At 38.1% G+C, this 134,238-nt stretch overlaps 12 protein-coding genes, 1 long non-coding RNA gene, 1 other non-coding gene and 4 pseudogenes across 15 annotated transcripts in view; 8 read left to right on the top strand and 10 right to left on the bottom strand.

The window, feature by feature from the left end:
• Nucleotides 1–141, top strand: part of LOC125581336 — a 3,481-nt gene extending 3,340 nt beyond the window's left edge. The window contains exon 2 of the mRNA XM_048746584.1: nt 64–141. The gene's annotated coding sequence lies outside the window, so the exon portion shown is untranslated. The remainder of the gene's footprint in view (nt 1–63) is intronic.
• A 17,406-nt stretch (nt 142–17,547) lies between these two features.
• On the bottom strand, nt 17,548–21,195 carry LOC125581335 (annotated as a pseudogene).
• An 8,316-nt stretch (nt 21,196–29,511) lies between these two features.
• On the bottom strand, nt 29,512–31,008 carry LOC125581338 (protein SINE2-like). Its single transcript, XM_048746587.1, has 2 exons — nt 30,889–31,008; nt 29,512–30,442 (listed from the first exon to the last, which is right to left on the bottom strand). The coding sequence occupies exon 2, from the start codon at nt 30,417–30,419 to the stop codon at nt 30,039–30,041; it is 381 nt and encodes a 126-aa protein (XP_048602544.1). The 5' UTR covers nt 30,420–30,442; nt 30,889–31,008; the 3' UTR covers nt 29,512–30,038.
• A 1,988-nt stretch (nt 31,009–32,996) lies between these two features.
• LOC125582126 (protein SINE2-like) lies at nt 32,997–42,033 on the bottom strand. Its single transcript, XM_048748645.1, has 6 exons — nt 41,864–42,033; nt 34,398–34,404; nt 33,974–34,339; nt 33,428–33,826; nt 33,119–33,353; nt 32,997–33,073 (listed from the first exon to the last, which is right to left on the bottom strand). Exons 1-6 carry the CDS (start codon nt 42,031–42,033, stop codon nt 32,997–32,999), a joined length of 1,254 nt encoding a protein of 417 aa, XP_048604602.1.
• Nucleotides 42,034–50,844: 8,811 nt separating this feature from the next.
• Nucleotides 50,845–51,537, top strand: LOC125582125 (glutamic acid-rich protein-like). The gene has a single exon (XM_048748644.1). The coding sequence runs from the start codon at nt 50,845–50,847 to the stop codon at nt 51,535–51,537; it is 693 nt and encodes a 230-aa protein (XP_048604601.1).
• Nucleotides 51,538–53,830: 2,293 nt separating this feature from the next.
• Nucleotides 53,831–53,937, bottom strand: LOC125582716. Its single transcript, XR_007320172.1, has one exon. It is a non-coding gene; the product is annotated as a small nucleolar RNA R71 (small nucleolar RNA).
• An 8,206-nt stretch (nt 53,938–62,143) lies between these two features.
• LOC125582124 lies at nt 62,144–63,478 on the top strand. The gene is made up of 2 exons (XM_048748643.1): nt 62,144–63,037; nt 63,449–63,478. Exons 1-2 carry the CDS (start codon nt 62,144–62,146, stop codon nt 63,476–63,478), a joined length of 924 nt encoding a protein of 307 aa, XP_048604600.1.
• Nucleotides 63,479–66,114: 2,636 nt separating this feature from the next.
• Nucleotides 66,115–67,213, top strand: LOC125581337 (NADPH-dependent aldehyde reductase-like protein, chloroplastic). Of its 2 annotated transcripts, none has more exons than XM_048746585.1 (2): nt 66,115–66,486; nt 66,651–67,213. In XM_048746585.1, the coding sequence occupies exons 1-2, from the start codon at nt 66,171–66,173 to the stop codon at nt 66,866–66,868; spliced, it is 534 nt and encodes a 177-aa protein (XP_048602542.1). In that variant the 5' UTR covers nt 66,115–66,170; the 3' UTR covers nt 66,869–67,213. The 2 variants fall into 2 exon arrangements, with proteins under 2 accessions (XP_048602542.1, XP_048602543.1); XM_048746586.1 differs by having other exon boundaries at nt 66,119–66,490.
• A 517-nt stretch (nt 67,214–67,730) lies between these two features.
• Nucleotides 67,731–71,574, bottom strand: LOC106431315 (probable disease resistance protein RPP1). Its single transcript, XM_048746583.1, has 4 exons — nt 70,843–71,574; nt 69,636–70,746; nt 69,257–69,532; nt 67,731–69,156 (listed from the first exon to the last, which is right to left on the bottom strand). The coding sequence occupies exons 1-4, from the start codon at nt 71,418–71,420 to the stop codon at nt 67,876–67,878; spliced, it is 3,246 nt and encodes a 1,081-aa protein (XP_048602540.1). The 5' UTR covers nt 71,421–71,574; the 3' UTR covers nt 67,731–67,875.
• An 8,849-nt stretch (nt 71,575–80,423) lies between these two features.
• Nucleotides 80,424–81,347, bottom strand: LOC111207983. Its single transcript, XM_022706641.1, has one exon. The coding sequence runs from the start codon at nt 81,345–81,347 to the stop codon at nt 80,424–80,426; it is 924 nt and encodes a 307-aa protein (XP_022562362.1).
• A 14,340-nt stretch (nt 81,348–95,687) lies between these two features.
• On the bottom strand, nt 95,688–98,984 carry LOC106416610 (annotated as a pseudogene).
• Nucleotides 98,985–100,428: 1,444 nt separating this feature from the next.
• LOC125581334 lies at nt 100,429–102,547 on the top strand. Its single transcript, XM_048746582.1, has one exon. The coding sequence runs from the start codon at nt 100,997–100,999 to the stop codon at nt 102,299–102,301; it is 1,305 nt and encodes a 434-aa protein (XP_048602539.1). The 5' UTR covers nt 100,429–100,996; the 3' UTR covers nt 102,302–102,547.
• On the top strand, nt 102,328–106,552 carry LOC125582123 (annotated as a pseudogene).
• A 3,411-nt stretch (nt 106,553–109,963) lies between these two features.
• Nucleotides 109,964–111,871, bottom strand: LOC125582122. Its single transcript, XM_048748642.1, has one exon. It carries the CDS (start codon nt 111,869–111,871, stop codon nt 109,964–109,966), a length of 1,908 nt encoding a protein of 635 aa, XP_048604599.1.
• A 212-nt stretch (nt 111,872–112,083) lies between these two features.
• Nucleotides 112,084–113,119, bottom strand: LOC106416619. The gene is made up of 2 exons (XR_007319002.1): nt 112,998–113,119; nt 112,084–112,554 (listed from the first exon to the last, which is right to left on the bottom strand). It is a non-coding gene; the product is annotated as an uncharacterized LOC106416619 (long non-coding RNA).
• A 373-nt stretch (nt 113,120–113,492) lies between these two features.
• Nucleotides 113,493–115,359, top strand: LOC106416624 (3,9-dihydroxypterocarpan 6A-monooxygenase-like). Its single transcript, XM_048746581.1, has 2 exons — nt 113,493–114,547; nt 114,617–115,359. The coding sequence occupies exons 1-2, from the start codon at nt 113,654–113,656 to the stop codon at nt 115,241–115,243; spliced, it is 1,521 nt and encodes a 506-aa protein (XP_048602538.1). The 5' UTR covers nt 113,493–113,653; the 3' UTR covers nt 115,244–115,359.
• Nucleotides 115,360–116,378: 1,019 nt separating this feature from the next.
• Nucleotides 116,379–118,050, top strand: LOC106416633 (leucine-rich repeat protein FLOR 1-like). Its single transcript, XM_013857556.3, has 2 exons — nt 116,379–117,284; nt 117,441–118,050. Exons 1-2 carry the CDS (start codon nt 116,684–116,686, stop codon nt 117,812–117,814), a joined length of 975 nt encoding a protein of 324 aa, XP_013713010.2. The 5' UTR covers nt 116,379–116,683; the 3' UTR covers nt 117,815–118,050.
• Nucleotides 118,051–118,334: 284 nt separating this feature from the next.
• LOC111198171 lies at nt 118,335–120,951 on the bottom strand (annotated as a pseudogene).
• Between the last annotated feature and the right edge of the window lie 13,287 nt (nt 120,952–134,238).

Genomic DNA, 134,238 nt, shown 5'->3' with positions numbered 1-134,238 from the left:
TGTGGAGACATGTCATAGCGACATATCCATAGTGACATTGCTCAAGTCGCCTACAGTCACAAGGTAAGTACTCTAATCCGGTTTAAATTCTCTCCACATCTCTAGTAATTTTTATTTTACTTATCATGTAAACCACTCCAATTCAAAGTCACACAAGAGACTGTGTGATTCGAGTGTGGGGGGGTACTATAAAAACTGATCATTTTGCTTGTTTTTATTTGGATGATTTGCATTTGACATATCAAGCACTTTGCATCTGTGTGGATTTTAATGATTTGCATTTTGGATTTTCTTGTGATTGTTAAAAAAAAAAAAAAAAAAAAAAAAAAAAAAAAAAAAGAGTTGTGAGTTTTGAATTATGCATAGGGAGCCATGATTGAAATTGCCATGAAAAGAACATATCTACAAGCATCTCTTGAGCCTTGAAAACTCTTTTTGAAACATGTTGCTCATATGATATTGACATTGTTCTTGAAACCAATTACAAACTGAACTTGATCATAAAGAATTTAATCTCTCTTGCATATGGGCACTTGCATACTTGATCATGGATTTCATACACATTTGGGTTATCTTATTCCCATTTCTTATCCTTTCACCCCAATAGCACTCCCTTACCCTTGAACCCTTGCCATTCTTTGAAACCAATATTGATTTGTTGAGTGAGGTCTCTTATTGATAGCTTGTCATGTGCAAAATCTTGAGAGTATTGGGAGCGACATATGTTTGTTCTCATCTATTGCTAGCATAAGATCCTCATTTGAACTAGCATCTAGGATGGTGAGTGAGTTTGTGTGTTTTTAAGTTGTTATATCTTGGGTTTGAGAGAAGAGAAAAGATCAAAGAATGTCAATAAGAAAAGAAAACCAATAGGAACCAAGAAAATAAAAGAAGAAAAACTCTTAAGTGTGTCAATTAGAATTCCCCAAAGTAAAAAAAAAAAAAAATTAATGAAAGATCATAATGGGGAAAGAAAAAGAGTGTCAAGTTCTTAGTTGGTTGATCATGTAAATAAAAAAAAAAAAGAGAGAGTTCACTTGGTGAGAAATGTGAGTGAAGTGTATATACTTGGGTTTTGAAATATAAAAGATGGGTAGAATTTGTAATCACTTAGGAAGAAGAGTAGAATGATGAGAATGAGCTATGTATGCATGAATTGCTCCTAGTCTTAGATAAATTTTGCATAATGATCATGCTCCTTGTTCTTGAGTGATTGCCACCATTAAAAAGATTGTATTTGAACCTTTCTTTTCATTCATAAAAGACCATTAATCTACCAAGCCAAGTGATTGAGATCATGTGCCCATTTGTGAGAATCCACCTTGTGTGTGTGTGTGTGAATGAATGTGAGAATTGGTTGAAGTTACTTGTTGATTGATGAACATTGCACTTTGTATAAAGAAATAAAAAGAGTTTGATAGGCATTGAGAAGCTAGACTGATAGAAAAATGACCAATGATTGTTTGCTATGATCATTTGGAATGTTGTAGAAGAGCTAGGATGTGTGTCTTTTGGCTAAGAGCTCCCTTTTTCAAACTTCTTCCTTCTTAGACTTGAAACTTTACTTGAGGACAAGTAAAAGACTAGTGTGGGGGAGTTGATATCTTGTGAATTTACATGTTTTTAACTTCTTATTCTTGCATGGTTTGGTCATTTGGAGCATCATTTAGGCACATTTAGGTTGCATATCATTGCATTTGTACATATCAGGTGTTGGAGAGCACCATGGATGAGTTAGAGGACCATTGGTGGGATTTTGAGTGCAATTGGAGTCCAAAAGAAGTGTTAAAAGTGATCATTGAGCGATCTCCCTATCAGAGCGACCTCACGCAGCGAGGTAGCGTACCCGCTCCATATGTAGAGCGACCTGGTGGAGCGGGGTCTGTAGCTCGCGCGTGTTATGAAGAAACGAAGCAAAACATTTGGAGCGGGGTTTGGCAGCGAGGTGGCGTACCCGCTCTGAAGCCAGAGCGTGAAAGATGAACACGGATGAAGGCCTTAAAAATCTCTTCTGAAGCTCAAATTTGTGGAGACACTGGAAATTGAGTTAGCTTTCCAATAGAAGTGGTTTCAAGTCATTTGAAGCTGTATTGGATAAGTTATGATCGATTTACTATAGGTGTATCAATCCTTGCCGGGGACCACTTGAAAGTTGATGGGATTAACCAACTTCCCACTTTCTTCCACCCACCTTTCCTTTGCACGATTTTTCCTACTTTTCTGTATAATATTTCTTTCTTATTATCAAAAGGGTGGGCAAGAAACATCATTATCCAACTTTGTAATAATTTAACTTGTCAAAACTCTCTCTCTTTGAAATATCATTGTTCTTAGTGTTCTTGAGCTGTTCTTCAATTGTTCATCATCTGTTCTTGAGTTTTAATTTCGTTTTGCTTGTTTAATCCTTGTTTATCTTTATTCTCTGTTGTATCTACTTGAATATGCTTCAATCTATTATGAGATTAAGTGTTTTCATGGAGATTAGTGAGTAGTTTCCTTAAGAATTCATGGGTTAGGGAGATTAGAGTAACTTAGTGAAGATCTATGGTGTTATTGTATTAGATCCTTGTATGAACTTGCTTGTTGAGTATTTTTAATGCTTGTTTAGTCTTGATCACTCTAAACCTGATTTCTAAACACTTCTCATCAGACATGATTAGATGAAGTGTTTGAATCAACTCAACTAAGCTCTAGTGAGATTAGCCAAGGACACTTGATGTTAAAATTGCTAGATAGTTATTGAACTTGAACTTAAAGATTGCTTGATTGAATTAAGCCAAAGACATTTGATGTTTAATGATTTCTAAGCAAATGGGCATTTACCTAGACATAGGACTTGTCTAAGATTGTGTTTAGACTTAAGAGATTACTTTGATTGAAAGCTTGTCACCTAGATTGGATCTTAGTTACTTGAAGTCAATTCCCTTAGCCCATGGATTCACTTGTTTATATTTCTAGGATATTAGTTTGTTACAAATCATCTATCTTCTTGTTTGCTTAGATTAGGAAGGTTTGTGTATTCTTGGTGTTATAAGTCTCTAGTTCTCTGTGGATTCGATCCTAAAATGCTACAATGACATACCATTCGATTGTGGTATTGTTGGCACATTAGGTTAATTGGTGTGTGCTTAAACGCGTAATCAATTTGGCGCCGTTGCCGGGGAACTAAGTAGATTTGTCATTAAGATTTCAAACTTTCTTGAGATTAAGCTTTATTTTCTTATGCTTTGTTTTGCTTTTGTATAGCTACTAACCTCTTCTTCTAGCTTTTGTTATTTGTAGAGATGGCTTCAAGCTACTCTGAGAAGCCACAAGAAGAGGAAGAGACATTTGAAGATCGCATTGAAGATCAGCCATATGTGAAGCCACCACCCTTTGATATACGCATACTCACACCAGACCAAAGGGATGAGTTGCATCGGCTTCAGAAAATGAAAAAGAATCGGGACAAGACAAAGAGAAACCTAGCACAACTTATCCGGATACACCTCATTAGGGACCGAGCAGAGTTTGAAGAAAGGGAGGTTACCCAGTATGAGTTAGATGCTGCTTGTGCCCTTAATGAGGTAATGTATTGGGCTCCACCACTCCAACTGGAAGGTATAGAAATTTCCACTTTAAAACTTCAACTCGAGGAAATATGCTTGCCTTGTGGTGAGAATAATATCTCTGGTCTTAATTCTCTTGTGCTCATGAATGAATGTCTTGATCTGATATGTGAAACTAAGAAACTAGATGAGTTGAGAATAGAAAAGCTTGTTAGAGATCATATTGAAGTTTGTTTTGACAAGAGCTATCTATGTGCTTCATTTGATCTTGAATCTGAGTTTTTCATTCTTGATGAACCTAGACCTCTTCTTGAACTTCCTGATTTAGGGGATGAACTTGATGTGGATAAGCTCTTGCTTGAGATAGAAAACCCCCATGCTGAAAACTATCATGAGAATGTGAACATTGTGTATTATTTGATTGATGGAGATAGAGTTGACTACTTTGTTAAAACCTCATTTGAACATGTAGTTGATTTTGTGTTTCCACCTAATGCTTTTGATTCTCATGATCATCTGAACCTCAAGGAGCATTTCATAACTCATGTCATATCTTTAGTGAAGCTCTTTGAGGAAAAATATGTCTATTTTCTATGGACAGTAGTGTGCTCCTTTGCATACTTGGTTCCTTGTTCTTGGAGGAGAGGGACCAAAGGTGCATTGGCTCAACCTTTTGATACTTATGATTAGCAAGCACACAAAGTCAAGCTAGAGACTTAAAACAAGCTCACTTGGGAGGAAATCTCAAGAGTATCCTTTGTATATATGTGTGAATGTTTTTAATAAATTGTGTGAACCATCCTTGTTTGTGTGTTTGTTTGTGTGAATTGTGTGTCATTTCAGTTTGGAAGGTGTTCAGGAAAAGGAAAGGATTCAAAAGAGGCTAGGAAAGAAACACAAGTGCTGTGGAGACATGCTCATAGCGACATATCCATAGTGACATGCTCAAGTCGCTACAGTCACAAGGTAAGTACTCTAATCCGGTTTAAATTCTCTCCACATCTCTAGTAATTTTTATTTTACTTATCATGTAAACCACTCCAAATTCAAAGTCACACAAGAGACTGTGTGATTCGAGTGTGGTGGGGGTACTATAAAAACTGATCATTTTGCTTGTTTTTATTTGGATGATTTGCATTTGACATATCAAGCACTTTGCATCTGTGTGGATTTTAATGATTTGCATTTTGGATTTTCTTGTGATTGTTAAAAAAAAAAAAAAAAAAAAAAAAAAAAAAAAAAAAAAAGAGTTGTGAGTTTTGAATTATGCATAGGGAGCCATGATTGAAATTGCCATGAAAAGAACATATCTACAAGCATCTCTTGAGCCTTGAAAACTCTTTTTGAAACATGTTGCTCATATGATATTGACATTGTTCTTGAAACCAATTACAAACTGAACTTGATCATAAAGAATTTAATCTCTCTTGCATATGGGCACTTGCATACTTGATCATGGATTTCATACACATTTGGGTTATCTTATTCCATGTCTTATCCTTTCATTAACCCAAATAGCACTCCCTTACCCTTGAACCCTTGCCATTCTTTGAAACCAATATTGATTTGTTGAGTGAGGTCTCTTATTGATAGCTTGTCATGTGCAAAATCTTGAGAGTATTGGGAGCGACATATGTTTGTTCTCATCTATTGCTAGCATAAGATCCTCATTTGAACTAGCATCTAGGATGGTGAGTGAGTTTGTGTGTTTTTAAGTTGTTATATCTTGGGTTTGAGAGAAGAGAAAAAGATCAAAGAATGTCAATAAGAAAAGAAAACCAATAGGAACCAAGAAAATAAAAGAAGAAAAACTCTTAAGTGTGTCAATTAGAATTCCCCAAAGTAAAAAAAAAAAAAAATTAATGAAAGATCATAATGGGGAAAGAAAAAGAGTGTCAAGTTCTTAGTTGGTTGATCATGTAAATAAAAAAAAAAAAGAGAGAGTTCACTTGGTGAGAAATGTGAGTGAAGTGTATATACTTGGGTTTTGAAATATAAAAGATGGGTAGAATTTGTAATCACTTAGGAAGAAGAGTAGAATGATGAGAATGAGCTATGTATGCATGAATTGCTCCTAGTCTTAGATAAATTTTGCATAATGATCATGCTCCTTGTTCTTGAGTGATTGCCACCATTAAAAAGATTGTATTTGAACCTTTCTTTTCATTCATAAAAGACCATTAATCTACCAAGCCAAGTGATTGAGATCATGTGCCCATTTGTGAGAATCCACCTTGTGTGTGTGTGTGAATGAATGTGAGAATTGGTTGAAGTTACTTGTTGATTGATGAACATTGCACTTTGTATAAAGAAATAAAAAGAGTTTGATAGGCATTGAGAAGCTAGACTGATAGAAAAATGACCAATGATTGTTTGCTATGATCATTTGGAATGTTGTAGAAGAGCTAGGATGTGTGTCTTTTGGCTAAGAGCTCCCTTTTTCAAACTTCTTCCTTCTTAGGACTTGAAACTTTACTTGAGGACAAGTAAAAGACTAGTGTGGGGGAGTTGATATCTTGTGAATTTACATGTTTTTAACTTCTTATTCTTGCATGGTTTGGTCATTTGGAGCATCATTTAGGCACATTTAGGTTGCATATCATTGCATTTGTACATATCAGGTGTTGGAGAGCACCATGGATGAGTTAGAGGACCATTGGTGGGATTTTGAGTGCAATTGGAGTCCAAAAGAAGTGTTAAAAGTGATCATTGAGCGATCTCCCTATCAGAGCGACCTCACGCAGCGAGGTAGCGTACCCGCTCCATATGTAGAGCGACCTGGTGGAGCGGGTCTGTAGCTCGCGCGTGTTATGAAGAAACGAAGCAAAACATTTGGAGCGGGGTTTGGCAGCGAGGTGGCGTACCCGCTCTGAAGCCAGAGCGTGAAAGATGAACACGGATGAAGGCCTTAAAAATCTCTTCTGAAGCTCAAAATTTGTGGAGACACTGGAAATTGAGTTAGCTTTCCAATAGAAGTGGTTTCAAGTCATTTGAAGCTGTATTGGATAAGTTATGATCGATTTACTATAGGTGTATCAATCCTTGCCGGGGACCACTTGAAAGTTGATGGGATTAACCAACTTCCCACTTTCTTCCACCCACCTTTCCTTTGCACGATTTTTCCTACTTTTCTGTATAATATTTTCTTTCTTATTATCAAAAGGGTGGGCAAGAAACATCATTATCCAACTTTGTAATAATTTAACTTGTCAAAACTCTCTCTCTTTGAAATATCATTGTTCTTAGTGTTCTTGAGCTGTTCTTCAATTGTTCATCATCTGTTCTTGAGTTTTAATTTCGTTTTGCTTGTTTAATCCTTGTTTATCTTTATTCTCTGTTGTATCTACTTGAATATGCTTCAATCTATTATGAGATTAAGTGTTTTCATGGAGATTAGTGAGTAGTTTCCTTAAGAATTCATGGGTTAGGGAGATTAGAGTAACTTAGTGAAGATCTATGGTGTTATTGTATTAGATCCTTGTATGAACTTGCTTGTTGAGTATTTTTAATGCTTGTTTAGTCTTGATCACTCTAAACCTGATTTCTAAACACTTCTCATCAGACATGATTAGATGAAGTGTTTGAATCAACTCAACTAAGCTCTAGTGAGATTAGCCAAGGACACTTGATGTTAAAATTGCTAGATAGTTATTGAACTTGAACTTAAAGATTGCTTGATTGAATTAAGCCAAAGACATTTGATGTTTAATGATTTCTAAGCAAATGGGCATTTACCTAGACATAGGACTTGTCTAAGATTGTGTTTAGACTTAAGAGATTACTTTGATTGAAAGCTTGTCACCTAGATTGGATCTTAGTTACTTGAAGTCAATTCCCTTAGCCCATGGATTCACTTGTTTATATTTCTAGGATATTAGTTTGTTACAAATCATCTATCTTCTTGTTTGCTTAGATTAGGAAGGTTTGTGTATTCTTGGTGTTATAAGTCTCTAGTTCTCTGTGGATTCGATCCTAAAATGCTACAATGACATACCATTCGATTGTGGTATTGTTGGCACATTAGGTTAATTGGTGTGTGCTTAAACGCGTAATCAATTTGGCGCCGTTGCCGGGGAACTAAGTAGATTTGTCATTAAGATTTCAAACTTTCTTGAGATTAAGCTTTATTTTCTTATGCTTTGTTTTGCTTTTGTATAGCTACTAACCTCTTCTTCTAGCTTTTGTTATTTGTAGAGATGGCTTCAAGCTACTCTGAGAAGCCACAAGAAGAGGAAGAGACATTTGAAGATCGCATTGAAGATCAGCCATATGTGAAGCCACCACCCTTTGATATACGCATACTCACACCAGACCAAAGGGATGAGTTGCATCGGCTTCAGAAAATGAAAGAGAATCGGGACAAGACAAAGAGAAACCTAGCACAACTTATCCGGATACACCTCATTAGGGACCGAGCAGAGTTTGAAGAAAGGGAGGTTACCCAGTATGAGTTAGATGCTGCTTGTGCCCTTAATGAGGTAATGTATTGGGCTCCACCACTCCAACTGGAAGGTATAGAAATTTCCACTTTAAAACTTCAACTCGAGGAAATATGCTTGCCTTGTGGTGAGAATAATATCTCTGGTCTTAATTCTCTTGTGCTCATGAATGAATGTCTTGATCTGATATGTGAAACTAAGAAACTAGATGAGTTGAGAATAGAAAAGCTTGTTAGAGATCATATTGAAGTTTGTTTTGACAAGAGCTATCTATGTGCTTCATTTGATCTTGAATCTGAGTTTTTCATTCTTGATGAACCTAGACCTCTTCTTGAACTTCCTGATTTAGGGGATGAACTTGATGTGGATAAGCTCTTGCTTGAGATAGAAAACCCCCATGCTGAAAACTATCATGAGAATGTGAACATTGTGTATTATTTGATTGATGGAGATAGAGTTGACTACTTTGTTAAAACCTCATTTGAACATGTAGTTGATTTTGTGTTTCCACCTAATGCTTTTGATTCTCATGATCATCTGAACCTCAAGGAGCATTTCATAACTCATGTCATATCTTTAGTGAAGCTCTTTGAGGAAAAATATGTCTATTTTCTATGGACAGTAGTGTGCTCCTTTGCATACTTGGTTCCTTGTTCTTGGAGGAGAGGGACCAAAGGTGCATTGGCTCAACCTTTTGATACTTATGATTAGCAAGCACACAAAGTCAAGCTAGAGACTTAAAACAAGCTCACTTGGGAGGAAATCTCAAGAGTATCCTTTGTATATATGTGTGAATGTTTTTAATAAATTGTGTGAACCATCCTTGTTTGTGTGTTTGTTTGTGTGAATTGTGTGTCATTTCAGTTTGGAAGGTGCTCAGGAAAAGGAAAGGATTCAAAAGAGGCTAGGAAAGAAACACAAGTGCTGTGGAGACATGCTCATAGCGACATATCCATAGTGACATGCTCAAGTCGCTACAGTCACAAGGTAAGTACTCTAATCCGGTTTAAATTCTCTCCACATCTCTAGTAATTTTTATTTTACTTATCATGTAAACCACTCCAAATTCAAAGTCACACAAGAGACTGTGTGATTCGAGTGTGGTGGGGGTACTATAAAAACTGATCATTTTGCTTGTTTTTATTTGGATGATTTGCATTTGACATATCTAGCACTTTGCATCTGTGTGGATTTTAATGATTTGCATTTTGGATTTTCTTGTGATTTTAAAAAAAAAAAAAAAAAAAAAAAAAAAAAAAAAAAAAAGAGTTGTGAGTTTTGAATTATGCATAGGGAGCCATGATTGAAATTGCCATGAAAAGAACATATCTACAAGCATCTCTTGAGCCTTGAAAACTCTTTTTGAAACATGTTGCTCATATGATATTGACATTGTTCTTGAAACCAATTACAAACTGAACTTGATCATAATGAATTTAATCTCTCTTGCATATGGGCACTTGCATACTTGATCATGGATTTCATACACATTTGGGTTATCTTATTCCATGTCTTATCCTTTGATTAACCCAAATAGCACTCCCTTACCCTTGAACCCTTGCCATTCTTTGAAACCAATATTGATTTGTTGAGTGAGGTCTCTTATTGATAGCTTGTCATGTGCAAAATCTTGAGAGTATTGGGAGCGACATATGTTTGTTCTCATCTATTGCTAGCATAAGATCCTCATTTGAACTAGCATCTAGGATGGTGAGTGAGTTTGTGTGTTTTTAAGTTGTTATATCTTGGGTTTGAGAGAAGAGAAAAAGATCAAAGAGTGTCAATAAGAAAAGAAAACCAATAGGAACCAAGAAAATAAAAGAAGAAAAACTCTTAAGTGTGTCAATTAGAATTCCCCAAAGTAAAAAAAAAAAAAAAAATGAAAGATCATAATGGGGAAAGAAAAAGAGTGTCAAGTTCTTAGTTGGTTGATCATGTAAATAAAAAAAAAAAAGAGAGAGTTCACTTGGTGAGAAATGTGAGTGAAGTGTATATACTTGGGTTTTGAAATATAAAAGATGGGTAGAATTTGTAATCACTTAGGAAGAAGAGTAGAATGATGAGAATGAGCTATGTATGCATGAATTGCTCCTAGTCTTAGATAAATTTTGCATAATGATCATGCTCCTTGTTCTTGAGTGATTGCCACCATTAAAAAGATTGTATTTGAACCTTTCTTTTCATTCATAAAAGACCATTAATCTACCAAGCCAAGTGATTGAGATCATGTGCCCATTTGTGAGAATCCACCTTGTGTGTGTGTGTGTGAATGAATGTGAGAATTGGTTGAAGTTACTTGTTGATTGATGAACATTGCACTTTGTATAAAGAAATAAAAAGAGTTTGATAGGCATTGAGAAGCTAGACTGATAGAAAAATGACCAATGATTGTTTGCTATGATCATTTGGAATGTTGTAGAAGAGCTAGGATGTGTGTCTTTTGGCTATGAGCTCCCTTTTTCAAACTTCTTCCTTCTTAGGACTTGAAACTTTACTTGAGGACAAGTAAAGGACTAGTGTGGGGGAGTTGATATCTTGTGAATTTACATGTTTTTAACTTCTTATTCTTGCATGGTTTGGTCATTTGGAGCATCATTTAGGCACATTTAGGTTGCATATCATTGCATTTGTACATATCAGGTGTTGGAGAGCACCATGGATGAGTTAGAGGACCATTGGTGGGATTTTGAGTGCAATTGGAGTCCAAAAGAAGTGTTAAAAGTGATCATTGAGCGATCTCCCTATCAGAGCGACCTCACGCAGCGAGGTAGCGTACCCGCTCCATATGTAGAGCGACCTGGTGGAGCGGGGTCTGTAGCTCGCGCGTGTTATGAAGAAACGAAGCAAAACATTTGGAGCGGGGTTTGGCAGCGAGGTGGCGTACCCGCTCTGAAGCCAGAGCGTGAAAGATGAACACGGATGAAGGCCTTAAAAATCTCTTCTGAAGCTCAAAATTTGTGGAGACACTGGAAATTGAGTTAGCTTTCCAATAGAAGTGGTTTCAAGTCATTTGAAGCTGTATTGGATAAGTTATGATCGATTTACTATAGGTGTATCAATCCTTGCCGGGGACCACTTGAAAGTTGATGGGATTAACCAACTTCCCACTTTCTTCCACCCACCTTTCCTTTGCACGATTTTTCCTACTTTTCTGTATAATATTTTCTTTCTTATTATCAAAAGGGTGGGCAAGAAACATCATTATCCAACTTTGTAATAATTTAACTTGTCAAAACTCTCTCTCTTTGAAATATCATTGTTCTTAGTGTTCTTGAGCTGTTCTTCAATTGTTCATCATCTGTTCTTGAGTTTTAATTTCGTTTTGCTTGTTTAATCCTTGTTTATCTTTATTCTCTGTTGTATCTACTTGAATATGCTTCAATCTATTATGAGATTAAGTGTTTTCATGGAGATTAGTGAGTAGTTTCCTTAAGAATTCATGGGTTAGGGAGATTAGAGTAACTTAGTGAAGATCTATGGTGTTATTGTATTAGATCCTTGTATGAACTTGCTTGTTGAGTATTTTTAATGCTTGTTTAGTCTTGATCACTCTAAACCTGATTTCTAAACACTTCTCATCAGACATGATTAGATGAAGTGTTTGAATCAACTCAACTAAGCTCTAGTGAGATTAGCCAAGGACACTTGATGTTAAAATTGCTAGATAGTTATTGAACTTGAACTTAAAGATTGCTTGATTGAATTAAGCCAAAGACATTTGATGTTTAATGATTTCTAAGCAAATGGGCATTTACCTAGACATAGGACTTGTCTAAGATTGTGTTTAGACTTAAGAGATTACTTTGATTGAAAGCTTGTCACCTAGATTGGATCTTAGTTACTTGAAGTCAATTCCCTTAGCCCATGGATTCACTTGTTTATATTTCTAGGATATTAGTTTGTTACAAATCATCTATCTTCTTGTTTGCTTAGATTAGGAAGGTTTGTGTATTCTTGGTGTTATAAGTCTCTAGTTCTCTGTGGATTCGATCCTAAAATGCTACAATGACATACCATTCGATTGTGGTATTGTTGGCACATTAGGTTAATTGGTGTGTGCTTAAACGCGTAATCAATTTGGCGCCGTTGCCGGGGAACTAAGTAGATTTGTCATTAAGATTTCAAACTTTCTTGAGATTAAGCTTTATTTTCTTATGCTTTGTTTTGCTTTTGTATAGCTACTAACCTCTTCTTCTAGCTTTTGTTATTTGTAGAGATGGCTTCAAGCTACTCTGAGAAGCCACAAGAAGAGGAAGAGACATTTGAAGATCGCATTGAAGATCAGCCATATGTGAAGCCACCACCCTTTGATATACGCATACTCACACCAGACCAAAGGGATGAGTTGCATCGGCTTCAGAAAATGAAAAAGAATCGGGACAAGACAAAGAGAAACCTAGCACAACTTATCCGGATACACCTCATTAGGGACCGAGCAGAGTTTGAAGAAAGGGAGGTTACCCAGTATGAGTTAGATGCTGCTTGTGCCCTTAATGAGGTAATGTATTGGGCTCCACCACTCCAACTGGAAGGTATAGAAATTTCCACTTTAAAACTTCAACTCGAGGAAATATGCTTGCCTTGTGGTGAGAATAATATCTCTGGTCTTAATTCTCTTGTGCTCATGAATGAATGTCTTGATCTGATATGTGAAACTAAGAAACTAGATGAGTTGAGAATAGAAAAGCTTGTTAGAGATCATATTGAAGTTTGTTTTGACAAGAGCTATCTATGTGCTTCATTTGATCTTGAATCTGAGTTTTTCATTCTTGATGAACCTAGACCTCTTCTTGAACTTCCTGATTTAGGGGATGAACTTGATGTGGATAAGCTCTTGCTTGAGATAGAAAACCCCCATGCTGAAAACTATCATGAGAATGTGAACATTGTGTATTATTTGATTGATGGAGATAGAGTTGACTACTTTGTTAAAACCTCATTTGAACATGTAGTTGATTTTGTGTTTCCACCTAATGCTTTTGATTCTCATGATCATCTGAACCTCAAGGAGCATTTCATAACTCATGTCATATCTTTAGTGAAGCTCTTTGAGGAAAAATATGTCTATTTTCTATGGACAGTAGTGTGCTCCTTTGCATACTTGGTTCCTTGTTCTTGGAGGAGAGGGACCAAAGGTGCATTGGCTCAACCTTTTGATACTTATGATTAGCAAGCACACAAAGTCAAGCTAGAGACTTAAAACAAGCTCACTTGGGAGGAAATCTCAAGAGTATCCTTTGTATATATGTGTGAATGTTTTTAATAAATTGTGTGAACCATCCTTGTTTGTGTGTTTGTTTGTGTGAATTGTGTGTCATTTCAGTTTGGAAGGTGTTCAGGAAAAGGAAAGGATTCAAAAGAGGCTAGGAAAGAAACACAAGTGCTGTGGAGACATGCTCATAGCGACATATCCATAGTGACATGCTCAAGTCGCTACAGTCACAAGGTAAGTACTCTAATCCGGTTTAAATTCTCTCCACATCTCTAGTAATTTTTATTTTACTTATCATGTAAACCACTCCAAATTCAAAGTCACACAAGAGACTGTGTGATTCGAGTGTGGTGGGGGTACTATAAAAACTGATCATTTTGCTTGTTTTTATTTGGATGATTTGCATTTGACATATCAAGCACTTTGCATCTGTGTGGATTTTAATGATTTGCATTTTGGATTTTCTTGTGATTGTTAAAAAAAAAAAAAAAAAAAAAAAAAAAAAAAAAAAAAAGAGTTGTGAGTTTTGAATTATGCATAGGGAGCCATGATTGAAATTGCCATGAAAAGAACATATCTACAAGCATCTCTTGAGCCTTGAAAACTCTTTTTGAAACATGTTGCTCATATGATATTGACATTGTTCTTGAAACCAATTACAAACTGAACTTGATCATAAAGAATTTAATCTCTCTTGCATATGGGCACTTGCATACTTGATCATGGATTTCATACACATTTGGGTTATCTTATTCCATGTCTTATCCTTTCATTAACCCAAATAGCACTCCCTTACCCTTGAACCCTTGCCATTCTTTGAAACCAATATTGATTTGTTGAGTGAGGTCTCTTATTGATAGCTTGTCATGTGCAAAATCTTGAGAGTATTGGGAGCGACATATGTTTGTTCTCATCTATTGCTAGCATAAGATCCTCATTTGAACTAGCATCTAGGATGGTGAGAATTGGTTGAAGTTACTTGTTGATTGATGAACATTGCACTTTGTATAAAGAAATAAAAAGAGTTTGATAGGCATTGAGAAGCTAGACTGATAGAAAAATGACCAATGATTGTTTGCTATGATCATTTGGAATGTTGTAGAAGAGCTAGGATGTGTGTCTTTTGGCTAAGAGCTCCCTTTTTCAAACTTCTTCCTTCTTAGGACTTGAAACTTTACTTGAGGACAAGTAAAAGACTAGTGTGGGGGAGTTGATATCTTGTGAATTTACATGTTTTTAACTTCTTATTCTTGCATGGTTTGGTCATTTGGAGCATCATTTAGGCACATTTAGGTTGCATATCATTGCATTTGTACATATCAGGTGTTGGAGAGCACCATGGATGAGTTAGAGGACCATTGGTGGGATTTTGAGTGCAATTGGAGTCCAAAAGAAGTGTTAAAAGTGATCATTGAGCGATCTCCCTATCAGAGCGACCTCACGCAGCGAGGTAGCGTACCCGCTCCATATGTAGAGCGACCTGGTGGAGCGGGGTCTGTAGCTCGCGCGTGTTATGAAGAAACGAAGCAAAACATTTGGAGCGGGGTTTGGCAGCGAGGTGGCGTACCCGCTCTGAAGCCAGAGCGTGAAAGATGAACACGGATGAAGGCCTTAAAAATCTCTTCTGAAGCTCAAAATTTGTGGAGACACTGGAAATTGAGTTAGCTTTCCAATAGAAGTGGTTTCAAGTCATTTGAAGCTGTATTGGATAAGTTATGATCGATTTACTATAGGTGTATCAATCCTTGCCGGGGACCACTTGAAAGTTGATGGGATTAACCAACTTCCCACTTTCTTCCACCCACCTTTCCTTTGCACGATTTTTCCTACTTTTCTGTATAATATTTTCTTTCTTATTATCAAAAGGGTGGGCAAGAAACATCATTATCCAACTTTGTAATAATTTAACTTGTCAAAACTCTCTCTCTTTGAAATATCATTGTTCTTAGTGTTCTTGAGCTGTTCTTCAATTGTTCATCATCTGTTCTTGAGTTTTAATTTCGTTTTGCTTGTTTAATCCTTGTTTATCTTTATTCTCTGTTGTATCTACTTGAATATGCTTCAATCTATTATGAGATTAAGTGTTTTCATGGAGATTAGTGAGTAGTTTCCTTAAGAATTCATGGGTTAGGGAGATTAGAGTAACTTAGTGAAGATCTATGGTGTTATTGTATTAGATCCTTGTATGAACTTGCTTGTTGAGTATTTTTAATGCTTGTTTAGTCTTGATCACTCTAAACCTGATTTCTAAACACTTCTCATCAGACATGATTAGATGAAGTGTTTGAATCAACTCAACTAAGCTCTAGTGAGATTAGCCAAGGACACTTGATGTTAAAATTGCTAGATAGTTATTGAACTTGAACTTAAAGATTGCTTGATTGAATTAAGCCAAAGACATTTGATGTTTAATGATTTCTAAGCAAATGGGCATTTACCTAGACATAGGACTTGTCTAAGATTGTGTTTAGACTTAAGAGATTACTTTGATTGAAAGCTTGTCACCTAGATTGGATCTTAGTTACTTGAAGTCAATTCCCTTAGCCCATGGATTCACTTGTTTATATTTCTAGGATATTAGTTTGTTACAAATCATCTATCTTCTTGTTTGCTTAGATTAGGAAGGTTTGTGTATTCTTGGTGTTATAAGTCTCTAGTTCTCTGTGGATTCGATCCTAAAATGCTACAATGACATACCATTCGATTGTGGTATTGTTGGCACATTAGGTTAATTGGTGTGTGCTTAAACGCGTAATCAATGAGCAGCCTCTGGTGATAGTCTCTGACCGGCACGCGGCCATTAAAAGTGCGTGTGATAAGGTGTTTCCTTGGGCAACCTGAGGAATATGTTATTATCACCTTCAAGATAACATTGTCAAAAAGTTTAAAGGGAAACATCTCTTGTACTTGGTGAAAGGTGATGCTTATGCTCATACGGTTTCAGATTTTGACCGGTACATGGCTGAGATACGGAGTGCAAACCCGGACCTTGCAACGTATTTGGAGAATGCCGACGTCAGCCTATGGTCAAGGGTTTATTGTCAGGGGGACATGTACAACATAAAGACAAGCAACATCGCTGAATCTATTAATTCCGCTCTGAAGCGAGCTAGAGGATTTCCGGTTCAGTTCCTGTTGGAGTTCATAAGGGAGAAGCTAGGAAAGTGGTTTTGGAAAAGGAGAGAAGATGCTTTGAGTCTCCCAACTCAACATAGTCGAGGTGTTGAATACTTGCTTGCTGTTCGATCGGAGATAGCGGATACGATGACGGTACAACCAATTGATGGATGGCGATTCTTTGTGAAAGGTGGGAAAATGGACTGTGTGATTGATTTGGAACATGGAAAGTGTGATTGTGGTGTCTATGCAGTGGAGAAAATACCTTGCTCTCATGCTATAGCTGCTGGAACATCTGTTGGTTTGCATATCACCACACTTGTATGTCCAGTGTACTCAAAGGATTTTCTGTTTGCAGGATACTCAGAGAATATATATCCTTGTGTTGGACAACAAGTTGAGGAACACACATGCTTTCCTCCGGAAGTAAACGTGGTCCGGGAAGACAGAAGAAATCAAGATGGCAATCTTGGTTGGAGCTATCCAGGATGAGAGGACGCAAACCCCGGAAGCAACACAGGGTTTATAGATGCTCAAAATGCAAGGAAACTGGCCATACGAAACCACATTGTAAGTCGTCCAGTGATTAGTCTTCCAGAAAACTTTCCATTAAGTCGTCCATAAGGTCGTCCAGTTAGTCGTCCAGGTTTTTTTTCTTCCAGAAGACCTTCAAGTTAGTCGTCCAGTGATTAGTCTTCCAGAAGACCTTCAATTAAGTCGTCCAGAAGGTCGTCCAGTTAGTCGTCCAGGGTTTTTTCTTCCAGAAGACCTTCAAGTTAGTCGTCCAGTGATTAGTCTTCCAGAAGACTTTCCATTAAGTCGTCCATAAGGTCGTCCAGTTAGTCGTCCAGGGTTTTTTCTTCCAGAAGACCTTCAAGTTAGTCGTCCAGTGATTAGTCTTCCAGAAGACCTTCAATTAAGTCGTCCAGAAGGTCGTCCAGTTAGTCGTCCAGGGTTTTTTCTTCTAGAAGACCTTCAAGTTAGTCGTCCAGTGATTAGTCTTCCAGAAGACCTTCAATTAAGTCGTCCAGAAGGTCATCCAGTTAGTCGTCCAGGTTTTTTTCTTCCAGAAGACCTTCAAGTTAATCGTCCAGTGATTAGTCTTCCAGAAGACCTTCAATTAAGTCGTCCAGAAGGTCGTCCAGTTAGTCGTCCAGAGTTTTTTCTTCCAGAAGACCTTCAAGTTAGTCATCCAGTGTAAAATTTGTGTTATGAACTTGTGTTATGAACTTATCTGTACTAAAAATTTGTGTTATGAACTTGTGTTATGAACTATGTACTAAAAATTTGTGTTATGAACTTATCTGTGTCAACTTCTTTGTTCGAAATGGTCTTGCCCTTTATATTATCCAAAATATAGTTACAAAAGGTCACTGCTTAGAAGACTTTCCAGACTACTTATAGTTAAGTCGTCCAACATTCCAGACGACTTAACTGTAAGTCTTCTGCGCAGAATATAGTTACAAAATAGGGATCAAGTTCAAATACAAAATAGGGATCAAGTTCAAATACAAAATAGGGATCAAGTTCAAATACACACATCAGCCTAATCTATCATACAAAATAATCTAAAGTGGCCTGTTTATCACCCGTCATACGTACCCAGGATGGCATCCATGTCCTTGTTTTCGAACTCATGCACGTCAGGAAGCTCTTGAAATATATCCACTGCCATCTTATCCCTCATACTCTTCCCGTTGGGCTTAGCAAAGTCTTTTTTACTAAACTCTATCCCAAGAGCATGACATTCAATGTACTTTAGAGTGTACACGCCACAATCTCCAGCTCGGGCCGGAGGTATATTGGTCAGTCTCTCATATGTGAATGGCTCCATGCTGTATTGGGCACGTACTTCGTCTGAGACTGCGCACTCAACAAGCAGATAAGGGACCATGTAGAGAAAAGGCTCCATTACCACATCGAGTTCTTCTGGGGAGATACTGGAACAAATGCTGTCAAAGACGACTATGTGCCTCTTAGGGATCGATATCCACATAGCAATCCAATGACTGTCGGCGAAGTTTACTGGCGCATAGATATCATCAATATCCGTCCCCCAAACCTTGTTTGATTGGCAAAATGATGGTATAGTGCCTGCATAATAATTCCACGCCCCACCAAGGAGTCTTCTTCCTAAACCGTTGTGATCGGGCTTCGAGTCCTTAAAATCCTTGAAGTTGAATCTCCATTGCTGAGCAAAGAGATGATCAAGGAAGCACATTCTCTCGCTCCTGAAATGTTGTGGGTTAGCGTCGTACCTCTTCCTCATCACATTAATCCAAGCATCAATATGCTGCATATAAAATAGAGTACAAGTCAGAAGATATCAGACGACTTAGTGGTAAGTCTTCTACGTAGACGACTTACCAGACGACTTACAAGTAAGTCGTAGACGAATTAAGTCATCTGATAAGTCGTCTACGTAGACGACTTACCAGATGACTTACAAGTAAGTCGTCTACGTCATAGCAGAAGACTTACACAGTCCTCCAGCCACTCTAGGGAGGTTCGGAGGATTTGATACCACCAAGTTCTACTTTTACGTGGTTTTTTATCGAGAGCTGTTCTATAATGACTGCAAACACAAAATGTTGAAAAGCAATCAGGTTTTATGGGAAAAGCAAGCTATTATATGAAAAGCAAGCTATTATGGGAAAGGCAAACACTTACGGACAAGATTTCAACCAATCAGCGAGCTCCTTCAACTTCGTCTTGTCAATTGGTGCAAAAAGATTATAGCCTGGATAAAGCTTTTTGTTTGAAATGATCACTCTGGCCGTGCTGTTTGCCGTATAAGGAGATTTCTGTGAGGCAGCAAGTTTCCTTGTTCGATCACTCTTTGCACGGCAAAGTGCCAAAGCAGCATCCCTCTTTTCTAGATATCTAGCATCCTCCTTCTGTAAATCTGAAACAGTGGATTGATTTTTGTCCAATAGAACAAGGCTCGGTTCTGGAGCTTTATCTTCCGAGGAACTAGCATCTGCGGGCACATCTGCGGGCACATCTGGACCTTTATCCTCCGCCAAGCTCTTCCTTCCCGCGTTCGTCCCATTGACACATGCACTCTGCAATATACAAGATGGGTTTATACAATAATAGTCAATATCTTGTTGTGAGAGGATTCATTACTAACCCCGAGTTCGAGCGTCGGTTTAGGTGGAGAGGTAGTGTTTTGAGATGATGTCCCTTTCCGTTTTGTGGTGATACCAACCTTCTTCTCCACAGCTTCCACCCTTTCCGACAGATACTTGATCTCCTTAAGGCACGTCCCAAATCCTTCCCTCATGGCATCAGCTATGTCCTTGAACATGGTTTTAATATCCTCTTTGGTCAACCCACCAACAGTCGTAGTCACCTCTTCACTAGCCTCTGCAGCTGCCTCTTCACTAGCCTCTGCAGCTGCCTCTTCACTAGCTTCAGCAGGTGCCTCTTTACGAGCTTTCTTCCGAGGTCTTGGACTGTCTTCCTTCACTGCCTTTTTTTTCGCTGGACTCACAACCGCCGGCTTTGTATTGACCCAAGTACCAGTGACTTCCCAGCAATCCATGGTCCACTTCCACGGTTTCTTCACAAACATGAGTTTAATTATGTTCTCTGCGAGCGGGTCCTCAACATCAAACTCCCATTTTGGAAACATTTCACCAGTGTCCTTTCGAACAAAGTTGATCACCCTAGTCTGCAGTAAATAGAAGATATGAACTTAGATATTTGACGGATTAAGAAAGATGGAAAGAAAAGACTTCACAGACGACTTATAATTAAGTCGTCTGGAAAGTCTTCCAGCTGGACGACTTAGTAGACGACTTATAATCAAGTCGTCTGGAAAGTCTTCCAGCTGGAAGACTTAGTAGAAGACTTATAATTAAGTAGTCTGGATAGTCTTCCCAGACGACGTAATTATAAGGCTTCTACTAAGTCATCCAGCTGGAAGACTTTCCAGACGACTTAATTATAAGTCTTCTACTAAGTCGTCTAATTGGAAGACTTATCAGACGACTTAATTATAAGTTTTCTGCGAAGTCGTCCAGATTGAAGTAAATACCTGACTGAGGATAGCCTCTTTAAACTGTCTGCGTCCTTTGCGACCCTTGTAAGCCAGTATCGGTGGAGACGGATTGTTTGGGAGAGGATTACCAAAAGTAGCACCCAATTCCAGAAGAGCTGTGTACACCCAGACCTGGAGAGCTTGCGCAAATCCATTAATAGTGTAACAACCCAAAATATCTCTGCCCTTCACAGAGTCCATCAGCACCTTAAATGCGACTCTCCCCCATGGATAATTCTCAAACCGTTCTAGCTCCATCACTAGCCTTGCCAGACTAACCCGTGTAGGGGTTGAATACTTTCTCCCTTCAATGTATCCAGTGAAGATGACAAGGTACGCGAGCCGCTTGCGATCATCCCGAGACCACCCTTCGCATCTCTCAAGTGCTGCTATTATCTCCTGAGTAGATGGCCCAGCTTCGACATGAACTCCCAGCATCTCCCAAAAAGAAGTCAACTCCTTTGTAACAGCAGAGTGAGGTCTCTCAAGGTCCTCGATGTACTCGCAGTTTAGACCAGTGAGGTTTTCAAACTCTAACAGTGAAAACCTCACAGGTTCTGGACCAACGAGACTCCACAGCTCATACTTCTTCTTTATGTCCAGCTGGAAACCGAGCATGTAGTGAACCAGCCTTGAAGCCCAATCAAATCCCAGCTCTTGGAACTTGATGAAAACTCCCAACTTCGACTCCTTCAGCTCTTCATATTCGTCATCATGAAGAGCTTTCTTTAAAGCAGCATGCAACGTCCAACAAGTATGATACGAAATGCTATGCACTGCGGGGGGCTCTTCCCCTAATATATATATCCTACGGGGGAGTTCTGGCATCTCCATTTTTTTTTGCCTGCAAAACAATCAAAGACAACCATCTCAAACAATCAAAGACTTATAATTAAGTCGTCTGGCAAGTTTTCCAGCTGAAAGACTTATAATTAAGTCGTCTGGAAAGTCTTCCAGATGCTTGAGCGCCTCAGAGACTGTTTTTGGCACAGGAAAGACTGCTTTCTGCGTGAGAAGAGCATAGCGAGGGTTGGGTTTAGTAATTCCTGATTTTGATCTAGTGATAATGGGATGAACATATTGCTGTGGACTTGAAGGAGAGCTAGACATGATAGTAGGTGAGCTGGAAGACTTTCCAGACGACTTAATTATAAGTCTTTCAAGACTTCCAGTTTTATGTTCACCTTTTCCTCAATCAATCACTCGACAGTAAGAGATATAACTTACCGGCAGCGGAGTTCAACGAGACGCCTCTGAGAGAATGCGCGCTAGGGTTTCCTCTCGGATCTTAAATAAAGGAAGCGGCTGTGAGAACGGTGGTGATAACGACGGTGATAACGGCGGAGAGATAACGGGCGGAGAGATAACCGGCGGTGAGAACGATGGATTAGAGAGAATCGACGGAAATCGCCTTCGAAATCGCCTTTGAGAGAAACGGCTTTAGGGTTTTCTGATTTTCGATAAACAGTGAAAAAAAAACACCTTATATATGGCTGGTAAATAATCTGGTTAGGTTTAAAAGTACATTGTAAAATTAAAGGTTTGGTCCGGTTTGGACGACTTACTAGTAAGTCGTCTGTTGAATACTGTACATCAGACGACTTATTAGTAAGTCGTCCCAGACCCTAAATTTAACCCCTAAACTAAATTGACTAAATTAACTAACTAACCACGTTATAAACCCGTAGTTATACTTAAATAGTGTTTACTATACACATAAATAAAAACACTTAGGTAAATTTTAAAGTTTTCAAAAAACATTTATGCATTCCAAAATCTATCCCTAAAAACACATACAATACTACAACATATGTTGGCAAAACCTAAACCAAAGAATATCATGACTCACTACTTTCACTCATCTATGTTGAAAACAATTAAATTTTGTTATATCTTAATTTATATCTCTTAAAACATATGTTAATTACATAATTTCAATTTTTCACTTATCAAAATATTTTTTACAAAAATTTTAAATTATTTCTAAGTAAAACTAGTCCAGACAACTTTCCAGTAAGTCCTCTGGACGACTTTACGGAGGGCAGAAACGTAAAAAAATTTCGGTTTTTTGCTTGTTCACAAGGGGTTGGTTGTAAATTCAATAGCTTTTTAGGTTACTTTTGCATTTGATTCAAGTTTGGGTTTACCTTTGGGTTTGAAATCAAGTTGTGAATCATATTTGACAATTTTCCCTAAAATGTAATTCAGATATTTGGTTGTTGACCTGTACCTCCCGCATGGGTATTTACTTCATTTTTATGGGTCAAATATAAGATTAGTTATCTTTTAAATTATTTTTCATATGGTGTCGGTTAACACATATTGATTGTCGATAGACATTCAAGCATAGGCCTGTCCAATATGGTAAAACCGAACCGAACCGAACCGAAATAGACAATATGGTATGGTTTTGGTATATACCATATAAACCGAATGAATATAATTTTATAAAAACCATAGGATTTGGATATGGTTTGGTTTATAACCGGAACAAAACCGACCAAAAGTAAAAACAAGTAAATATGTACATATTTTATAACGTCACATGAAAAATATATTTGTTATATAAGTTATTCTTTTGTTAATAATTATTACCATATTTTTATAGTAATAAAAAATCATAATTTGAAAAACACTTAAAATATAATTAAATAACAATTCATCGTAACTGAGGCTTTTTATTTTCTTAGTCTTCTTCTTTTAATCATTTTGTTTTCTTTTATCATTGATTAAATTGAAGTGAAGGTTGTACTTTTGATGGATAATAACTAGAAAAAATTCTTCACAATTTTTTTCTTATTTATAAACGAACAGAGTTTCACTCGACGAAGCATGACTTTGATGAACACTGAATATGGAAGAGTGGAAACATTTTGTTTCATACTTCTCTTTTGCTTTTTATTTTTATTTTCAAAATTTCGAGCTTTGATTTTAATTCTAGATTTGATTATTTCATTTGAAGGTATAAGCGTTTTTATTTTTTTGTTCTATTATTTGAAAATATAATATATTTTTAATAAATGACTGCGATGAAAATATGACTCTAAAATTTATATAATATGATCCCAAAATAAATAATTATGTTTTGGTATAAAACCGAATAAACCGAAAACCGGCGGTATATAAACCGAACCGAACCGAAGTAAATATGGATTTAGAACGGTAGTTATATTTTACTAACCGAAATACCGAAAAACCGAAAAAACCAAACCGATATCCGGATTGAACACCCAAGCAAGTAAAATAATATTGCATGTAACTCATATTTTATTTGATGGTATTTTAGTTGTTTCGAATAGTTAGTTTAATTTTATATATGTCTACCTTTTATTTTAAATAATTATTTTAAATAAAAATTTAACTTCTGATATTATCCCCTATATATTAATTCTAGAGCATTACAACATTTTTGTAGTCATGTGTCACTATGAGAATGATTTTTAGAATTCTTGGAGAAATATGTTGGTTCATCTTATCATATATTATAGTTTTTATTAAACTAACCATCAAATTAATTAATAGTGTACAAAAGAATATTCTCTATTATTTCTTTAAATAAAAGCTATGGAATTACCTAATATGATTGATATATATCGCAATTATTTATTATGAATAAAATATATTTAATAACAATTTTTTTTATCTTCCATACTTTTAGTTCAATTTTATATTATTAAAAGAAACTAAACTATCACATTAATCAAAGAATAAAAAAAAATAGATTTTTTCTTATATGTTATCTTTTGAATTTTTTTAAACGACTATAAATTATTAAAATCTAAATTTAATTGTTTTGACTAATGTGATAGTTTATTGTTATTATACGGGAGATTTTGGTATAGTTACCAGTTTTCTTATACGTGAGATTTTGGTATAGTTGAAATCATTTGTTTAAATCATGGATTTTATTGTTATTAAAAGATTTTGTTGTTACTAAACGAATGGATTTAAATTTGGTTTAATGGATTTATTTATATATTTTGTTCAAATATTTTTGCCTTTTGGTTTGCAATGTTTGGTTCGTGCCGACTTGAAATTTCCCGGTTTAGCTAAATTGGATTATTGCAAGTGTCTTTTTTTATATTAGTCAATGACATTAGTTTTATAAAATAACTTATAATTTTATAGTATCGAAAAATTTTAAATGGGGCAAAATTTTATACCCACTAAAAGAAGATAACACTGATAATGAAAGATAATGTGTTATAAGAAGAAGAAGGGATGGTGTGTTACAATCGATCGAAATGATCGATTTATATAGAAGTTAAAAAATATGATTTACTGTGCGTGCATAGTGACGCGGGCTCCACATAATATATGTACACACGAAAATGTCAATTTTTGGTGCATGTATTCTTGACATTCATTCTTCACGTTTATAACACTCCCCCTTGGAGACCGGTGTCACTATCGTCTCTTGCTTAACGTCCTTATTGCCTCGTTAAAAACCTTTCCAGAAAAACCCAATGGAGAAACCGTAAGGTAAAAAGAGTACAACTATGTAAGCTCCCCCTCGAATGAACAGTCATAGATCCTTCTGATGACGCATTCCAATGTGATGGATATGTTTTCTGAATACCAAAGTCGGAAGTGATTTTGTGAAGAGGTCAGCTGCATTATCGCATGATCGGACATATCTTACTTCAGTCTCTTTCTTCTTCACGAGCTCTTGAGTGTATGAGAAGAACTTCGGATGAATATGCTTCGTTCTATCACTTTTGATATATCTGTCCTTTGTTTGAGCAACACATGCTGCATTATCTTCATATGGAATAGTTGGCTCCGTATTTTCGTCAATCCCGCTGCTTGAACAGATGTGTCGGCTTATTGATCTTAGCCATACACATTCTCTACTTGCTTCATGGAGTGCAATGATCTTAGCATAATTTGAAGAAGTAGCCACGAGCGTTTGTTTCTGAGAACGCCAAGATATAGCAGTGCCTCCGATCGTGAAAACGTATCCTGTTTGTGATCGAGCTTTGTGTGGATCTGAAAGATATCCCGCATCTGCAAAACCAACCATTTGACATTTTGAACTTTTAGGATAAAACAAGCCTAAATCAATGGTTCCTTGGAGGTAAGGAAAAACATGTTTAATCCCATTCCAATGTCTTCGAGTTGGAGATGAGCTGAATCTTGCCAAAAGATTCACAGCAAATGATATATCAGGCCGTGTACAATTTGCAAGGTACATCAGCGCTCCAATTGCGCTTAGATATGGTACTTCCGGACTAGGTATCTCTTCTTTCTCCTCAGGTGGTCGAAATGGATCACTTTCAATATTAAGTGACCTAACGGCCATAGGGGTGCTAAGAGGAGTTGATTTATCCATGTTAAATCATTTCAACACTCTTTTAGTGTACGTGGATTGATGCACAAATATACCATTTTGTGAACGTTCTATTTGTAGGCCAAGGCAATACTGTGTCTCTCCAAGATCTTTCATCTCAAATTCTCCTTTGAGATAATCTGATGCCTTTTGTATTTGCTTTTGAGTTCCGATAATGTTAAGATCATCAACATATACCGCGATTATTACAAATCCGGATATTGTTTTCTTGATAAAAACACATGGGCATATAGGATCATTCACATATCCTTCTTTTGTTAAATAAACATTGAGACGATTATACCACATACGTCGAGATTGCTTTAACCCATATAGTGATCTTTGTAATTTTATTGCACATAACTCTTTAGGTTTGGAACTTAATGCTTCTTGGATTTTAAATCCATCAGGAACTTTCATGTAGATATCAGTATCTAATGATGCATATAGATAAGCTGTAACAGCATCCATGAGACGCATCTCTAGATTTTTATCAGCTGCTAGGCTCATCAGGAATTTAAACGTGATTGCATCCATAACTGGAGAATATGTTTCTTCATAATCGATTCCAGGTCTTTGATAAAAAACTTGAGCCACTAGACGAGCTTTGTATCTCGTAACCTCATTTTTCTCATTTCGCTTTCGAACGAAAACCCATTTGTACCCAACTGGTCTCACATCTGCAGGTGTGAGTACAATAGATCCAAATACGTCTCGTTTATTAAGCGAATCAAGTTCGGCTTGTATTGCATCTTTCCATTGTTCCCAATCATGTCTCTTTTGACATTCATAGACAGATTTTGGTTCTGGATCATCGATTTCTTCATTTATTTCACTTGACATAATATATGAAAAAACATCATCAAGATCAGCTGCAAGCGTTTTTTAGATTCTCGTGTATCATCTGCTTTTCCTTGCTCATTTGATATTTTGATACAAGCAGGAGAATTCATGGCTGGTATATGAGATTTAGTTACCGTCTTGGTATCCGCAAATGCATCAGGTACCTGATTAGCTATACTCTGTAAATGCATGATTCCTTGAACATCTAGTTCAGACTCTTTAGTAGGAGGATCAAGATATAATAATGAAGGTACACTCCATTTGATATCATTTTCTACATTTTTGTTTTCTCCCCCTAGAACTGGGAATACTTTCTCATCAAAATGACAATCGGCGAAACGTGCCGTGAAGACGTCACCAGTCTGTGGTTCTAGATATCGTATAATTGATGGAGAATCGCAACCAACATATATTTCCAATCTTCTTTGTGGTCCCATCTTTGTACGTTGTGGTGGTGCTACAGGCACATATACCGCACAACCAAAGATTCTAAAGTGGGAAATGTTTGGTTCTCGACCAAACGCTAACTGTAGTGGGGAATACTTATGGTATGCACTCGGTCTGATCCGAATGAGTGCTTCTGCATGCAAAATGGCATGTCCCCATATAGAGGTTGGAAGTTTTGATCTCATGATCAATGGTCTTGCAATCAATTGCAGACGCTTAATTAAAGATTCGGCCAAACCATTTTGCGTATGAACATGAGCAACCGAATTTTCAACTTCAATTCTCATTACCATACAATAGTCATTGAATGCTTGGGATGTGAATTCACCAGCGTTGTCTAGTCTAACTCTTTTAATAGTATAATCAGGAAACTGTGCTCGCAGTTTGACTATCTGAGTCAGAAATCTTGCAAATGCCACATTTCGAGATGATAATTGACAAACGTGTGACCATCTACTGGATGCGTCAATTATACCATAAAATAGTGGAATGGTCCACAAGGTGGGTGTATAGGTCCACATATATCGTCTTGAATTCTTTCAAGGAACTTTGGTGATTCTTTATCTATTTTGGTTGGCGATGGCCTTATGATCAATTTTCCTAGAGAACATGCAACACATGTCATTTTATTCCCTTGAGAAATCTCCTGGATTTTCAGTGAATAACCATCTGAACTTTCTTTGATTTTACGCATCATTGTAGTGCATGGATGGCCGAGGCGATCATGCCATAATGTGAACTCTTATGGGTTCCGTTTTACTACAAGATTTGATTCGATATCATAGATATAAGTATGGTGTAGCCCCGAAGAAAGTTCTGGAAACTTTTCCAATATGTGTTTTCTACCACATTTCTCAGAAGTTACATACATGTATTTCTTTTTATCCTCAGTTGCAGACTGAGTATCATATCCGTGAAGATATATGTCTTTAAAACTCAACAAATTTCTTTTAGAACTCGGAGAATATAGAGCATTATTTATGGAAAATTTTGTTCCATTCGGCAACGTAAAGTTTGCTTTACCAGTTCCTTCAATCACGTCTGCAGGACCTGATATTGTATTGACGATAATTCTTGTCTGTTTTATATCGGAGAAATATCTCTTTTATCTCAGAATAGTGTGCGTTGTTCCACTATCTGGTATGCATATTTCACGAATCCGTTTTTTGGATTTTGCTTCATTAGCATTTTGATCCATTTCTGAAATTTTCATAAATATTAATAAAAGAAAACATAAAATTCATTCATATAATAATCATATAAGGAAACACACAATAATTATACATTAAAGTGATGTTAAAACATCATTATTTGTTTAAAACAGGAAATGTAATAATTATACATGACAATATTGAAAACTATTCAATAGTCTTATTATAGGCATTTCAGTTCTCTTCAGGAGTAATTTAGTCCAGCTCATTAGCGAAATCGGACGCATCGAGGTACGATGTCCCTTCAAAGTTTTCAGTGAGGTTCACTTCTTTAGCTTTGCCTTTCGTGGACTCTTGATGTAACTTACAGAGATGTGGAGGAGTACGACAGGTACGGGACCAATGTCCTTTACAGTCACATCTGTAACACACTGTCCCACGCTTCTGGGTGGTATCCTCTTGAGTTTTTTTACCCTTAGAAACTTGTTCGGATCTAACCCACTTGTTAGATCCCTTCCATTTGGGATTGTAAGTTTTTCTACGTTTGTTGTTGAAGCGGCGACCATGACCTCGGTTGGTCTGGTTTCTCCTTTCCGAATTTTCAACCGCCGTAGCATTCACTTCAGGAAATGCTTTGGCTCCCGTAGGTTGGGAATTGTGGTTTTTGATCAGGAGCTCATTGTTCTTTTCAGCCAACATGAGCGCAACTATCAATACAGAAAATCTCGTGTACCCGCATTTTCTGTAAATTTCGGGCAAGAAGTGAAACTGTTTGTGGAAAGTATTGTATGTTTTATTTATCATTTCTGCCTCAGAGACAGGGTTACCACAATACTTCAGGAGTGAAACTATCCTCAGGACAGCGGAATTGTAATCCTCAACCTTTTGAAAATCTTGGAATCTCAAATTTTCCTCTCTTCTAGAGCGTGAGGGAGGTTGACTTGTCTCTGGTTATCGAACCTTTCTTTTAAAGCTTACCACAGTTCAGCTGGGTCTTCTATGCTTGCATAGTCGTGCGTTAGATTTTCTTCTAAATGCTTCTTCAGGAAGATTATCGCTTCGGCAATATGCTCGGGTGGTGATTTGTTACCGATTACAATTGTTTCGGTTATCTTTTTCATCACCAGATATGGTTTCACGTTTGTGACTCATCCGACGTAATTTTCGCCAGTTATTTTCAGAACCGGGAACTAGAGTTTCTCGATGTTTGCCATTTGTATTTTGAATCGCAGAGTGATCGTGCTGATAACGTGTTATAAAATAACTTATAATTTTATAGTATCGAGAAATTTTAAATAGGGCAAAATTTTATACCCGCTGGAAGAAGATAACACTGATAATGAAAGAGAATGTGTTATAAGAAGAAGAAAGGATAATGTGTTACAATCAATCGAAATGATCGATTTATATAGAAGTTAAAAAGTAAGATTGTGCGTGCATAGTGACGCGGGCTCCACATAATATACATACACACGAAAATGTCAATTTTCAGTGCGTGTATTCTTGACATTCATTCTTCGCGTTTATAACAATTGGTACAAGTTCCTTTTTGAGAGTAAAAAGACAAAAGATCCACACATCGACAGAAGAACAATAGAACACACAATCCGAACCTACGTAAGTCCTCCAAGCTTTTTCTATGTTCATCACTTGGTGCGCTTCAAGTAGGAACAAGATGAGGAGGCATCATCATCATCATATCATCTCGCAGATGCACCCACATGAAGGAAGCAAGCCCTGCAACTACAACAGAGAAGAAACTCAAACCCCATCTCAACACACTCTTCTTGCTTCTTGTTACAATCTCTTCTCTCTTTACTTTGGCCTCTGAGTTTAGTTTCTCACACACGTCTTCTATTGGAGTAGTAGTACCAGATCTATCATGTATCGATGACGACGACGAGCTTTCACTGTACTGCCTTAGCTGCTCTCTGTTCTCTAGTAGTACAGTGAACAGCTACAGCCTTTGAGCAAGCCTGTTGGACACTTAACGCCCCTCCACAAGAGCTCAGCGTCCGTACGATAACCGGCATGATGGTTTCCACGTGGGGAGCGATTTTGACTCCGTGGGAACGTGTAAGGTCTTCGAAGAGAGAGACTGTGTAGCCACCAGAGTCAGAACCGATCTCTTTGGTTTCAGAAATTTGAGTGAGGAACACATGTAGAGCTTTTGAATCTAAATCTTTCAGAATGGTTCTCAAGTTGCTCATCGCAGTCTTGTTAGTATCTGGATCTTTGTCAAGATCAGCCAACTCTTGCCTAAACGCTGAACCGAGGTTTCTCCCCATTTTTGTTTCCCTCCTTGGCCCCTCTTAAAATAAAAGCCACAACGAAGTCAACAGCAAAATAAAAGCCACAACGAAATGATCACACTCAAATGATTCTAAACCATATTCTTAAAACTTAGAGATGTATATAGAATCATTTGAGTATAAGATAGGTTCGTTTATATCCTAACAACTTAACCGATGATTCTAGTCAATGATCCTAAACCATTTCCTAATCCGGAAACTAAAAAAAGCAACCTTTCCATAAGACGATTATACCAAAACTAATGTTCAGTTCCTAAAAAATCAGAACTTTTAATCGAATTTCTTTGGTAAAAACCGAAAGAAAGTATCATTCTTCTACTGATGAATTTTAAAATGCCTGTAGATAGTTGAGCAAATCGATTCTTAAAAAGTTTGCACCTTTAATAATGATCTGTGAACATAAAATCAATACCCATCGAAATGACTGATGAATAACGAAGCGTACCAGTGTCTGTTGTATAGCGAAAGATTGACCCAAGAATCCGAAAATTAAAGAAAAAACCGCAAGAGTCTGAAAGTCTCTAGATTGCAAGAGAGAGAGCTGGATCTTTCTTCTCCTCTTACGATACGAAGCGAAGAAGAACCAGAAAATTTATTTATATATTTGGTTCAAATATTTTTGCCTTTTGGTTTGCAATGTTTGGTTCGTCCAGACTTGAAATTTTCCGGTTTAGCTAAATTTGATTATTGTAAATGTTGTTTTTATATTAGTCAACTAAGATAAGACATGCGCCTTGGTAAATTTATATGAAAATTATTTAAGAAATATCATATAGAAAATAAAATTTATATTATTGATCGAATTAATATTTTTAGCCCAGAAAAAAAATTTTAAAAAACTTTTTTTTGTTAATTACATAATTTATTTACTAATGAACTAATCCAATTTTTTAAAATATTTTAGGTCAAAAAATTATTTATCACATAAAAACCTAACGTTTGCCGAAAAATTTCATGCCTACTATTTGGTAACAATGAAACTATGTCAGCTCGGTTTTATATCATGATTTAGCAATTTAAAAATTAATTATGGTTATTATAAGTTTATGTTCACGTGCCAATCCTATCTATCTTCGACATTTTTCTCTTTTTGTATCATTTTGGTTATTACTCAATATAAATATTAATTTTTGAGTTTATTCTAATTTTTTTTTTTATTTTGGCATGAGATTTAGAAAATGTTTAAGATTCAAAATTATTAAAGAGATATATACTTAGGTTAAGATCTGCGTTTTTTGCATAATAAATATTTTATATTTATTACTTATTTTATATTTTTCTGCCTATTATGAAATAATAAAATAATAATTATATATTAAATAACTAAGAAATCGGTTACTATTATGTAATAAATTGGCTTGCACATATAAATCAAATGACCGCTCTTGTTTATTTGCAATCATTTTAGGATAAATAAATCAAAACAATCAATCTTATCTATCGTATATGATATATAATTAAATTTAAACGATATGAAGTATATATATATATATTAACATAAACACCTATTAAAATAAAATTATTTATTTATATGATTTTATTACATTGTATCTTATTATAGAAAAAAATTTAAACATTGATCACATAAGTTTATATAAGACTTTTAACAGTTTTATTAATTTATACTTGTTTTGAAAAATTCAAAATACAACATATACAAAAAATCTAAAATTTTAATATATGATTAATTAATTGTGTAATTTATTTTAATAATAAAGAATTACACAAAAATGATAAAAAAATACATATTATTAGCAAATCTTCATTATTTAAAATCATTAATTACTATATATATATCATAATCACATTAGGTAATTCCGTATGTTTTATTTAAGGAAATAATATATAATAAATTTTAATTTGATAAATGAATGGTCCATAATAGACATACTATATAATATAACATTTTCTAGCAATTTAATTTTGGATTAACAAAATTCTCAATTGATTTTCAAGCCGCCACGTAAACAAATTAACATTCCAATTAAGTGACAATTTAGCATGACACTTTTTTAATTAGTACAAACTACAGGTTCCAAACTTTTTAAATGTTTCTCTATTAATATATAGAGAATGTTAAACTATTGATCATTAATTTTTAACATAATAATTTTAACAGTTTTAGTAATTTTGTCATTTATAAAAAGTCAAAATATAACATATACGAAAAAAATCTATATTTTAATTTTATAGCTAATTTGATTGTTTAATTATTTTAATAATATAAAATTAAACAAAAACGATGGATGATATATAAATTGTTATCAAATCTTTATTAATAGAATCATTAATTGTCATATATATATTAGTCATATTTGGTAATTCCGTAGCTTTTATTTAAGGAAAGAAAAGAAAATAGTAATTGTACGTACTTTTCATTAATTTTATGATTAGTTTAATAAAAAGTATAATGTTCCCGATTAATTTATAAGGGATGACATTGGCAGTTGGCACCAGTTCTTTTTGATCCACACATTGACAGAAGAACAATAAAACACACAATCCGAACCTACTAAGTTCTAAGCTTTTTCTATGTTCATCACTTGGTGCGCTTCAAGTAGGAACAAGATGAGGAGGCATCATCATCATATCATCTCGCAGATGCACCCAGATGAAGGAGTAAGCAAACCCTGCAACCACAACAGAGAAGAAACTCAAAACTCATCTCAACACACTCTTCTTGCTTCTTGTTACAGTCTCTTCTGTCTTAACTTTGGCCTCTGACTTTGGTTTCTCACAGATGTCTTCTGTTGGAGTAGTAGTACCAGACCTATCATGTATCGATGACGATGATGAGCTTTCACTGTACTGCCTTAGCTGCTCTCTGTTCTCTAGCAGTACACTGAACGAATCTTGTCTGAAACCGTGCCTGCTACGTTCTGCCGTCTCTTCTTCTTGTTTCGTCTTGACCTTCTCGAGTGATTGCTCACAGAGCAAACGGAGTCGTTGAACTCAGAGCTTCTGCTCCTCTGATAGAAGCAAACCGACTCCATATTATCACCTTCTCCACCAGAGAACTGAATCTTGCAGTTCTCTCCATCAGCCTCTCTTATCAATCTCTCTGCTGTACCCAAGGTCTCATGAACAGCCACTCTAACAAAATACACCTCATCATCCACGTGTTTCTCCATCTCATGCAACACAAGCTCCACCTCAGAAGACAAACTCTTGGGGTTCAGATACTTCATCAGGAAGTTAAGCATCTGCACAGCCAAAACCCGTTTCTGAGCATCACCCTCCACAACGCCCAACTCCAAAATCCTCAGCCCCGACTTCACAAAAAGCCTCGCGTACGCCTCAACTGTAAAAGCATTGCGCTTAGCGAGAGCTATCACAAGCGCCATGTGAGACTCAGAAGCGGCTTCGAGAGAAACAGCTAAGCTCTGTCAAAGGGTATTAACCATTTCGCTAGAAGCAAAACGCCAGCTGTCGCAGTCCACAAGTGACTTCAAGCAGAGAGAAGCTCCCAAACCAAGATGCTGAGAATCTAAAAGAGAATCAGAGAGAGGTTTACAAAGAGAATGGATCACGTTCCTTTTCTTGTCTTCCGCCATTGCGGGGTCGATTCCGTATCTAGCAATAGCAGCAACCGCCTTTGAGCAAGCCTGTTGGACACTTAACGCCCCTCCACAAGAGCTCAGCGTCCTTACGATAACCGGCATGATTGTTTCCACATGGGGAGAGATTTTGACTCCGTGTGCACGTGCAAGGTCTTCAAAGAGAGAGACCGTGTAGCCACCGCCAGAGTCAGAACCGATCTCTTTGGTTTCAGAAAGTTGAGCGAGAAACACATGTAGAGCTTTTGCGTCCAAATCTTTCACAATGGTTCTCAAGTTGCTCATTGCAGTCTTGTTGAACCGAGGTTTCTCCCCATTTTTGTTTCCCTCCTTTGATCCCTCTGAGAATAAAATCCACAACGAAGTCACCAACAAGCTAGATCATAACCTAAAAGACCTTTGACCTTTTGATCAAAATACATACAAATCATTTGAGTATAAGATTAGATTCTCTAATCCTAACAACTCTACCGAATGATCTGTAACGACCGTAACCCGGTCTATTGGTCTAATTGAATTTTCCTTTAGACTAAACCAGATGGTTTGGTTTTCTTCTAATTATTTAATTATTGTTAATCCCGTACTCCACCCATTTGCCCTAACCTATACGTGTGTGTGTTATCATACCTAGTATATATATATAAGAAAGCATGAGCCGCCATTGCACCTTTTTTTTTTTTATCAATCCTCCATCTCCACACACGTGCTCTCCCTTCCGCCATCGCTCATGTTCTCCTTCTATGATTGACGATCATTAGCGGCGTGGAGGAAGAGATGATTAACGTCGAAGCCGCCGCATCTCATCGCTTATGTCCGTTCTTCACCACCGGAGTAGTAGCCATGCCACCACACGCTTCGTTCTGTGCCGCCGCGTCCATGATGGTGAAGTTATGTATCGGATCCGTTAGATGGTGAACATGACCGAGATGAGGAGATAACTTGAAGGCGGAGCCACCATCTCATCACCACCGTCAACCACTGATTCGCGCCGGCACGAGCCACAAGCCACCACCTGAGAGCCATGTCCTCGTCAATGGAGTTATCGCAAGCCATCATTGTCGAGATCCGAGCAAGTGAGATCATGGTCTCACACTTTCTTGTGTAGCAAGCTTATTCTCCTCCACCTTTGATTGATCTCTAGTCATCAGCTCCGGTCTGGTCTTCCCGTTGACGTCGTCATAGCCATGTCATCAATGCCATCAAGCGCTTCATGTTTGTGTCCGTTTCATCTCATGTTGCAAATCGTATATATATGATCATGTGATGTACGTAATACCATGTGACGTTCACGTTACGTAAAGATCTCAACACGTGCTCTTTGGTCAAGCTAAACCAAGGTTAGGGTTGTCTACCTAAATACTTGATTCTTACGTCAAGTTCTATAAAGTATAGACCATAATCTAATCACTTTTTTTTTTCCTTTGTATAATAATGTTTTATGTTCCAATTGGCCGGAGGTGCCACTTTCTCAAGCCAAGGCGAAAGGCATTATTATATTAAGACGTTTCCTTGTTCCACAAGTCAACCTGTTTTGCTTCTTGGTTGATTTCTTTATCTCTAAGCTTGGCTAAGGTGAGGGTATTTTCTCGAATTCCTCTTACACGGCTTAGGACCTTGAATAAGTATAATTTATTTCTAATGTGTTTCCATCTGTGTGAAATCGAGTCTGTTATTGCTTGTTTAGTTTTTAGGTTCTTTGCTTAAACCGGAACTGGGTGTTAGAGGATTCAACAATGATTGTTTCATTTAAAATTGGTAAATAAAAATAGTTCTTTTATTAGAAGTCATGTGATTGTTTGAGACGGATACAGAGACGGACTTCTGTATGCCGGATTGTGTGGAGGTTATGGTCAGCTATAGTCGACCGGTTGACGCGTAACCCAGGAGGTCGATAAATCGTCTACGGGCGTGTGTTACCGAGCACTTGTTCAGTGTGTGTATGAACCGAGCACCTTTTCGGTAGTGTTTTGGCCTGTTAGTGGGCAGCGAGTGTGCACCTCGCTAGGACTGTTGTGTGATCTTTGGGTACTTTAGGTACCGTGTTTGCAACGTGTTAGGATTAAATTATATTTATTCGGAGTGCTCTGTCCGGGTCCATGGACTTCGGGATTAGTATCCCATACCTCACTGAGTGACTTCCCCGTTACTCACCCCTCATTTGCCCCTTGCAGGTGAGACAGATGAGTATATGATATTTGGACGTATTGGTGCTACTGGACTTTTTATTCGGATTTTTATTTAGGCTTTGGGTGAGTGTAATTGGGTATATGGGCTTTTATTATACGAGATATTGTTGGTGGCCCGCTGTTCTCCGGATTGGAGGTGACGGGTGTCACAATTTGGTATCAGAGCCAGGTTCCGTCCCGGCCTCGACCCGGGATGGCGATTAGGGGATTCGGTTTTCTACGTTTAAAAAAAAGTATAAAATAATTTATATATATATATATATATATATATATAATAAAAAAAATGTTTGCAAAGTTTTTTTAGCACCATTCTGTCGAGTAACTACTAACTCAATTGTCTTTTTTTTTTAATGACGATGAGTAAAATCATCGTCATTCATCCTTCGACTAACATGGTTCTAGCCAGATGTTCAGTAGCAGATGTGTGATGTCTCAGTTCATCAGTTTTCTCAGGAGTTATCAGTTTCTTCGGTCATGATTCCGAGATTATCCATGAGTGGATATGTGCCGTTTCTGCTTCCACCCTACTTCAAGCAATCGTTCCACGAGTTTTGTTACTGGAGATTACATGGTGTGACGTATGAGCCATTGGTTGGCATGTGTTGTTTTGTGTACGAGTATATTGACAATTTTGGAGGTATATTTGGTTTGTGAACTCGTGGAGATCGCTATTGAATTGGGGTGCAGCAGCTTGCGTTGTGTTGATATTGGAGTTACGCTTGGTTTTGTTGCCTAGTTTTTGGCAGTGTTGATCATTTCAGAGTTGTTTCAGTTCAGACAGCTGACATATGACATTGGGAGTTATTTATATTCGAGTTGTACCAGTTATGTGTGGATGAATCGAGTTATTCAGAGATTCGTCAAAGATTGAGCTGAGATTATGCAATGTCATCTTTGGGAGGGATTGGCTGTCACGACAATTAGTAGTGCTGGATTGCCTGAGGGCAAGAGTTGATATTCCTAGAGCAGACGAGAGTTTTATTGCCTCCATGCTTTATGATGAGGAGTTACTGGATACATGAGCAAATGGATTTTTGGCGACCATTTCGATGGTTAAAGATGATGTACAACACGAGATGAAGGACCTTCCAGTTATTGTAGAGTATGGGAATGTATTTGAGGCATGTGGAAGGGTTTTTACCAGACAGAGGAGACATTCTTATGATCGAGTTGGACTCATGGACAGAACCGGTTTCACGAAGCGCGAGCGGAGATGGCTGAGCTGAAAGGGCATATAGAAAATTTAGCGGCTAAGGATTTTATCAGACCGAGTATTTCACCATAGAGACCACCAGTGTTGTTACAACGATGAGAGATGGGAGCTTAAGACTTTGTATCGACTACAGAGGTTTGAACAAGTGGCCATTAAGGATAAGTGCCGTTTCCGCATATTGGTGATTTGTTGTATTAGTTGCATGGAGGTTCATGGTACTTGAAGATTGACTTGGCATCAGTATACCATCAGATTGCTATAGCTGAGGAGTATTTACGGATGTGGATTTTGTATATGTTATGGATATTATGAGTTGTAGTGATACCACTAGCTCAATGAAGGCACCGTTAGCATTCGTGAAGCTTATGAATGACGTTTTCGTAAACACTTGGATAAGTGCGCAATTGTATTCATCGACGACATCCTGATTTATTCTTGGAGCAGAGAGGAGCATGTTGAGCAGTTACGGATTGTGTTAGGTAAGCTTGGAGAGCATAAATTGGTTGCTAACGAAGTAGGTGTAGTTTCTGGAAAAGGGTAAAAAAAATTTTGGATTTTGTGGGTCACGTGTTTCAGAAGCAGGAGTTGCTGCATATTCAGAAAAGAGTTATAAGTTCAGAGTGGCCGACACGTAAGAGGTACATATATATGAAGTGTTACTATCATTGGCCTAGAGTGAAAAAAAAAATGTAGCTACATTGTATCTCCATGTCAGACTTGTCAGATGGTTAAAACAGTACATTAGCTATTTAAGGGATTATTACACAATTTACTTTTTCCAGATTGGAAATGAGATATGTTGATTATGGGTTTACTTATTGGACTACCGGAGTCAAGTTTCATAAAGAATAATATATGAGCAATCATGGACCGTATCGCTGAGCTAAAATCTAGAGGACATGTCCAGGACTTGTGCTTAAGCTCGCGAGGAAAAAAAAAAAATTCAGGAAAATATCTACCATTGAAATAGTTCATGTATAGTAACAGTTATTACTCGAGCATTCAGATATCACCTTATGAAGCCTCTTTATGGAAGATCATTCGCACACATACTATGATAGACCAAAGTGGGGAAGCACTCTAATGTATAGCAACCAATGGTTTAAGGGACGTTGAAGCAAATAGAAATGCTCAAGAACAACCTAAAAAAAAAATGTTTACACCTATTCAGCCAGAGAAGATCCGGGAGACCGAGATCCAAAGAATATTGCCTATCATTTTCTTTTAGGATGTTATTGGACAGTCGACTAAACATTTGGGAAGAATTCCGATTAAGTAGGAAAGAATTGTAACGACCGTAACCCGGTCTATTGGTCTAATTGAATTTTCCTTTAGACTAAACCAGATGGTTTGGTTTTCTTCTAATTATTTAATTATTGTTAATCCCGTACTCCACCCATTTGCCCTAACCTATACGTGTGTGTGTTATCATACCTAGTATATATATATAAGAAAGCATGAGCCGCCATTGCACCTTTTTTTTTTATCAATCCTCCATCTCCACACACGTGCTCTCCCTTCCGCCATCGCTCATGTTCTCCTTCTATGATTGACGATCATTAGCGGCGTGGAGGAAGAGATGATTAACGTCGAAGCCGCCGCATCTCATCGCTTATGTCCGTTCTTCACCACCGGAGTAGTAGCCATGCCACCACACGCTTCGTTCTGTGCCGCCGCGTCCATGATGGTGAAGTTATGTATCGGATCCGTTAGATGGTGAACATGACCGAGATGAGGAGATAACTTGAAGGCGGAGCCACCATCTCATCACCACCGTCAACCACTGATTCGCGCCGGCACGAGCCACAAGCCACCACCTGAGAGCCATGTCCTCGTCAATGGAGTTATCGCAAGCCATCATTGTCGAGATCCGAGCAAGTGAGATCATGGTCTCACACTTTCTTGTGTAGCAAGCTTATTCTCCTCCACCTTTGATTGATCTCTAGTCATCAGCTCCGGTCTGGTCTTCCCGTTGACGTCGTCATAGCCATGTCATCAATGCCATCAAGCGCTTCATGTTTGTGTCCGTTTCATCTCATGTTGCAAATCGTATATATATGATCATGTGATGTACGTAATACCATGTGACGTTCACGTTACGTAAAGATCTCAACACGTGCTCTTTGGTCAAGCTAAACCAAGGTTAGGGTTGTCTACCTAAATACTTGATTATTACGTCAAGTTCTATAAAGTATAGACCATAATCTAATCACTTTTTTTTTCCTTTGTATAATAATGTTTTATGTTCCAATTGGCCGGAGGTGCCACTTTCTCAAGCCAAGGCGAAAGGCATTATTATATTAAGACGTTTCCTTGTTCCACAAGTCAACCTGTTTTGCTTCTTGGTTGATTTCTTTATCTCTAAGCATGGCTAAGGTGAGGGTATTTTCTCGAATTCCTCTTACACGGCTTAGGACCTTGAATAAGTATAATTTATTTCTAATGTATTTTCGTCTGTGTGAAATCGAGTCTGTTATTGCTTGTTTAGTTTTTAGGTTCTTTGCTTAAACCGGAACTAGGGTGTTAGAGGATTCAACAATGATTGTTTCATTTAAAATTGGTAAATAAAAATAGTTCTTTTATTAGAAGTTATGTGATTGTTTGAGACGGATACAGAGACGGACTTCTGTATGCCGGATTGTGTGGAGGTTATGGTCAGCTATAGTCGACCGGTTGACGCGTAACCCAGGAGGTCGATAAATCGTCTACGGGCGTGTGTTACCGAGCACTTGTTCGGTGTGTGTATGAACCGAGCACCTTTTCGGTAGTGTTTTGGCCTGTTAGTGGGCAGCGAGTGTGCACCTCGCTAGGACTGTTGTGTGATCTTTGGGTACTTTAGGTACCGTGTTTGCAACGTGTTAGGATTAAATTATATTTATTCGGAGTGCTCTGTCCGGGTCCATGGACTTCGGGATTAGTATCCCATACCTCACTGAGTGACTTCCCCGTTACTCACCTCTCATTTGCCCTTTGCAGGTGAGACAGATGAGTATATGATATTTGGACGGATTGGTGCTACTGGACTTTTTATTCGGATTTTTATTTAGGCTTTGGGTGAGTGTAATTGGGTATATGGGCTTTTATTATACGAGATATTGTTGGTGGCCCGCTGTTCTCTGGATTGGAGGTGACGGGTGTCACATGATCATTACTCAAATGATTCTAAACCATATCTTAAACAAGATATACACAACTTAGAGATGTATGTATATACAATCATTTGAGTATAAGATGGATTCTTTTATATCCTAACAACTTAACCGAAATGATCAGTCATAGTCAATGATTCTAAACCATATCCTAATCAGGAAACTAAAAAAAAAGGCAATATTTTCATAAGAGGATTACGCCATAACTAATGTTTAGTTCCTAAAAAATCAGAACTTTTAATCGAATTTCTTTGGTAAAAACCGAAAGAAAGAATCATTCTTCTACTGATGAATTTTAAAATGCCTGTAGATAGTTGAGCAAATCGATTCTTAAAAAGTTTGCACCTTTAATAATGATCTGTGAACATAACATCAATACCCATCGAAATGACTGATGAATAACGAAGAATCTGAAAATTAAAGAAAAAACCGCAAGAGTCTGAAAGTCTCTAGATTGCAAGAGAGAGAGATGGATCTTTCTTCTCCTCTTACGATACGACGCGAAGAAAACCAGAAAAAAAAAAAGGATTCAACTTTGATTTTTGAACTTTGAGAGCGTTTGGGTGCGATGAGCGCGGGTTTAATTATGGCAACTCTCCGTAACTTTTGCGTCTTAAAGCAAATCAAATCTACCCCCCTTAACTTCTCTGTTTTTACTTTATTAGTACTTATGTTTCGAAATTATCATTTTCATCCTATGTGATTTAGTGTAATTTTTGGCCCTGGTAAAATTCACCATTTTTTAATGGCCAATTTTGGTCAGTTTGCATTTAAGTTCAGGAAAATCTTAGTATCATTTGATTTCTATTTCCTTATTTCTTTCATAATCATTCCTTTGTTTTGGTCTAAATATAATTTTATGATTTCGAGTAGGCAACACAAGATCTTTTAACTATCATTTTCCAAATGACTTCTTTACTGTTCTTTAGGCTTAATGTTGCTTTAAGTTGCTAACAATGAGATTCAGTACGAAAAATAAGTAAATAACCATGATTTGTGATTTCAAGACCAAGCTAGTGTTGCGAGTCTTGTGACATTGTCCAGTCACGTTGAGAACAAACATGGTTAACATTTTAAAACAAACAAAAAAAGTCAAAGATACTCAATTAACTATGTCAAGATCAGATTAAATAACAAAAGATTCTAGTTTAAGAAATAGTTAGCTAGCTTCATTTCTGATGATCTTAGGTTCTCACATGTCTTTGGGACAACAGTTTGTTTGACTAAAAAAAACTGTAAAAATAGACAGTGGACTCTGATCTTGATCCACACCTTGCTTGCACTCTTGTTCCTTCTTTACTCAGGTTTTGCTTACCAGGGAGCAGATGAAGTTGCTTTGAACTCAGACTCCAGATTGTCAAGCTCTACCCCACGATCTCTTGCACATGACTCCATCTGACATATCTTCTCTTTCAGATCCACTTGTTGCTTCTCCAGCTCAAGAATCTTGTGTTCCATCTCACCAAACTCTTCTTTAAGAGCCATTACCTCTTTGTCTAGACCATTTTTCTCATCTCTATTGCCTTTTGTTGTCTATCTTTGAGAGCCAAGAGTTCGTTGATCCGTGTCAGAGGCGCTGCAACGTCGAAACCGTGTTTCTTCAGCTTGGCAAAAGACACTTCGAGGCTATCTAGCTGGCTAGCAAAGACACGTCTATGTTGGACCAATATTCTCTTTGTGCTTAGGTTCGAGATGAGCTTGCAAGACCGGTTTAGGTGGGTTGCAAAGACCGGTTCGATTCCAAAATTATTACCGTTAGGAGAAACGCATGCGTTTTGTGGCGATCGAAACCGACTCAAACCTTTAAGAGAAATATAGCCGTTACGAAGGCGCTAGCTTCTCTATAAATATACAATACCCCAACTCAAAAACACTACACTTTTATAATCAGACAACAAACCAAACTCATAAACACTATAATCAGACAAAAAACCAAACCATTGTTTCTCCTTCTTTCTTCTCCAATGATATTGATGTCCGAAGAAGACCGCTGAATATCAAAATACAAACCTCCAACCTCCTTCTACTAAAACTCTCTCTCTCTCTGTAGTAATCTTTTAATCAAGTTTCTGTGCAATGGAGAAACCACCGGAGGCCCAAAGACCAAACCGGTATCGAAATCGATCAGTGCCCGTCCGGAGGATCACTCGTTTCCTGAAGAAAGGCTCAAAGACTCAGTGGTGGAGCTTCATGTTTACATGGCGCCGTCGTCCTCCTCGAGTACCTCACTGCTGAATTAAGTATCTCGATTCAGATCTGATTTTTGATTAGCCAAAATCATTGTCTGATTTCTAAGATCTGTGGTGATTCAGGTGTTAGAGAGCTTGCTGCCAGAGACAACAAGAAGTCCGTCGATAGTTCCAAGCCCATCTTCTTCTTTTGCAGATTAGGAACTATCAACCTTTTACCAAATTTTTCTTTTATTTTTGTCAAACTTTTTTTAGAGTAATTTTATTTTATTATTATATATATAATTTAGATAGGGGGAGAGTGAGAGAGAGTGGGAAGAGAGGGAGAGAGAGAGTGGGGAGAGAGAGGGGGAGAGCCAGGCCGGGAGAGAGAGGTGCGGCCAGGGAGGGAGAGGGAGGCGCGGCGAGGGAGGGAGGCACGGCCGTGGAAAGGCAGGAAGAGGCGTGCCCGGGAAGGGAGCCCGGGGAGAGGGGAGTGGCGCCCCGCTCCCCGGGGAGTGGCGGCGCCCCGGGGAGCAGGGGATTGGCGCCCTGGGGAATGGCGTCTCGGGGATTGGCGCCCCGGGGATTGTCGCCCCGGGGATTGGCGCCCTGGAGATTGGCGAGATTGGCGCCCTGGGGATTGGCGCCCTGGGGATTGGCGCCCCGGTGTGAGAGGCGAGTGGCGCCCCGGTGTGAGAGGCGAGAGGCGCCCCCGGTGTGAGAGGCGAGAGGCGCCCCAGGGTGAGAGGCGAGAGGCGCCCCTGGCACCGGGGAGAGGCGCCCCCGGGGAGAGGTGCAGGGAGAGGCGCGGGTGCATGGGGAGAGGTGCATGAGAACAGGGAGAGGTGCACGAGGAACGGGGAGAGCACGGGGAGAGGTGCATGGGGAGAGGTTCCCTGGGGAACCTCAGGGAACCTCTCCCCATGCACCTCTCCCCGTGCTCTCCCCGTTCCTCGTGCACCTCTCCCTGTTCTCATGCACCTCTCCCCATGCACCCGCGGGAGAGGCACGGGGAGAGGTGCCCCGGGGAGAGGCTCGCCCGGGCGGAGAGAGGAGGAGGAGGAGAGGTGCGGGGAGAGGCGCCCGGCCGGAGAGGTGCATGAGAACAGGGAGAGGTGCACGAGGAACGGGGAGAGCACGGGGAGAGGTGCATGGGGAGAGGTTCCCCAGGGAGAGGTGCCCCGGGGAGAGGCTCGCCCGGGCGGAGAGAGGAGGAGGAGGAGAGGTGCGGGGAGAGGCGCCCGGCCGGAGAGAGGAGGAGGAGGAGAGGCGCGGGGAGGGGAGAGCCCGGGGAGAGGTCCGGGGAGAGGGTGAAGAACCCTAAGATAGGGAGGATCACTTTAGCTGGGTGTTGGATATGATCCGAGAAGGCAAACAACACTTTTGGAACTGAGATGGATTGAAAGGATCGTCAAGAGATGCGGAATGACTCTTGATATACCCACGATCTAAGGCTAACCACCTAAGAAAGAATGAATGTGTTGGCTAACCACCAAACAACACACAAAGATGAATTGGCTGACCACCAAATCAACAAGCCGGTTCACACCAATGAACTAGCTAAAGAACTCTCTCTCTCTCACTCAGAGAAGAAACAAAATAAACAACCAAAACTCAACTGATTTTATTGATGAAATGGACTACATATTTATAGTGTTTTGTAGTCAAAGACAATTAAAGAAAATGTGGGAAAACAATGCATAGAAAATATAAATTTGACTAGATCTAGTCAAGGCACGGAAAATGGAGAAGACTAGATCTGGTCAAGGCACGAAAAATGGAGAAAACTAGTCAAGATGTCCAGGTTCATCCGAACCAGATGGATGCACGGGATAACGATAAGGACGCTTGCGGGACTGTCCGGATGGTCCGCCGGATGATAATGCATGTCCGTCTTCGGTTTCTTCACCACCCAAGTCAAGTCTGGCATGATCCAAGTCAAGTCTGGCATGATCCTCATCAAGTCTGGCATGATCCACGTCAAGTCTGGCATGATCTTTCTCAAGTCTGGCATGATCTTTCTCAAGTCTGGCATGATCTTTCTCAAGTCTGGCATGATCTTTCTCAAGTCTGGCATGATCCAAGTCAAGTCTGGTACGGTGAAAAACATGAACCTCAGTTGAAATGTTCAGAACGTCCTGAACTCCATGCTGAGCTGGTTCCTTGTAATGATCTGTGGACTGCGGCACATCATTCCCTTCCTCTTCAAAAAGATTTGTTCTCAAATCTGAAACATTAAAAGAAAAGGATTATAAGCAAAAGAACCATAATCAGAACGTTGCTCACCTTGAGTTCGGTCCGGTTTGTGAATGGAAGAAAATCCTTCTTTATGACCACAGTTTTGCTCTCCACCTGACCCTTCCTTCGGTTCATGTGCATAGTCATCGAAAATTGGTAAATGGTCTTCCTTTTCAGGCTCGGTTTCAATTTTCTCCAAAGTCACCAACGATTTCTGTTTTTGGCACTTGTTGGCATAATGACCGACCCTATGGCATTTGAAGCACCTGGTAGAAAGAGTCTTGCTTGTGGTTTTCACAGCCTTGCTTTTATCAGAAGACAACACATTAGTTTTCAAATCAGAATTTGAAGGAGAAGAAGAATTACTTTGTTGTTTTGGTGCAGAAGAAGTGTTGGTGGTTCCCTTCTTTTTGAGTTGCCGGACAACATGAATCGCCTTATGCAACATCTTTTCCAAGCTGGCATAAGTCTGAAGCTCGTTCTGATCAGACACATCACGGTTGCTTTTCTTGGCTTTGGTGAAGGGACAATCACCACTCCTGATCCACTTCTCATCATCATCGAACTTGTTTTGTCTCTTCCTTTGGTTTCTTTGTTTCTGCACAAAATCAAACCCATTAGAAGCAAATTGTTTCTTATTTCCAAAAATCATTTGCTCTTTTTCTAACACGGTTTTAAAAGGAAAGTAAACGTCTTGTTGTAGTTTTGATTTCTTGAGAAGTCCAAACATCCTGAAAACACTTAACAAAAGAGTTAGCAAATAAAAATCTTCACACTCTCAAAGTGTTTAGCTCACGATTTTTAGGTGATCACTCAGAGTTCTTTCCACTGGTTCAAAGGATGATAGGCAATCAAAATTCAGCAATCAAAATCCAAAACAAACTTTTGTGGGAAAAAGAAAAGAGAAAGAAAAATGAAGAGAATTTTGATATGGATCCGCCTTAACTGTCCTAAGGCTGGGTTTCTCTTCAGCCAGCAGGGTTTTATAGAATCACAGGCTCAAGAACACAAAGTAATGTCTCAAACTCAAACTCTTTATTAATCTCAATGCTTAAGAAACTCTCTCAAAACTTAAGCTCTCAAACTCTCACAACTCATAAGTTATGCAACACTTTGCATCTCCTTATATATAACTCAAACTTTCCTAAACTCATTAGGAATCACAAATAGATATTTTCCTAGTCTATAACTCAATAAAATTAGGTAACTTGTATCTCAAGCTACTTCAAGCTTATCTCAACATTCTCCCCCTTAAGCTTGAACTCCTCATTTGACAAATCCTCAATGCCTATCAAATCTCTTAGCTCCTTGAATTTGATTCTACCAAGTGACTTCGTTAGTATATCAGCTTTCTGCTCATTTCCCGGAACATGCTCTACTTCAACTTGCTCGTTCTCAACACACTCTCGGATGAAGTGGAACCTTCTATGTATGTGTTTACTATGTCCATGAAACACAGGGTTCTTCGTAAGTGCGATTGCAGATTTGTTGTCCACTCGAATTGTTACTTTCCTGCACGTTTCTCCAATGATCTCTCCCAAGCACTCTTGAAGCCAGATGGCTTGTTTTGCTGCTTCTGTGGCTGCCATGAACTCCGCTTCACACGACGAGAGTGCAACGATCTCTTGCTTCTGAGAACACCATGTTATGGGATTCTTCTCGAGATAAAACACATGGCCCGTGGTGCTCCTCCCATCATCTTCATCAACATTATGAGACGCGTCGCTGTAACCACTCATATGGTTACTCGCGCCGTTATCAAGGTACCAGACGTTCTTGGTGTCGGAATCGGCCTCGAATTCACTTGGTTTTACCTTTTGCTCATTCAAGTAAACCACCTCATGCATCATCAACTCATCAGCTTCTTGAGTATCTTCATCTTTCTTTTCAACAGTTTCCTGGAGTTTAAGTAGCCTATCTGGACAATCAGCTACAAAGTGTCCAAGTTTATCACATCGGTAACAGGTGATGTGGGAAGCATCACGTTCTTGATTATATGAACCGTATTGGTAGGATCCAAAACGGCCACGTCCTCTCCCTCTCCAGTTAGAACGGCCTCCCCTTCCAAGGAAACGACCTCCATAGTTACCCTCACGGCCTCTGCCTCTGCCACCGTAGCCTTCTTGTTGATTCTCCATATTTGCATACATTAATTTGCTTTGGTCATTGTTTTGCTCATCTTCTTCCTCGCAAATCCTCTCCTCATAGGCTTTCAACCTTCCAATGATATCTTCGAAGCTTGTAGTATTTAGGTTAAGAACTTGTTCCAGTGAAGCTACAATGTGAATGTATTTTCTCTGGGGCAAGCTCTTCAAGAACTTCTTTACTAGCTTCGATTCCTCAATTATCTCACCGAGAGATGCGGATTTAGACGAAATCTCTGATAACTTTCCGACAAAGGTATCTATTGTGTCTTCTTCCTTCATTTTTAACCTATCAAACTCAGCCATTAACGTTTGCAGCCTTGCCTCTCTTACTCTTTCAGCTCCGACGTGTCTTGTTTTGATCGCATCCCATACTGCTTTTGCTGTGTCAAGATCCCCGACCTGTAGTGTCAACACCTCGGGGATGGATTGAAACAAGAGTGCAATGGCTACATCGTTTTTCTCTTCATCCTTATTGCCGGGATCTATAGACTCCCATACCTTATTCACCTTTAGAGCAATCTTCATCCGCATCGCCCAAACCGTATAATTTGTAGAGGTAAGCATTGGGAATTTAATAGAGGACGACCCATTCTTCTTGTTACTAGTCTCGGATTCTTCTTTGATGTCTCCCATTGTTCTCGTGCTGGCTCTGATACCAAATATAGAATCACAGGCTCAAGAACACAAAGTAATGTCTCAAACTCAAACTCTTTATTAATCTCAATGCTTAAGAAACTCTCTCAAAACTTAAGCTCTCAAACTCTCACAACTCATAAGTTATGCAACACTTTGCATCTCCTTATATATAACTCAAACTTTCCTAAACTCATTAGGAATCACAAATAGATATTTTCCTAATCTATAACTCAATAGAATTAGGTAACTTGTATCTCAAGCTACTTCAAGCTTATCTCAACAGGTTTCTGTTCCACCACTCCCCCTGGATTTCTCTTCAGAAGTGATTCAAGCCAAAACTTTTACTCTTTTTTTTTTTTTCTTGATAGATTTTTTTTTTCTCTCTTTTTTTTTTTAATAACTGGCGATCACAAGGGAGTAAAGGAACAGCCCGGATCCAACAAGAAATAAAAATAAAATCGTGGAGAGATGAGAAGATGAAAAGATGAATTGAAAACAAACCAGCCAAAGTGGCTCTGATACCAACTGAAGAACCCTAAGATAGGGAGGATCACTTTAGCTGGGTGTTGGATATAATCCGAGAAGGCAAACGGCACTTCTGAAACTGAGATGGATTGAAAGGATCGTCAAGAGATGCGGAATGACTCTTGATATACCCACGATCTAAGGCTAACCACCTAAGAACGAATGTAGTGTGTTGGTTAACCACCAAACGACACACAAAGATGAATGGCTGACCACCAAATCAACAAGCCGGTTCACACCAATGAACTAGCTAAAGAACTCTCTCTCTCACTCAGAGAAGAAACAAAATAAACAACCAAAACTCAACTGATTTTATTGATGAAATGGACTACATATTTATAGTGTTTTGTAGTCAAAGACAATTAAAGAAAATGTGAGAAAACAATGCATAGAAAATATAAATTTGATCTGGTCAAGGCACGGAAAATGGAGAAGACTAGATCTGGTTGTCCAGGTTCATCCGAACCAGATGGATGCACGGGATAACGATAAGGACGCTTGCGGGACTGTCTGGATGGTCCGTCGGATGATAATGCATGTCCGTCTTCGGTTTCTTCACCACCCAAGTCAAGTCTGGCATGATCCAAGTCGAGTCTGGCATGATCCAAGTCGAGTCTGGCATGATCCAAGTCAAGTCTGGCATGATCCTCATCAAGTCTAGCATGATCCACGTCAAGTCTGGCATGATCTTTCTCAAGTCTGGCATGATCTTTCTCAAGTCTGACATGATCTTTCTCAAGTCTAGCATGATCCAAGTCAAGTCTGGTACGGTGAAAAACATGAACCTCGGTTGAAATGTTCAGAACGTCCTGAACTCCATGCTGAGCTGGTTCCATGTAATGATATGTGGACTGCGGCACATCAGATGGAGAGGTCCGGGGAGAGGGAGAGGTGCAGGGGGGAGGCGCCCGGAGAGAGGAGGAGAGGCGCGGGGAGGGGAGAGGTGCACGGGGAATGCACGGGGAGGTGCCCGGGGAGAGAGAGAGAGAGAGCCTCCCGAGTAGAGAGACCAGGGAAAGAGAGAGGCCGGGAAAAGAGATAGGCCGGGGCCGGGGAGAGAGAGAGAGAGGCCGCCGGGGAGAGAGGGAGAAGCCGGGGAGCCGGGGGAGGGGATAGAAGCATATTATAAATAATTGATGTAATGACGTATTGTAATTGATGTAATCTTGCTAGCAGGTGCAGACCAGAATGAACATTATATATAAAAATTATTTTATGTATGAAATATTTTTACATACTATGAAATAATAAATATATATTGAATAATTAAAATTCAGTAACTATTCTATATATAATTAAATTGGTGTGAACATATAAATCAATTTTATTAATCCAAAAAATATTTTTTTTATATTTGATAGGATATGTAATTAAATTTAAATGATACTAACATACATAGTATATTTTAGTATATTTTTAATATTAATGTCTACTAAATGATGATTTCTACTCATATATTTTTTTTGATCATTTGTATCTTTTACAGAAAAATGTTTAAATTACTGATAACAAAATTTTCATTGTGGGATTAATAGTTTTAGTAATTTATATTTTTTTAAAAATAATTTGTCAATGTTCGTTTAAAAATTTTATCAAAAAAAATTGTTCAAAGTAAATTTTGAAACTAAAATATTTATGTATTTTATATGGTTTATAGTTTAATTTAAAACGATATATATATATATATATATATTAATATTAATAATTAATTAAATTATACTTTTTACTTATATAATTTTGTAATCATTTGTATTTTTTCATAACAAAAATTTTAAACCATGAATCACAAAATTTGAATGTTAGGCTTTTAACAGTTTTAGTTATTTATAGTCGTTTTTAAAAATTCAAAATATAACATATACAGAAAAATCTAAATTTTTATTATATGGTTATTGTGCTTGTTTAATTTATTTAATAATTTTAAATTAAACAAATATGATAGAAGATACACTAATGTTTTATCAAATATTTATTATTCAAAATCATTAATTGTCATATATACTTTAGCCACATTAGATAATTCCGTAAATTTTATTTAAGAAAATAATAAAGTACATTGATAATGAATTTATTGTTAGTTTAATAAAAAACTTATTATATAATTAGATGGACCAACATATTTATCTAATGATTCTAAGAATCATCTTAGTGATGACATGTGGCTACAAAAAGAAGTTGTAATGCTTCTCAAATAATATAGGGTTGACGTCGATTGGCCCCCTGAACTACTCAAACCAACAATTTTTCCACCCCGACTTTCGACCTCTTCAATTATCCCCACAGACTAACAATTGCATCAATTTTCCACAATTTTGGTCAATTAAAGCAAATCACGTTTTCACTAATAAAACGCGTTTAAGAAATCTGATTGCCCATTTACAGACCCGATTAACACTTAACCCGACCCAAATCCTCTAACCCGAATTCCCAACTAACTTAAAATTGTCGCGTTCTCTTCTTCTCTCTTAAAAATTAGGGTTCATCCTACGATTTGGAGGAAAAGAGAATTGGGGCTAGAGTTCATCGAAAAAATCCCAAATTGAGGAGAGTGAGAGAAATCTAGAGTTTGTGAACGATTCATGGAGGACGACGAAGGAAATGGAGATGGTCAGGTACATGTTCATTCCTCTGCGACAATGGAGAAAGACGACGCATATGGAGAAAATTTGGTCGATGTTTCTGTAACGACAACAACGATTGATCAAGACGAAGCAACTCAAGAGTGGAGCATTCCGGTTACTCATCTCAGTGAAGAAGAGGCAGAAAGATTGACTGCGGTTCTTGTCCAGAATGAAGATGAAGAGGAGGAGTACTGGGAGTATGAACTGGGAGAAAAGCCGAGCAAAGCCAACAAAAAAGAGAAAGAATCTGAGAATGATGCAATTGGTAATGGCGAAGAAGATGAAGAAGAGCTTGAGGATAGGTACGAGCATGAAATCGAACAATCAGTGGCTGAGTTTGAGGATGAGGAGGTCATTAGGAGGAATACTATTCCAGATAGCTCGGATGAAGATGAAGACTACTTCGATGTTAGAAATAGGAAACGCAAAAGATCTGAGGATAAACTAGAAGTGGGAACAGCTTTCTGGTCTAGGTTTGAGTTCAAAGAAGCTGTCTTGGATTATGCTCTTACGAAAGGTCGAAACATTGAACAGAGCAGATGGGATAAGACGAAGCTTAGCTTCAAGTGTGGGATTAGAGGTAAATGCAAATGGAGAGTTTACTGTGCCTTTGATGTGCCTACTCAGAAGTGGTTAGTGAAAACAAGGTAAAAATATCATATTTGTACACCCAATGGGAAATGTAAACTCTTGCGAAGCCCGGTTATAGCTAGGTTGTTTCTGGATAAACTGAGAGAAGACAGTGGGTTAATGCCTGAGAAGATTCAAGAGCAGATAAAGGAGACCTGGAAACTCATATCATCACGGAATCAATGTCAACGAGGAAGAACATTGGCGCTAAAATGGCTGGAGAAAGAGTATGCTGACTGATATTCCGTGTTTTTAACGGTTTTAAACTCGTTTTGGAGCAATTAAATGGTCGGTTTTAATTAATGTTTTGGTCTATTTGATGCGTTTTGGTGTTCTTAAGTGTAATATGCAGGTTACTAGATAGCTTGAAAGAAAAGAACGCATTCGGGATTTATTCAGAAGCAAGATGGACCGAACAATGGACCGAATGAAGTATTGATCGCACAGAGCACTAGATCGACCGATCCGGGATATGTGGATCGACCGATCCTAGGCTTTCATACACGAGATCGACCGATCCGGGCCATGTGGATCGACCGATCTCAGGCGCTACGGGCTCCACACGCACACACGAGCTTTTCACTCCTTTTTACCCACTCCCCTCAATAATTCACAAAAGAACTCGACCTTTGAGACTCAGAAAAGACCAGGGGCGACCAAGAAGGAGATTTACAAGTTCTAGAGAGAGATTTGAGAGTTTTTGTTCATGTTTTGTGTGATTTGTGAAGATTTGTGAAGGAGTTCATCTCAAAACCATTTGGAGAAGATCTTCTGAACCTTTACTCTGTTTTAATACAATCTTATCATGTTTTCTTCATCAAAATCGTTTTGTTCTTGCTTAGTTATGTGTGAGTAGTCATCTAGTTGGGTTTAGGGGTTCTCATAGGGGATTTCTTGATGTTTTGATTCATAAAACGTGTGTAGACTAAGGGATTACGTTTTGGTTCTTCATCTAATGGATTTCTTACTGCTTGAACTGAATTGATCACTTAGTTCATGATTTCAGATTGTTTGATGCACCGAAAGTGATTGTTTGAACTTCCGAAAATACTTTAGATGAGCAAAGTGTCCTTAACCCTCGGAAGTTGATGTTATTGCGCTTTGTGAACATATTGAACCTGTTCTTAATGCTTGTTTAGAAATTGAAACTCAGCGGAAGTTAGTGTGGAGATTTCTATAACATAGAGAATTAGCGCTACGGAAGTAGGTTAATTCTAATATCGTGTTTGAGTTCTAGACGGTTCTTAATATATCCCTGTGTCTGCCATTAATTGTATCTTGATTAAAAAGAAATCCCTGAGAATTCCCAATGCCCAACGTTTGTTTTAAAATAGTTTTCAAATCGTTTAAATCATCTTTTTACAGCTTGTTTATGTTTTGTGACACTAAGAAAATTAAATAAAAACCATCAAAAATATATCTTGATTCGCTGTAGCTATTAACTTGTCTGCAACTCTACGTGTGATCATCGGTCCCTGTGGATTCGATCCCGCATTACTACTGCGTACTTTACTGTGCACTTGCAGTTAGATAATCGGGTTAAAACTCGAGACATCAAGTTTTTGGCGCCGTTGCCGGGGACCATTTGGTCACCCTAGAGTTAATGATCAGTTTAAGACTATAGCATTTTCTTTATTTTGTCTAATGTTTCTGTCTTTCTCTTTCTGTTTGTGTTTTCAGGTGAATGAGCGGATTTCATACTAGAAGCAAAGGATCATCGAATTTAATACCTTTGGAGTTAGAGCTCGGCCGCCTAGAGAGACAAGTGAAAAAGAAAAGACTTGAGTCCGCTGAAGAGGTTGAAATGGCTGAACACCAAGAAGACCAATTTCAGGACAACCCGCAAAATCCAATTCCTGTAAATGAACGAGAAGGCAACAATGCTGGTGATAATCAGCAGGCTGGTGTAGCTGCAAGACAACAGGCTGGAGACTATGGCATGCCTAGGATGACGCTTGCACATTATGATACACCAGATGCATTCTATGCCGATCGTTCTGGGATTCGCCCACCTCCCATTGAGAGAAGAGACTTTGAGATCAAGACTGGTCTCATTAATTTGGTGGAGAAAAATCCGTTTCATGGAAACCCGTCTGAGGACCCGATGTATCACTTGGAGCATTTTGAGCGAGTCTGTGACACCAGCAGACATAATGGAGTTCCTCAAGGCGCTTTGAAATGCAGGTTGTTCCCGTTTTCCTTAGCTGATAAAGCTATCAGATGGTTAAAGTCCATCCCTCCAGGATCTCTTACTACATGGGAAGAGACAAGAGCTGCTTTTCTACAGCATTTCTTCACCAAGTCAAGGTCCACATATCTGAGAAGCAGAATTGGAAGCTTTCAGCAGCTTGATTCAGAAAGCTTTCATGAGGCTTGGGAGCGTTTCAAGGAGTACACACAGGACTGCCCTCACCATGGCTACACTGATGTGAGTTTGCTGAACATTTTCTATAATGGAGTTCATGAAGAGAGTCAAGATGCCATGGACACAGCAAGTAATGGTGATTTCATGACCAAGACTGTTGAAGAAGCTTACACCTTGCTGAACAACCTGTCATCCAGCAAAGCAAACCGCAAGTCAAGGTTTGACACCAGCCAGAAGGGTGTTGGTTATGAATCCAAGAAGATAGATGAGCTGAATGCCAAGATTGAGATGCTTCTCAAGAGAGATCAGAAATCTGTGAAATTTGTGGAGGAGCAAGGCTATCGTTCCTCACAAGAAACTGTTGGTGATGATTCAGATGATATGCAAGCTGATGTGAACTACATTGGTGGTCAAGGAAACTACAACAGAGCTACAATCAGAACCTTGGATGGAATCAAAATCAGCAAAATAATCTGTCTTACCGAAGCAACAATGTGGAGAATCCACAACATCAGTCCTACCCTCAGGCAGGAAACAGGCAGAACCAGAATCAGAACCAGAGTGTGTTCAACCAAGGATTTCAGAACAGAAATCAATATCAGGGGAACAACTCGGGCAACTCAGGATTTCAGCAAAGGCAGCAGTACAACAACTATCAGAATCAAGGAAATGCCTCTTCGTCACAGCCTTCTCAGGATAACGAAATTAAGAAGATGCTGCAAATGGTGCTAGAAGGTCAGAAGAATAGCACTGCAGAGATAAACACCAAGGTGGATAACATGTATGGAGAGCTTAATGGGAAGTTCGAAGCTTTGAACACCCATTTGAAAGTTTTGGAAAAGCAAGTTGCTCAAACCGCCTCCAGCAGCAGAACAGCACCTGGATTTCTACCAGGGAAGTCAGAGACGAATCCCAAGGAGTTTGTGAATGCTATAACACTTAGGAGTGGAAAAACGATTGAGGAATCGAAAGAGAAAGAGATCGACCGATCTCAAGAACAGATCGACCGATCCAAGGGAAAGGAGATCGACCGATCCGGTCCATCTGGATCGACCGATCCCGTGTCGACGAAGCCAAATTCCTCTGAACCTGAAGAGGTGTATGTGGCGCCTCCTGCTTATGTTCCTAAGGCTCCATACCCATCCAGACCAAGGCAGAAGATCAAAGAACGTGAGTACGAGAAGCTAAAGAACCTTGTTGGGGAGTTACATGTGAGATTGCCATTTGTTGAAGCGGTGAAGATGGTACCTTCTCTTAAAAGGTACATGAAGGAGATTCTTACCGATAAGATGAGCCTAGAGCGGGGTGTGTTGATGCTCAATGAGGAGTGTAGCGCAGTTCTACAAAATGTCATGCCTAAAAAGCGTGAAGATCCCGGAGCATTTGTTCTACCATGCCGCATTGGATCACTTACTTTTGAGAAGAGTCTCTGCGATCTGGGTTCAGGAGTGAGCCTAATGCCTTTCTCTGTCTCTGAGAGGCTAGGCATGACGAACTACAAACCTACAAGGATCTCCTTGGTCCTTGCTGACCGATCAGTGCGAAGACCAGTCGGTGTACTAGAGAACATCCCTGTTGGTGTTGGAAAGGGATACGTGCTTACCGATTTTGTAGTTCTGGAGCTGGAAGAGGAACCTAAAGATCCTCTCATTTTGGGCAGACCGTTTTTAGCTACTGCTGGAGCCATGATTGATGTACAGAATGGGCATATAGACTTACGTCTAGGAGACATGGCGATGAGATACAATGTGGAGAAGGTGCTGAAAAATCCGACTATTGATGGACAGACTTTCTGGGTTGATACATTGACTGAACTGGTGGAGGAAATGGATGAAGAGTTGCACACTGATGATCCTCTACAAGTCGCATTGACCCAAAAGGAGAGTGAGTTCGGGTTCATGAACCAAGAAGTGGTTGGATTTTCTGAGATTTTGGATTCAGCCTCACCGATTGAGAAGCATGTCGCCTATGTCAGCCTTGAAGACTCAGGCACCGATAAAACCGTCAAACCGTCATCCTCCCAACCAGATTGGAGTGAGGAGAATGCTCCAAAGGTGGAACTTAAAGCCCTCCCAGCTGGGCTGAGGTATGCATTCTTGGGACCGAATTCCACATATCCTGTTATTATTTGTGCTAACCTGAATAATGTGGAGACCGCTTTGCTTCTTTCAAAATTGCGAAAGTATAGAAAAGCATTGGGGTACTCTTTGGATGATATTACAGGTATTTCTCCAGATCTTTGCATGCACAAGATTCACTTGGAGGATGAGTCAAAGACGTCCATAGAGCACCAGCGAAGACTGAATCCCAAACTGATGGAAGTTGTGAAAAAGGAGATTCTAAAGCTGTTGAGTGCAGGGGTGATCTACCCAATTTCAGACAGCACTTGGGTGAGCCCGGTTCATGTGGTTCCTAAGAAGGGTGGCATCACTGTCATCACAAATGAGAAGGATGAGCTGATTCCTACCAGAACAGTCACAGGGCATAGGATGTGCATTGACTACAGGAAGCTAAACTCAGCCACAAGGAAGGACCACTTCCCACTTCCTTTCATTGACCAGATGCTGGAAAGACTAGCCAACCACCCCTACTACTGTTTTCTCGATGGCTACTCCGGGTTCTTTCAGATACCCATTCATCCAGACGACCAAGAGAAGACAACATTCACCTGCCCATACGGTACTTTTGCCTACAGGAGAATGCCCTTCGGATTGTGCAATGCTCCTGCAACTTTCCAGAGATGCATGATGTCGATCTTTACTGATCTTATTGAGGACATTATGGAGGTTTTTATGGACGATTTCTCAGTCTACGGTTCTTCATTTAGCGACTGCCTTGCTAATCTGTGCAAGGTGCTGGAAAGATGTGAGGAGAAGAACTTGGTGTTAAATTGGGAGAAGTGTCATTTCATGGTGAAAGATGGCATTGTTTTGGGTCACAGGATATCAGAGCAGGGTATCGAGGTTGACAAAGCAAAGATTGAAGTTATGACCAGCCTACAGCCTCCCAGGACAGTGAGGGATATTCGGAGTTTTCTGGGACATGCCGGTTTCTACAGGAGGTTTATCAAAGACTTCTCTATGATAGCGAGGCCACTCACCCGTCTGCTGTGCAAAGAAGCGAAGTTTGTTTTTGATGCTGACTGCCTCGCTGCGTTTCAGATTCTCAAGAAGTCTCTAGTCAGTGCTCCCATTGTGCAGCCACCAGATTGGGACTTGCCATTTGAAATAATGTGTGACGCAAGTGATTACGCGATTGGAGCTGTTTTGGGGCAGAGAAAAGACAAGAAACTCCATGTGATCTATTATGCCAGCCGAACGCTTGATGATGCTCAAATCAAGTATGCTACCACTGAGAAGGAGTTGCTGGCAGTAGTTTATGCTTTCGAGAAGTTCAGGTCCTATTTGGTGGGCTCGAAAGTAATTGTGCACACAGATCATGCAGCCTTGAAGTACCTGATGACGAAAAAAGATGCTAAACCGAGACTCTTAAGGTGGATCTTACTCCTACAGGAGTTTGATATTGAGATCAGAGACAAGAGAGGAGCAGAAAATGGAGTGGCAGATCATCTTTCCCGAATGAGAGTGGAAGCTGAAACACCACTGGATGATACATTACCCGAGGAGAATGTCTATGTGATCACCTTGCTGGAGGATGAGTATTTGGATCAGGCTGATTGCTGTGCCATGAGACAAATTCAGGATGATCTCCCATGGTTTGCAGACTTTGCAAACTACCTATGTGCTGGAATTGAACCACCGAACCTGAAGGGATATGAGAGGAAGAAGTTCATGAGAGATGTGAACCACTATTACTGGGATGATCCCTTCCTCTACAAGAGATGCTCAGATGGTTTATTCAGGAGATGCGTTCTGGAGAATGAGATGCAAGGGATTCTTTTCCACTGCCACAGCTCAGAATACGCAGGCCATTTTGCAACATTCAAGACGGTTTCTAAGGTCCTGCAGGCTGGTTACTGGTGGCCTACACTTTTCAGAGACGCCCATGAGTTTGTCTCAAAGTGTGATGCATGTCAGCGGAAGGGTAACATCAGTAAGAGAAATGAGATGCCCCAAAATTTCATCCTTGAAGTTGAAGTTTTTGATGTATGGGGAATTGATTTTATGGGCCCTTTCCCATCTTCTTATGGAAATGAGTACATCTTGGTTGCGGTTGATTATGTCTCCAAGTGGGTGGAAGCAGTAGCCAGCAAGACAAATGACTCTAGTGTTGTCAAGAAAATGTTCAAGACAGTCATTTTTCCAAGATTCGGGATCCCGAGAGTGGTTATTAGTGATGGAGGCTCTCACTTCATCAACAAGACGTTCGATAAACTGCTGAAGAAACATGGAGTAAAGCATAAGGTAGCTACACCTTATCATCCTCAGACAAGTGGGCAGGTTGAAATATCGAACCGAGAAATCAAGGGGATTTTGGAGAAGGCTGTAGGCAAAACAAGGAAAGACTGGGCTGTGAAGCTTGATGACGCCTTATGGGCGTATAGAACCGCCTACAAGACTCCCTTGGGCACCACTCCTTTTAATCTGGTCTATGGAAAGTCTTGTCACCTACCTGTGGAATTGGAGTACAGTGGTTTTTGGGCAACGAAGTTGATGAACTTCGACATTAAAACCGCAGCAGAAAGGAGGATGGTTCAGTTGAACGAGCTGGACGAGATTCGGTTGAACGCCTATGAGAACACCAAAATCTACAAGGAAAGAACTAAGGCATGGCATGACAGAAAGATAATCCCGAGAGACTTCGCTGCTGGAGAAAAAGTCCTTCTGTTCAACTCTAGACTCAAGCTATTTCCTGGAAAGCTTAAGTCTCGTTGGTCCGGACCCTTCACCATCACAGAGGTTAGACCTTATGGAGCTGTTGTCTTGGAAGACAATGGGAGGAAATTCACCGTCAATGGGCAGAGGCTAAAACCTTACTTCACAGATGCAAAACCCGAAGAAGGAACCAATATTCCTTTATCGGAACCTGATCTCGCCTAAGGACAACAAAATAGTCAGGCTCGCGACTTTAAACAAGCGCTGAGTGGGAGGCAACCCACATGGTTTGATTTTCTTTCTCTTTTGTGATTATGTTTTTTTTTTTTTTTTTTTTTTTTTTTTTTTTTTTGGTGTGAATTGATTTTTGGATGTGTTTTTTAGATGATTTTCAGGCATGTATCACGATCAGGCAGAGATCGGTCGATCCAACGCCTATGGATCGGTCGATCTAAGGCGCCCACGGCACCGCTGCTGGACCTGAGGCAGCGGAGGACTCTGATGATGATGGAGCCTTGGAGAGGCGCTCCAAGAGGCGTACTGACCGCAACGCCTGATCGGTAATCTCTCTTGGAATTATTTTCACACCGAGACGGTGTGAAGTAAGCCTGGGGAGGATGCTACTTATGTACCATATTGCTTTTATTTCTTTTATTTTCTTTGTGTTTTAAAAACTCTCTACGTATTTTTCTCAGACCCTGTGATGATTATTAGACTACTTCCTTGTGTGTTGTGCTTTACATTTCATATTGACCATTTTTCAGGACTGTTAGCGCAGACAAACCGAGGAACCACTTGACCAAACAACCTCTCCTTAAATCTTTTATCAAGTCTCGGTGAATTGTAGTCGACTCAACTATTTTTGACCATTAATGAATTTAATTTCTTTTGACCAGGAATCAACATCAGGAAACGGTACACCATATACACATTCAGGATTTTCTTTACCACATTCTACCACTCTTTAATAATCCTGAATGGCCAGACTCATCAATAGTTTGGTACCTCACCTACACCTTACCCTTTTATTTCATCTCCATGCATTCTTACACACTGATCATATGTGCATACATGTGCAAAAACAATGGAGAGATTAGGGTAGACATGGTTCATCCGACTGCTTAGGTAGGATCGGAACATTTAGGTGGTTAGACACGGACCTGTGTGTCTAGAGGTGTAAATAGAAAAATTGGGTGTTGTAAGTGTGTGATTGCATCGCAGTGTATATATTCGATTCCGGTTTGTATAAGTTTTCCTAAAAAAAAAAAAAAAAAAAAAAAGATATGATTCGATCGATTACCACAAAACATTTGCAAGTAATCGGTCCAAAAAAAAAAAAAAAAAAAAAAAAAAAAAAAAAAAAAAAAAATTTATTCATGTTTATATCTCATTCAGTATATTTGATTTAGACATTTTATTTTTATTTTATGTACTAGAGATGATGCTTTGTTTAAATTTGGGGTTAGAGTTTGAGATTTGTTGGTTTTTGATCATTTGAGACTTGAGCAGTTCGAAAACATGGTTATCAATATACTCGGTCTCTCCAGCGATTTTGCATAATGTTTTGCATTTTTTTTGTTATCGCTGATACCCACAAACACTTGAGCCTCACCTAATTAAACACTAAAACAGCCTCCCAAACACCAAGCCCGTTATACCTGATGGAGATATCTTTGGTGGAAAGGTCACGCCCTTTTTAATGAATGTAAAGAGTTGATTACTTGAAACTGAGACTTGCAGGTCTGAAATATGGAAAGGTTTGCGCGGTCTTGGTGGGGATTTGGAATGAAAGCCTTGACAGTCTCTGATTTAAGTGGTTAGCGAAATCACAAGGTAAGGTCTACTGAGGGTTAGTGAGCTCCCAAATTTTAATCCGCTTTACTTGAGGACAAGCAAAGATTCAAGTCTGGGGGAGTTGATATTCCGTGTTTTTAACGGTTTTAAACTCGTTTTGGAGCAATTAAATGGTCGGTTTTAATTAATGTTTTGGTCTATTTGATGCGTTTTGGTGTTCTTAAGTGTAATATGCAGGTTACTAGATAGCTTGAAAGAAAAGAACGCATTCGGGATTTATTCAGAAGCAAGATGGACCGAACAATGGACCGAATGAAGTATTGATCGCACAGAGCACTAGATCGACCGATCCGGGATATGTGGATCGACCGATCCTAGGCTTTCATACACGAGATCGACCGATCCGGGCCATGTGGATCGACCGATCTCAGGCGCTACGGGCTCCACACGCACACACGAGCTTTTCACTCCTTTTTACCCACTCCCCTCAATAATTCACAAAAGAACTCGACCTTTGAGACTCAGAAAAGACCAGGGGCGACCAAGAAGGAGATTTACAAGTTCTAGAGAGAGATTTGAGAGTTTTTGTTCATCTTTTGTGTGATTTGTGAAGATTTGTGAAGGAGTTCATCTCAAAACCATTTGGAGAAGATCTTCTGAACCTTTACTCTGTTTTAATACAATCTTATCATGTTTTCTTCATCAAAATCGTTTTGTTCTTATTTAGTTATGTGTGAGTAGTCATCTAGTTGGGTTTAGGGGTTCTCATAGGGGATTTCTTGATGTTTTGATTCATAAAACGTGTGTAGACTAAGGGATTACGTTTTGGTTCTTCATCTAATGGGTTTCTTACTGCTTGAACTGAATTGATCACTTAGTTCATGATTTCAGATTGTTTGATGCACCGAAAGTGATTGTTTGAACTTCCGAAAATACTTTAGATGAGCAAAGTGTCCTTAACCCTCGGAAGTTGATGTTATTGCGCTTTGTGAACATATTGAACCTGTTCTTAATGCTTGTTTAGAAATTGAAACTCAGCGGAAGTTAGTGTGGAGATTTCTATAACATAGAGAATTAGCGCTACGGAAGTAGGTTAATTCTAATATCGTGTTTGAGTTCTAGACGGTTCTTAATATATCCCTGTGTCTGCCATTAATTGTATCTTGATTAAAAAGAAATCCCTGAGAATTCCCAATGCCCAACGTTTGTTTTAAAATAGTTTTCAAATCGTTTAAATCATCTTTTTACAGCTTGTTTATGTTTTGTGACACCTAAGAAAATTAAATAAAAACCATCAAAAATATATCTTGATTCGCTGTAGCTATTAACTTGTCTACAACTCTACGTGTGATCATCGGTCCCTGTGGATTCGATCCCGCATTACTACTGCGTACTTTACTGTGCACTTGCAGTTAGATAATCGGGTTAAAACTCGAGACATCACTGACCAGTTTGCTCACCTACGAGGTTATGTGAGAGAGATTGAGAAGACCAATCCGGGTTCGAGCGTGGTACTTGATACTATAAGTAATGCAGCCAAAGAAGATGTATTTGATCGGTTCTATGTATGCTTTGAGAAGCTTAGGAGCTCGTGGAGAGGGACATGTAGGCCAATAATAGAGTGTGGAATCTTGCTTGGAGCTACAACAAGACACAGTTCAAGGAAGAACTTACAAAGTTACAGGATTATAGCATGTCCTTGTATGATGATGTGATGAAGGAAGAACCAAAAACTTGGTCATTGGCGTACTACAGACTAGGGAGCTTTTGCGAGGACGTTGATAACAATGCGACTGAGTCTTTCAACTCCACTATTACCGGAGCTCGAGCTAAGGCTATTGTACCCATGTTGGAAACAATAAGAAGGCAAGCAATGGTCAGAATTGCAAAGAGACACAAGAAATCTGAGAGGCGGCAAGAGAAGTTTACAAAATATGTGGTCGAGATTCTCAAAGCTGAGAAGGAAGATGCCGACAAATGCATAACAACTCCTTGTACGCATGGTGTGTTCGAGGTACGTCTCGGTAATTCTGGTTACAACGTTAACACTTCTAGGAGAACTTGTACTTGTGGGAAGTGGCAGATCACAGGAATACCGTGTGAGCACGCATATGGTGTTATGATAGATGCTGGGTTAGATGTGGAGGATTATATATCTGAGTTCTTTTCCACTAGTCTATGGAAGATGACTTATAACCAGTCCATAAACACGGTTAGAGGGCCTCGGTTTTGGATGAAAAAGGGTAGATATAGATTAGTTGTAGAACCACCAGAACCTACACTTCCTGGGAGGAAAAAAAAGAGTAAGAAAAAGAAATTCCCGAGATTCAAAGGGAAAAATGAATCACCAAAGAAGAAAAAAAAGAAGGTTGTTGAAACACTTGGAAGAGAGGGACGAATCATGCATTGTTCCAAGTGTGGGGAAGCCGGCCACAATGCTCGAAAATGCAAAATCCACCCAAAGAAGAAGATCAAGATTGAAGCAGAGGACCCAAAGAAGAAGAACAAGACTGAAGCAAAGGACCCAAAGAAGAAGATCAAGACGGAAGCAAAGGACCCAAAGAAGAAGATCAAGACTAAAGCAAAGGTATTTGGGTTGTATCTAGTTTATTCAATGTTCAGGTCTTTATTTGACATTGTTTTTGGCTTCACATGACGTTGGAAGCTCTGGAGGAGAAGTCATTTCACTCACACAGCCATCTCAAACAAGCACTTGAAGAAGTCTAGTTTCTGTGTCACGGTTTTAAGAACTCTAGATTGTGTTTTGTGTTTCACGGTTTTAAGAACTCTAGTTTTGTGTTTCACGGCTTATGTGTCTCTATTTTCTGCTTCACGGCTTGATTATGTTTTTCTCTGTTTGATCTTGATTGTAAGAAATGAATGTTGGTTATGAATGTTATGAAACAGCTTATTTTCTTATGTATGTTAGTTATGAAACAGCTTATGCTCTTATGCTTTTCTTGTTTGTTCATGTTCTTGATGATGGTATTGTCTTTAGGATGAAACAAATGACATAAAAGGTCTCTAAAACAACACACAAATTGCTTACACTTGACACTTAAGGTGTTCACTATACCAAAAACAACACAGTGACAAACAACACATTGACAAACAATACAACAGAGACAGTTACCAAAGCTTACAACAAAGCCATGTAATGACAGCTAGACAACCATTCTTCTGCAAAGCCACATCCTCTTCACTTTTCTCAGTCTTCCTCATATCTTCTAAATCTTCTTCAACTGTTCTTTGTCTTGCTTCAACTAAAGAAATCTCTTCAGCTAAAGCTTCATCAACCCACTTGAAAATATGGTCTTCCCCTTTTCTCTGCAATAAAAAATCGAATTCACTTGTACATTGTAGATAACTCAAGCCAACAACATATGATGAAGGAAGACGGGTTCACGTACCTGCATCGCCATTTCACAACGATAGAATCTCCGAAAAGGATTCTTATTTGTCTTTGAAACAAATGTTGCAATCCCTTCTCCGCACCAGCAGTGTGTTGGAACACCATGAACTCCGCTGTTTCGCCATGAACAAGCGCCTCTGATATGCCCAGAAACACATTGACCAACCCGTAAGAAACAAATAGAAGAAAAGAAATTGAGAGAAGATTTGATAAAATACCCAGATTTCGTTATGTATGATGCACTCCTACTTTTCTCCATCGTCCCAATTCTCTTTTCCCCCAAATCGTAGGATGAACCCTAATTTTTAAGAGAGAAGAAGAGAACGCGACAATTTTAAGTTAGTTGAGAATTCGGTTAGAGGATTTGGGTCGGGTTAAGTGTTAATCGGGTCTGCAAATGGGCAATCAGATTTCTTAAACGCGTTTTATTAGTGAAAACGTGATTTGGTTTAATTAACCAAAATTGTGGAAAATTGATGCAATTGTTAGTCTGTGGAGATAATTGAAGAGGCCAAAAGTCGGGGTGGAACAATTGTTGGTTTGAGTAGTTTAGGGGGCCATCAACCTATAGGGGATTTTCAACACATAATGCGGCCTTGTGTGACTGACGAAGAAGTCCAAAAAATATTATTGTCTTTGATATTTTAACATGTCCAAGTGATTACTAAAATAATTTTATATCATGGTACATATACATTATGATTGATACACATGAGATAAGATTGACACAAAAAATTTAAAGGTGTTGCTTACAAAATTTATAGTATTTTGTTTCTCAAAATTGTGATATTATTATAAAAATTTATGCAATCTCTGTGTATTATGATATTTAATTAGTTCTAAAAATTGCATGTATCTATTCTATTAAAATAGAGTTTCATAATGTTACTATTTTTATTAAGTTATATTATCATTTCATTAATTATAAAATATAACATAATAATAAATAAGGATATTAATAATAAACGAGTTTTAACAATAAATTTGAGTTTCATTTTTAATTATAACAAAATTTGTTAAGAAAAATCTAACAAAAATCTATTAAAAATTTTAAATATTTTTATGATATAATGCATAAATTAATTCTCTAATTAGTAACATAATATTATTATAAATTAATATTAGTCAAATTGTATTATAATTAAAAAATGAAAAAAATTCTATGCTATTTTTTTAAAAAAAATATATAATTATATTCTATTATATTATTTTAAAATTGAAGTATTATGTAAATTAAATATGACAAAACTAGGTTCAATTGGTAAATTAACCTATGTATTTTAAAATATTTTCATTTAAATTTTATTATTATTTACCATTAAAACAGGTTAAAATTTTGTAAACTAATATTTTCATTTTATATATTTTCAAAAATCATATTTTGAAGAAAATTCTCTATTTTATTATTTCAGATTACGAATTCTTGTACCAAACTCAAAAACGTAATAACAATAAATAAAAATTTTAATATATATAAAATAAATCACTGTATATTAATAATGAATTAAGAAACCTAAACAATAAAACTAAAGACTCACACAATATATAATACTAAAATATATAAAATAAATCATTGTATATTAATAATAAATTAAGAAACCTAAACAATAAATTAAAGACTCATACAATATATATAATACTAAAATATAAATCATATATTTAAAATGTTCATGATAATATCAATGTTAAACATTTATAAAATGAAGAATATCCACATATTGAAAATATTTGCTCGAATGTGCAGATCAAACTTTAGTATCTAATTAAATTATGGTGGGAGGACCATTGTCAAATATACTTGATCAATTTGCATTAACTAAAAGAAAATTCTTACTATTGTTTGATTTGTATTTCCTTATTTTTTTCATAATCATTCTTTTATTTTCGTCTAAATACAATGTATCATTCCAATGCAATCAAATGGCAAAATTTCACTTAATGGATCAATTGTTCAAATCATTCGTGTTAATGGTGGATTATGTAATTTTAAAATAAAATTATCATTTGAAAATAAAAAAAAATCTACAAAACAAGATTGAAAGCAAGAAATTTATAAACTAAAATTTGAAAACTAAAAGTTAAAATCTACGGTATATAAATAATCAAGGCTTAAGTATAAACAGAAGAGTGGTTAACAAATTTTGATTATTTTTTTCATTTTTGGAGCCATTTTAAATAAGCTAATAGGCCTTGGTTAACAACAAAAATTTGATTTGGCTTCTTCTTCTTCGTTCTTCTTAAATAATTGTTGCAAAAGAAAAATAAGTAAATTAAGAGTCGAATTCGTATTTTTCTTCTCTTCATCGTAATGGCTGCACAATCGCCTCCTCTCGCCGGGAGAGTCGCCATTGTCACCGGCTCTTCTCGTGGTATCGGTAGAGCGATAGCGATCCACCTCGCTGAACTCGGTGCTAGAGTCGTTGTCAATTACACAACTAAATCGTCTGACGCCGACCTTGTCGCAGCGGAGATCAACGGTCTTCCAGGCGTTACCGGAAACGGACCAAGAGCGATCGTGGTTCAGGCTAACGTTTCAGAGCCAAGGTCACGGGCCACTATGAGAAAAGGATGGGGAGTTGGTAGACTGCAAGAAAAGAGAAAAGGAGAAAGCAAATTGAGTTGGAGTAGGTTGTGTTATTGTCTTGTCTAGCTGTTACACACCTCTGTTCTCTTGACTTTCTTAAGATGTCTATGGATATATAACCAAGCTTGTATACAAACGTAAATTAAGCAATCAAATTATAACTTTCAGTCACATATCCTTTCTCTTTTCTCTCTTTGTTCATAGAGAGGGCCTTCGAGTCGCCGGTTCATATTCTGGTTAACTCGGCGGGAGTACTCGATCCCAAGTACCCTTCGATCGCAAACACATCAGTCGAAGATTTCGATCGCACGTTCAGGTACGCTGCAGATTGTTCATTGATTAGAATCTTTGTCTTCACGATAAATAGTCGAAATGTAAGCAAACTAGTTAGAATCTTTGTCTTCACGCTCCGGGACCCATAGCCACTGAGATGTTCTTTGAAGGAAAGAGCTCGGAGGTTGTGGAGAAGATAGCCGCAGAGAATCCTTTTGGGAGAGTCGGCGAAGTCAGAGACGTGGTGCCTCTCGTTGGGTTCTTGGCTGGCGATGGTGGTGAATGGATCAATGGTCAGATCATTCCTGTTAATGGTGGATACGTGTAAAAGGATTGGTCTTTAGTAGCCTTCTTGCTGTTCTTTTGAGGCTCACTGATGATATGTTTGCAAATGTGTTGTTAGGTTGTTGGTTATCCAGATGATTTTTTTTTTTGTTTGAAACACAAAACAACTTTCATTCACTCAATACACTAGGTCTTGTTAGGTGAGTTCATAGACACAAGTTCATCTGCCAAGCACTGCTTAGCCATTACATCTGCTTCCTTGTTCTTCTCACGCGAAATCCAAGCAAAATAAATAAACTCAAAAGACAGACTAATAGTCTTGATGTCTGCAACAATTCCATAAAGCTCAGCGTAGACATGGTCAGAAGACAGGGCCTTGATCAATTGGGCACACTCAGATTCACACCGTAGCTTTGAGATGTCATGATCTCTACACTTCATCAGTGCCTCACGTAAATCCAACCCCTCCGCTGCCAGTGGAGAACCTACGAAGTGAGCTGGAGCAGAGAACTTCATTACTCTGTTTTGCGCTTCAACAACCCATCCAATTCCTGCCGTAGTATTTGCCTCGTTCCACGCTGCGTCTGTTCTGACCAGGGTGAAATCTTCCGGAGAAGGGGTCTTGGCCTGTGGGGGTTGTCTCTTTACCGAATCTGGTGATTGACAAGCGCTCGATTCTCTCGCTGCTGCTGTCCAGATGATTATATAACAATAATAACCAGATAATAATTCTGATTTTATGCTCGGTTAAAAGGATAATTATGAGAGAATTGGTTCCTCGTATAAGTAACTACTCATAAGTCATAACCCACCACAACAGGATGATTGATAATCAATACACAAAAAATACAACATTACATGTATCAACCTTTCAACTTGTATTAAGGTAATGCACTCCACATTCTTTTATCATCCATTCGTCTCTGTCGACCTTAAACTCAAAGCAAAGTTCGTCTGAAGTCACGTCTGCTTCGAGTTCAAAGATGTACAGATGTTCCGTTAAAGGAAAAAACAGAGTGCGGTTTCCTGGACTGCACCGGACATCGAGGCTATTCTGTTTGATCCCATGATGTACATACACCGTTTTTCCTATACCAGCTTCACCGTTTAGCAATATGCAAGCCTTCCATATCATTGGTGAAGGTGAAGGCCTCTCGTTCAACTTTATTACTAGGGAACCTCCATTAGCTTGATAATTGAAGTAGTCAGGCATTTCATTACCTGGTAAGATCGTTATATAATTAGTCGACGTCTGGATGATGACATCTCTCGCTTCTTTATTCAGTTTGAAGCAGTTGGCGAAGTTGAGATCAATCTTTTGATTAACAAAGGAGCAGTCTAGTCTCTCCAGAGACTCACAATCTTTTGCGTCTAGCTCTGATAATGAACTTGGAAGCTGTGGGAGTGACAAAAGCTTCTTGCATCCGTCGAGTACAAGTCGACGAAGACGAGAGATTCTCTTGATCCAAGGAGAAATCTCTTGTATTTCTGTGTTGCTCATAACCAAAACTGTCATGGTGTCAAGAACATGAGGGAAATCCTTGAGGTTCTCGCTGTATGACATATGCAAGTCAAATAGACGAGGCCACAAGCTGATCGATGAAGGCACTTGTTTAATCGCAGTTCCAGTGAGATACATAGATTCGATGTTTGTCGAGATCTCAGGAAAACCTTGCATCAAGGAGCAATCAGTGAGATCAAGTTCACTCAGAGATTTCAAGTTGATGTTGACTGGAAGAACCTCCAGCTTGCAACATTCTCTCAAAATCAAAGAGTGTAGTTTATGGAGGTTTCCAATAGAGGCAGGAAGCTCCACAAGACTTGAGCATCTTCTAAAATCCAAACGCTTGAGATTAGTGGCGTTTCCAATAGAGGAAGGGACTATCACTAAACTTGAGCAATCACTAAAATCCAAATCCTCGAGGTTTCTTATTGCATTCCCAATAGAGGAAGGAAGCTCTACCAAACTTGAACATCCACTGAGATCCAACTTTTTGAGATGAATGGCATTCCCAATAGAAGATGGAAGCTCCACTAAACTTGAACATCCTGTGAGATTTAATTCCTCTAGACTAGTGGCAGTTGAGAGATTAGAAACATCCTTCAAATTTTCTGAATACCTCAAATCCACCCACTTGAGATTAGTAAGCGGCTGACGGAGAAAATCAATAAGAACACATTTGTACAAATTTAATCAATTAATAATGATAACAACTTTGTTAAAAACATATGATAATTCTTATGTTACTTACTTTAGTTCCTTCCCACAACTTCTCAAGTTTGCTGCGATACATGATTAGTTCCACGAGGAGCTCTGGGTTGGGAATACAATGCAAACATGTCATCGGAAAATAGCTCCAATCTAGTAATCTAAGTTTACGAGATAAATAGTTTGGAAATGTATCTCCTCCACCATCACGTTCCACTTCCCATCTTAAGAACTGGAGATTAGACATTCCTTCAAAGGCTCTCTCACTCACATTTATTTCGTCTCCATCAAACTTTATGCCAATAACATTTCCACTACCCTGAAAACAGAACCAAAAATAAGGTAGAGATGATTGCAGTTTATCAAACAGACTCAGTTTGTAACGAGAAGTAATGCAATAAAACACTAATACCAAAAATTACCGCTGCATCATCAGCCAGTACTTCACAAGTCTCTCTTTTATCGACCAGAAACCGGCGTTGTCCAGGCTCACTGGACTGTTTGCGGACAATATCTCTACCCAGCTGGACTAGCAGATCATGCATAATCACATCTCCCCGTTTCAAAGATATGAGAGACTTATCGGCTAAGACGTTAAGCCGTTGCCTCATATTAGAAAATCTCGTTGAAAGATGCTCTACCACTTTCTCTTTCCACTCATTGTTGAAAAAGCAGGCTATGTGAAGAAACAAATCTTTATTTTCATAAGATAATGCGTTATAACCGAACATCAAAATGCTCTCAATTTCTCCATCAAGGCATCTCCATAGCTCTGGTAGTTCATTCTCCCACTCCTGCTTGGACATTCCACGAAAATGAGATCCCATAACCCTTAGTCCCAAAGGGAGTTTACCGACGAGTCTTGTTACTTCCCATACAAGGTTCTCAAAACCAACTTCAGGGGACTTTTGACCAAAAGCATACATACAAAACATCTGAATAGCCTCACGATTTGATGGAAAATCAACCTTGTAAATATCAGTGATCCCATGTGCCTTCAGAATCTTTCTATCTTGCGTTGTAACGATAATCCGACTTCCATGACCAAACCACCCAGTTTCTTTGGCCATGGCTTCTAGTTGTACTAACCGGTCAACGTTATCAAGAACAACAAGAACTTTCTTGTCATTCAGTCTTTCTTGTGCAACTCCCAAGTGAGAAATCTTGAGATCCTCATTCTGGTTGAGTAGCTGAGAGAGAAACTTTTGCTGCAAAAGCAACTTCACATTGTAGTCGTCCGAACAAACCGGTGGCGTATACATTGCTTTGACATTCATCAGAAAGACACTGTATTGAAACGAATGGGATAGTTGATTGAACAGACACCTAGCAATGGTGGTCTTGCCAATCCCAGCCGGCCCCCAAATCCCTATCATCCTCACTTCATCCAAATCTGTGCGTAAAACACGCGAAATCTTGTTCATATGAGCTTCCATCCCAATGAATTCGTCGAAATCTCTTGACGGCGTGGAGTTAAACAACTTGTTTGCAACATCAGTGGCAACATCTTCGATCATGTTTGCCTCATTATCCCTTATACAACATATTCAATATATATCAAAGTCAATTTAAATTGTTCAAAAGACATTCATACATAGTTTGATTTGTGTTTGGAAAGATTTGACGAACCAGTTCTTTGAATGGTAACCAGCGAGGGTGGCCACTTTTGCTAGAGCTTCACTCCATTTCCTAGTAACCTCATTTCTTTTACCTTTACAAGTTTTTTTAAAGACTTTCCCAAAGTCACCGGTCTGCTTCTTGACATCACTTGGATCCACTTCATAGAAAACTGGCATCACCGTTTGACCTAAATCTTCCTTACACTTCATAATCTCCACTAACTCGTCAAGACACCAGGATGAAGAAGCGTATCTTTTCGAGAGCAACACAATCGCAATTCTTGATCCTTGGATTGCCTTCTTGAGCTCAGGGCCGATGAACTCTCCTCTAGTGATCTCGTTATCGATGAACAGGTTGATTCCTTTGATCCCACACTCCTTGAGAAGATGACTGAGAAAAGATTTACGGACATCCGCTCCGTGGAAGCTCGGGAAGACATCGTGTATAGGCAAAGACGACTGGGGAGATGGTGGAGATGATGAAGAAGAAGATTCTTGAACTCTGAACTTTCCATAAACAATAGAAAAGATTCTACTACACAAAAGCGTAAAGATGGTAGTAGAAGTAACTGTCGCAAAGAGATTCATTACTACGCTTGAGAGAAGATGTATAGATCACAGAGATTTAAGAGAGGGTAATGATTTACAAAGAGTTTTGTGTATATAATGAGAAAACGTTGACGATATTGACTGACAATGTTCACACTTAGAAGAGAGAAACTAATGGAAATAAAGTTATCTTTTCATAGAAAATACAGAGAAAGCTATCATGTAGGTTCCCACCATTCTTGCTAGTTGTATATACAGAAGTTCTTGGATATTTCCTGTGATTTGGAAATGAAATTTCCTTTTTAAATCGATTTGACCAGTCCGGTTTAAAATTAGGTTTTTTTTTTTCAAATTGTGACTTGAAGAAGCTACGGTATGGTCTATTTCATTATTTTTCATTTCATTATCTATCTATCTCGTGCGAAACGATTTTGTCACATGCCCTCTCTACAATCAATTTCACAAAACAAATATGACATGGCTACTAAAATTGATGACATGGTTTCCGGAAAAATATGACATGGATAATTTCATTTAATTTTGATATATATTTTTGGCAAACTTATTAGAATATGGTAATAATTCATATATTACATTTAATATTGATATTTCTTTTTGGTAAACTTTTTTTTTAAAATATGGTAATAGCTCATACATCATCTATAAAATAAATATATTCATATATAACATTTCAAATTTCGAAATATTATTATTTTTGTATAATTATACAATTTGTATTACTAAAGCTTTAAAATTTCTACAATTTTTAAAAAAATTAAATATCTAAACGTAAAAACATTAGTTTCTTATATATCTAAAATTTTTATAAATATTGTTTAGGCTAAATTTTTGATAATTATACAATTTTTATTACTTTAATGCAAGTGATTTAATATATATCAAATCTATATTAAATATTAGTAAGAAAATAGTAAAATATATAATATTTAATAAATTTATTTTAAATATAAATTAGATTTAAAGAATTTTTTACTGCACATGGTGGAGGAAAACACCTAGTCTATATATATAAAGAAGGGTTTCCTTCACTCCTAAGCCATCCACGTCAGATTCCAAGTCACTAATTTGGAGTCTGTGGTGACGACACGTGTCATGGTCAATCAAAAGTCAATGTTTTATTAATTATTGAATTTAATGGGTTTTATGTGTTTACTACGGTCCAAATACATCTTCTCTAAAAAAACTGTATACGAAACTTAGGGAAAGTGGCTGTCGAACAACAATTCTCGTTCAGTCAACTGTCAATAGAAATCGAACGGTTTCACCGGTGACGAACGATTCCGATCAGTGTCAGTCGGAAGCCGAATAGACTTCTTTAATCTGGCGCCGTTACGGAAAATAACTTGGTTCATTTAACTTCATTAACATTCACATTAATACCTACTCTCTACTTCCCACACGATCTCACATTCAATGAATCCCTTAATTCATTCCTTTGTGTTAATCCTCCATTACAAATACGAAGGTTTTCTTCCAAAATAATTATCAGTTCATTTCTCTTAATAAACAACACAAAAAAAAAGGTGATAAAAAAATTTGTTAAGCTCATGGTTGTACTTAACGGATTGTGACAGAAAAGTGATAAGAAATAGAATAAATGAGGTGAGAAACAGAATAAACAGAGAAGAAGAGAAAAGAGGAAGGCGATAGAAGAGGGGAGATAACTTTTTTTAGTGAACATTTTTTTTAGAAGATCTATTTATCTTTAGATCATAATAATTTTCAACATCTTGGTGTTGATTTTTCATTACTGTGGCTCCATGAAAGGTTGTTGGTCATGATCTCAAGGATATAACAGTTAGTGCAAACACTTATAGATATAGAATCCTGTTTGAGTATGCATGATTGTGATTTGTGAGTTTCTTATTATACTTCTAAGTTTGAGTCTGCATATATCACAATAAAATGAGGACGGTGGACGAATGAGCTAAGTGTGGAATACTAAACATGTTCTTACATGAAATTGAAGCGTTGTAGTTTTGTCCAAACACTAACTTATGCCTTATTTAGAACACTCACTTCCTATAACATATATACTCTCTTCTCGACAAATGACACCTGCTAACCTAATTAAAAAAAAATCACAGCGTTGACACATTTGAAAGAAAATTCGTCCAACCGCACCTCCTATTTCGGATAAAAACAATTAGAACTAATATGATCTGGAAAACAAAAGTTTCAAATATATATATATATGAAAATAATGTTTCATTGGACATCAACATAAAATAATATTTTAGCACATAATTAATAATATAATATCAAAAACATAAATTTTAAAAATATTCATAAGAAAAAATATAATCTAAGATTTTTGTATTAAAAATTATTTTACTTATTATCAAAAGTATCATAATTACAGTAGAATAAACAAAGAAAATATGTAAAACTATTATGTAATCATGAACATTTTAATATTAAGATGATCATGATTTATAAAAAGAATAGCAAAACATAAACAATAAAAGTTAATTAAAAAAACAATCACAACGTTGACACATTTGAAAGAAAATTCGTTCTGCACCTCTTATTTCGGATAAAAACAACTAGAACTAATACGATATGAAAAACAATAGTTTCAAATATATATATATATAAAATAATATTTCATTGGACATCAACCTAAAATAATATTTTAGCACATAATTAATAATATAATATCAAAGACATAAATTTTAAAAATATTCATAAGAAAAAAATATAATCTAAGATTTTTGTATTAAAAATTATTTTACTTATTATCAAAATTATCATAATTACAGTAGAATAAACAGAGAAAATATGTAAAACTATTATGTGTTCATGAACATTTTAATATTAAGATGATCATGATCTATAAAAAAATAACAAAACATACACAATAAAAGTTAATATCACTTTAAATTTTAAGTAAGCTAAACATTTTGAAATACTCTTTAACTGATATATTTATGTATTTTTGGTTACTAACACGCCTATTGAGAAAGTAAAATTTTGCTAATAGTAAAAATTAGTTTTTGGTTAATTTTAAATTAAGAAAATAGTACATCTCATATACATTTCTTGCCAATGTAAAACTAAAATACAAACCACAAATCATATAAAAATAATAATCTTGATTATAAGTAAAGTATACGCCGACCCTAGTTTTTTGTAATCATTTCTTTTATTTTGGTCTAAATAGTACAATGTATGGTTTCAATTAGGCAACAAGATTTTTTTTTTACTGTCATTCCAAATGCAATCAATTGGCAAAACTTCAGCTAATGGGTTAGTGGTCAAATCATTCATGTTACTGCTAGATTATGTAAAAAATGTTTGGTCTTGAGAGACCTCTTTGCTGTTATTCTTAGTCTTAATGTTGCTTTAAGTTACTAACAATGAGATTCAATAAGAAAAATAACCATGATTTGTGACTCTATCCAAACACGTTTAGAACAAACATGGTTAACATTTTAAAACTAAAAGTCAATGATAATTAAATTAAATATGTCAAGACCAGATTAAATAACAAAAGCTTTTAGTTTAATAGTAAATAGTTAGCTAGCTTCATTTCTGATGATCCTGCTCTAAGACCATTTCTGATTATCCTGCTCTAAGACCATTTCTGATTATCCTGCTCTAAGACCAGTTAGCTAGCTTCATTTCTGGCTCAAAAAACTGAAAAAAGACATTGGACTCTGCTCTTGATCAACACCTTCCTTGCACTCTTGATCCTTCTTACTTAGGCTTCTCCCCTGAGATCCACACAAAGAAATACTGAAGCTAAGAGAGATGGTTAAACATAGATTACTTAGTTATAAAACAAAGAATATGGTTAACTACTTTGCTCTTTTAACAGCTTGTACCAACGTTATAAAACAAAGAATATGGTTAACTAAACATTTTGTTGGGCATTTTGTATCATATGAAACCTTGAGGCTATCTAGTTCATATGGTTAACCATTTTGATTTATAACTAAGTAATATGGCTAACCATTTTGATTTAGCAATTTTAAACTGTTTAGTTTGTCGCTTGTGAAACAATCAAACACATTGGTCAAATATATCAAGACAAGTTGAAATTAGTATATAAAAATTGGCCACTATCATTATGAGTCCACAGCTAACGACAAGTTACCTCAAATTTTGAATTAAGCTTGAAATTCATGACAGAAGAAAACCATTAAAAGCAACATATAGATCAATGAATAATAGCATAATAACAACAATCACTTTTTTGAGCAACAAGAATCACTTATTCTTCTAGATTTACATGTTTTAATTCTAAAAAATAAATATGATAACAACAATCACATACACACATAAATCAAACCGATCATAAATAAATAAATAACTATATAGTTAGTTCAAGCTAATTATAAACATGCCACTTCATTGATCCAACGATCCAAGTGTTGTTCTGCACATTCAAAGTTCTTTACTATGGCTGAATAATATTACGATCAGGTTAACCCTACTCCTAATTAGAGTATACATATATATATAATCCAATAATATTTGTAAATTGTGTGAACATCGTCAAAAATAATATAACAGGGATTTAAAGATATCTCACTATATTTTATAGCCACAAAGAGTTTTTGGATCTCATTTAAATATCCAAAAATAGTTTATCGGTGAACTATGCATTCATTTGACTATTAGTTTGAATCTTTTCATAGATATGAAATACCATAAGTCAATAATAATAAAAAAGTAAAGACAAAACATATTTTCAAAAAAAAAAACATGGCTTAAACAAAATTTCGAAATAAATAAAACAAAAAAAGTTATTTGGAAGATTTAAAATCTTGGAAAAAGTTTTTACCGATCAGAGATCATCTATGTATCATGAACACAAAATACAAAGACGGATAACCTAGCACGCAGTGTAAAGAAGCAGCTGTCTTTTATTTTTCACATGGATGCAAATTTATCTATGTTATCCAAATAGTCATAATGAGTCTATTTAAATTGATGACAACAAAAAATTTAAAAAAAAAAAACAAAAGAGCATGTGAGAGTTAGTTTTGACGCATGCGAAAAGCTGATGGAAATACCTCGTCAATATTGTATAATAAAAGTTGGGAGATGATTTTATATTTGGTATTATATATTATCTTTTATAGATGTTGTACAAACTGATTACTTTATTTCTAAGCACATACACATCTTTTTATAGTACAAAATATAATGCTTAGTCATCTCTTCCCTACAGAAATAAAGGCACGTACTTATGACAAGAAAGTTTTTAAGTGAGACAAGTGTCTTTTGGATAATCATCTATATTATAACACTCCTCCTTAATTATCCATCTTATATTACGTGGTGCATCGTTAAAAACCTAATCATGAAAAAATCCATTGGGACAAAAACCATGACAAGGAAAAAAGAGTACACTGCCGTAATCTCCTCCTGAAAATAATGGACATAGTTTTTTCTTCACAGGTCGCGCAAATGCTGCATTCCGATGCCGTACACGTGTTTTCGGAATGTTGTAGTTGGAAGAGCTTTGGTGAACAAGTCAGCCGGATTTTTGCATGACCGTACATACTCAATGTTCACTTCTTTATTTTTCTCAAGTTCACGTATGTATGAAAAAAATCTTGGAGGGATGTGCTTTGTTCTGTCCCTCTTAATATAGCCTTCCTTGAGTTGAGCAACACAAGCCGAATTATCTTCAAATATTTTTGTCGGCTCTTTCTTGTTAACTATTCCGCTAGATTCTTGTATGTGGTGACTCATTGACCGAAGTCATACACATTCTCGACATGCTTCGTGAAGCGCAATAATTTCAGCATGATTTGAAGAAGTCGCAACCAGAGTTTGTTTCTGGGACCGCCAAGAGATCGCGGTTCCACCAATTGTAAAAACATAGCCGGTTTGCGATCAAGCCTTATGAGGATCTGATAAGTATCCTGCATCTGCAAAACTAACCATACCAAACTCGGGTTTTCTAAAATACATTAACCCTAAATCAATTGTACCTTGGAGGTAACAGAATACATGCTTTATTCCGTCCCAGTGCCTGCGAGTAGGAGCAGAACTATATCTTGCCAGGTACAGTTTGCAAGATATAACAGCCCACCGATAGCACTCATATAAGGTACTTCTGGACCTAATATCTTCTCGCTATCTTCGCAGGGCCTAAAAGGATCACTCTCAACATTGAGAGATCTACCAATCATTGAAGTACTCAAAGGAGTCGCTTTGTCCATACGAAAGAGTTTCAATATCCTTTTCGTATAGTTTGATTGATGCACAAATATCCCTTCTCGGAGATGCTCTATCTGGAACCCAAGACAAAACTTTCTCTTGCCGAGATCTTTCATTTTGAACTCCTCTTTCATATGAGTTCGAGCATCATCAACCTCCTTTTGAGTTCCAATTATGTTCAGGTCGTCTACATATACAGCAATGATCACAAAGCCAGATGACGATTTCTTTATAAAAACGCATGGACATATCGCATTATTCACATATCCTTTACTCAAAAGATATTCACTTAAGCGATTGTGCCACATGCGTCCGGATTGCTTTAATCCGTAAAGTGATCGCTGTAACTTGACCGAACAAATCTCCCTGGATTTTTCTTTCAATGCCCCTGGCATTTTCAATCTCTCAGGGAGTTTCATATATATATCGTTATCCAACGATCCATACAAATATGCAGTCACAACGTCCATAGGATGCATTTCAAGATTTTTAGATGCCGTTAGGTTCATCAAAAATCTAAACGTAATTGCATCCATTACCGGGGAATACGTTTCCTCAAAATCAATTCCCGGTCTCTGAGAAAAACCTTGGGCAACTAATCGGGCTTTATATCGTGTTACTTCATTTTTCTCATTTACTTTTCTCACGAATACCCACTTATACCCAACAGGATTTACGTTCTCAGGGGTTATGACTATAGGTCCAAAGACAATTCTTTTATTCAGGGAGAGTAATTCAATTTGAATGGCATTTTTCCACTCCTCCCAACCATTTCTTTTCTGACATTCTAAAATGGACCTTGGATCGGGATCATCATTTTCATGATCGATCTCTTTGGACACAGAAAAGGAGAACATTCCATCAACATCTATTATCTTATTTCTGATCCATAACTTTTCATCTCGGGCGTAGTTGATGGAAATCTCATACTTTTATGTTCCCTTCTCGTCATCTGGATCATCTTTATCTATGCCTTTTTTCAGACATTTTTCAGTAACATGTTCTTCTGGAACCTTTCCATATCAGGTTCTTCTTTCGGACATCTTTCAATATCAGGTTCTTCTCGAATCTTACTATTTTTCTCATCCAATTTCTTTTTTTTCTGGGATTTTTATCTTTAGAACCCGCTGGCCTCCCCCTCTTTAACTGAACCCTAGGTTCATTCATTTTATTTCCATCAGTTTGTTCTTTAGGATTATCAACTCTTGATGGAATATTTTCAGTGGGTATACATGACTTCGTCACCCTTCTTGTATCTGTGAACGCATCTGGTAACTGGTTTGCCAAATTATGCAAATGCACAATTTTTTGAACTTCCAACTCTCTTTGATTCGTAGGGGGATCAAGGTGTAACAACGACGGTGTACACCAAGTAATCTCTTTAGGAATTCTATTAATTCCTCCTCCTAACGCTGGAAATTCATCCTCATTAAAATGACAATCGGCAAATCGTGCCGTAAACATATCACCAGTTACTAGTTCCAGATATCTTATTATACTTGGTGACGTATAACCCACATATATTCCCAATCTCCTTTGTGGGCCCATTTTTGTTCTTTGTGGCGGTGCTATCGGAACATAGACCGCACACCCAAAGACACGGAGATGGGATACATCTGGCTCTTGCCCAGATGCCAATTGTAATGGGGAGTACTTATGATATGCACTCGATCTTAACCGAACCAGTGCAGCTGCATGCAATATAGCATGACCCCATACAGAAATTGGGAGCTTCGTTCTCAAGACTAACGGTCTTGCAATCAACTGCAACTGTTTTATCAATGAATCGGCCATGCCATTTTGTGTATGCACATGGGGAACTGGATGCTCCACATCAATCCCCACTGACATACAATAATCATCAAAGGCTTGCGATGTAAATTCACTAGCATTATACTTTTTTAATGGCATACTCTGAGAACTGCGTTCTCACCTTTATTATCTGGGCAATGAACTTTGCGAAAGCCATATTTCGTGTCGTCAAAAGAGACACACTTGACCATCTACTAGATGCGTCAATCAATACCATGAAATACTTAAACGGCCCGCACGGTGGGTGGATCGGCCCACATATATCACCATGTATCCTTTCTAAAAAAATTGGTGATTCATTGCCTACTTTTGCTGGTGATGGCCGAGTTATAAGTTTCCCTTGAGAACAAGCATTGGATGTAAATTCGCCCGTTTGCAAAATTTTTCCGTTTTTCAACGGATGGCCATTCGAATTTTGCATTATCTTTCTCATCATGACTGAACCAGGATGTCCTAGCCTCTCATGCCATATTTTAAATGTATCAGTAAACTTTATGTTTACCACGACATAGGACTCAGTCATGGTTATTTTCGTACAATATAGTCCAGAGTATAACATTCTTAACTCTTCCAATATATGTTTCCTCTCGGACTTAATGCAAAGAAATTCAGTGCCATCTTTACTCATAGTCTCAATATGATATCCATTTCTTCAGATATCCTTATAACTTAACAAGTTTCTATGAGACTCGGGGGAATACAATGCATCACTTATTTCAAATATTGTTCCCCCTCACATTGAAAATTTCGTTCTTCCAGAGCCCATAATAATCTTTGCATTACCAGATATTGTACTTACGCTTCCAGCGTAATCTCTTATTTTGAGACTGGAGAAATATTTCTTATCTTTAATTATCGTGTGCGTTGACGCACTATCTGCCAAACACAAATCTCCATCCATAGTCTCAAAGTTTGGCATTTTCTGAATATAAAACATATATTATTAAACATTAAACATGAAACATAACATATATCTTACAACAAAAGATATAGATACTATAATACAGTCTACTTATATCACATCGATCTACATCACTCATCGATACTCTCTGGCTCAACCAGAAAATCTGATATGTCGAGATGAGTATCATCATTTAAACCATGAAAGGATGGCCCAGGTTCATCAGAGATGAAGTTTGTTTCACCTCTTCCTTTTTCTTTTCCCTTTTGGGATTCTCTATAGAGATCGGCTAAATGTTTTGGCGTACGACAGTTACGTACCCAATGACCTTTCATGCCGCATCTGTAGCAAACCTTTCCTATTTGCCTTTTATCATTCTGGCCATTTTCATTCCTTTCATTTTCGTGGAAGTCTTTACTATTTCTTTCATCATAGGGACGAAATCTTCTTTCGCGTCCTCTTCCACGACCATGATAACGGTTTCCACCACGTCCACGGCCTCGTCCTTTTCTATTATCATAACTGGATGATGCAACATTCGCTTCAGGGAATGGAGAAGATCCAGTGGGACGAGCTTGATGGTTTAAAGTCACGAGTTGATTATTCTGCTCCGCTACAAGGAGGACTTGCATCAACTCCGAGTAACAGGTATATCCATTCACCCGGTATTGTTGCTGCATGATTACATTTTTAGGATGGAACGTGGAGAGAGTTTTCTCGATCATATCATAATCACTTATTTTCTCTCCACACAACATCATCCTCGAAGTAATTCCGAACATCGCGGAATCAAACTCACTAACACTTTTGTAATCCTGGAACCGGAGATGGATCCACTCGTGTTTAGCTTTCGGTAAGATCACATATTTCTGGTGATCAAACCTCTCTTTTAAAGATTTCCAGAGGTCACAAGGATCCTCTTTCGTAATATATTCATCCTTTAAACCATCATGGATGTGATGTCGTAAAAATATCATGGTTTTAGCCTTTTTCTCATCCGGCACCGTTTTCGAACTATCGATGGTTTCCATAAGCCTGTTTCCTCTCAGGTGCATTTTTGCACCCACTGCCCAGGTCATATAACTATTTCCCGTAATATCCAGGGCATTAATTTCGAGCTTTGTCAAATTCGACATGATAACTGTATTCATAGAATAATATTATAAATATAGTAAAGACGAGAATTTAAATGCATAATTTAAATGTAAAAATTAAAGGCATAAAATAAAAGCATAAACTTAAATTGCATAAATTTAAACAGCATAAATGAAATCGGGAGGCTCAGTCTACCACATGATCTGAAGAGTCATAGACTACCATATTGATCATTTTTCAAAGTCCGAGGAGACATGATCTACCATTTTGACTTTTACTTATTTCAAGGTCCGAGGAGACTTAGTCTACCATTTTTGACCTCTTTTTTTATTCACGGGGGCAAAGCCTACCACGAGTTTCTCTGATCTTGAAGGCATAGTCTACCATAACGATCAGTCGGGAAAGGCAGCGCCTATCATCCCGAAAAATAAACGGAGAAGGTCTAGCCTCTCACTCCGAAACAATAATAAAATTTAAATAAATTAAATATATTGGAATACATAAATTTAAACATTACCTCGGCTGGTTTAAGAACTTTCGGATTGATAAGCTTTGGTTGGTTAGAGCTTCCGGATTGATAGATTTCACTGGTATATGAGAGCTCGTGCTGATAACGTGTTGTATAATAAAAGGTGGTAGATGATTTTATATTTGGTATTATATATTATCTTTTATAGAAATAAAAGATAGATGAGATGGGACGTGAGAGTGAGAGAGAAATGAGTGGAAGAGAGGTTCGTGTGTGTAATACGAGAGAGAGAGATGTTGTACAAACTGATTACTTTATTTCTCAGCATATACACATTCTTTTATAGTACAAAATATAATGCTTAGTCATCTCTTCTCTGCAGAAATAAAGACACGTGCTTATGATAAGATGGTTTTGAAGTGAGACAATTGTCTTTTCGATAATCATCTATATTATAACAGTCAATACTTTTTTCATTTTATTTATTATACTCAAATGGTTTCAGATTGAAAAGTAAAAGAAAAACATTAAAATCAAATTTAGCTCGGTAAATTCATTTCTCAACTTTTTTTTTGTCAGCGTCAATCCAACTTTAAATACCAGATAACATATAAAAACATTTTGGTTGTTGGCTTGCAGTAAAAATGCGGCCAATATGTATTTAGTTTTAACATCAACTTACATTTTAGCTGTAGTAGTGTAAACACTCTAAGAAGAGAGGGTTTGCAACATATGTGATGTGGTATACAGGATTACGATAAATGATATGTTTATTATTTGTACTTTATTTAGACTTTTACATTTGATTGGTTTCCATTAGGCTTAATTTTAAAAACTTTCAGCGTTTGATGAAAAAAATGCAGGTTTTCTAATTAAACTGTTTGAATTCTAGAATTTTAATCATTTTGACATAATAATCATATAAAGAAGTTAATAATACTCTCTCTGTATCAAAATAAGTGGATTTTAAGGTTTTTGCACACCGATTAAGAAATTACAAACTTTTATTTAATTTTTTTCGTTTGTCTAAAAGCAACAATAAATACATATAAATCAACTAATAGAAAATCTTACTGCAGATTACAAATAGTCAAAAACATAAAATTGCATTTACTTTTTACATGGAAATTTGAAAATATCACTTAAAATAAAACAAAATTTTTCTTTTAAAACATCACTTAAAGTTATACGGAGGGAGTAGTGTATATCTGTATGGTAAAATTTTGTATATCAACATTCTTACGGTATTATAATGGCTTAAAATGGTTGGTAGCAACGACATTCTGCATGATACATGAGTATATGGCATTTCGTAAGTATACAATGTAATCATATAACACCGATTATAAAAAAGAATTACATGTTATATGCGTAAATTAATGGGTGTGATAAATACAGTACAAGAACAACAAATAGTTTAGAAAAAAGAGAAACAATGCGGCGATGTGTGAGAGTGTGGCCTACCGGACCGCGCCATAAAAGAGACGCAGATTGTCTGGAACTAAGGAACCATTATTGTTCTCTATTTCTCCTCCTTTCAATTTTTTTTCCGTAAATTAGTTTCATTTTTTAAAAACAATATATACTATATACATAATCTAAAACCCAGGATCCGAACAGTTACAATCGGAAAAGTTTTTGGACAAAAATCGGCAACAAACAAAGAAACAATTAAACTTTTAAAATGTAACTAGAGATGACCAATCTAAGACGCGGAGACAATCTTCAAAAACGTGGAGTGATCCAAAATACGAGCTGCGCTTTCTGCGGAGGAACCGAATCTATTGATTACCTCTTTCTCCATTGCTCCTTCGCCTCTCAGGGACCTAGCTCCTCTCTTCACGCCCTTCTGTTCTATGACATGTTCTTCCTTCCTGGAAGCTCTAAAAGAATCGGCAAAGTGGAGTTGCTTACCACCAATGGGTATCACTGGCGACATCTTCTCCTGGATTGTAACACCCCCGATCCAGAATAAGTAAAAGTTAATTAGTTTGCTATGCACCAATCAAACAAGAACATGCACGACGAACTAAAGAACTCTTATCAGATCGAAGATACTACTACCACGTGCCCAAACATTTGACCCGAGGTTCCCGGACAGGTCCGGAATCCCAAGATCATATGTCCAAGAACGGGTTTCCTAGCGATTCCAAGTTAAGGCTTTGCAACCTGAATTTGAAACCGTTAGTTAGTTCGTCCCGAACTAGGACTAGTATCATATGGAATTCAAGCATTTCACAAACCTTTTCTTATTCATATATACTTTAAGTTCAACCACATCAAAACTTTATACATGCTCGGCCGATGTTCAAAACCATATCTTACATATTACAAAACGTACATGTTTGCAAAAGGTAGCAAATCTACACCAACAGCTTTGTGTTCCTCCGATCCCAAATGGAACCTACTACGGGTTACCTGCAAAACAAAGAGTCTAATGAGCAACTATTTTGCTTAGTGAGTTGGGTTTCCTAACAATTATTTATCCCCCCATTATGCATCAAACATTAAGCAACAAAGATCAATTATACTAAAAAAAAAATGCAATGCAAAAATAAAGCAATCACGTAAACAAGCATCCACTCTTCACGAGTGGTTAGATCATTATCGATCGTCGAGGACTGCCTCTCGCCATTGGTTCCTATCTCGATACAAAGTCCATAACACATCCCTTCTTGCGCTCATTGACTCTAAACACAAAGTCTAAAAAGCCGATGGCCCGGATAACACACTTGCCGCATCGTCATGCAGCTACACGGTCGAGGGTAGCTAGCCCTATCACACGTGTCTTCGCGTCCTGTCCGGAACTAATTTTGGTAAGGCCCCGGACAAGGCACGGGCCTCCAGTGGACACCAATGACTCTCACGACACTCCACCCGAGTGTCGGACCCTCACGGATCAAGTCCGTGGATTTACGGGTTTCCCCGTTAAAATATGATCAAACATGTTATATTATCTGAGCTGAGGCCCAAACAATACAATGCAATGACATAAGTATATGCAACACAACATCAATGTTTCACAATCATGTTATACCCCTCGGGCCGAGGCCCGACGATATAACTCAATATCTTTCACAAACATCAATCATTATTACATCATTATATATCTAAACGCGCAACCTAGCAATGCATCAACCAATACTCTTGTTTTGCAGGCGCTAACCGCACACACAACAATCATAACCATAACCAAGACTCACCTCAACACTTAGATGAAAGTTTCGGACTGCAAACGCTCCTATCTCGCGGTCGGCTTCACTTTAAAATTTTATCGGAAAACTCTAGAACTTTGGAAATCTAGACACAAGAAGGGTAGGGTATGAAAGGAAAAGAAAGAAAACAAAGAACAGAAAGCTAACTAAAAAAATGAAAGCTAAAGACTAAAAAGTTACCTTAAGGTTCGGGTGTTATCGGGTTCTCTCGGGTGCCTTTGGTCGGGTCTTAAAAGTGGAGAATGAACTAAGGGGGTGGTCTGCTATTTATAGGCTGGAGAATGAGCTCATGGGAGGGTTTTGGTCGTGTATGGCAAGCAGGAGGTGTCTCTGCCTCCCAAACCAACCAATAGGAGACAACTTGGTGTCTTAGCCACAATTTTGGCCAATAAAACCAAGCTTTGTGGCCAGCCACCAAAGCATCCAATAGAAATGCGACAAGAACTGCTTGGAGGTGGTCCAGTCAAGGAGAAGCACATGTCCAGCTGCCTGAAGGAGGTAAGCAAGCAGCTGCATCTTCCGGAAGCTTCCGGATATGCTTAACACATCTAGATGGGCACAAATGGGCCGCATTCAAATCCCGTACGTGTTATAAGCTGATCCGAGCTGGAGGAAATTTTTCTCCTTGACAAAAACCTAGATTTCTTAGACCAAAACATTTTTAAAATAATTCTAAGGTCATTCCTATCTTAAGGCCCTATAATAAATTTTTCGATTAATTTTCTCATTCGACTAGGACGTTCTAGGCCGAACCGCGAGCATTTTCAATCCACTAAACTTCTCGAAGAATTTATTTCTTCAGATGGAAAACTATTCTAAGACTTTCTAAATTTTTCTTATGTACCTTGGGATCCACAAACATCCACAAGAAAAGATCAATCCGACTTCCACTTACTTGAGTAATTTTCTCGGCTGTTATATGATTTTTCCTTGTCTGCGTTTTACTCTTTAAAGAGGGTTATTACATTCTCCCCCTCTCGATAGAATTCGTCCCGAATTCTTAGTGGTTTGATGCTCCACCCATCTGGTCTTCATCATCTTCCAAAAACAGTTCAGGATGAGTAGCTCTAAACCTCTCTTCATCTTCCCATGTCACAATTACTCGGCGATGTTTTCCCCAAAATACTTGTACTTGAGGAATCTCCCGATTCTTCAGTTTCCTTATTCGTCTTTCTCCGATTCGAAGTGGTCCTTCAGGGTAAGTGAGGTTGGAGCGAAGGTTTTCTACTCGTTGCGGCTCTACTTTTGTAGGATCTCGTATATGCCTTCTTAACATCGAGACATGGAAAACTGGGTGAAGAGCCATATCTGATGGTAGCTCTAATTGATAGGCTATTTCTCCAACCCGTTGCATCACTCGGTGTGGTCCTATATATCGAGTGGCTAACTTTCCCACTTTTCCGAATCTATCTCTCCCTTTCTGTGCGGCTACCTTCAAATATACCCAATCACCAACTTGAAATATTACTTCACGTCTATTCTGATCGGCATATTTTTTCTGCCTGTCTTGATCTTTCTTCATATTCTCCCGAACAATCTTTATCTTTTCTGTTGTTTCATCTACTATATCTGGTCCTAACATATGACTTTCTCCAACTTCAGCCCAACACAGTGGTGTGCGGCAGGGTCGTCCATATAATGCCTCATAAGGGGACATCCCAATACTTGCATGGTAACTGTTGTTATAAGAAAACTCTACCAAAGGCAAGTATTGTTCCCATGTACCTGACCAGTCTAAAACACACATCCTTAGCAAATCTTCCAAGGTTCTGATTGTTCGCTCCGTCTGCCCGTCAGTTTCAGGGTGAAATGCCGTACTCATATGAAGATCAGTCCCCAATACTTGCTGGAAAGATCTCCAGAATTGAGCCGTAAATCTTGGGTCACGATCAGATACTATGTTGGCAGGAACTCCGTGTAATCGTACTATCTCCTTTAAGTAAACTTCTGCCAGTACTTCTACCTTGTTAACAATTCTAATGGGTAGAAAGTGAGCAGTCTTAGTTAGTCGGTCTACCACCACCCATATAGTATCATTCCCTCTTCCTGGGGCTCGAGGTAGTCCCGTTACAAAATCCATAGCCACTGACTCCCACTTCCATTATGGGATTGGTAGGCTTTGCAATAATCCTCCCGGCACTTGATAGTCAGCTTTAATTTGTTGGCATGTCTGGCACTGAGTTACCCACTTAGCAACTGATCGTTTGATTCCTGGCCAGTGATAGTATCGACGTATATCCTGGTACATCTTGGTGCTTCCAGGATGAATACTGAATACTGAGTGGTGTGCGGTTCTCAAGATCTCTTCTCTTAACTCCTTTCCTACAGGTACTGTTATCCTTTCGTTCAGTAGGAGGGTGCTGTCATCAGCCAAATGATAACCACTATCATTTCTTCCGCCTGATTCTTCAAGTTCTTTTATAATCTTCTTTAGCTTCACATCTTCCTTCTGCTCTTCTCGAATTCTTTGCAAGAGGTTTGCTTGATTCACTGCTCGTAATCCCAATGGCTCGCTGCCCTCACCCTCTATGGCTGAAAGACTAACCATCTTGAATTCTGCGTTTAGGGCTTCCAAGTCTTTCTCAATAGCTGTATCACTTCTCCTCCGACTCAGTGCATCTGCTACCACATTCGCCTTTCCTGGGTGATATTGGATATGTAAGTCATAATCCGTGATAAACTCCATCCACCTCCTTTGTCTCAAATTCAAATCTGACTGAGTAAAGAGATACTTGAGACTCTTGTGATCAGTAAAGATTTGAATCGTCTCGCCATAAATATAGGATCTCCATATTTTTTAAAGCAAATACCACTGCGGCCATCGCTAGATCATGGGTGGGGTAATTCTCCTCGTGCTTCCTTAATTGTCTTGAACCATAGGCGATGACCTTTTCATCCTGCATCAGTACAGAACCCAGTTCTACTCGAGAAGCATCAGTGTATATGGTGTAAGGTCTTCCTGAAGTAGGTAATGCAAGAATAGGTGTTGTCGTCAAAGCTTCTTTTAATTGTGTAAAAGCCTTTTCCTATTTCTTATCCCATTCAAATGATATATCTTTCCCAGTCAGCCTCGTCAAAGGTTTGGCCATGATGGAAAAATTCCTCACAAACTTTCGATAATATCCAGCCAATCCTAGAAAGCTTCGAACCTCGGTAGTGCTGGTAGGGTGTGGCCAATCCGTAACCACTTCAACCTTTTCAGGATCTACCGCAACACCCTTCTCTGAAACTTGATGACCAAGGAATCGAATCTCCCTTTTCCAGAAGCTACATTTACTAAACTTGGCGAACAACTTATGGCTTCTTAATCGCTCCAACACCTTTTAGAGGTGCTCTGCATGTTCCTCTTTACTTTTGGAATAAATAAGTATATCATCAATGAAGATGATTACAAATTTATCGAAGTAATCACGAAATAAATCATTCATCAAGCGCATGAAAGCAGCCGGCGCATTTGTAAGACCAAAAGGCATTACCACAAATTCATAGTGGCCATACCGGGTCCTAAAAGTCGTCTTCATGATATCGGACTCTGATATAGAGATTTGATGGTATCCCGATGCCAAATCTATCTTTGAGAACCAACTTGCCTCATGAAGCTGATCCAACAATTCATCAATCCTTGGCAAGGGATACTTGTCCTTTACTGTAACATTGTTAATCCCTCTATAATCGATGCATAACTGCATGGTGCCGTCTTTCTTCTTCACAAATAAGACTGGTGCTCCCCATGGTGAAGAACTCGGTCTAATAAATCCTTTTTCTATCAAATCTTCCAACTGCTTCTTTAATTCAGCAAGCTCAGCTGGAGCCATTCGATAAGGTGCCTTCGCTATTGGGGCTGCTCCCGGCTCTAATGTAATGGTGAAAGGATCACTTCGTGGTGGGGGCAATCCTTCCAATGGCTTGAATACATCCTGGTATTCTTTTACTATTGGTATCTCTTCCAACTGTGTCCCTTCTTTCAAGTCTCCTCCAAGGGTAGCCAGAGTTACCAAATATACTTCGCCCTTGATCAAATCCTTCCTAACTCTTAAAGCAGATACAAGTGATACTCCAGAACTTGGACATATCCCATAGTATGTCGTTGATGGTTGTCCCCTTTCTTCAAGTGTAATTCTTCCTCGACCACAGTCCAACTGTGCGTAGTATCTCGACAGCCAGTCCATTCCCAAAATCACTTCGTGTTGTCCTAAAGGAACAACTAGCAGGTCTGCCGGATATACCATTGATCCCACATGGATTGGAATCCCAAGTACACAACTATCGGCATAAAGGTTATGGTTCCCATGGGCTCTAATCGAAACACTTACCTTTACTCTAGTAAAGGTTCCCTTAAAACTCGACACTACCTCGGGTATCACAAAGCTATGTGTGGCACCCGAGTCGAAGAGAACATGCACATAAACTCCACCAACACACAATGTTCCTAAACAATATTTATTTCACATTTTATATTTCATGCGTCAAATTCACACAAACAAGCAATGAGTTAAAACCCTACTTACATGTGATCAGGCCCTGATGGGGCTGTTGTGGTTCGGGATTTCCTAACTCTAAAGCATTCACTTGTTTTGCAACTGCCTGGCGCTTCGGGGCTGGTTCAATCGCTAGTCTAGTGGGTGGTGCTGGAAGCGTAACCTGTCTCTTATGGGGGCAACTATTGGCATAATGCCCTTTCTCACCACACGAGAAGCAAGTAATGTAATCAGGGGCTTTCCTTCCCTGACTATAAGGACAACTGCTAGAAAAATGGCCTGTACCACCACAAGTGTAACACACATCTGGGCCATTCCTAAACCGTCTGTCATTCCTTCTTCCTCGGCCTCTCCCTCGATTAAATTGTCCTTTATTATTCATTCTTCGTATTCCTAGGCCTTCAGTTCTGCAAGATTGCTCCTTTTCCATACCTTCTTCAACATTTACCGCTATCTCCGCCAATTCATAAAGGCTATTAAACTTCACTACTTGCAGTCTGCTAGCCAAATCTGTTCGCAATCCTCTTATAAACCTTCGAATTAGTGCACCTTCATTCCTTGGTCCATAAGGAGAATATTTCCTTAGCTTTGTAAACTCAGCCTCATATTCCCTGACTTTCCGGTTGCCTTGAGTTAACTCCAAGAATTGAATCTCCAGCCTGTCTTTTGCTTCAGCTGGGAAGTATTTCCGCTCAAACTCCGTTTTAAAATCTTCCCAGTCGATCTCTCTTCCCATATAGTATTCTTCCACGTTATCCCACCAATTAGAAGCATCTTTGGTCAAGTAGTATATTGCCACATCCTTTTTGAAATTATCAGGGCAGTGGATGGCCCGAAAGTTTTTCTCCAAATTCCTCAGCCATGCTGACGCTTCGAAGGGATCTGTTCCTCCAGGGTATCTAACGGTTCCAAACTTCTTCATTAACGTAACCATCTTCAGGTAATCTGGAGAGGAGGATGGTTTTTGCTCTGGTGATTCACCGGGTCTATGATCAAGTCTATCTAGTAAGCCTTGCACCCATACTATAAGAGGATCTGAATTCCCAGCTGTCCTCTGTTCATGCCTACAACGTGGCTCGGGCATCCTTTCTCGGTGCCTGAACTCAGAATCATTCCGCCTTGGATTATGTGCTGTTGCATAATTCTGTCTCGATCCATACATATCAGATGCTTGATTCCTCTCCCTCAAATCATCATATCGTTCTTCTTGCTCATAGCCCATATGTGAATCCGTCTGATTTCTCCCGGTCGACTCATGTTCGTGTTCATAGTAATGGTTATTTCCTTGTGCTATCGCAGAATCATCTGTTATCTCAAGGTTTGAATAGACTCTGCGGTTTTCAGAATTACATTGCCCATATCTTGGTGGTGTCATCATTGGCTCCTCACTCCTTGTACGTCTTGGAAACATACTGCAACACAACCCAGGGTAAGTACTAATCCCAACTTATCTAACAAATGAGCATGTTGGTTTCCTATTCTACCTTTTGCGACACCTTTGACTAGATAAATTATTGAAAACAGGTTCCCAAGTGAGCAAAGTGAACCATGCTCTGATACCACCTTAGTTGTAACACCCCCGATCCAGAATAAGTAAAAGTTAATTAGTTTGCCATGCACCAATCAAACAAGAACATGCACGACGAACTAAAGAACTCTTACCAGATCGAAGATACTACTACCACGTGCCCAAACATTTGACCCGAGGTTCCCGGACAGATCCGGAATCCCAAGATCATATGTCCAAGAACGGGTTTCCTAGCGATTCCAAGTTAAGGCTTTGCAACCTGAGTTTGAAACCGTTAGTTAGTTCGTCCCGGACTAGGACTAGTATCATATGGAATCCAAGCATTTCACAAACCTTTTTTTATTCATATATACTTTAAGTTCAACCACATCAAAACTTTATACATGCTCGGCCGATGTTCAAAACCATATCTTACATATTACAAAACGTACATGTTTGCAAAAGGTAGCAAATCTACACCAACAGCCTTGTGCTCCTCTGATCCCAAATGGAACCTACTACGGGTTACCTGCAAAACAAAGAGTCTAATGAGCAACTATTTTGCTCAGTGAGTTGGGTTTCCTAACAATTATTTATCCCCCCATTATGCATCAAACATTAAGCAACAAAGATCAATTATACTAAAAAAAAATGCAATGCAAAAATAAAGCAATCACGTAAACAAGCATCCACTCTTCACGAGTGGTTAGATCATTATCGATCGTCGAGGACTGCCTCTCGCCATTGGTTCCTATCTCGATACAAAGTCCATAACACATCCCTTCTTGTGCCCATTGACTCTAAACACAAAGTCTAAAAAGCCGATGGCCCGGATAACACACTTGCCGCATCATCATGCAGCTACATGGTCGAGGGTAGCTAGCCCTACCACACGTGTCTTCGCGTCCTGTCCGGAACTAATTTTGGTAAGGCCCCGGACAAGGCACGGGCCTTGAGTGGACACCAATGACTCTCACGACACTCCACCCGAGTGTCGGACCCTCACGGATCAAGTCCGTGGATTTACGGGTTTCCCCGTTAAAATATGATCAAACATGTTATATTATCTGAGCCGAGGCCCAAACAATACAATGCAATGACATAAGTATATGCAACACAACATCAATGTTTCACAATCATGTTATACCCCTCGAGCCGAGGCCCGACGATATAACTCAATATCTTTCACAAACATCAATCATTATTATATCATTATATATCTAAACGCGCAACCTAGCAATGCATCAACCAATACTCTTGTTTTGCAGGCGCTAACCGCACACACAACAATCATAACCATAAACAAGACACACCTCAACACTTAGATGAAAGTTTCGGACTGAAAACGCTCCTATCTCGCGGTCGGCTTCACTTTAAAATTTTATCGGAAAACTCTAGAACTTTGGAAATCTAGACACAGGAAGGGTAGGGTATGAAAGGAAAATAAAGAAAATAAAGAACAGAAAGCTAACTAAAAAAAATGAAAGCTAAAGACTAAAAAGTTACCTTAAGGTTCGGGTGTTATCGGGTTCTCTCGGGTGCCTTTGGTCGGGTCTTAAAAGTGGAGAATGAACTAAGGGGTGGTCTGCTATTTATAGGCTGGAGAATGAGCTCATAGGAGGGTTTTGGTCGTGCATGGCAAGAAGGAGGTGTCTCTGCCTCCCAAACCAACCAATAGGAGACAGCTTGGTGTCTTAGCCACAATTTTGGCCAATAAAACCAAGTTTTGTGGCCAGCCACCAAAGCATCCAATAGAAATGCGACAAGATCTGCTTGGAGGTGGTCCAGTCAAGGAGAAGCACATGTCTAGCTGCCTGAAGGAGGTAAGCCAGCAGCTGCATCTTCCGGAAGCTTCCGGATATGCTTAACACATCTAGATGGGCACAAATGGGCCGCATTCAAATCTCGTACGTGTTATAAGCTGATCCGAGCTGGCGGAAATTTTTCTCCTTGACAAAAACCTAGATTTCTTAGACCAAAACATTTTTAAAATAATTCTAAGGTCATTCCTATCTTAAGGCCCTATAATAAATTTTTCGATTAATTTTCTCGTTCGACTAGGACGTTCTAGGCCGAACCGCGAGCATTTTCAATCCACTAAACTTCCCGAAGAATTTATTTCTTCAGATGGAAAACTATTCTAATACTTTCTAAATTTTTCTTATGTACCTTGGGATCCACAAACATCCACAAGAAAAGATCAATCCGACTTCCACTTACTTAAGTAATTTTCTCGGCTGTTATATGATTTTTCCTTGTCTGCGTTTTACTCTTTAAAGAGGGTTATTACATGGATAATCTGGATGATTTGGAACGCTCGCAACCAACTCCTATTCGAATCTAGATACACATCTCCCTTGATGGTGTTCACAAAGGCGGTAGCAAGTGCTAAGGAATGGTCATCGGCGCAATCAGACTCAAAACCTACAAACGATCAGTCAACAGCTCCGATACGATCTTTGACCCCAAATATCCCTATAGGGACCGTTCTTTGTAACACAGACGCTGCCTGGAACCCATCAACAAAGGAGACAGGACTTGGCTGGATCTTCATAGCTCCCAACGCCCCCCACAGCAAGGTTTTCAAGCTCAATCAGATGTGAAATCACCACTCCTCGCGGAGGGATTGGCGATACGTTCGGCCTTATCCTACGCGATTCATCTTGGATACACAAAAGTCTGGATCCGATCAGACTCCTTCGGGCTCGTTAGAGCTATCGTTTCGAAGGAAAAACCGAAGAATCTCTACGGAGTTCTTTCGTATATCGAAACCCTATCGCGTTCTTTGTTTTTCTGTTTCTTTTCCTTTGTAACATGAACTCCAACTGGGCCTGGTTCTAATTTCTAATTTGAATTAAGTTTCTCAAAAAGATGACTAATCTAAGTTTTGAGTTGATTTTGTCTTATTTATGTTCAAAACTATCTGACCAGAAGATTACCAAAAAAAAACTATCTGACCAAAACTCAATGGGAATTATTTATTTATTTTTGGTCAAAACCATTCGAATTTATTTTTATTAAACTATTTTTGTTCTAGATTGGATCTATTATTAGATTTTTATAAACTAATAACTTATAAGACAATCTTTTAAAATAAGCTAGGTATTTTCCAGAACCATGTGCAGTAATAAAAAAATTAAATTTAAATTAAATTTAAAATAAAATTTTAATTATTATTTTAGATTTTATTATTTTCTTACCCATATTTTAAATTCGATTTAATTGAATATTTAATTAAGATAAATAAATAATTTTGTTTATTTTAAATTATATTTAAAAATAAATATGTGTATATTCACAATTATAATCTTAGATAGGTTTTTTATCTATTTCTTTTGGATAAAATATATTAAATCAACTTGCACAAATTAATAAAACAAAATTTGAAATATAACTTGTATAATTATCAAAAAGTAAAACTAAACAGTATTTATAAAAGTTTTAGATATATAAAATAAACTAATGATATTAGGATTAAAAAGTTATAATTTTTTAGGAACTTAAAAATAATTGAAAATCTATTTTAGTAATGTGTATAATTATAAAACAGAAATAAATAATATTTCAAAATTTATAAAATATTATTATATTATTATTATTATATTATTCAGTGTCATATTTGAATAGATTTACTTAAATGATAATGTATCATTTACTATAATATTCTAAAAAATTACTAAAAATTTAAATAAACATTAAATATAACTGTACATGTCATATTTAGCCATAAGTCATTCATCATTTCTAGTATTCATGTCATATTTTTTTAAGTGGTTGTAGATAGAATATGTGTCAACTTGCACGATTGTGTATTGTTTTCTTGTTTAAGGAAAAACATTAATGAAACAAAATATAATCCAAGAAAAATGGCAACATCTTTTTTAATATAAATAACTATTACTTGCATCATTAATAAATAACGTTTTGGTTATGGATTTAAGTCCCATAAACTGATACATAATATATGGGCACTTGTGTTACAATATATATGTATATATGGACACTTTTCAGCATCCATGATACATAGATTGACATGTTAAATTTATAACGAGAAACCACATAGAAAAGGGAATAAAATTTGAAGCAAAAGAAAGTAACTTTTATATTTGGAACAAAGAGAAAGTAAAAACATTTTTACAGGAAGTAATTACACTAACATATGAAATAAAAAGGTTGAGCGGGACCTTGTGACTCTGGATGCAAAAAAAAATTAGCTTATTTGATCAGTTTGTAGATGATGGTTTGATATAATCATTTTGGTTGTGGTGGTGGTAACAAAACAATCAAGTATGTCTCATTTTAACACATCAAACAATCAAAATATGTCTCATTAACTATGTTAAATCAATCTGTTATCCCAATTAACATTGTCTTTAATTTAGTTTAGTCAAATTAAATTAAAGTATAAAATGGTTATTCAAGCTAAGTTAAGCTAATGGTTTAAATGGTCCAAGGCAAAGTTCATGACTTTCTCCAACCAAATTTGAAAGTTGGAGATTTAAATGATAATTTTCCCAAATAAAAAAGGAAAAAAAGTGACCAGCAGACAAAGACATAAATAAACACATTGTAAATTGTAACACAATACAAGAGATAAAAAAAAAAAAAAAAAAAAAAAAACAACCCACCCACATGAAGAAAACTTCAAAACCAAACAAAGAAATTTAAGTTATGCATGAATGATGCTCTCTGACTCCGAATGATATGAAACACCCGATTTAAGACGGAAAGAAAACATGATTTTACTACCACTTTTCTTCGCAGACGCAATGCAACGTTATGTATTTCCTCCTCTTTTCTCCTCACACCAATCTCTCCTGTTACAATCACATCACATCAAGATTGATTAACAAATCCATAGCCAAGAAGAGAAGTACGGAAAAACATTCTCAAAAGTAGAGTAAACCCACTTACGTTCAAACAATTGCACAGTTGTAAGCAGTGCAAAGCTTGATCAATGCATCTTGATTTGCTTTTTCGAGATTATAACGAATAACCCAAGGGTATCTACCAGGATGAGAAGCAGAAAGCATGGCCAGAGAAGTCACGAAGAACTGCTTTGGATCTGTAATGTCTTGGAGAGGATCCACTTCTCTTCTCCCAACATTGTAAAGATTCACAAAGGTAGCAGCTGTGTATCCAACGTTCTCTGATATTTCTGGCATCTCAGGTTCATAGATGGCTCTTTCCTGCTCAGGCCTTGAAACAAGAGTCACTATACTATTCACCATTCCCCCCCCCCCCATAACTTTGAAGCTGCTGGATCGAGAAGGGCTGGAGTCTCACATATGAGTCTTGTGGCGGCAACTGCGGTTAACTTTACCTCCATAGTTCCCATGATCAGCTTAAGGTCTGGAATCCAGAAACGGTCCACGATCGCAATGAAAATGTTCCGTTGAACAGCATTCATAGTGTCGACTAGATTAGCTGGTCCGTGCTTCACCAAGAAGAGGGATATGAATATTACTAGACATTTCTGGAGCTTGACAGACTTTTTATGCTCAAGGTGTGTGAACAGAGAACTCCATACAAACGTCATGTATGGTGCAATCACACCGTACTCCATATACTCAATAACAGTGTTGAGCACATAACAGCCTTGTTCGACTGTGCTAGGAGTTTTAACCAACTTGTCGAACACCCCCAACACTTGACCCAACAGATTCTTTTGAGTAACCTCATTTTGAGGTGCTTTCTGCAGGAAAGCCTGAAGCAAACGCACCAGTGCTGGGACTTCGTGGCTACTCCTCCACGAATTAGTAGGATTAGGTGCGAGGAGAAGCAAGAACATATAGTCCGGTGAAATAGGTTGTATGTTGAGCTCAACGAGCTGAGCCAGAAGCTGAAACGCATAAGGTATGAACTCGCGAACATCATCCGCCAAAATCATCTTCAGCCTTGGGAAAAGACTCGAGTCAAATTCAGTAATTAGCGAAATATCACGTTCACATGCCCTTCGGACAAGCACAGCCACGGACTCAAAGATGTAGTGATTAAATGTAGGATTCTTAGGATTTCTAACCACTTGACTGAGAACAGTGGTCAACAACCTCCCGAGTGATTTCCGCAACACCAAGAACCCGCATTATGCACTTGATAATATATTGATTCTCTTCAGATTCACTAAGATTCAGTGCATCAAACAGAGACGTCATCAACTGGAGCAAAAATGGACTTATATCACTACCGACATACCTGCTCCTTCCACCTTCGTCCTTGAGTAGCAAGAGCTTCTCTATGCACATAGCAGCATATGAGTGCACCACCTTCGACTCAGCTTGAAGGAACCGGACCAGCTCCGGGAACAGCTGCATTGCAAAGGGCTTTGGTAGATGACTACGGAACATTGTTAAGAACTTCAAGGACCCTGCCTTTAGCATTGGATAACTCGGGGATTATAAAGTTTGCAAAGAAGCTTTGAACATCAAAAAAAATCTGTAGGCACATACGCACCCTTCTTATTAGTAGCCAGAGACAGGACCAAGTAAATTGCACAATCCTTATCTTTCCACTGTGCAGCGGGATTTGTTGCAAAGGAACTCAAGAGCTTATGTATCTCATGAGAAACTACTTGTGTGGTTTGTAATTTGTGGCGAGTCCTTTGAGCAGCTCACAAGCGATTCTCCTCCGAGTATTTCCATCCATGTCTCGACGGATAAACTCCATAAAGTCCATCTTGAACAGTTGTTTATCTTTCTCCCTCAAAGAAAGATTGGGAATCACAATACTTTGGCAGATATCCCTGATCCCATTGTCGCCTGCAACTGCAAACAAAGCATGATGCGCACTTGTGGTGCTGACAGTGGTCAAAAAATTGATTGCTCTAGTAGCTAGTTGATCCCTGATGGGAGACTTTGAAACCTCTCGGAGTAGTGTACAAACCGCTAATGCAAAACCCTCCACGAATCGTTGGAATTTTTCTTCGTACTTGTCCATGTACAGGTTAATGTTGTCACAAACAGCAGAACGAAGATCATCCACAAGCTCTAACCCATCTGCTGTGCTTTCCAAAGATGGGTAATTGCAAGATAAACACTTGTTAAACACTCCCATCCACTCGTTCATATGATCCTTGAAAAACTCAGGCAACTCCTGAAAGTTGAACGAGAAAAATATTCTGCAGCAAAGACTTTGGGACTCGAAGAGAGGCCTAAGCATAGCTGCTGATCCACCAGCAGAGCAATCAATCAAAGAATCTGTTTTGAGGAAAAGTTCTTGCAACAGAGGAGCGAGAATCTCAAGGAACCCCTTCTCATGGGACTGATGATGCCTAAAGTTGTTGAAAATAGTATTAGCCACACGGAGAATACCATTGACGGAGGCGTAATGACCGGCAAGAGCAGCTTTCTGAAGGCTGGATGTAAGCTCAGGAAGCCAAGCAGCAGGCAAATTGTGCTTACATATGACGGCTAGGGCTTCATTGAGATGGGTCTGGATCAGACGGGAAGAAGAAAGCGTAAGGGGGAAGATGAGCGTATTGATCTGCTCCTTCTCGGAATCCCTGATCGGTGAGATACCAGAATCAGCACAAGGAAGCCACCGTGAACAGATATGATTCTTAAAGTTGAAGGCGGCGGCTTGGCGAGTCTGCTCATCAATTGAGGGCTCCGCAATCAGACGGAGGACGGCTAAGCCGTAGTTTGACTGCTTGGCGGCTACAAATAGCAATCTCTCAGCATCACGACGAGCCTCCGGGTTCGGAGAGAGTGTGTCCAGAAATCTTTGAGAAAGGAACTCAAGAGTCTTCTCATTCCACTCCATATCCATATTTCCACGGAGAACCTAGGTTTATGCGACGGAAGAGAGACGAGACTAGTTTTAGGGTGGTTTCTGATTGATTTCGAAAACGGATGATCCCCCGCCCTTTTTATTCTCAAACATGGTCGGTTTATTCTTTTATAAGCCCATTAAAAAGAGACGACAGTAGTTTGGATGATCCCCCCCCCCCCCCCCCACCTTATAGAGGTGCGACGTTTAATGGGCTTATGTTTCTTCTTTAACTCTAATGATTCGACCCCAATCCAATTGTTATCAATAAGTACACTTTAAAAAATCAACTTATTTACACACAAAAATGCCACTGAATAACTATTTTATTTAATTTAATCATATCATTTTTTAACTTACAAAACTTAACAATTTTATTTGTATGTTCCTCCCTAATCTTTTGAATGAATGTAACATCTGAATACATATATTGCATACAAATATTCTTCTGCTTATAGAGTTTGAATGGGGTTCCTCCACCCTTAGTGGATGCCCCACTTGTGTATTTACATTCACAAAACTGTTGAAAATAAATAATAAAAAGTGGGTGCTCCATTTGTGTTCAGAAATACGTTGAATTGCATTACAAAAAAAAAAAAGAACTGCTTTTACTTGAAGATAGGAGTGGAACAAGTGGGTGGGCACACAATTCAATAAGGATAAAACAATTTTAATTTTAGAAATATCAATTTTGTTTGACTATAAATAGCATGCATATGATACAATCTCTTTACAAAAAAACTTCATCTTTTTCTCTTTAAAATTTTCTTTCTTTGTTATTTGTAAAACGTGTTCTAAAACGTGTTTTTCAGCATTCTCCTTTCCACTATTTATTAAGGTACATTCATGTATATGTTTATAATTTATGGTAATTAAAATGAATTTAGTTAATTAATATTATATAGTTATTTTGTAATTAGGTTAAACTAATTTTAGCAACATAATACTTTGAGTTTACTTAATACAATATAAACTTATAATAATAATATTTATACTAGTAAATAAAATAATTGCACAGATTTGATGCATTACATATAATTTTAATTGAATCTAATTATAAAAAGAACTACAATAACTTTATTTGTAACTTAAATATATAACAAAAAACTAAAATTACATATAGTTTATTTGTTATTCATTATATACAAATTTTATAGTTTAAATATAAATGTAATAAATATACCTATTTTATCAAAACAAATGTGATATTTATAGTTATAAATATTTACATGAGCATGAGTATCCATATATTACATATAAGATATACCATTTTCTAAATTAATAAGATTTTATATAATTTCAGTATCTAGAATATTATATATATATATGTATGTTACCTTACGTAAGAACATGAACATGGGAAATAAAATTTTACACATCTAAACTAAAAACTAAATATATACAACAAAAATTATTTGAAGAAATATATGCAAATATTGTGATAATTTGAAAAAATATATGCAAATATTGTGACATATAAAAGTAATGCTTAAATCAGTATTTAGTTTTAATATAAATCATTCAGAATATTCATTTTATTTATATAAGATATATTTTTTAAATTTTAATTGCAGGTATGTCTAACCGGAGACAAAATGCAAATTCTTCTACGCATGGTGATACAAATCTTCCTACCGAAACAACATTGCGGGTAAAGTATTTTATATTTGTTTATGTAATATTGTCATAATTACGTAATAATATTTAAACTTTTAAAATGTTTGTAGAAAGGAGCTAATTTCAAATGGACTCCTAGCAGTCTTTATCGATTGCTTGAGTTATATGATGAAGCTGTTAAAATGAACAATTACCGTATAAAAGACCCTACATCTTTTGCCAAACAGTTTATGGTTGAAAAATTTAACGAAGAGTTCGGTTTAGATATAAACTATAAGTTTTTCAAAGAAAAACTCGATACCTTGAAAAAGAAGTACAAGAAGTATCGAGAGCTTCTAACTTCAACTGGTATCTCGGTTGATCCTATTACTTCTGAGATTGATGCATCTGACTCATGGTGGAAAGATCGTGAAGCAAGCACTGATTTTTTATACTGAAAATTTATTTACCATATATAAGTATAAAATATTTTAAAATATTCATTTTTTATTTATTTTAATAGGCATGTAAGATTGTACATGCATTTAGACGAAAACCGCCACACGGGTGGGAAATCATGGAACGTTGTTTCAAATTATACAATGTCCAATCACAATCCCAATATTCTGTCAACCAAAGAAGAGAAGAAATGATGAATCAAAGTGCCACTAATAATGAAGATCAGTTGTACCAAGAAACCTTTGGTGGTGAAATGTCAGACAATGAAGAGCCAGAGATGCAAGAAAACGAAGAAGTGTATCGTGTTAATATAAATGATGACACACGTCCTTCCAATGAGTTCACTCGTACCCATCTGCGTCATAGTTCTGCAGCGGGTGATCCGATTCAAACTCCTGGTTCAAGAGTTCAACAACAAGGCAGAGGAAGACGAGGAAGTTCTTCACAAAGATCATCGATACCTTCACGAGTTATACATGGAAGTGGTTCAAGAGGAAGTAAAAAAAGACAGTCATTTGTGACCACCCTCACAGATACAATGACTGGATTTAGGGAGTTTCAACGTCAAAGTTTACAACAACTACGCCAAAATCCGTTTGACCAAGACGACTATGACAATTTTGATGCGGCTGTGAAGATATTTGAATCGATGGAGCTACCGAATGACACAAAATTCTATTGGGCGTGCATTAACGAATTTAAAGAAGATGCATTCTGGCGAAAGTATTTTATTGATAGAGCTGAAAGTACTTTCGAAGAGAAGATACAATTTCTACAAGCATTAACTGGATATACGCGTGATGATGATTTTGTGGGCAAGCGATTAAGCTCATGTAAACCATTTGGGAGTCCAAGTTCAAGTGGTTTTCATTCAGGTAGTCCATCTTCTGGTGGTAATAATTCTTGGGGGAAAACTTCAGCTGGCCAATGGGGTCAACATCCACATGCTCAACAATGGGGTACACCACCAGGTGCACAGCAATGGGGCACACCACCAGGTTCTCAGCAATGGGGCACGCCACCAGGTGCACAACATTGGGGCACACCACCAACTGCTCAGCAATGGGGTACACCCCCTAATGCTCCGCAATGGAGTACACAACAAAATTCTCAGCAATGGGGAGCATATCAGAATACACAACAATGGAGGAGTTCATCACCGGTGGCTCCAAATTGGGATTCATCATCTAATCATTCACAGTGGGGTTCATCGCCAAATACTTCACATTGGCCTTCTTCGACGAATGTTCAACATGGATTTCCGCTTGAAACGCAAACTAGAAGTACAACAAATCCTCAGCAAGGATCATCAAGAAGGGAAATACCAGAAACACGTAAAACTGGAGGATTATTTAACATATGGGGAACCCAACAAGGACCTAATTTAAATGAAACTCATCAAAGCGATGATGATTACGCTTAGTTAGTAGATTGAATGCTTTTATAATAATGATGATGTTTGGTGTTTGATTTAAGTTGTTTTTAATATTTGTTACTTTTATTATGTGTAATACGATCATTTTTCTTATTTTTAATCAATCTAATACCTTTTAAAAAAAAATTTGTCAAAATATAGGCTTTTCGCATATGTCAACTACGAGCACAAAAAATTCAATTTTTAAGTTATGAAGAGAGAATTGAGTTATGAAATTTGGAGAGCGCACAATTTGAAGAGTTGATTATTGAACCGGCATTGAGTTATTATAATCGATATTTTGAAAGAGGACAAGTCCAAACAGATAGTGGGATGGGATGGAGAAATATTTGGCATCGATTACAAGAAGATCATGCTGCTTGTCTTCAGTTACTACGAATGTCACTTGACTGTTTTAGAACTTTGTGTCATAAATTGGAGACAACGTATGGCTTACGACCAACATTGAATGTAAGCATCGAAGAGAGTGTGGCCATGTTTTTACGAATATGTGGACACAACGAAGTTCAGCGGGATGTTTGATTACGATTTGGACGAAATCAAGAAACAGTGAAGGGAAAGTTTTTTGAAGTGCTTAGAGCAACTGAGTTACTAGCTTGTGATTATATCCACACTCCAACAACGCAAGAACTACACAGGATTCCTGACCGATTAATGGATGGAAAATATTGGCCTTTTTTTAGTGGATTTGTCGGGGCAATGGATGGTGTTCATGTATGTGTTAAGGTAAAGCCAGAAGTACAAGGAATGTATTGGAATCGACATGACAGAACATCATTTAACATAATGGCAATATGTGATCTGAATATGTTGTTCACATATGTTTGGAACGGAGCACCAGGATCTTGTCATGACACAGCTGTTCTTACGATGGCGCAAAATAATGATCCTGAATTTCCTTTGCCACCCGCAGATAAATATTATGTGGTTGACTCTGGTTATCCAAATAAACAAGGTTTTCTTGCTCCATATAAATCTTCACGAAACATGGTTGTTCGGTATCATATGTCACAATTCAAAAATGCTCCTCCTCCTCGGAATAAGCATGAATTTTTTAACCGGTGGCATGCATCTTTGCGTTCTGTCATTGAAAGGACATTTGGAGTTTGGAAGAAGAAATAGAGGATTCTTTGTGATTTTCCAAGATATAATATTGAAGTGCAGAAGAGAGTGGTGGTTGCTACAATGGGTTTACACAATTTTATCAGAATTTCAAATTTTATCGATGATGACTTTGCGGAGACATTAGGACAATCACCTACTGATAACGTTGATTTGGAGCATAATTCAAATGATATGGAAACAATTGTTACACCTGAAGGCGATGCAATGGCGGATATAAAAGAACAAATTGCAAATACATTATGGGCAAATAAAAACCGTATGTATTGATTTCTTTGATTATTGTATTTGGATTTTTTATATGTTTAATTTGAATTTACATTAGTTTTGAATTTATTTGAATATTTAAAAATTGATCTTCTAGTTACCATTTAAGCAAACATAAGAATACTATTTTTTCTGCAAAATAAACAAAATTATTTTTAATCATTCCAAATCATATATATATATATATATATATATATTTAAGTAATATATATTAAAAAATTATATTTGTACTTAAAACCTTTTTTAATTTATATACATTATTTAAATTTTATACAGTACTTTGGTCAGCTTTAAATAAGAATTTATATACATCATTCCAAATCAACAAAACAGTCAACAGCATCTTCAAATCGAAACTAACGTATATGTACCTTCTCTTCTTGATTACCCTAGAGTACCCTATCGTAAAAAAATTGGCACTCGCAATGACCTATATATATATCATTTAAAATGGACTTGAATACGGGAGCATTAGCAAAAAAATAATTGTGTGGGAACCTTTCAGCATGTAAGAAACATCTGATGACATATAAAATCGCAGAACTAAACTATTTTAATGGACCAATGCCCATCACTGAGATGTGGATATAATGTTAGACGGTGGTAGCACTTACCTGAGCATGCCTTGAAGATAAAATTTTCAGTTAAGTAAGCTTTTACTCTTGCACTTAGTCTACCATCAGTCATAACCCTTCCAATAAGGCATTATCTGCATTTATATTATATTTAATTTGTAATTTATCATATCTTCTAGATAGCCATAAGGATATGAAACAAATCGATTACCATACCTTTGGGTCAATATAATTTGGCAACAATCTCATAATGGACAGTTAAACTTTGGTAGTCATGATTTCAAGTGACTGAGAAGGAACTTCGGTTGGTGATCTGTCACACCTATCCGTTAAAACCCTTGAGAATTGGATGCTCTTGGGGTGCTGCCTATTGATTAATTTCCTGTCGCCAACAACATCTAAAACATAAACAAACAATTGACACGAATTAAAAAGTTACAAAATATATAACAGACTCATGTTTCAGTTAGAGATAAGTTTGGTATGCCACATACCATATAGATAATGTCAACGACCAATTTTGGCTCCAAAGAAATGAAAGCGAAACCGATGTGTGTCTATGTCAGGTAAGTAACCTTCAATATTTGAGAGGACAGAGTTGTGGGTGAAACAAATAGTCAGATTGTGATCAGTCATCAGAAAGCTTTCTTTGTTCTTAGTATCAAAGTAATTGGAGAGACTGTAAAAAGCTCCCACGCTTGAGAAGACTTTGGTAGCATCTCACACGATTTGGTGGAAAAAAAATTTGGATCACAGTTCCCTGTAATTGAATGTAGTAAGTCAGTAGATTCAAACAGTAAAACACAGTGACGAATATAACAAAAAATACATGTTCGTCAATATTCAGCAACTAAACACAAATTAATATGCATACTTTAGCAGGATTACATGGTTCCAAATCGGAGGTAACATAGGTGAAGTATATAACAGCCGGTGAATTTGGAGGAGCGCCAGAGTAGCTAGTCCCTTTTGCTAGCTTATCCATGGAACCGGTGGTGGACTTCGCCAGAGCGTCTGAGCAGCGAATGCCTTTCTGCTTATACATGGTTCCTGTGGCACACTTCTCCGGAAATTTGGTGGTCAACTTCGTCTGATTCCTATAACGTTCTGGCGGCAACTTTGACGCAGGATATCAAACCGACGATGTCTCCGGCTGAAGTTGACGACAAAACAATGGAGACTTTCGGGTTTACTTTGAAGTAAGCCTCGATGAAGCTGTTTAGCAATTTATATATGAGGAAAAAGTGAGGAAGGTAGAACGAAACAATAACTAAGAGATTAAAGAGGTCATTGATTGATCAAGAGGAGCAAGCGGTAACGGAGATTACAGAGCAACCGAGAAGGTGAAGACGAAGTGGAAGAGTCGGGGATGACCAACTCGTACGCTCCAGACGAAATTAGCGTTTGGCGAGATTGGGCTTGCTATGGACCGTAAAGAAAAGTAATGGCAGCCCAAACTAAGTTTAGTTTTGATCTTAACTCGACAGAAACAGCAGTGACATGGCAAAATATAAGTATATGATTGGACGATTTTTAAAGATGACGTGGACACGCTGAGAGCTGAGTATATTTGTCTTTTAGTATTGTAAGATGGTTCGACCCCAATCCAATTGTTATCAATAAATACACTTTAAAAAATCAACTTATTTACACACAAAATGCCACTGAATAACTATTTTATTTAACTTAATCATATCATTTTTTAACTTACAAAACTTAACAATTTTATTTGTATGTTCCTCCCTAATCTTTTGAATGAATGTAACATCTGAATACATATATTGCATCCAAATATTCTTCTTGTTATAGTTAGTATTTGTACTTGTGAACCATCGGCCATGTGATGATGGTAATAGGCTTTTAGGAGGCTAGCTAGCTTTTACATCATAAACAAACATATCTCAAACTAAGGGTTTGTGCCGGTTTCGCTAGTATGAACATATCTCAAGGAGGAAAACAGATGATCCCCTTTTTATTAGAATACAAATTCCTTTGTCGGTTTGGTAAAAAAATAGTGCTCTACCACGTTGAAGACGAGTCGTCCGTCAGAGATAGACCCCTCAAAAGATACAGTTCGGTTCACGAGTGGATCTTGGTTGGAAATCTCTGTGGAGACCCTCATGGGTATTCAGTCACCAGGTTCACTTAGAATCCACAGCTTGAAAGCGCTGCCTTTAACGTCGCGAAATGCCATACCTACTTTACCCCACGTGGTTGATAAGCGTATAGGTTGAGTCGAGAACAGTCAGGCCGGAGAACTCAGTTCCTCGGGAAGTTCAATGATGCTGCGGATTGATTTAGACACCAGGTCTAGTTTTATTAGACTATTTCCAGGATAGGTATACTCTGGAAAGTAGAGTGCAGACCCGATGCAGACGCTTCCTTCTTGTGGGATGTGTCTCGGGAGCCCTTTAGTTGTGACTTTTATCCACTCAGGTTCCGTCTGGTTCGTCAACGCCAACGTCAACAGATCAGGTTCCGTCTGGTTCGCCAACGCCAACGTCAACAGATCAGGTTTCGTCTGGTTCTTCAACAGATCAGGTTTCTTCTGGTTCGTCAACAGATGGTAGTCCATATTGTACTCATTTGTCGATGACTTATTGTAGAAAACCCCAAAAGCTGTTGTTTTAATTGCTGGCCATTGATGTTACAGGAGCGCGTAGAAGACTGTTGGGAACATAGACGTATCAACAAGACCTCTGTCGCAGAGAAATGGGGGAGGAGGAAGCGTCTTGAATTGGCTTGCAAAGGTGGAGACAACATGAATCAGTCCCAAACACGCACATGATACCACTATCGTACGCCCAAACCAATTTACTGCTATCAGAGTCTATCTTTGATGTCGTGATCCTAACAAGCAGACTGGCGCAGCACAAGTGTTGCAGAAGAAGTTCGTTTAGTCTTAAGAATGCCCGAACGTCAACTGAGCTTTGAGTTTCGTTGATTCAATGAGAATAACCGAAAGTCAAAGAGAAAGATGAACTGAAAGTTCTTTTCATTATTCTTTAAAGCGTGAAATTTACATCAGAGATTGCAAACTATATAAAGAGATAAAACTAATCCTAAACCCGACTAAGCTAGGAGTTATCTACTCCAAAAGAAAAGGAAATATCCTAAAGATAAACTAGAATCTTAACACCAAAGCAGATAATAAAACGATCTGGTTCTGTTATGAAACCGGACAGCAAACCAACGACAATGCGCTGCATCAGGTCTCTCCGGGTAGGAGAAAATTCGCCTCTGAATCTTGATCGGTGTTATCCCCTGCAAACTTCGTGAGGTACTTGACGTTGAATACATTTGCTGTCTTAATATGATCAGGTAACTCCAAACGGTACGCATTTGGGTTAATGCGCTCCAAGACACGAACTGGCCCAATCTTCCGGGAACGAAGCTTATTGTACTCATGAGCATGCATACGATCCTTCGTGAGCACCACCCACACCAAATCTCCCGGATTAAAGATCAACTCCCTACGCTTGCGATCAGCCGCAGCTTTATACTTTGATGACGAATCCTCGAGATTGTGCAAAACCTTCTTATGGACCTCCTGTATGGAGGAGACGAAGTCGACAGCGCGACCATGCATTCGTGACGGGTCTGGAACAGGAATGAGGTCCAACGGACAGCGAGGCGCGAAGCCATACACAGTCTGAAACGGACTAAACCCTGAACTGCGATTGACAGCATGGTTGTGAGCAAACTCAGCCTGACTAAGACATGACTCCCACGACTTAATGTTAGAACCAACGAGAGCTCGCAACATATTGCCGAGTGAACGATTGACAACTTCCGTCTGACCATCTGTTTGTTGATGATACGCAGTACTCATGTCCAAGCTTGTATTCAACATATTCCACAATGACCTCCAAAAATGATTGAGAAACTGTGTATCCCTATCAGAGACTATGGACGACGGAAGCCCATGCAGACGGTAGATCCCCCTAAAGAACAACTGAGCGACTAGCACCGCATCCGTAGTACGTTTACAAGGAACGAAATGTACCATCTTCGAAAACCTATCGACCACAACAAAAATCGAGCCTCTCCCCCTCTGAGTTCGAGGCAAACCCAAAACGAAGTCCATGCTCAAGTCAGTCCACGGCTGTGTAGGAATCGGCAAGGGAAGGTACAACCCCGCATTCGACGCATGTCCTTTCGCCATCTGACAAGAACGATACCTCTGCACATACCGCTCGACATCACGACGAACTGAAGGCCAATAGTACGATGACGTTACCAATTGCAGAGTACGATCACGACCAACATGGCCCTCCCTGTGTAACTCATCTATCACACGCAACCTGAAGCTACAGTCAGGAATGCACAGTTGCTGGCCTCGAAACAAGAATCCATCAATGAGCTTAAAATCATCACGAAGCTGAGCGAGAACCTCCACGATGACCTTGCCAAAAAATGGATCAGACTCGTACAAATCCGCAAAAGAAGCGAACCCCGTAACTGAAGTGTGTAACGTAGTCAAGAGGCTATGACAGCGACTCAACGCGTCAGCCACGCGATTCAACTTGCCCGACTTGTGACGTATGGTAAATGTGAATTGCTGCAAATAAGCGATCCACCCCGCATGCCTAGCTGAGACTTTGTTCTGACTATCCAAGTGTTTCAGAGCATCATGATCAGTGAACAACACAAAATCTCTATGGACCAGATAGTGACGCCAGTGACGTATCGACTGAACCACCGCGTAGAACTCAACATCGTACGTACTGTATCTGCTCCGTGCACCTGCGAGTTTCTCACTAAAGAAAGCCACATGACGCGACTCCTGGCTCAAGACGGCGCCAATGCCCAGCTTCGATGCATTGCAGTGCAACTCAAAGGACTGGGAAAAATTCGGAAGAATCAAAACGGGCGCTGATGTGAGCTTTTCCTTGATTAACACGAAAGACTCTCCAGAGTGCTTTTTCCATACGAACTGCACACCCTTCATACACTCGGTAACTGGTGCCATGATGGTGCTAAAATGTGCCATGATAGTGCTAAAATGTGCCACGAACCGTCTATAAAACGACGCAAGCCCATGAAAGCTGTGTACTTCAGTGATAGTACGAGGAACAGGCCAGTCACGAATTGCTGCTATCTTGCTTGTATCCATCGACAGGCCTTTGCTGGACACCACATAGCCAAGAAATGATACCGAATCAGCTCCCCACTCACACTTTTGTCTAGCTACAAAAAGCTGCTCACGTTTAAGGACATTAAGAACTTGACACAGGTGCTCAATGTGATCGTCGAGGGCGTTTCTGAATACTAGAATGTCGTCAAAGTAGACAACCACAAAATTTCCTATGAATGGTCGCAGGGCCTGGTTCATGATGCGCATGAAAGTGCTAGGCACGTTTGAGAGGCCGAACGGCATTACAAGCCATTCGAAAAGTCCCTCTCGCGTTTTGAAGGCCGTTTTCCACTCGTCTCCGGGGAGGATTCGAATCTGGTGATAGCCACTCTTGAGGTCAAGTTTAGAGAAAATGCTGGCGGCCCCGATCTGATCCAATAAGTCATCCAGGCGTGGAATCGGAAACCTATATCGCACCGTAATCTTATTGATCGCCCTACTGTCTACACACATCCTCCAAGTCCCATCTTTCTTAGGGATCAATAAAGCTGGCACAGCACACGGACTGAGGCTTTCACGGATATGGCCTTTGGAAAGTAAAGATTCCACCTATTTCCGCAATTCTTCATGGTCCTGCGGACTCATGCGGTAGTGTGGTCTGTTCGGCAACGACGCGCCTGGGACGAGATCAATGTTGTGTTTTATATCTCGCAGGGGAGGCAGTCCCAATGGCAGGTCCTGAGGAAAGACATCGGCAAACTCGTCTAAAAGTTTACTGATGGCTGGATGGATATTTGCTGTTGCCGGTGTCGCTGAAGGCGCTGCTACTACGGCCAAGACAAATTTTTCTTCCTCAAACTCCTGAGAGAACGCCCCATAAGAACAAAACAACACTGTGTTACTCGAACCCGTCCCTTCCAGTAGAGGCGGAGCAATGGCAGGAGCCGGGGCTGGTGGCGGCGCGAGATCGTGTTGCGGGAGAAGCACAATACGTTTGTTCTCAAAGAAGAAACTGTAGACGTTGGTCTTGCCACTATGTGAAACGTCTCGATCATATTGCCACGGTCTGCCCAACAAGATGTGACTCACATCCATTGGCACCACATCGCAATATATTTTGTCTTTGTAGTGGTTTCCGATGGATAATGAAACCAAGACCCGATGGGTGACTCGTATTTCTGATCCCTGGCGTAGCCAAACTAGCTTGTATGGAGATGGATGATCAGAACGACGCAGACCAAGCTTATTCACCGCGTCCTCAGAGATGACGTTGCGGCAGCTGCCATAATCTATCACATAACGACACACTCTCCCCTTGATGGTGCAGGTAGACATGAAGATGTTGGTATGCAGCCACGGTTGGTCATCATGTCTCATAGGCGTGAGACAGACACGGCGTAACATCAGCAACGTGCCGCGATCCCCTTCGTTTCGTTCCTCCAGCTCGACATCAAGAACATCCTCTGTTTGTGCTGTTCCGTCGTCATCCCATTTGACATCATCAGCTAGAAGTCCCCGACGAGTTGCATTCAGACAAGCAGTCTGCCTGTGACCTGTCTCTCCACAGGTGAAACAACGCAAGGCATTAGGCCGGGAAGATCGTCGGAGTTCATCAGTTGCTGCAGGAACTCGTGTAGTGTTATCAGCTTGTGCTCCCGCTTGCTCTGCAGCTTCTTTATTGCTAGCACCCGCCTGGTTTGAGTCAGCTGGGGCAATAGTTGCTCGCGCACGCGTCGAATTCGACCATGCGGAAACTGACGTTTTGAATTGTGTTTCAAACGCTACTGCACGCCTATGAGCTTCTGCAACTGTGATAGGATCGAACTGAGACATAGCGTTTTGAAGCTGAGGACGTAAGCCTCCAATAAAACGCGAGACCAGCTGGACTTCGCTATCAAGGATGTCGTTTCTTGTTAATAACAAAGAAAATTCGTCTGCGTAATCATCTACAGAACGAGAACCTTGGCGAAGGTTTTGTAAACGGGTAAACATCGTTCGATCAAAATTATAAGGAAGGAACGCTTTCCTCATCACTTTCTCAAGTTTTTCCCACGTATCGATGTTACGTTTCTCCGCTCGAGCTCGAGAAGTCTTTACTTGCAACCACCAGGACGCTGCTTTGCCCCGGAATTTCGTCGCAACTAAGGCCACCTTGCGGTTTTCAGGAACACGCTTAAATTCAAGCATCTCCTGCACAGCGAAGAGCCAATCCAACAATTCTTCTCCACGTACTCCTCCGTGAAACTCAGGTAGTTCCACTTTAAAACCCATCTCCCAATTTCGATCAGCATGACCACGGTCCTGGAAGTCAATCCTGTGTCGACGATGCTCTTCCTCTGCAAAAGGGTTATCTTCCACTTCGGTTAAGTCATCCTCTGACGGTTGTCTTCTCCTATTGTGATCACGATCTCGAAGGTGAACCGTTTCCGCAAACTCGCGAAACGATTTCTGAATTGTAAGTTGAATGTTTTCCTGCATGGTTACAAGAGTTCTCCTCAACTCTTCCCACTCATTCATTGGTTGATCTGCGTGTGTGCGTCTCGGTGCCATTGAATGATTTGAAAAGCGATTGCTGAGAAAAAAATTTCTGTCCGGAACGTTGATGCTCTGATACCAAAACTGGCGCAGCACAAGTGCTGCAGAAGAAGTTCGTTTAGTCTTAAGAATGCCTGAACATCAACTGAGCTTTGAGTTTCGTTGATTCAATGAGAATAACCGAAAGTCAAAGAGAAAGATGAACTGAAAGTTCTTTTGATTATTCTTTAAAGCGTGAGATTTACATCAGAGGTTGCAAACTATATAAAGAGATAAAACTAATCCTAAAACCGACTAAGCTAGGAGTTATCTACTCCAAAAGAAAAGGAAATATCCTAAAGATAAACTAGAATCTTAACACCAAAGCAGATAATAAAACGATCCGGTTCTGTTATGAAACCGGACAGCAAACCAACGACAATGCGCTGCATCACAGACGCTCTGACTTGGCATTCGTAAGATTCCAACTGTCCAAACACCAGCTGTAGCTATTATCAAGATCAGCAACCAATATCGTCTTTGTGTGCCCTTTGGAACTCTGCGGCTATGTTAGGCGCGGATGGACAGACCAGCAACATTTTGATCGCAGACCTAGCCGGTTGGGAGAAGCATCTTTTGGGTCTGAGCACAAGATTGTCAGGCCGTTTCTTTGTGTGAGAGCCGTACTGCAACACAACATCACCACCAAACCAATGTTAGGACTCACCAAATTAAAAGAACGTATTCTGGGCACGAGATAAAGTTAGCCAATACTAAATAAAGCTTATACCAATCTACCCCATAAGAACATATATACAGACTAACAAGAATCAAAATCTAATGCAGAGACATGTCATTTGTCAATTGTCACAACCACAAAAACGCTGAAAACCAGTTTCCAGAGTTAGCCAATAACAGAACAAGCTTATCTTGTGCTAATTTACACCATAAGAAACGTTCATAAAGACTAAAGAAAAGAGAAAACACAAGAGTTTCAGAACATTGAGATGAGTCGAGTCAACCTAGAAAGAACATCCTAATCAATAATCCCCAAATCCAAAACCCTAATCAAAGAAATCTCTTCCTTCTAAGTTCTACCTAAGAAGAAGAAGAAGAAGAAGAATGGAACCTGTTTTAGCTACGAAAGAGTCGAGTCGAAGCGCAGTCTCGCGTTTGGTGGTGATGGAAGAAATGTACAGAAAAAAAGGTTTTATGAGACACCTGTCCAACGGTGCTATTTATATTTATTATAAAAATCCAATTCAAAGCAGATGAAAGAATAATAACGTTATTTGAATGGTGACAGTTGGAAAACGTGTCTTATGAGAATTTACATGTCAGGTACATGTTATTCTCATGCTCTGTTTCTACTTATACATATAGTTTTGCCTACTTCCATGAGCTCTTACTTTCGCAGTCAATATTTACTTATCTAAGTTACTAATTTAACTATAATTTACAGACAATGAACACTTTTTTATTTTCATCTAACTAAAATCAGTAGCTAATGAAAGTAGAAACACTTTTATTTTGTCAACAGATAATGAAAGCTTAACAACCATCAACAAAACTCTTACAAAATAAGTTGCTTATAATCCAATAGTACATAAAATAAAGAAGAAAACAGAATAAAAAAAGAAAGATTATACCCACACAAAAGAGACAAAAGAGGACATAAAGAATCTTGAGATTAGCTTTAGCATTTGATACCATAATGAGTCATGACTATGCACCTATTCTATAAAATCATCTTAATCTCGTTCTCATACACATGCACAAACGAGAATGATGGATACACAATACTTCGCTGCAACCATCCTTCTATGCCTTGGAATCACAGTCTTGATCCAAGCCATAAGCACCTACAGATTCCGCAACAAACTACCACTTCCACCAAGTCCAACAGCGCTACCAATAATCGGTCACATCCACCTTCTTGGTCTCATAGCTCACCAAGCACTTCACAAACTCTCAACCCACTATGGACCATTGATGTATCTCTTCATTGGCTCCATTCCTAACCTTATAGTCTCATCGACAGAGATGGCTAATGAAATTCTCAAATCCAACGAGCTCAACTTCTTGAACCGTCCCACAATGCAAAACGTTGACTACCTTACTTATGGCTCAGCTGATTTCTTCTCAGCGCCTTATGGGCTTCACTGGAAGTTCATGAAGAGGATTTGCATGATGGAGCTCTTCAGCAGCAGGGCGTTAGATAGCTTTGTCAATGTAAGAACAGAGGAGCTGAGGAAGCTTCTAGTGCGAGTTATGAAGAAATCAGAAGTAGAAGAGAGTGTTGATCTTGGTGAACAGCTTAAGGAGTTGACAAGCAGCATCATAACGAGAATGATGTTCAGAGAGAGGAGATCAGATAGTGGGATAAGAGAGGAAGTTATTACAATGGTGGTGGAGTTGAACGAACTAGCAGGGTTTTTCAATGTTTCTGAAACGTTTTGGTTCTTGAGAAGACTTGACCTGCAGGGAATCAAGAAGAGGCTCAAGAATGCTAGAGAAAGATATGATGTGATCATAGAGAGAATAATGAAAGAGCATGAGTCTAGGAATCACAAGGAGGCAGGAGGAGCAAGGAGCATGCTAGACATTTTGCTTGACATATATGAAGACAAAAACTCAGAGATGAAATTGACAAGAGAAAACATTAAGGGCTTCATCATGGTAACATGTCTTCTTAAGTCCAACACACAAGACTCATGTTACATCTTTTGTTATTTTATTGTTGTGCAGAACATTTATGGAGGTGGAACAGATACATCTGCCATAACAGTAGAATGGGCTTTATCAGAGCTGATAAACCATCCAGAGATCATGAAGAAAGCACAACAAGAGATAGAACAAGCGGTGGGAAACAGGAGACTAGTAAAAGAATCTGATCTGTGCAATCTCAGTTACATACAAGCAGTTGTGAAGGAGACATTGAGGTTACATCCTGGAGGACCGATATTCGTGAGAGAATCAAATGAAGAATGTGCAGTGGCTGGATACAGAATCCCAGCAAAAACAAGAGTGATGGTTAACGTTTGGGCTATAGGAAGAGATCCGAATCAGTGGGAAGATCCATTGGAGTTTAGACCTGAGAGATTTGAAGGAAGTGAATGGAAGATAACGAGTGAGAAGATGGTGTCTTTTGGAGCTGGGAGAAGAAGTTGTCCTGGTGAGAAAATGGTGTTTAGATTCGTTCCATTGGTTTTAGCTGCGGTGATACAGTGCTTCGAGTTGAAAGTGAAGGGACGTGTGGAGATGAATGAAGGGAGTGGGTCATCTCTGCCTAGAGCCACACCATTGGTGTGTGTTCCTGTTGCTAGGATGGATATAAAGTCATTTATCTCACTTGAGCCAAAGGTCAACTTCTAGCTAGTGGTTTAGAAGAAGAAAGGGAGCTAAGAGCAGCAAGAAACGTTAAACTACTTGTACAGTATATAAAACATTTTACCCATTTCATGAATAAATTATGGCAAATCTCTTTTTAATTTTTGTCACACAATAGCATACTAAAGAGAAAAATCTCCAAAATAGTTAAGGTGGGGGTATTGGATTCTGAAATTTGATAGAATTAGAAGGAATTATAGTTTCCATTAAATTTCACTGTTATTCAATCGTGGATTTCATCAATTCTTTTAAATTCTTCTGTTATTGGATTAAGCATTTGGAATCATTCTTTTAATTACTTTAAATTCTGTTGTTATTCAAGATTTGATAGATTTTGTAGTAATGGCATTTGATAAGAATTTAATGGAAAATGTCATGTATAAATGTAAAGGGTCAATTATTTGCTCTTATGCAGAGATTTGTAATGAATCGTAGGAAAACACAAACAATAACATTTCTCTATTTCTCATTTTTCCAGAAGTACATGAAGAATGAAGAGACATTTGTGGATGATAATTAATGAGTTATCGGCAAATATAAAGAACAACAATTAACAAATATAAAGTCAATGTTGTCTTGTTGCTGAAGAAACCCAGTGTCTGTTAACCAAATCAAGATGCCTTCTGAGACTTTCGGTTGTGTACTTTCGCATTACGAACACAAGAGCAAGATAAAGAAAATGCAAATACTTGGAAAAAAACTATGGCAGAAGTTAGAAGATATGTGGAGAGATGCTATGGGTTTAGATGATCTATATATTTTATTTATTAGTATTATGATTTTAATAAAATTGCTACAATCCATAAACTATGTAGTACTAATTACTATTTTTCTTTCAGTTTTAAGAATAAAATATTTTTTGTTACCTTTTTAAATATACAAGGATTCGAAAATTCATAGAATTTAGAGGAATTAGTATTCTATCAAATTTATGTATATTCTTTTAAAATCAATAATAGAAGTAAACATAGGAATTAGATAAATGCATTAAAATCTCATCAAATCTTTGAAAATATTGCAAAAGTTTTTCCTTATGAATTCTTTCAAATTCCTGGATTGAATACCACCCCCTAAATCTCCAAAATAGTATTTATTAATCAATAAAAATACTAAATTAACTTATATCCTAAACTCTAACCATAGTTTCATTTCCTAATGACTATAACATTCATATTTTATGATTTTTTTCTTTGTGTGATATTTTAAAATAAAAACTTGATTGATTAATATTTTTTTTATTTCTCCATAAATTATCAAGGTCAAGTGTAAACTAAGAACATTTTACAGCAGTTTTTTAAAAAATCGGTTGTAACATACAAAACATGTGAATGGTCAAAGTGGACCATTTTGTATTGATCATCCACTCATATCCAAAACAAAAATGATTCGAAAAGAAGAGAAACTTCAAAGGCAAGTTAAGATCCAATGAGAATGAAGCTTCTTAACATCTATCTGTTCTTCTTCTTCATGTTCTTCCCATGTTCTAGAAGCTGTAACTCAAATGACAAAACTACTCTCCTCAAGATCAAGAAATCATTAAACAACCCTCAAATCCTCAACTCTTGGGACCCCCAAACCAACTGCTGCACCAACTGGACCGGCGTCGCGTGCACTCACCGCCGCATCACTGGCCTCACTATCTCTGCTGGAGACGTCGTTGGTGAGATAGCTGAGGAGATAGGAGACCTCACTGACCTCGTTATCCTAGACTGGAGCAGCCTCTCTCGACTCAGAGGAACCATTCCACACTCTATCACCAAGCTCAAGAATCTAGTCTACCTTCGGTTTAGGATAACCGAACTCTCTGGTCCAGTCCCGGAATACATCAGCGAGCTTCAGAACGTTACTTTCTTGGACCTCTCCTTTAACCGGTTCAACGGTTCAATACCCGGTTCGATTTCTCAGATGCCTAAACTTGAGACCATACAGCTCAGTCATAACAAGTTAACCGGTTCTATACCGGAATCTTTTGGTTCCTTTGTTGGAAAGGTCCCAAAACTCTACTTGGGTAATAATCACCTCTCAGGTAAAACTTGTCAGTCAAGTAATTGCCTACCATTTTATCCTTATGTTGTATAACTTGTTACTCAAGTTATTGCCTGACATTGTTTCCTTATATGTTGCTTGGTAGAATAAATGATATACATAAATAGATTACAATGTTGGTTTGATTGCAATGCAGGAGAAATACCAAAGTCGTTATCCAAAACCGATTTCAACACTCTGAGTTTGTCAGGAAACAACTTCAATGGGGAGGCTTCAATGTTCTTTGGACATAACAAAACAACCTTAAGACTGGACTTGTCTCGGAACAACTTCCACTTCGATCTCTCAAAGTTGAAGCTCGCCAAGAGCTTGGTGTCACTTGACATTAGCCATAACCGTGTGTTTGGAGAGCTTCCCTTGGAACTGACCAATCTCAGACTAGACCATTTTAACATAAGTTTCAACCGTCTTTGTGGGTCCATCCCACAGGGTGGTCTGCTCCAGAACTTTGAGGTCTATGAGTTCTCCAACAACCTCTGTCTATGCGGTGCGCCCCTCAAGCGTTGCTAAGCCAATTCGATCAAACACATTTTGAAAATGTATTGTGTATTTTGTTTTAGTTTGAAAATTAGATTGAATATTCTCTTATCTATCTGTCTTGCACCTCGTCTCGTGCTTACTCAGAAACTTCATATAATCTTTTTGGCCTCCTAGTAGCGAATCACTGGAAGCAAAACAGCAGACACAGTCCAACTCTACATAAGCTTATGATGATCACAAAGATGCAAATCAAATCTCTTTTAGGCATTATCAGACGACACAAAGACTTGATTTCATTGAAGATTCCAACATGATTGTCATTAATGTCACCAAACTCTATATAATCTTTGTTTTATATCAAGCAAAGATATATATGATTCGGGCTATTCCCATTGTTTGATTTCATTGAAGATTCCAAGGTACTGATCAGCAGATGCATTTATCATTACTCTTGTGGGAGAGATCACAAAGGCCATATACCGTGACAACCTTTATTGCTTATTCTCAGGGACAATGGCAAAGAAGAAGGTGACAGAAAAAGATGTCATGGTACCGTTGGAGTTCTTAAAATGGAGTATCTCGTAGTTCTTAAAACATTACACGTCTTGTTTTTTTTAGTGTGTTTGCTTGTTGGAGTGTTTGGTTTGTTTGATGGTGCTCTTTTGTCTTGTTTTCAAACTCTTTTTATTTTCTATGCTATACTAAGAAACTTCTTTTTACAATGAGAAGTTTTATTATTATCATCATCAAATGCTTAGAACTGTTCTTTTGAAAGTAACGAATAATATGATGTGTATGAAGAAGATATACAGAAAAAGATCAATTGGAGTCATGTGGCTGAAGGTAAGGCGAGGAGAGGACACGTGTGCGTGTTGACTGTTGAGCAGAAAGATTTACTAAAAAAAAGGTCAAAACAGGGAAGTGAAGCTAAGAGAGAGAGCTTTGAAAGATGTTGGTAGAAGACGTATGGAGCTTCAAAACTCAACTCTCTTCTATATGGGCCAAAACAGGTATAAGCTTGTTCTCAGAAAGCATAGGCAGAAGTTTCAGATTTGCTAGATCTATCAGAAAAATGGAGCTCAACAAATTGTGTTTATTGATTGCAGGGAGCTGCTCTTGTGGAAACAAGAACACTGAATGATTCTATGTAAGACAAGTCTCTCTCCATATTTGACGGAGACCTGTGAGAATATAAGAGAGGAGAAATCAATTCTTTGTTGAACGTTGGTGTTTAGTGTTTGATCTTTCGGATTTTACTCGAGCCTTGATACTAAAATTTGTTGAGGCTTGGCTAAGTATAGCAACATTTCTTTTCCAAAATTGATATTGATCTTGTGTAAACATACATAGCATATAGCATATCAGCTCATGGAGTATAGAGAGATTTGAAGTTACTGCTCTACAAAATTGTCATTCATCAAATGTTAGAACCACATCTTGATGATGCATTTCTTCTTCTGTTATACGCACAAAGAAGCAGTTTTCTTCAATTCCTCAAGTATAGTACTTATTGCAAGCTTCGCATCCGCCTTTCCACGGTCTTGTAACCAATAGTACATTGCGAACCTCAGCTTCATCCGTCCAAGAGTGTACTTAAGACACGAAGGGAAAGCCACAAGAGTCGAAAGCGGGTAGCCTAACTCGTTTACAAGGTAGTTAACCTTTGTTTCCAACACATCACTCGCCTGTGTGAGTACATCCATATCTTTAGCCTCTCTCTCACTCAAACCCAAACTCAAAAGGAAATCAAACCTCTCTCTGAGCTCAGACCCTCTTCCACGGAAACACCTGAGTGCTTTCTCCATCTCCTCTGAGTTCTCCTTGTATCCGAGCTCCAGCAAAAACTGAATCTTCATTGCCTTTGAACCAGCTACGTCTACTACACCAGTACCTGGTAATGGCTCGACTCTTAACCCCATAAGTCCATTTCTTCATCTCCTCTGGATTCTCTTGAATGACTTGACACAGCCGCTTCTTCCCACCTTTCAACGTGTTGAGAAAGGTGCTCGTGTGCTTCAAACGAGACACGCCAAGCCAGTGAGAGTGACAACGGAACACCTTACCAATCTCGTAAGCCTCCATCTTGATACCTCTCAAGAACAAGAAGCAATGTCTTAGATTCCAAACACACTTCCCTAGCTCCGGACTCTGGGGAAGTTTCAGAAACAACGGAGCTAACTCCCCCCTTCTAGACAACCCTAGCTTTGTCTGAAACCCAGCTAAGATCATTGTCCACTCCCCCTGAATCCTCGAAAACAAGTCCACAAAGCACACTCTCGTCTCCACACAGATCCCTAAGAAAGCTTAAACACCTATACATAAGAACCTTCCTCAGATAAGTTCTCCCCCACCCATTCCAAACCAAACCCCATTCCCTCAGATAAGCTTAACCATCTCTATAACCTTAACCACTTCCACATTCATCTCCCCAATCAGTATCCTTGGGCTGCAAACGATGAGCTTAGACACAAACAACTTGCTAAACCCCAAACCCTCAAAAGCCTGAATCTTTGAAGCCAAAACCCCACTCTCATACCCAAACACCTCCCTAGCCTCCTTAAAGATCTTCCCCATCTTCTCCCTACCAATCCCATAGTTCCAAAACACGTGGTAATTCTCCAACAAGTAACGAGACGGCTAAACTCAGAGGGTTTCAGACCTAAGCTCTCGAAGAAAGGCTTGAACTCGTTCACAGGGTGGTACAGTAGAAACCTGGTGATGGATCTGATCGCGTCATCACCAGAAGAAGAGTAAGCACCAACATCAAGATTACTGTGATGCAGCTTCTTGAGAAGGGTGTCGTTGAAGAGAGGGGCGTTTTGGCTCATGCTCTCGGCGATGAGGAACTGTAAGCCTCTGTTGTTGTAGAAGTAGTCGAACATGGCGGCTTGTGCGGCATTCTGCGGATCTCGTTTCTGGTGAGTTTTGGGGTTGTGGTGGTGGTGGTGGTGGTGGTGGTGGTGGTGGTGGTGGTGGAGAGTATGTTTTGTTACAAGACAATGAGACATACTTTGATTGTTTGATGTCAGAGACTGAGAGCGATCATAGGCTTTTTGGTTTGTTTTTCTTTCTTAAAACAACGTAGATTTTTGGTTCTTTGATTCCTTAATATCTATATTATTAAAAGAGAATAACCATTTGAAAATGCCTTTATTTCATTAATTAAACTTCTTATTTTTTTTATTTGTTTTTTTCATTTACATTAATAAAATATCCTTAAATGAATTTAAATTACCTATTTTATTTCTTATCTTTTTAGTTACATTAATGAAATATCCTTAAATGAATTTAAACTATCTATTTTATTGATTATCTTTTTCAGTTACATTAATGAAATATCTTTAAATGAATTTGGACGTAATGTCATTTAATCAACCAAAAAAAAATTATAAGTTATCTTTACGTGCATAATTTTAATAATGAAGATTTTTCAAAACGTGCATCATTAAAATGTTATCTAAAGCTTGCAGCACTAATATATAACATGCATCAATAAAACTAGATTTTAACCCACATAATCGTACGGGTATTATTTTTCAATTATTTAAATTTAAAAATTATTATTTATTCAAAAAATATTTAAGAATGAATATGTTTGATAAAAAGTTATATGGTATTTGCTCCTATTGGTAGTATAAATTTAAACAAAATTTTAGCATAGTATAACTCATTTGTCGTTTTTTAAATTTATGGTTTTTATTTATAATTTTTAGTATTTAATTATAATATTTTAATTTTATATTTGAAAGATGAATGAATATTTCTTTCTAACAATATTTTTTGTATATATATATATTTTTTAAAAAAAAATCAATTTAAATTGTTATTATCATTGAATATAATTATTTTTGACATAATTTTAGTTTTCGTTTACATCAAAACTAATCATATTTTAGGATAATTATAATTTAAAATGTTAATTTTCAGATTTTTCAAAAAACGTCTAAAAATATTTTCAAAGGTTTTGTTATAATTGTTTTTAAAAAATATTGAGTTGCATTTCAAATAAAAAGGTAAAGATATTTAAAAATATTTTAATTAAAATATGTACAATTTAATATATTTTTTACGAAATGATTCAAATAAAAAAATCACGCATGAAAGAAATCATGATTTCTGTTAATTGGGCGGGTCATTGTTTATATGATATTGCACATGAAAGAAAAAATTATGTTTTTACAATTTTCTAATTAACTCTATATACTTAATTTTTTATATGATATCGCACATTCGTAAAAAATAGATAGTTTAAGATGCAAAAAAATATTTATTTAGTGAGCATAATATGATCAAATATTACAAATAGATCATTTAATAAATTAAATAATCAAAAACTAAAAATTCATAACCGCGCTGACGCGCGGATCAGGGTCTAGTACATTATTAATTGAACAGTCCATACAAGTTTTTAACCTATCAATCACGCCTTATGCACACATGTAAAATATCATTATAGGGATCTTTGAATTTCATTTGGAATTTTTCAAAATAATTTGCTTTAATCAACAACTGAAAATTCAGAAGAGAAAATGATTCCTTTAATTCTTTTATTTTTTTGTATTATGAACATACAGTGATATGGAAATGCTATACAGAACAACACTACGTATCTTGAGTACTGGGTAGTCTATCTCATCAATCTAAACCCACATACGAATGTGTTTATCAAGATCTGGATAATGTTCTCATCCATCCTCCTATCGTCCGTGTACTGTCTCAATGTGAACAAGATAAAAACTAACTTGGCTGTCTACGTAATATCCTCATTTCTGGTATATGGAAAGATTTTAAGAAATTGATTTGACTATCTATGTCACGAAAGTTGATTTACTTTTTCTGCTACGCATCCGTCTAAAACTCCAGAGTTACGCGTGCTTGAATTGGAGTAGTGAAAAGATGAATGACCTATCAGAAAATGATTCGCGATACCGTGCTAGTGAGGTCAAGCACAGAAAAATGTCGGATGGTGATTACACGGTCAATAAACAATGATTTCAAACTTTCAAAAAAATTAACACACCATCCGTCAGATTTAGATGGGGTCCATAGACCAAGAGAGCGAACGTGGATGAGACATTAGCCGTAGACGGACGAGGCATTCCAGCTTATCTCTCGGTAATTCATGGAGGCCGTCTCTTATTCTCCGTCTTAATTTCCTGCTTGTTTAGGTTTTAGCATGTCCCATTGCTTAGCTTGTTATTAGTCTATCCTTTCTACTTGCAGTTTCATTTTGTTGTCGCTTTCCGTTTTTGTGTTTAGTTTCGTTTTTGCATCCCACTACTAATCTATATGTAATTGTTATCTAATTTGGTACAACATTTTTATCAAAAAAAAAAAAAAAAACTTGGCAAATGCGATAGTTGTTGAAGGTCTTAGATTCGATCATGGGAATTTGGATCTCTCATAACTTTAGACAGTTTGATTCTTTTTGATTCGTTCCTACTTTGTCCGAATTTGAGTTCTGACATACAATACTTTTCTTTGAACTTTTACATACAAAAGTTTTACATTCACATACTAGACTTATACATACAATAATTTTAGATTCACCTACTAGACCTAGGCACAACTTATGATTAATTTTAGTTACAATATTGTACATTATTGTTGCATCATACAAAAAATAAATTTAAAATTAAACTCGGTTATGAACGCATTTGAACTAGATTTTTTTTTTCCATCAAATTTTGTTTTATTAATAGAACGGGCCAAACTCAAAGACCGAAGCCCAAGTACATCATGTACCATACAAAAAACCCACAACACAAACGGGCTACAAACGACAAAGGCCGAAACTCAATTAAGCTAAACGGGCTCAAAGCCCAAAACCCAAACTCAGCAAACCGACCGGCTCGGCTACGCATGCGTCGAGGAGGCTAGAGAAAGACACGTGTGGAGATCTTCGTCTTCAGTACGCCACGCGTCACTCCGCCTCACCAAGCCGCCGTGCCAGACCACTGAAACCCTCGTTTCGCCGGAGCTCATAATACCTTCGAGCCTCCGCCGAAACCAACTTTCTTCTTCACCTTCCTGAACCGTTGTCGGAGAGCTTCATCGCTCTTTTGAGATCTCATCCGACGGCGAAGCTTCAAAGCCTTTAAGATCTATGGTCGAGAACCTCTCCCGAACCAAGCACATATCCCACATTCTAACTAACATAAAACACCGAGAACCTAAAGCCGGCGACGTAAGGCTGAAGGAGCCTTCACCTCCCAGAAGCTTGAGCCGACGACGGCGAAGTTGAAGGAACTTCCGCCTCTCAGCGACTAAGACCGGCGGCGGCAGAGCTGTCGTAGCCTCCACCTCCCGGAAACGAGACTAAACCACTGCGATCTACTTCACCGTACCCTCAACTCCGACGACCGCGTCTTCCATCCAGGAAACAGAGACTCCACTGTTGGAGGCTGACCAGAGCTCGGACAAGGCGGATATCCGAGGAAGAAGTGAAGAGATCCAAGACCAATAGCTTACACGAAGAAACAAAGGGTTCCGGCGACGGCACGCACGCTCACGCGCCGACCGCTCGCCGGACCCGTGATCTACTTTCTCTCTCTAAAGATCTTTTGCCGAACTAGATTGAAAAATGTATAAAAATTATGTCAAAAAAAACAAAATCTATACTATTAAAGCAGAATCCCTAATAGGATTCTGCCCCTGGCTTTTCAAGTTATTTACCACCAAATGCCATTCCCTTTAATTTTTTTTTAAAAAATCGTCAATGACTTAAGGCCCAAGGCGAATGCATACTATAAAGGCCCAAACCGTAAAATACCTGAATAATCCTTATTTTTTAAAACATCATCAATGCCCTATAACATCAAAACCATCTTCATCTTTTCTCAAGCCCTATACCCTAAAATGAAAAGGCTTAAAAGATGAAAAAAACTTCCGAACAACTCACGTGTGCAAATAAAAATATGACATTTTTACTAATAATATTTTTCAAACCTTATACCCGAACGTATTCATACGCATTCTCATGTTTTTACAGAAAAAGATTTTAAAAACATAACCTAATGGTTAGTTTATTCCATATTATAAAAAACATATTCAATATTTGTTAAATGTATATATATATCTATGAGAAATCAATTATTTTAAAAATTGACCAATCCCATATCTAATAGATACGGTTTATTTTAAAATAACTGATTTTTGTTATCATTTTCCCTATAAGATTTTCCGATTAAAAAGGTGGAAGGTATGTAGCGCCTACAATCACGGTGCAAATAAATGTACAACCAAATTTAGAAAATGAAGATACATAATTGGCTACATTCAAAGTTCAAAAATATCTTTCTATAATCTAGATTGCGTGTAACTTACTCACATAATATATTTTAAAAATTTCTGGTAACTGCATTTAGTACTATTAACGATAAAGATCTCGCAAATATTTAGAGTAGCCTACAAGTTTTCAAATAACCTAATGTACTCTTCCTATAACCTCTTCCTATTATAAATACCCACGCCTCTTCCTAAAACACTCATACCGCAAAACCAAAAGCATGGCTTCTAAAGCGCTCAACAACACAGCAAATGATTCTAAACAACAAATCACCGGCATCAGCGACTTGAAGCCAAAGAACACTACTAAGATGGTTCATGTCAAGGTTCTACATTCCTGGTCACAAAACATCAATCACCGGGGGGGGGGGGGGGAAACCATGGAATTCGTATTGGCTGATGATAATGTAAGCAATCCAAACCTTTTCAATAGAATATAGTTTTTTATAAAAATTTGTGTAATTCGAGCATTGATATTAATTGATGTTAATATTTCTAATTTATTTAATTGTAACATGTACAATGGGCATAAAATTCATGCAAGCTGCAAAAAGACTTACTTTGAGAGTAAAGGAAGACTTCTTCTGGTTGGAGTATGGCGCAACATCAGAAACTTCCAAGTCAGGCCTGCGGGAGGAGCATATCGCACCACATGGTTTCAATATTATAATGGTGTTGACCAATTAAAAATGTAACTGATGTCTGTCAAATCTACAGGTTCTGGCTTCACTTGATGGTCAAGGATGATACTGGTGCACTACAAGAAAACACAAATTTAACGACGGCCAAAATCGTCGTTATTTCCTCGGAAAAGAAGGCTTACGAGGAAATGGCGATGAAAGGCGTTTCGTCGTTATATGATTGTCGTAAGAGAAGATTCGTCGCCATTTCCTCGTTAATTAACGAGGTTATATTTTCCTCGTAAAGAAGAATTAAGTTTTCGTCGTAAAGACCACGTGGGGTTTCCACGTAAGGCGGTCGTTGTGCTTCCTCGTAAGAAACTCGTAAATGATTCGTCGTAAAAGACCCGCAAAAACCTCTAAATAAATTCGTCGTAATAAAAACGTAAGGAACACGAAAACAATTCGTCGTAATAGAATCGTAACTAAATCCACGTAAAATCCTCATTAATTTTTCCTCGATATTTCGTCGTTAATTTTCCTCGTTAATACATCGGTAATTAGCGACGCAATTACTTTGTTTTCTATTTACTGAATTTATAAATAAAAATTATATTTATTTTATTTATTAATAAAATTTTAATTGAAATTAAATCGAATAGAAAATTTTTTTTTGGCCGAATTAAAATGAAATTATATAATATATAAATAAGTTTTGAATTTTAAAATACAATAACAAAAAAAAAAACTAATGCTGCATTGCCGCGTCGTAGAATTCCTCGCTCCTTCTCGAGAGATCTTCCTCGTTGACTTGCACGGATGTCTCGCCTGGAATGGGGTTTTGTTGTCTCATGGTCCTGAACATGGCCTCCCATTCCGGATTTGTGGCCGCTATGACGTCCAAGAAGTTCTCGAGACCAGTCATACGAGCTGTGAACGACGATTTTGTCGAGGCCAACTCGTTTTGTGTCGACGACAGCTGATGTTGTGTCGTCTCCAACACGTCGCGCAGCTGAGAGACTTCATCATCCCGTCTCTGGCCATAAGAGGAAGTCGCTCTCGGAACATCGTTGACGGAACCAATCCCCAACACACGTCCCTTTTTCTTGGGAGCGACCTTAAAAAACAATAAAATATATATTAAAATTTAAATTTTAAAGTAAAATGGAATTAATAAAAAATTTATATAAAATTTACCTCCTCGTAAATTCTATCCACTTCTATTGTGGATAAGACGACGGGTGATCCGTCGGCGGACTCCTGCGCCAGCTGGGTCTCACGCTCGTCAATACGAGCTGCCACATCATTGTAGATCTTCTCAGACTTCTCATCTACAAATGCGCCCGCCTTGTTCTTGTGGGTCCGATCGAAAAGTTCCATAAGAGTCGGTAAACGTCCCAACTCCTTGGCCTAAAAATAGTTAAGAAAGTTTTTATTATATATATATATATATATATATATATATATATATTAAAAATCAAAAAGTTAAATATTTAAATTACGTACCATTTCCAAACGGACGCGGGCGTGTGGCTTTTGGCCCGTACTATGTTGCATCGCCCTGTGGCCGTGCTCATCTACCGAGTTACGGGAGGCGGAGCAAGACTGGGCGACTCTCATGGCATCAGGATCCCTCCAGTAACGGATGAGGCCATCCCACACGTCCGTGGTGATGGTTGTGGGTTTGCCCCGCTCATAGCCCTTCACGATCCAGTCACCCTTCCAGTTGGAGACCGTGTCCAACAAACGTTTCTTCGCCTTGTCGATAAACTCTTTCCGCACCTTCTCAGTGACCCCCATGGACCAATTAAATTTTTGCTGCAAAAAAAAAAATATTAATAATTAGTTTAGAAAAATAAAATTTAAAAAATATAAATCAGGAATAAATTGTAAAAACTTACAGCGTAAATCTTGAACCACGTCCTTCTGATGTAGATCGGAGTGGATTTCCAGTTGGGATGTGCCATGGAGAAGTAACCTTTAATCGTCTCGGTTACTTCTGTTGCAAGGCAGTTATCAACCCCAAACCTGGAAAAAAAAACAAATTCAAAGTTTTAAATATTTATTAAAGTCACAAATGAATTTTAAAAAATAAATGTAACATACATACCAAAGTGTTCCTTCAGGTCGGTCGGGGTCTATGATCGGTAAGCCTTCTCTGCCTGGCAAACCGAGAATGTCCTCAACAGTGTACTGAGAGTAAGGACAACTCGCTGGCACCATCAAATCAGCATGAACCTGATGGGCGGGCATCTGAGGAGGCACATGAGGAGCTGGCATCGGAGGAGGAGCTACCGGAGGAGGCACATGAGGAACTGATGGCGATGCCGTAGAAGAAGGCGAGACTCTCTGAGAAGATTGAGTCTCGGGGACGGTCTCCTGCTGACCCGAAGAACCGGGAGCTGAAGAAGAACCGGGAAGTGAAGGCGGGTCTAACCGACTACCCGGTGGACCGAACATCTGCGAGTAGTGAGCACTACGCTGGTGTCTACGAATAGTCTGCAAAATTTAAATTTCTAAATTAAAGTCAAGAGTAAATAAAAAATTATGAACAGTATTAACTACGTAATTAATAAAATGAGGAAACCTAAATTTTGTAAACTAATTTCGTAAACTAAATTCCCTAAACTAACCACCTAATCTAAATTCCCTAAACTACTTAGAGAGGAAAGAGAGTTACCATGTTGAGAGGAAATGGAGAGGCTGTAGAGAGGAATTAGAGAGGAAATGAAGAGGGCTGCGGTTTCGCCTATATATAGGATTAGTGTTCGTCGAAAATTCGTCGCAAAATAACGAGGAAAGACAGAGGCCCGTCTTTCGTTTTGTCGCAAGGCCCAAGCAAATTAACGAGGATATACAGAGGCCCGTCTTTTATTTAACGTCGTTCTTGCGATGATTTTTGTTTTATCATCGATTTTACGTGGGCCCGTCTTTCGTTTCGTCGCAAGGCCCAAGCAAATTAACGAGGATATACAGAGGCCCGTGTTTTATTTAACGTCGTTCTTGCGACGATTTTTGTTTTTATCATCGATTTTACGTGCAAATAGCGAGGCTTTTTTTGCTAACCCCTAAAATCTTAAACCCCAAACCTCAAACCCTATCTTTCTTATCTCCAAACCTCAAACCCTATCTTTCTTATATTTCTTATCTAATACTTCATATATTTCTAACCCTTTAACTTCAATATATATATATTTTTTGAATTTGAAAGGTTTAATACGTTGGAAAACAATTTTACAAATTTTGAATTTGACGTATCACACAACAAATCAAACACACGCTACAAATCATATATGAAAGGTTTAAAAACAAAAAAAAAAGAGAAGAAGATATTTGAATACAAATGATGTAGATTTATGTGGGCTACACTTACGTATCTCGTCATATGTGTTTCCAATATCTTTCTTCTCTTTTTTTTTAAGTTTATATAAAATTGAAAATTAATTTTTTTTTAGTTTATATGAAGTAGGATGGGGAGTTTTAGGGTTTGCACATTTGGGGTTTAGGGATTTGGGTTTCATTTTAGTTTAGGGTTTATATTTACCGACGAATTAACGACGAAAAGTAAAATAAAAAAGCTAACCTCGCTCATTCCACGTAAGTTAACGAGGCTCTTACGACGTTTTGGTCTTACGTGGAATAAGCGAGGTCCGCTTTTTTAATTATAAATCGTCTCTTAGTCCACGTAAGTTAACGAGGCTCTTACGACGTTTACTGTTACCGTGGAATATGCGAGGTAATGTATTATAAATCGTCGTAAAATTCCCGTGAGATAACGTGGAAAGTACGACGACTGTCTCTAAACCCCTAAAACGAAACCCCAAATCCCAAACCACATCTTCTTTATCTTCTACTTCATATATCAAACACTTCTATCCTTTAACCTCAAGCAATTCATTCTAATCCAAACCGAAAATTATAAAAACACAATTCCTTTACTTATAATTAATGTCGATATCTTATTTATAAATAAACTCCCATTATCTTTAATTTATATAATAAATCAAACTCATACAAATATGAAATACATTAATCGGATTCATCGACATTCTCGTCATCACTTGAAACATCATCATTTACATGAAACTCGTCTTCAACAGCTTCCTCCGTGGGATCTTCGGTAAGATCTTCATACTCGTGATTATGCGGATCAATGAGAAGGATGTCATCAATTTCTTGTTCAGGTTCATGAACTTCATTTATTTGTTCTTCTTGCAATGGTGGTTCTTCTCCTACGATGATTCGTCCTCGAGGTGTAACTTTGATCACGGCTAACCAATTTATACCCGACTCTCTCATCCGTGGGTATGGAAGGAAGCTAACTTGGTCTGCTTGTGAAGCTAAGATGAAGGGCTCGAATTTGTTGTACCTCCGGCCACCGTTGACATCTACTACACCGAATTTGTTCAACCGAACACCTCTATTGACGACGGGGTCGAACCATTCACACTTGAAGAGGACGCATTTTAGCTTCAATATCCCTGGGAATTCGACTTCAATAATCTCCGTCAAGATTCCGTAGAAATCTGTTTCTCCTTTCACACAAATTCCATAGTTACTGGTTGCCCGCTGTTTACCATACTCATATGTGTGAAAAGTATAGCCTCGTGTGAAATACATCTGTGATGTGGTGACCTTTACAAGTGGAGATTGAATTACTTCGTGTAACCACTTAGGATAATCTGCATCGTCGTCATAATCAACCTATTTAAAAATAAAAAGAACGTTGAAATACAAATCATTCATGTATGAAAATTTTAAAAGTATTTGATTAATACCTGATTCTTCAACCACTTAACAAAGTGTTGATCTTTTCTTTTGTCTACGTCACTTGTGGATATACCAGGAAATGTTTCTTTGACTTGTGAAACAAACATGCTGTAAATTCACATTTTACATGAATTAATCTCTCTCAATTATATAATGTATACTCAATTTAAGTTACCTTTCAAAATAACGCATCAATGGATCCTCGCAATTGAGTAGAATATAGGTGTGTGCACTATGAGCGTCTTCTTCACTCGACCACCAAACCTGTTTTGATTTCCCACCAAGTCGTCCAATCTGGCTAAAGATTTCTGGAACACCAACAACTGCATATGTGGGCGCAACGCCACCATCATCATATCTTCTTGGAGCTCTTCTTCGGGTACGTACTTTTGACGCAAAGTAGTACGATGTGAAGTGAGAAACTTCTTCTGTCAAACTTCCAGCAATTATAGAACCTTCAACTTTGGCGAGGTTCTTTGCTTTTCCCTTCAAATATTTCATGGCTCGCTCGTACTGATACATCCATCCGTAATGTACCGGTCCACGAAGCAATGCCTCATATGGGAGGTGGATAGCTAGATGCTCCATCACGTCAAAAAAGCCTGGAGGAAATATCTTCTCCAAGTTGCACAATAAGATAGGAATGTTCTCCTGAAGCTGTTCTACGACTTCTTCTTTAAGAGTGCGTGTGCTCAAATCCCTGAAAAATGCTCCAATGCCTATTCCAAAAACAATTAAACACATTGTTAGTCAAATACTATTATTGTAAACTAAACCAATTTAATATTATTGTCCTATTGTAAACTACCTGCAAGTGCTTCATGTACGTTTGTTGGAAGTAGCTCCGCAAATGCAAATGGCAGAAGTCGTTGCATAAAGACATGACAATCATGACTCTTCATCCCGGAGAACTTTTGACCCTTTTCAACACATCTTGAAAGATTTGAAACATACCCATCAGGGAACTTCACTTCTGATGCCACCCAATTGAACAAAACCGACTTTTTTTTTGAAGACAATCTAAAAATTGGAACGGGAACTTGGCCATTGCTTTTTATATGTAACTCACTTCTTGAGCAAATATCCGGCAAGTCCAACCTCGATTTTATGTTGTCTTTTGTCTTCCCTGGGACATTCAATATTGTATTCATGATGTTCTCAAAAAAATTCTTTTCTCTATATGCATCACATCAAGGTTGTGGCGCAGAAGAAGATCCTTCCAATATGGTAACTCCCAAAATACTCTTCTTGTGCCAGTTGTGATGAACACCATAAGAATCAGGCATATTATGAGGGACATGCCAATTACCACCCCAGCGAACTGTTTCGTTAGCTCCGTAGTAGTCGATTTGCGCTTCAATTTGTTCTCCAGTTAGATATGGAGAAGGAGTGTCTCTCACAACCTTTTTGTGCCTAAACAAATTCTTGTTTCTTCGGTACGGATGGCCAACTGGAAGAAATCAACGGTGACAATCGAACCAACTTGTCTTTCTACCATTCTTCAGTTGAAATGCATCTGTCGTTCCATTACAATATGGACAAGCTAATCTCCCATGTGTAGTCCATCCAGACAACATCCCATAGGCAGGAAAGTCACTTATGGTCCACAAAAGCATAGCTCGCATCGTAAAATTCTTCTTCGTTGAGCAGTCATACGTCCTCACCCCTGTTGACCACAAATCCTTCAACTCTTTTATCAGTGGTTGTAGGAAAACATCAAGTGACCTTTTTGGATGCTTCGGACCGGGTATTAATATGGTCAAGAATAAAAACTCCTGTTGCATGCACATCTCCGGTGGCAGGTTGTATGGCGTAAGAAAGACAGGCCACAATGAATATTGTCTCCCTGACATTCCAAATGGACTAAATCCATCTGTGCATAATCCGAGGTACACATTCCGGCTATTGCTAGCGAAATTCGGATGTACTTTGTTAAAATGTTTCCAGGCTCTTGCATCTGATGGATGAGTCATCTCACCATCCGTCTGAGTATGCTCGGCATGCCACCTCATCTTTCCAGCAGTCTGCTCCGATTGGTACAATCTTTTCAATCTATCTGTAATTGGTAGGTACCACATCCTTTGGTACGGTACCCTATTACGTCCCCTTCCTTGCGGCTTGAATCGTGGTTTCTTGCAGAATCGACATTCTTCCAACTTCTCATCATCTCCCCAGTAGATCATGCAGTTGTCGATGCAAACATCTATCATCTCCGAAGGCAACCCAAGACTATAAACCAGTTTCTGAATCTCATAATAAGAATCAGCAGACTCATTGTCTTCCGGCAAATACTCTTTAAATAAATCTGCCCATTCGTTCATGCAACTTTCAGGTAGATTGTGATCAGTTTTAATATTCATCATTCTAGCAGCCAATGACAATTTAGAGAGACCTTCTCTACAACCACTGTAAAGTGGTTGATTTGCCGCATCTAACATTTCATAAAACTTTTTTGAATCTATGTTAGGTTCTTCATCTTCATCATCATGAGCTACGAATGCATCAGTTACCATATCATGAACCCTATCATAATCTACCATCGGCTGATCCTCCTGATGGTAACTATGTGCATTATGCAATTGATGATCAACCGGTTCTTCTTGAAAGTTGCTATTACTACTACTAGCTTCATTCTGATCATAACTATAACCTTCTCCATGTTGAAACCAGATATAATAATTTGGCGTGAAACCTCTATTTACTAAATGCTTCCAAACATTTTCACGATTTGCCAACTTTGAATTGTTACATTTCCTACAAGGACAGAATATTTTACCGCTTTCTTGGGCGAGCGGTGTAGAATCTGCTTGATGCATAAAACGCTCCAACCCAGCAAGATATTCTTTCGTCACTCTCCCGTTAGCATCTCTATGCATATACATCCACCTCCGCAACTCGAAAATATTTCCCAAGCCCGACATTTTTTCACGTTTTTTTTCTTGTTGGTGTGCTTAAAATTATGTTCAAACCTCCATATATATAGAAAATTTTCGAATCTGGTAGTTGAATTTTGCTAGGAATTTACGACGAAAAATTAGGTTGGTGGCAAAAAAAAACGTGTTAAGTTGGTGGATTTCTCGTTCTTTCCTCGTAAGGTATTTCCTCGTAAAAATCATGCTAAAATTACGACGAATTTGCGACGAAACACATTTTTCTCGGAAAAACCACGTCAACTTACGACGATTCTACGAGGAAAAGCTTTACTCGGTATTTTACAAGGCCATTACGAGGAAAATTTATTTCCTCGCAATTTCATCGTTAAGTCATCGTAATTTCACGAGGAATAGTTTTCCTCGTTAAATTTCCTTGCTAGAACTGTGTTTTCTTGTAGTGGTGTGTCAAAAATAATGATCCTAGACAAGGTAGCTAATGGGATTGTTTCTGAATCTCCACTCAAGTTGTTGAATGGAAGCTAGGATGAGGTAAATATTATAAAGCAATTATAGTGCTTATTTTATGCAATCCTACTGACGAAATAAAACTAATATACGAAATTTATTTTGACAGCTTGAAGACACAAGCTTAATACCAGACGCTGTTACTGATTTGATTGGAAAAACTTTCACATTTGGAGTCTATGTTGAGAAGGATAATGTATCTTATGGTGCTGAGATATACAAAGTTGGAAAAATCTACAAAGACAGGATGAATTGCTTAACTGGTGCAATCACACCAGTTCAGTCTGATACGATTTTGACAATTACAAGTGTTGATGAGGTAAAACTGTTTCTTCTATGGTGATTTCAAGCATTTTAACCCGAGAGTTTCTTTCTTAAC

This window comes from Brassica napus, chromosome C2 (assembly GCF_020379485.1).
Source record: "Brassica napus cultivar Da-Ae chromosome C2, Da-Ae, whole genome shotgun sequence".
NCBI classification, from domain to species: domain Eukaryota; kingdom Viridiplantae; phylum Streptophyta; class Magnoliopsida; order Brassicales; family Brassicaceae; genus Brassica; species Brassica napus.
The sequence above is the reverse complement of the archived record's forward strand: the minus strand, read 5'-3'. Positions and strand labels throughout refer to the sequence as shown.

Excerpts from the sequence above, each read along its gene's own strand:
- LOC125581338 (XM_048746587.1), bottom strand. The coding sequence starts at position 30,419 with ATGGGGAGAAACCTCGGTTCAGCGTTTAGGCAAGAGTTGGCTGATCTT.
- LOC125582126 (XM_048748645.1), bottom strand. The coding sequence starts at position 42,033 with ATGGCTCTTAAAGAAGAGTTTGGTGAGATGGAACACAAGATTCTTGAG. Across the intron at positions 33,827-33,973 it reads CGGAAGACAAGAAAAGGAAC|AGCTTAGCTGTTTCTCTCGA; the intron begins GTGATCCATTCT and ends ACCCTTTGACAG. Across the intron at positions 33,074-33,118 it reads TGTAACAAGAAGCAAGAAGA|GGTTTGCTTACTCCTTCATC; the intron begins GTGTGTTGAGAT and ends TTGTGGTTGCAG.
- LOC125582125 (XM_048748644.1), top strand. The coding sequence starts at position 50,845 with ATGGAGGACGACGAAGGAAATGGAGATGGTCAGGTACATGTTCATTCC.
- LOC125582124 (XM_048748643.1), top strand. The coding sequence starts at position 62,144 with ATGTCCTTGTATGATGATGTGATGAAGGAAGAACCAAAAACTTGGTCA. Across the intron at positions 63,038-63,448 it reads AGATCAAGACTAAAGCAAAG|GATGAAACAAATGACATAAA; the intron begins GTATTTGGGTTG and ends TATTGTCTTTAG.
- LOC125581337 (XM_048746585.1), top strand. The coding sequence starts at position 66,171 with ATGGCTGCACAATCGCCTCCTCTCGCCGGGAGAGTCGCCATTGTCACC. Across the intron at positions 66,487-66,650 it reads AGAAAGCAAATTGAGTTGGA|AGAGGGCCTTCGAGTCGCCG; the intron begins GTAGGTTGTGTT and ends CTTTGTTCATAG.
- LOC106431315 (XM_048746583.1), bottom strand. The coding sequence starts at position 71,420 with ATGAATCTCTTTGCGACAGTTACTTCTACTACCATCTTTACGCTTTTG. Across the intron at positions 70,747-70,842 it reads GGTTACCATTCAAAGAACTG|GGATAATGAGGCAAACATGA; the intron begins GTTCGTCAAATC and ends ATGTTGTATAAG. Across the intron at positions 69,157-69,256 it reads AGTTGTGGGAAGGAACTAAA|CCGCTTACTAATCTCAAGTG; the intron begins GTAAGTAACATA and ends TTTCTCCGTCAG.
- LOC111207983 (XM_022706641.1), bottom strand. The coding sequence starts at position 81,347 with ATGCACCTGAGAGGAAACAGGCTTATGGAAACCATCGATAGTTCGAAA.
- LOC125581334 (XM_048746582.1), top strand. The coding sequence starts at position 100,997 with ATGGAACGTTGTTTCAAATTATACAATGTCCAATCACAATCCCAATAT.
- LOC125582122 (XM_048748642.1), bottom strand. The coding sequence starts at position 111,871 with ATGAATGAGTGGGAAGAGTTGAGGAGAACTCTTGTAACCATGCAGGAA.
- LOC106416624 (XM_048746581.1), top strand. The coding sequence starts at position 113,654 with ATGATGGATACACAATACTTCGCTGCAACCATCCTTCTATGCCTTGGA. Across the intron at positions 114,548-114,616 it reads ACATTAAGGGCTTCATCATG|AACATTTATGGAGGTGGAAC; the intron begins GTAACATGTCTT and ends ATTGTTGTGCAG.
- LOC106416633 (XM_013857556.3), top strand. The coding sequence starts at position 116,684 with ATGAGAATGAAGCTTCTTAACATCTATCTGTTCTTCTTCTTCATGTTC. Across the intron at positions 117,285-117,440 it reads GGGTAATAATCACCTCTCAG|GAGAAATACCAAAGTCGTTA; the intron begins GTAAAACTTGTC and ends ATTGCAATGCAG.